The sequence below is a fragment of the Bubalus kerabau genome, chromosome 15 (genome assembly GCF_029407905.1).
Source record: "Bubalus kerabau isolate K-KA32 ecotype Philippines breed swamp buffalo chromosome 15, PCC_UOA_SB_1v2, whole genome shotgun sequence".
Classification (NCBI taxonomy): domain Eukaryota; kingdom Metazoa; phylum Chordata; class Mammalia; order Artiodactyla; family Bovidae; genus Bubalus; species Bubalus kerabau.
The window spans coordinates 46,269,854-46,403,082 of NC_073638.1; the positions used below are offsets into that span (position 1 = coordinate 46,269,854).

Below are 133,229 nucleotides of genomic sequence, written 5' to 3' on the forward strand. Positions count from 1 at the left end.
ACTAAACCATAGTGATAATTCAATAAGAAATGTTTCTATGTATTAAAATGTAAGAAAATGCTTATCTCCAGCCAAGCACCTTTGTGACTTTTCACATTATCTGAGCCATACAGTCATGATCAGAAATAAAAAAGAAGAGCATTTTGAAGCCAAACAAGGACCTGAGAGGAGAGGAAAACTCCACTCTGCAAACCTATACCTTGTGAAACAATGACTTATGCTAGGTTCTCAAAGCTGATGATCTGAAGGAATCCTGATGCAAAGAAAAAAGTTACTCATGTCTGACACAGGGCCATTCATTGGCTTCCCTTTAAGAGTACACTCTCTACCCCTCCACAGCCTGTATAAAAACATACAGTACAAAGAAGAACAATCAAAGGGCTTGGATCTTCAGAGTGGGGGGATAGGAGTGCTCACTCTGCTATCTCTGTGCCCCAAGCATACTCTTCAGTTTCAGGTCAAATGACCATGTCTCCAGAAGAAATCATGAAACAGAAAAGCTGTATAGAAAGCAGATGTTCTTGAACAGATGGATTTTCCTTTTGTTCTTTAAAAATAGTCTCACTGAGAGTTGGAGGAGCCTCTGCATAGGATAAAGTTGAAATAGTGATAAAAACAGAACCCATGCACAATATAGCGCCTGTCTCTGACATCTGCATCGTTGGTAACTGTGTAATGTTAATATTTGTTCAATGCTTTTCATATTTGTTCAATAAGTCCATTAAAACTTTTAACTAACAAGCATTATAATTAATTTTGATTTTCAGGCAAAATTCTTGTGTATAAACAAATAATTTTTTTACCAATTCCTCAGGCATTTCAGTAGAGTGATTACTAAATGCAATTCTGAGACGGTGTCAAGAGTTCCCTACAAAATGGCTAGACATAACTTGGGAATGAGGGTAGATGGAAACATACAAATGCGGTTTTCTATGATAGTAGTAGAGAGTAAAGTGCCATCAAGGTGGGGTCAGGATCAAAGTGTCAATGGGTTGAAGTCAGTGAGGGAGATCTTAGGAACACTGGAGTAGGGTGATAGAGTTCATAGGGATGAATCATATAGTCATCAAAAGTGGGAGATGCTGGGCCCAGTGTAGGTCACAGGGATTAGAGATAGCCAGCATTGTAAGGTCACTGAAGGTAAAGTTCACATGATCAGTTGAAAGTCCCTCAGAGTCACTGAAAATGTGGATCATGGAAACAAAGGAATCAGGGGTCACCATATCAATAGACATAGGGAATTTCCAGAGTGATTTAAGCAAGACAGGACAAATCCTGCAGGAATGGGGCTAGGAGAGTGATGGATTCTAGCACAAGACAAAGAACACAAATACAATGTGAGATGCTTCTCAGGTGGCACCAATGGTGAAGAACTCACTTGCCAATGCAGGAGATAAAAGAGACGGTGAAGTTCAATCCCTAGGTTGGGAAGATCCCCTGGAGAAGGAAATGGCAACCCACTTCAGTATTCTTGCCTGGAAAATTCCACACACAGAGGAGCCCGATGGGCCACAGTCAATGAGGCCACAAAGAGTCGGGCATGACTGAGCACCAGCACATGCTTTAAAAAAGATGGAAATTTGCACTAAGAAGATTTTCACTTAGGTCTCTAAGTGAATGAAGTGTACCACAGACTATTACGGACTAATTATTTCTGTCATCCCTAAATCCATAAGGATTTAAGACAGACTTATATGCCTTTTCATTTGGAGGAGATATCAAGATTAAAGGCAAAAGGAGAAGAAGGCAGCAGAGGATGAGATGGTCAGATAGCATCACTGAGTTTGAGCAACCTCCAGGAAACAGCAATAATAGTAGTTAAAATGGAGGCTGGGGCTATCTGCTCATGATCACTAGTGTCCTCTACTCCTGAACAAGATGCTGAATTTCTCCAAGGTCCATAGGATACAGATTGGATCCTCTGCCCAACAGAGTTTCCTCACCCCTCCCACGGCTCATCTCTCCCATGGCTCACCCTGCCCATGCCCCTCCACTCCCACCCCTCCCACCGCCCACTTCAGCAGAGACAACTGGAAATATACTGCCAGAAGCAGGAATGAGGGGAAAGTCAAAGAGCTTACCCTGGGATGTCAGCAAAACAGGTCAGCAAACAGTACACTATCAGATCATTAAGTGTATGGGGGCATTCTGAAGACTCCACAAAAGCATAACCACAACAAGCCCCTATTGTATATTCAACAGCTAAAAGACAAATCACAAATAGCACCAGCTACCCTTCAGCTCTCATCCCTCAAACCAAATAATGAGAGTAGGAGGAGGAAGGAAGTAAATAAATGAGAAAAAGAAAACAGGCCATGACACACTTATTCCCTCCAGTTCTATGAAATTCTAAATCAGGCCTGAACTTGATGGAGGTGGTGAAATGTGGTCAAAGAGCCAGCTTAGGATTTAACGAGAGATGGAAGTTTTGACAGTAGACAGGACTAAACTTTTTAATGCCTAAGACTTTAGATATTCTAATAACAAAAGTGACTAGAAAAGTCACTTTCCCAGGAATATTACCAGGAATGGGGGTGGGGAGAACCAAAATAACATGGTGGCAAGCAAGGGCAGAGATAAATAAAGGAATATTCCAATTATACACCACTGAGTCCAGCTCATTCAATGAACAGTTTACACACAGATGAAGAAAATGAGGAAGAGGGGCAAGAGGAGAAATAAACTGGAAACACAGATGAGTCTCTTCTGGAAAAGGAAGGGACTGCTTCCAGGAGATGTTTTCAATTACTTCTCATTATTAACTAGTACAATATTGTCATATAATAATAAAGATATATGCAGTCTTTGTCCAGGTTTCTGGAGAAGAGCTCCTAGAATTCTTGGAACTTCATGAGTTATACGGATGAGACGAGCCTCTTTTGTTACTCCTAAAAAGTCCCTGTCGAGAATACTTGAGTTTATGTTAATGAAGTGACTCTGTATGAGCCCCCTAGATAGTTTCAGGATGGAGGTTGCCTGCCAAAGAAACCATGTGATAGGATGGTTGGAACTTTCAGCTCCAAATCCCCTCACACCTCCAGGAGGGAAACTGGATAGAGAATGAGATAATCTGGAGTTGCCGATGATTTAATCATGCTTATGTCATGGGACCCCCATAAAACCATAAAGGAAAAGGTTTGCAGAGCTTCTAGGGTGGTGAACACCCCCACATGCAGAAAGGTGGTGTACCCCAACCTCCACAGTCACAGAAGCCTTGTGTTCAGGACACTTCCACACCTCATATTATTTGCCTCTTAATCAGGTTCTTCATGTATATATTTTCTAACATCCTTTATAAGGATACATAACTATATATCCTATATATATTTAGCGTAAATAAGAAAAGTTCTTGATTTCCATGGGCAGTCACAGCAAATTTTCAAACTAGAAGAAAGGGTCATGGGAATCCCAAATTTTAAGACAAGTCAGATAAATTGTGGATAACTAGGGACCCTGGAAGATCCCCTGGAGAAGGAAATGGTAACCCACTCCAGTATTCTTGCCTGGAGAATCCCATGGACAGAGGAGCCTGGCAGGCTACAGTCCACGATGTCACAAAGAGTTGGACACGACTGAGCAACTTCATTTCACTTCAGGGACTCAATATTTGCAATTGCTATCTGAAGTGGGAGGGCAGTCTTGTGAGGCTGAGCCTTTAACCAGTGAGGTCTGAACTAACTCCAGGTAGTTAGTGTCAGAACAAAATCAAATTGTAGGACACCCAGTTGGTATCTGCACAGAGTTAGAAAACTGTTTGGTAGGGAAAACCCACATTTTTAGTCTCAGAAGTGTTCTATGGTTTTGAATAGATCTTAGTAATTATAACTAGACTTACATTGAAGAAATAGGGAAAATTACTAAGCAATTCAGGTATGACCTAAACCAATCCCTTACAATTATACAGTGGAATTGACAAATAGATTCAAGGGATTAGATTTGATAAATAGAGTGCCTCAAGAACTATGGATGGAGGCTTGTAACATTGTACAGGAGGCAGTGATCAAGATCAGAGCCAAGAAAAAGAAATGCAAAAAAAGGAAAACGGTCATCTAAGGAGGCCTTTCAAATAGCTAAGTAAAGAAGAGCAGCTAAAGGCAAAGGAGAAAACGAAAGATACATCCCTCTGAAGACAGATTTCCAAAGAATAGCCAGGAGAGATGAGAAAGCCTTCCTAAGTGATCAGTGCAAAGAAATAGAGGAAAACAATAGAATGGGAAAGACTAGAGATTCTTTAAGAAAATTAGAGACACCAAGGGAACGTTTCATGCCAAGATGGACACAACAAAGGACAGAAATGCTATAGACCTAACAGAAGCAGAAGATATTAAGAAGAGGTGGCAAGAATACACAGAAGTACTAGACATAAAAGATCTTAATGACCCAGATAACCACGATGGTGTGATCACACACCTAGAACCAGACATCCTGGGGTGCTAAGTCAAGTAGACCTTACAACAAAGCTAGTGGAGGTGACTAAATTTCAGCTGAGCTATTTAAACCCTAAAAGATGATGCTGTTAAAGTGCTGCACTCATTGTGCCAGCAAATGTGGAAAACTCAGCCGTGGCCACAGGACTGGAAAAGGTCAGTTTTCTTTCCAATCCCAAAGAAAGGCAATGCCAAAGAATGCTTCAACTACTGCACAGTAGGACTCATCGCTCTCACTAGCAAAGAAATGCTCAAAATTCTCCACACTAGGCTTCAACAGTACATGAACCAACAACTTCCAGCTGTTCAAGATGGATTTAGAAAAGGCAGAGGAACCACAGATCACACTGCCAACATCTGCTGGATCATAGAAAAAGCAAGGGAATTCTAGAAAAACATTTACTTCTGTCTCATCGACTATGCTAAAGTCTTTACCTCTGTGGATCACAACAAACTGTGGAAAATTCTTAGAGATGGGAAAACCAAACCACCTTACCTGCCTCCTGAGAAACCTGTATGCAGGTCAGGAAGCAACAGGTAGAATGGGACATGGAACAATGGACTGGTTCAAAATTGGGAAAAGAGTATGTCAAGGCTGTATACTGTCACCCTGCTTATTTCACTTATATGCAGGGTACATCATGTGAAATGCCAGGCTGGATGAAGCACAAGCTGGAATCAAGATTGCTGGGAGCAATATCGATAACCTCAGAAAAGCAGATGACACCACCCTCATGGCAGAAACTGAAGAGGAACTAAAGAGGCTCTTGATGAAAGTGAAAGAGGAGCCTGAACAAATTGGCTTAAAACTCAACATTCAATAAAAAGAAGATCATGGCATTTGGCCCCAGCACTTCATGGCAAATAGATGGGGAAACAATGGAAACGGTGACAGACTTTATTTTCCTGGGCTCCGAAATCACTGTGGATGGTGACTGCAGCCATGAAAGTAAAAGATGCTGGTTCCTTGGAAGAAAAGTTATGACAAACCTAAACAGCATGAAAAAAAAAAAAAAAAGCAGAGCTACTACTTTGGCAACAAAGGTGCCATAGTCAAAGCTATGGTTTTTCCAGTAATCATGTATTGATGTGAGAAAGTGAAGTCGCTCAGTCGTGTCCGACTCTTTGTGATTCCATGGACTGTACCCCACCAGGCATCTCTGTCCATGGGATTTTCCAGGCAAGAGTACTGGAGTGGGTTGCCATTTCCTTCTCCAGGGGGTCTTCCTGACCCTGGGATTGAACCCAGGTCTCCCGCATTGCAGTCAGACGCTTAACCCTCTGAGCCACCAGGGAAGCCCAGTTTTATGAATGTAAGTGCTGAACCATAAAGAAGGCTGAGCGCCAAAGAATTGATGCTTTTGACTGGTGTTGGAGAAAACTCTTAAGAGTCCCTTGGACTGCAGGGAGATCAAACCAGTCAATCCTAAAGGAAATCAATCCTCAATATTCATTGGAAGGACTGATGCTGAAGCTCCAATTCTTTGGCCACCTGTTACGAAGAACGGACTCATTGGAAAAGACCATGATGCTGGGAAAGATTGATGGCAAGAGGAGAAGGCAATGACAGAGGACAAGATGGCTGGATGGCATCATCAACTCAATGGACATGAGTTTGAGCAAGCTCTGGGAGATGGTGAAGGACAGGGAAGTCTGGTGTGCTGCAGTCCATGGGATTACAGAGTTGGACACAACTGAGTGGTTGAACTACAACAACAAAATCCATTTGGGATGTCAAGAGCATTATTACCTCCTCCTTATTTCTTTGCACATTTCTTTGGTAAAATATTCTAATCTCCCTCTTGACAACGAATGCCTTTCACAGACTAAGGGAAAGTGCTAATCATGCCATCTTCATCCGCATCCTCATCTCCAATTTTGTTGTGCCTGATAGCTACAAATCCTGTGCTCTTTTCCTTCACCTCTAGACTCTAAGCCTTTCATGTTTAAGGAAGTCTGAAGATTAGAGGGAAACAGACTAGTAGAAACTGCCTGGTCACATCACATCATAGTGGTCTTGAATTCTCAACATCCTTATTTATTTCAAAAATCCCCTTACCATACTGAGGAATGACACTTTTGAAGCTTGATCATACATTCAGCACAATTTGCAGAGCACCTATTATGGACAGTGTACTCTGACATTGTACCTGTCAGAGTACACCGCCCATGAGCTACCACTATTAGTTTCCTATTGCTACTGTAACAAATTACCATGGATTTGGTGACTTAAAACAACAGGTTAATTCTCTTGTAGTTCTAGAGGTGATATGTCCAAAATTGGGTCTTATGGGGCTAAACACAAATAATTGGCAAAGCTGCATTCCTTTTGGAGGCTCTAAAGGAAAGTCTGTTTTCTTGCCTTTTCCAGCATCTGGAGGCTGCCCCCCTTCCTAGGCTCACAATCTCCTTCCATCTTCAAAGCTGTCAGTGACCAGTCAAGTTGTCCCCATGCAACATCACTCTACCTCTGACTCCCACACCTCCCTCTCATAAGGACCCTTCTGATTACATTCATCACAACTGGATAACCCATAATAGTCTCCCAATCTCAGTATCTTAGTCACATCTGAAAAATTCTTTTCGCCATGTAAAGCCATATATTCACAGGTTCTGGGAATTAGAAAATGGATATCTTTTTTTGGGGGGTCCTTTATTCATTATATCACACCTACCTATAGAATGAAAGAGAAATAACTCTTGGAGAGTCAGGAGGCTATAAAAGATGTGGTTTTTTTAAACCTATTTTTAACTGAAATACAAGAGTTATACTACCAAAAGAAAAAACACAACAACAACACAAATTACACGTGTACTGTTCATGGAATTATTCCATAACAAACCCATCAATTTCACCACCATGGAGGAAAAGTTCCAGAACATACCAGCCTCCTAGAATCACCTCCCTCACAACATGTCCTCTTCTAATAATTATACCCTCTCTAATCCAGAGGTTCAACACCATAGATGAGCTCTGTTTTTGAACAGGCAAATTGAATGATTCAGTGTAATTGTTTTGTGTCTGATTTCCATTCACTCAACAATATTTGGGAAATTTATCTGTTATTAAATGGAGCTACAGTTGGGTTTTTTGTCATTATATAATATTCCATTATATATCACAATTCATTACTATATCACTATATATATATAATGATATATCATTATATATCACAATTCACTACTGCAAACATTTGAATTTTCTTCAGCTTGTGTTTATTTAAATACTGTTGCCCTAAGAATTCTTCCACATGTCTTTTGTTGCATTTACTCACCCAGTTCCATTAGGTATATACCAGGAGAATAATTTTGGGGTCATAGTTTATCTACATACGTAGATATCTCTTCAACTTTAGGAGAGAATACCAGCCAATTTTTAAAGTAGCTGTACAAATTTATAACATTACTAGCAATATATGAGTGTTTCTATTGCTTCTCATGTTTATTAACACTATTATCGCTCTTTTAAATTTTAGCCACTCTGGACTATGTAGTACTAATAACTCACTAGAGTTTGCATTCCCCTGATTAGTGCTGAGACTGGACTTCCTTCATTCCTTGTGACTATTTGAATATTTACTTTTATAAACTGCTTGCTCAAGTCTGTCATCCATATTCATTTCATGGTGATTTCATAGTTCTTTCCATATTCTGCATGTAGGCACTTTATCAGATGTATGTGTTGCATAATGACTTCTCTACCAAAAAAAAAAGTACATAAAATTGAAATTTGAATGTCAATTGATTTCTTATGGATCCAGCTCTTATTTCCAAACTTGTAACTATCAATTCACTCAATACAGGTGCCCCCTATGCACATGAAGCAAATATTAACAGGCATAAAGGGAGAAATGAACAGTAATACAATAAAAGTACAGGAATTTAAAAGCCACTTACATCCCTGGACAGATGATCCAGGCAGAAAATCAATAAAGAAATATGGGCCTTAAACAATGCATTTGATCAGGTTGACTTATTAGATACACAAAAAATATTTCATTCAAATAAAACACAATACATATTCTTTTCAAGTGCCCAAGGAACATTCTCAACAATAAATCATATGCAACTCCAAAAAACAAGTCTTAGTATAATTAAGAAAACTAAAATGATATCAAGTATCTTGTCTGACCACAACAGGATAAAACAAGAATATAACCAAAGAAAACTAGAAAAACCATAAACTTGTGGTCTAAACAATATGCTACTAAACAACAAATGGTTCCTTGAAGAAATCAAAGATAAAATTTAAAAACCAATCTCAAGAAAACTGAAAATGAAAACACAATGCTCCAAAACCTATGAGGCAGAACAAAAGAAGCTCTAACAGGGAGGTGTATAGTAATATAGGCCTACGTATAGAAGACAAACAAACAAAAAAGTCTCAAATAAACAAACTAACCTTATTCCTAGAGGAATGAGAATAAAAAGTACAAACAAAACCTGAAGATCATAAAAGAAAAATAATAGGCCTGGAGAAGAAATAATTGAAATAGAGACTGAAAAACAAGTGAAAAGATCAATGAAACTAAGCTAGTTCTTTGATGAGACAAAATTGAAAAATCTCTAGTGAAACACATCAAAGAGGAAAAAGAGAGACAAAATAAATGAAATCAGTAAAGAAAGAGAACTATTAATAATTGTGGTTTTGCATTGCTCAACTTTGCTGTTTTTAGATATTGGAATACATTCTTAAACAAATGTGGTTATATTGTACATCATTTTAAAGCTCATTTCTCACTTTCTGTTATTTTGCTAATGACATTACTTTCTATGTATTTTATATTTATTGTAGACTATGGAAATTATATTAGACAAAAAGCAAATTCTAGCAATTTTCTTATTCAAATTCAAAATGGGTTGTAAAGCAGCGGAGACAACTTGCAACATTAACGCATTTGGCCCAGGAACTGCTAACGAATGTACAGTGCAGCAGTATTTCAAAAAGTTTTCCAAGGAGACAAGAGCCTTGAAGGTGAGGAGAGTAGTGGCTGGCCATTGGAAGTTGACAATGACCAATTGAGAGCCATCATCAAAGCTGATCCTCTTACAACTACGCAAGAAGTTGCTAAAGAACTCAATATTGACCATTCTATGGTTGACTGGCAATTGAAGCAAATTGGAAAGGTGAAAAAGCTCAATAAGTGGGTGCCTCGTAAGCTGACCAAAATCTTAAAAAATCATTGTTGTGAAGTGTCAGCTTCTCTTATTCTAAGCAATAACAATGAACCACTTCTCCATCAGATTGTGGTCTGCAATGCAAAGTGGATTTTATACAACAACCAGTGATGACCAGCTCAGTGGTCAGACTGAGAAGAAGCTCCAAAGCACTTCCCAAAGCCAAACCTGCACCAAAAAAAAAGGTCATGGTCACTGTTTGGTGGTCTGCTGTTGGTCTGATCCCTGACAGCTTTCTGAATCCTAGCAAAACCATTAGTAAATCCAAGAAGTATGCTCAGCAAATTGATGAGATGCACCGAAAACTGAAAACCTCAATGCCTGCAGCCAGCATTGGCCAATAGAAAGGGCCCAATTCTTCTCCAGACAATGCCCAACTGCATGTCACACAGCCAACACTTCAACTTGTGAATGAATTGGACTACAAAGTTTTGCCTCATCCTCCATATGTGCTCAGTCGAGTCCAACTCTTTGTGACCCCATGGACTGTAGCCCACCAGTGGGCTGTCCTTATGATTTTCCATGCAAAAATACTGAAGTGAGTTGCCATTTCCTACTCCAGGGGATCTTCCCAACCCAGGAATTGAACCTGAGTCTCTTGCATTGGCAGGCAGATTCTTTAGCTCTGTGCCAGCTAGGAAGCCCAATATTCACCTGAACTCTTGCCAACTGACTACCACTTCTTCAAGCATCTCAACAACTGGTTGCAGAGAAAAGACTTCCACAACCAGAAGAGACAGAAAAATCTTTCCAAGAGTTTTTCAAAACTCGAAGCACACAGTTTTATGCCACAGGAATAAATAAACTTATTTTCCATTGGGAAAAACATGTTGATTATAATGGTTCCTATTTTGATTAATAAAGATGTTTGAGCCTAGTTACAATGCTTTAAAATTCACAATCTGAAACCACAATTATGTTGCACCAACCTAATAATACTGGAGAGTTTCCTAAAAGACTTTATATTCCCTAAGAATTTATTTTACATATATTTTTTCCTGTGGCTCCCGCCCACATCTCCTGCATTGCAGACAAATCCTTTACCATCTGAGCCACCAGGGAAGCCCATAATATTGGGGAGTTTCCTAAAGTTATTTATATTCCCTAAAAATTTATTTTATATATATTTTTTCCCTTGTGTAAATATGACCACAATGGATAACTGGTAAGCATAATGCCTTTTGAAGAATTCCCAGGTTTTGTTATGACAGATTTCACTTTTTCCTTAGAACAAAGCCAGACATATTGCTTTGGCCTTTGATGGCACTGAGTTTGTAAAATTCATTTTGTCATCTTATCACATCCCACGCCTCTGTGTCATCAGAGAGCACTGGGTTGAGCTTCCTGTGTTATACAGCAGCTTCTGTTTGACACATGGTGATGTATGTGTATCAGTGCTACTCTCTTAATTCATCTCCCCCTCTCCTTCCCCGCATGTGTCCACAAGTCCATTCTCTACATCTGCATCTTTATTTCTATCCTGCAAATAGGTCCATCAGGAGAGTTTTCCTAAATTACACGTATATGTGTGTTACCATACTTGCTTTCTCTTTCAGACTTACTTCAGAAGGTGTGGTACCTATATAAAATGGAATACTACTTGGCCAATTTTTTGTTTTTTAATCTGTGTATCTGCTTGATGAAGTGATCTTCAATCCTTACTATATAGTTGTCTTTCCTGTTGGGATTTTTCTTTTCCTATGACTCTTACTTCTTTCCCATTGAGAGAAGACCCTTCAGCATTTGTTTCAGGGTAGGTCTATTATTGTGGAATTATTTTAGTTTTGCTTGTTTAAGTTCTTTATCTATCCTTCTATTCTAAATGACAGTCTTACTGGATAGAGTACCCTGGGTTGCAGGGTTTTCCCTTATACCACTTTGAATATATTATGCCATTTGCTTCTGGCCTGCAAAGTTTCTGCAGAGAAATCAGATAGTAGCTTTAGAGAGGTTCCCTTGTATATAACTTTTTCTCTTGCTGCCTTTAGAATTCTCTTTAATTACTGCCATTATAATTATGATATATCTTGGTGTGGGTCTGTTTGGGTTTATCTTGTTTGGGACCCTCTGTGCTTCCTATACCTGAATATCTGTTTTCTTCTTCAGGTTTGGGTTGTTTTCAGGCATAATTTATTCAAATACAATTTCCATTTTTTTCTCTCTCTTCTTCTTCTGAAACATCTATAATGTGAATGTTGGCACATTTAATGGTTTCCCAGAGATTTCATAGATTGCTAACATTTTTTCTTAATTTGAATTTTTTTCTGCTCTTCTGATTAGGTGATTTCCACTACTCTATCTTCCAGATCATGTATGTGTTCTTCTGAATGACTTAGTCTGCTATTCATTCCTTCTAGTGTTTTTTTTAATCTCAGATATTGAATTATCTATTTTTGATTGGGTCTTTTTATATAATTTAGTTCCTTATTGAAATGATCACTATTTAGATCAATCATCTTCCCTTATTCAGTTAACATTTTTATTACCAATTTCTGAAATCTTTATCTGGTAAATTGTTTATTCATTTTGTTGTTTTGTTTTGTTTTGTTTTGTTTTCCTAGAGTGTCTCTTCCTCTTTCATTTGAGAGTAGTTCTTCTGCATTTTTATTTTTGCTTAACATTCTCTGCCTCTGTCAATTTAGATGAATCAGTTACCTATGGTCCTGAAGGGGTATTCTTTTGTGGAAGAACATCTATACATATTAAATGTGTCCAGTGCTTTTGGTGAGAAGCTGAATTTGACATCGACATCAGCCGCCTTTCCTCAGCGTGTACTGGCAGCTATCACCTTGGTAAAGGCGGGACTAGATATGGTGGAGCTACAGCCTGCAGTCTTTCTGCAGGCTATAAGAACTTCCTCTCTGCCTGTGGGACTTCTCTCTACTCAGTGGCCAAGGGTGGGGTCTGATCCCAAGTTGCTGATGTGGAAGTCCTAGGCCAAGGGTGGGGTCTGATCCCAAGTTGCTGATGTGGAAGTCCTTAGGGCCAGTCTTGTGTTCGCTCTGTCCCCTTAAAGTTATGGTTTCTTTCTGCCTGTTCTAGAACCTTTGCCACAAAGGGAATGAGGAAGTAAATGGGGTTTATGCACCTACTGAGGTCTTATGCTCTGCCTTTGTAGGCATCTGTGTATCCATGCAAATACAGCTCATGGTTACATTTTCCCCTGTCATAGCTACCCAAGATCTAATGCCACGTGGAAAGTGTAGGTAAGTGAATGGAGCGTTTGCTTCGTTGGAACTGGGATGCACAGTGAGACAGTCATGAGCATCCTGGCAGCTGCACTGCAATCAGAAGTCTGGGCTGCTTGTGGGGCACTGCCTGAGTAAGGGCCAGCAATGGCTGACACCCACCCACCAGTGCTCTGCCCTGGGAATGGATGGCCTCTGCATTGCAAGGTTGAGTATTTTCCCTGGTCCTGAAAGCCCTAGGTTCAGTGCCACTCTGTGAAGTAAAATGCATGGGGCCAAGGTGTTCACTCCAATTGGGGCTGAGGAGTATGCTGAGGCAGCTGCTAGGGCAGACGTCTCTCCACCCAGAGAGAGGAATTGTTCATGGGTGGAACTGAGGTTTCTGTAGCCTTTTTATTTGTTCTTCAAAGTTCTCCAATCAGCCAATGGGGCTTGTCCCCTATACATAGGACCTCAAGACTAGCATGGCAAGTCTGTGACTCAACCTTCTCATGACCCAGAGTGGATGCCCACCTGTGGGCTCTCCCTTTTCCTCTGAGTTCCATTCTAAGGGCACAGGTCCCAACCCAATTTCTTCCCTACCTACCTGATAGCATGAGAACTTTCTCAGAGCCTTGATTATATAAGATTCCTTCAGCCAGTTTCAAATTATGTTTTACTGAGAATTATTCCACATGTAGATGAATTTCTGATGTTTTCATTGGGAACAGTGAGCTCCACATCCTCCTACTCTGCCATCTTGATCTCTCCCAGAATACATTTCATGGTAGATCAAATAATTGCTTGAATTGGATATGTAAACAATAAACCAGGTTCAAAAATGATCCCCTAAAATTGTATCTCAAATCACATCAAATCCAAATCTCTATTTGACTAAAGTAACAAAATATTGGATCTGTTTCTCCCTCAAATATGACCCCAAGCCCCAGGAGTACCTTTAGTGATTAACAATCTCTTCTAATACTCTCAATATTCACTGGTGTTACCAGAATGTAAGTGAACCCTTGCAGAGTCAGCAAAGTCCATAGTTGCTGCCATATTACTGGAAGCACTTCCCAAAGTCCATCCCTACCACTACCCTGGTGGCTACTCTTTGAGTTAGTCTTCTGACTCAATTGCCCTTTATCCTTTACCCAGCCATTCTGAAAATTCCTCAGGACCCTCTACAATGGGGGCCATCCTAAATCCCCATTCACTGCAAGTTCTCTACAGTGACACTTCCAGATCCTTATTGGTGAGCATTTATCCTGGATCCTAGAGTGCTCAATACCATCTATTATAGGAAATTATAGGCTTCCCTGGTGGCTCAGATGGTAAAGAATCCGCCTGCAATGTGGGAGACCTGGGTTCGATTCCTGGGTTGGGAAGATCCCTTGGAGAAGGAAATGGCAACCCACTCCAGTTTTCTTGCTTGGAGAATCCCCATGGACAGAGGAGCCTGGTGGGCTACAGTTCACGGGGTCACAAAGAGTTGGACACAACTCAGGACAGCACAGCACGATGTCTGGAAATGTATAAGAGGTTTTCCCCTTGGCTTGGTGGAGGAAGCTTCCTTGAATTCCATCTTTTGTTTTACATCCCCACAGGAGCTGAGATGGAATTTACACTGGAGGGTCCTTCAGGCAAGATTTAAATGGGAAGAAGGGATGGAAAGAATTGAATTTTTGAGTCGCTACTTCAGATAAAGCACTGAAATTATCTCATTTGATTAACCCAATTTAAAGTGGTAAGAGGAGAGAAAAACTGAAAGATGAAATCCAAGATCACAGAGTTAGAAAGTAGTGAGAAAAGAGTGGGGACTAATGATAATAGCTATCTCTTAACTGGACAAATCAGCCCAAATTTTCAGATCCCTGTCATATGCAAGCATAATGCCACCTGATAATTTCCTCAGAACTCCATGTTTTCTGAAGTGAGTAGGATGGAGGTATGATCAGACAGCAGAAATAGGAAAAATTCAGGGTTCACAGGAGAAGAGGATGCTCTTCCTTTCTACCTCCTCCAGCAAGCAAAACCTTACTGTTTGCAGCTGGGCACTGCCCTGAGAGGGAGAGAAGTCCGCTGAAGGTGGGATCTGATGCCTCTGTGTCTTTCCCTGGTGTGATATTGTGATTTATAATAAGAAATGTATATTCATTCTCATTCCTGACACAGTGCTCCTCAAATCCTTTACTAATCACTTAACAAACATTTATGTTACAAACATTTCTGGGACTTTGACATCAGACTGAGAAATGAAACCAAAAGTCTGTTCTCAGCATTGGGAGTGGACCTGAGTAACAAGCAGCAGCTATGTGGTGAAATAAACTTGTTTGTGAATCTGATTTTGAGTTCATGGGATTGCCTTACCCCCTAGTTAATTTATCATTTCCTGAAATCTTATCACATATAGAAAATGTGCTTACGTTGTGAGAATCTAAGGTACATCAGACAAAGACTCTATGATCTCTCCACAGCAGAGCAATAGAGAAGACACAGGCACCGATACAAAAACAAACAAACAAAAAAAACCCTCCACTCATATAGAAATACTCAGATTCAAAATAAACACTGAAGGAACACTGCAGCTGAAGACACTCTATTTGGTATCTCTTGTTCAGACACATTTGACCTCCAAACAAATTATGTGCTGGGGGAGAAAAGAATTCATAGTTGAATACCAGCTTCAGGTCAAGCACTGGGTGGGACTGACCTTTCTCATTTATCCTCATTAATGTTATGTGAGGTAGCTAGTACTGCTGGAAAATCATTCCACCATTGGACTCTTTCTTACTTAGGTAGCCCCCCACACCTAAATATAGTTAGTAACTACTAGATCCTGGACGAACTGAAGCAGCACATGTTTTAGGACTCAATAAAGCATATATTCTAACATGTCTGTGATAATCAGATTGAGGGTTCAGAAATATTCCCCTAAAATGGTATCTCAAATTATGTCAACTCCGTCTCTATTTGACCAAATTAGCAAAAAATCTGGATCTGCTTCCCCTTCATATCTGACCCCAAACCTGAGAGATACCTTTAGTAATTTGTAATCTCTTCTAAAGTTTTCAATATTCATGAGTGGTACCAGAATGCAACCAAATCCCTTTCAGAGCCAGCAAAATCCACGACTGCTCCCATATTACTAGGAGATCTTCCCTAAGTTCATTCTTACCACTTCCATGGTGGACACTCTAAATTAAGCTCCTGACATTTGCATTCTTCCTGGCTATTCTGAAAATCCCTCAGGTTCTTCTGAAATGGGGGCCACTCTATATCCCCAACAAGTGTAAATTTTCTACATTTGCTCTTCTAGATTCATATTGATGAATATTTACCCTGGATTCTAAAGTATTCAATATTATCAATTATAAAACCTTTCCTAATGTCCAGAAAGACATAGTATGTTCTCCACTTGGCTTGGTGATGGAAGCATCCTTGAATTCCATCTTTTGTTTCACACAGTGAAAGTGAAAGTTAGTTGCTCAGTCATGTCCAACTCTGCAACCCCATGGCCTGTAGCCTGCCAGGCTCCTTTGTCCATGGAATTCTCCAGGCAAGAATACTGGAGTAGGTAGCCATTCCCTTCTCCAGGGATCTTCCTGGCCCAGGGATGGAACTCAGGACTCCTGCACTGCAAGTGGATTCTTTACTGTCTGAGACACCTTCAGTTTTGCATAATCAGTTTCAGTATCCCCATCTGAGACTGAGATGGAGTTTACACTGGAGATTCCTTTAAGCAGAACTTAAATAGGAAGAAGAGATGGAAAGAACTAATATTTTGAGCCCCTACCTCAGGTTAAGCCCTGGAATTCTCATTTCATCAACATAATGAAAATTCGCAAAAAGAAATGTTACTGAACATTTAATAACTTGAGTCCATTAGCACATGTAAAGCCAATCTACTGACACCAAGTTTTGGTGAAAGAAAGTGAAAGGGAAAGTCACTCAGTCCTATCTGACTCTTTGCAGACTATACCCAAGGAATTCTCTAGGCCAGAATACTGGAGTGGATAGCTGTTCATTTCTCCAGGGGATCTTCCCAATCCAGAAATTGAACCCAGGTCTCCCACATTGCAGGCTGTTTCTTTACTAGATGAGCCACCAGGGAAGCCAAAGAATACTGGAGTGGGTAGTCTATCCCTTCTCATGGGCATCTTCCCTACCCAGGAATCAAACCAGGGTCTCCCACACTGCAGGCAGATTCTTCACCAGCTGAGCTATGAAACATGCTGCATTTATTAGAGAGCCATACAAGGAGTCATATGGGCTCAAAAGGTCCAGATTCCCCAGTAGATTTCAGAAAAGGCTTTTTTTTTTTTTTTTTTTTAAGGCACAGTGAGGGAGAGAATCAGAGGTGTGTGATCAGCTTGTGTATAATTCTCTGATTGGTTGATGGTGATATAACAAGTTGGTGTCATAGGGGTTAATACCATCAATCCTCAGACTCCAATCAGTCTGGGGCCATGTTCTCATAGTCACAATGCAGTTAACTTCTTATATCTGGTGGAGGCTTTATAGTATTTGCAACACAACTCAATAAGTTGTACCAGACACCATTATCAATGTACTTCGGGAAGAAACTAAAGATCCTGTGACTCCTATATGGCTGATCTGTTGTTTAAATTGTTACCAGTTCTCCTGGCCCAGCTGCTATTCTTTGTTACTACAAATTCAGTCTTTAAATCAAGTCTTGAGTCAGTCTTTTGTGATTCAAGAGACACCTGGGAGACTAAAGCTTTTCTACAAAGAGGCAGATGGAGCACATGGCAGAGTGGGCAGTTTGGTTTAGGGAAAGCCCTATAGGGTCCAACTTAGTTACTGAAAAACTAAGAAAGATTAAATGTGTGACCAAAGGTTGCATAATTAGAAAGTAACAACAATGGAGTACAGGTCCACTTTCCATGTAAATACATAACTTTAAGGAGACTAGTACAGATAGCCATCCCTAAACTTGACAAATCAGCCCAAATTTTTACATCCCTGTCATCTGCAAGGATAATGCCACCTAAATATTTGCTTAGAAATTCATGTTTTCTAAAGGGAGTAGACTGGAAGTAGGGTCAGACAGCAAAAGCAGAAAATCTCAGGGTTTACAGAAAAGGACGCTCTTCCTTTCTACCTCTACCTAGGGCTAGCAAAGCCCTACTGATTGCAGCTTGGCACTGCCCTGAGAGGTAGGGGGAGAAGTCCACTGAAGGCAGGATCTGATGCCTCTGTGTCTTTCCCTGTGTAATATTGTTATTTATAATGAGAAATATATAGCTAATCTTTGTCCCAGTTCATAAAACAGGTTCTTGAAATGCTTATAAATTCTTAAGTAGCAAGAATGGTAGAACCACTTTTCTTCTAATGAGGCAACACTGGTTGTGTCCCTGGATGGGAGATGGTCACCAAAAAGACAAAGCCATGATTAGAAGTTTCGTATTTTCAGGCCTCACTTCGCATTCTCCAGAGAGGGCCTGGAAATTAACTTTAAAATAGATGAATCCTATGTGAGAAAGCCTACATAAAATCCCAATAGCATGGGGTTTGAAGGGCTTTCAGTTTGGTGAACATATCCACATATACCAAGAGAGGGATGGACCCCTACTCCACAGGGACAGAACCCACCAGACCTCAAACTATGTATCTCTTCATCTGTCTGTTCATCTATATCCTTTATCACATTCTTTACTCAACTAGTAAACATAAGTCTTCCCTGAGTTTTAGAAGTTGCTCTAGGAAGTACATCAAACCTGAAGAGGCAGCTTTCAGGAACTTCTGATTTATAGCCAAGTCGTACAGAACTTGAGGGTAATCTGGGGATCTACTGCCTGAAATTGACATGTGAAGCCAGTGGCAGTCTCCTGGGACTGAGCCCTTAAACTGTGGGACCTGACAGTAATTCAGAAAGATACATAGTGTCAGAATCAAGTTAAATTGTAAGACACCAGCTAGTGCTGCAGAATTGCTTGTTGTGGGGAAAGCCCCACACACATCTGGTGTTGAAACAAAGGAAAACTGTTTGGTTTTTTTCTAAAACATCTAGGTTGTCTGATTTTTTCCTCCTCTTCTTCCTCTCTTTTAATGGGATACAGTGCAGGTGACCCAACATGTGCCACTTGGGTGTGTAGATTATTTCAACCTGAAGGTAAGGAAGTTCCAAAAGACTCATAAACTTTGAACTTCTACCTAACTGCCTAAGAGAACAGAATACAGAGCCTGTTCCAGGAGGGAGATACCACTAAAGAGAACTATACAACACTATATGTAACTATAGTAAACTATGAACTAGGTGTGCTAAACACGGAGGAACTTAGCAAGGCCAGTTTGATCGCAGTCCTCTCTGTGTCCTATTCTCTCTAGATTGACCAGCGAACATTTGTTTAACAAACATTAAATCTCTATGTTTTCCTGTGAATTACTTTACTTCCCTTTGAAGTCCCAGACTCCTACCTCTTTCTCCTTGGTCCAGTATGATTTATAAATATACCTCGCCTTGCCTTACTATCTTTCAAATTTCTCATGCCTATGTTCATTCTCCAAACATATGTATTCAACTTATTTTCTACTGTGAATGTCTTATGTCATTTTAATTATTTGACTAGCCAAAAGAAATAAAAGGGGAAAAAGAAAAATACCACCACCCTTTTTTTTTTGCTGTCATGTATCACCCACTTGATTTCAGAAGAAGCCAACAGAGTCCCTTAACGGACATCTACTCTTAGTCAAAGAAGAGCCAATTAGAAGGAAAGAATCAGGGGGAAATGTCAGACAAGAGAGACCCAGTGATCTCAGCTGCCCTTTTCTCTGTAATCAATGGCTTAGAGATGGATCATGCCAGGATTTTTAGCTGAAGCTAAAAGAAGGGCTGAAATTAGGGTGAAGCAAGTGAGGCACCCAGACGACAAAATTTAAATCTCTCTCACTCTCAAGTTCCCTTACACCCTAAACTCTTCTCTTGCCTCACCCTAGTTCCAGCCCAGGGTACTCGGCTCTCTCTAGTATCCCTGTGGAGGACTGGGTGATTTCCTTTTTCCTCAGTTTATTCAGAATAAAGCTATAATTTTTCAAAGAGAACTTAAGTTAAAAACTGGCAATAAAAAAAGAAACAAAAAAGCCTGGAGAAAACATGTTTCAAAAAACACTCACTAGTCATTGAACTGCAGAGAAGGCAATGGCAACCCACTCCAGTACTCTTGGATGGAAAATCCCATGGACGGAGGAGCCTGGTAGGCTGCAATCCATGGGGTCGCTAAGAGTCGGCATGACTGAGCGACTTCACTTTCACTTTTCACTTTCACGCACTGGAGACGGAAATGGAAACCCACTCCAGTGTTCTTGCCTGCAGAATCCCAGGGACGGGGGAGCCTGGTGGGCTCCCATCTATGGGGTCACACAGAGTCGGACACGACTGAAGCGACTTAGCAGCAGCAGCAGCAGTCATTGAACCGAAGTTCATGTTAAAAACAAACATTTCCTGGAATTGAGAGAAAAGTGAAAAAGAAAGCTAAAGTCTGTTTTCTGTATTGGGCATTGACATGGAGTAATGGGAGGTAAATGTGTGGTGAAATAAACTTGGTTTCAAATCTGGTTTTATTCTAAGGGATTGCTTTTACTCCACTAATTTATACATTTACTGAAATCTTACCATGTACAGAAAGTTTACTCACTCTGTGAGAGAATCTGAGGTGCATCAGATTCTATGATCTCTAGACCCAAAGCATAGCAATAGAGAAGACACGGGCACTGACACAAAGCCCAGCACAGGAACGCAAGAACACGCACTTACACAGAAATACTCAGAGGTGCAGATTGAACAGTAGAGGGAACTCCGCTACTAAAGACACGTCCCTTGATATTTCTTGTTCTGACAGATTTGATCATCGAACAAATCGTGTGCTGGGGAAAAGAATTCATACGTGGACGTCTACTTCAGGCCAAGCACTGGGTGAGATTAACCTACCTCATTTTATCCTCATTAATATTCTGCGAGTGGATGGTGCTACTGACACAAATCCATTCCACCCCTCGACTGCTCCTCATTCCTTAGGTCACCCTCTCCACACGCATAAGCAAATATAGCTAGGAACTGCTGCACCCTGGACTCAAACTCATGGCTGACATGTAAACTCTGGCCTACTAGAAAACACTTCCATTCCTATTCTAAAAGTAGGAAAAGGGAAGTCTTATTGGAAGGGTACCATTCCAGCCCTTCTTATACCTTCTTTGTGTCTCATGTCACTCACTGAAATAGCTGTTAATATTCTCACATAAAACTGAAGAAACAGGCTCAGACAGACCAATCATTTTCTTATTCAATCATGACATTCTGCTCATCTCTATGGTTCATGCACTATGTGTGGGATACAAAGATGAATAAGACAGATCCCCCACAACTGGGAGGAACAAAGGGAGGTGGGATGTTTGAGGTTGGGGGATGGGAGAAATGAGGAAGACAAGCAGCAGTTACAGAGCAGCACCCTGTGACGGGAGCATCGCAGGTGGAGTCGGTGCTCTGAGAGATGCACAGACAGCTCAGTACAGGCCCGTGTAGGGGAGATGGACAGGTGCACTGGGAGTGGAAAGGGGAAATATGAGATGACATGGGCAGCATTCCTAGAGGTCCTGGGAAAACTGAGCATGAGGTTCTCCTTCAAGAAGACATGTGCAGACATACACAGCTTGAAACAGAGGAACAATGGAGCAGGCAGTACTGTTTACAAGCAAAATTATAATGAATTAAATCATGGGGTAAGATAATAATCACTGAAACAAAATGCTTTACATGAGATGTTGTAAGGGAAAACAGATTTTTAACATTACTGAAAAGTTCTGCTTCCCTTGTAGCTCAGTCAAAGAATCCATCTGCAATGCAGGAGACCTGGGTTCAATTCTTTGGTTGGGAAGATCCCCTGGAGAAGGAAATGGTAACCCACTCCAGTATTCTTGCCTGGAGAATCCCATGGACAGAGAAGCCTGGCAGGCTACAGTCCATGGGGTTGCAAAAGTCGGACACGACTTAGCAACTAAACTATTACAAAAGCTCTAATATAAAATTAGAGAACAGTAAAATTCTCTTTCTCACTATAAAAACACAGTATGCTTTTAAGAATTTAGCTCATGTTAGTGTTGAATCATCCACATCAGCTAATACACTTTTGAAACTTTGTTAATTTTCAAATCAATCATGCACCTAGAAGTAAAGCAGTTAACCTAAGCTCCCTGAAGAAGACATTCTATCGTGCCCTTGTCTCTTTTCTGAAATTCGGTCCCTATCCTGCTTCTCCCATGTTCTTTATCTGGTGCTCACCCCAGGCCACCCTAAAGAAACATGCACACACACCGCTCCCCCCAACATTAGTCTTCCATTTACAATAACCTTAACACCCAGGAATCACAATGTGAACACAATTACAAATCACAATTATCTAATCACAATTATATAAATAAATATAAATCACAATTATAAATGAATGAATGAAAGAATAAATAAATGAGTAGTATTCCTTTAAATCAGCTGATCTTTTAAAAGGGGAAAAAAACACAAAAGTGAAACCAGTTTTTCACTTCCTGCTTGCCCTTTTACCACAGAAGGAGCTGAGGTCTAGGCTGGAGATTTCAATAAGCAAACTGCCAGACTCAGGGAAGGAACCTGCTCTGCTTTCTCACTCATCTCTCTGGAGCAAACTGAAGACAGGAGCTTGGCCTCCAGGAGACAGGTAAGTGAAGGAAAAGAGAGAAATAGGTAGACAGAGAGATACAACAACATACTCAGAGACTAAAATAAAAACAGAAATTGATGGAAACGGGAATAGGGACAGTCAGAGATCAAGGCAGGTTAAGACATGATGAGAACACAAATATGAATCTAACATTCTCATTGTTCCAATAAACAGCTCCAAATCTGAGGGAAAGGGAGTACATTATCAAAAGAGACAAATAATTTGGTAATTTCTTTTTTTTTTTTTTTTTGCAATTTGGTAATTTCTATTGTCAAAAATGAGTCTACACTGACATAAAAAGAGACTTCATTTGAAAGGATTATTGCAATAAAGGGAAAGAGACTATTGTAATAGAGAAAACAATTCAAACAGAACTGCAAGCATCTCAAAGGACAGGCAGAAAGGAATTTTCTTTTGTAGGGAAGGGTCAACAGGCTAGAAAGAACACAGAGTAGAGGGTGTGTATAAAAGGAAATATTTTTATTCTTAGGAGGGATCATTAAGGAGGGTTTGTAGGCTGGATCAGAACGAGGATGGGTCAACCTTAAGGGGGCTAAAAAGAAGAGAAGCTTAATTAATGTTTAGTTTCAAACACTCCAACTGATCAGGGGGACAAACAGCTCAGTGAAAGCTTCACGAGGCAAAGAATGGAATTTTAAGGGTCTTTGTCTGATGGTATATTTAAAATAAGTAACCAAGAAAGATCTACTGTATAGCAATAAAGAAAGAGAGAAAGAAAAGCAGTTTATTTTTAAAAAAGGGGTCTGTGTCTGGCCTCCTTATAAGTAATACGGGAACACACAAATGAGTCTTACATAAGTCTTATGCTAAAAGGGGGCTCTTTGCAATAAGTTAATTCTCAGAGCACAAAAGGTTGCATGGAGTTCTTTTAACCATCACTGCTTTCCAAGAGCAAAGGACTCATGAAAAGTTTAACTTTATTATGACTCATGTAAGTAAGGGGTGCTATGGTAAATACAGGGAAGAGGGGAACTAACTGGACCTGGAAGAATAAAGGAAGGCTTCACAAATAAGGAGAATTGGGTTAGGAGTATAGTGTCTTGGGAAATGCTCATCTAATATAATATTTTGCTGATCTAATATTTGAATTGATATCAAACAGATTAACAGGACAAAGTTAAGTTTGATTACATACTTACAGAATCCCCACCAAGACTCAAAGATGGTCTGGCAATTGAGGCATATATACCATCTCAAGCTAAGGAGAAGGCAGTAGGGGTCTGGGGCTTCAAAGAGGAGGGAGACAATTCAGAAGATGGAAAGAGTAAATGATTGGTAAGCAAATGTTTGCGATGCCATGCAAATAAGTCTTTCTATTAAAAAGCTGTCTCTGGTAATAGCTCTTTCTGGTACAGTGTTAGTCGCTCAGTCACTCCAACTCTTTGCTACCCCACGGACTGTAGCCCACCGGGCTCCTCTGTCCATGGAGTTCTCCAGGCAAGAATACTGAAGTGGGTTGCCATTTCCTTCTCCAAGACTTTCTGGTACAGGTCCTCTATATAATTCTTTTAGGCAGTTCAAGGAGAGGTAAAAAAGCTTTTCCTGAGTCTCCTGGGTCTTAATTGCCTTCTGCTCAGAACAATCCACATGTCAAAGTGGCAGATTTGGAGGTGGCATATTATGCTCCACCTCAACAAACGGGGTTAAAAAACTATGAAACTGAGGAAAGATGACAGAGTACAGCTTTTATGGGAAGAAAGTGAACTGGAAGTTCAGAAAAGGAAAAAGAGTGGTTGTAAAAAGAACTGGGTTGGGACTTCCCTGGCAGTCCCGAGGTTAAGATTTCGCTTTTTGAGGTTTGATACCCAGTGGGGGAGCTAAGATGCCACCTGCCTTGCAGCCAGGAAACCAAGCCATAGGCGAGAAGTAATATAACAGAAGGTTCAGATGGTAAAGTGTCTGCCTACAATGCTGGAGACCCGGATTCAATCCCTGGGTCGGGAAGATCCTCTGGAGAGGGAAATGGCAACCCACTCTAGTACTCTTGCTGGATAATCCCATGGACAGAGGAGCCTGGTAGGCTACAGTCCATGGGGTCACAAACAGTCAGACACAACTGAGCGACTTCATTTCACTTCACTTCACTTCAAAGAAAAAAATGGTGACTGGGTTGATTGTTGCCACATTGTGAGGGGGATTGAATGCTGGGGACAAGTAATTTGATCATATCATAAACCAATGAGGACTCTTCGAGTTTTGTAAACAAGTATGAGTTTCAGGATGCACTGTGAAAGGTGGACCATACAAGGATAGAGATACAGATTCATGAGCTTCTTGTACAGAGCAATCAAATAGTGCAACCTATGCCCGGCATTTAGTAGGTAACTAACAGGGACATAGTTTAGGTGGAGAAGTAGAAAAAATGGCTTCCAAGAAATAAAAGGTGCCCACATCACCATTTGCCCATCAAAATGGAATAATACCCCCAAAGGGCCAGAGTTAGGGATTCAAAATAAGTTTCTAACTGGATAGGCCATTCAACACCATAAATCCAAGTCCAAAAAGGAGCTACAGAAATAGTAAAATCTACAATAGGAGGTAGAGTTTAAGAAGCAAGCTAACATTTTGTTACTTTATTCTTTTTTATTGAGATATAATTCACATATAATATTAGTTAAACTGTGTGACATGATTCCATATGTGTATATATTACAAAATGATAACCCATAGCAAGCCTAGTAAAATCCATCACCACACAGTTATAGTTTATTTTCCTTATGATGAAAAATGCTGAGGTCTTCTTAGCAACTTTCAAATCACAATAGTGTATTATCAGCTATTGTCATCATGCTGCACATAACATTCCCAGGACTCATTCCTTTTATAACTGGAAATTTCAGCCTTTGTACCACCTTCACCCATTTTCCGTCCTTCTCCCCCAATCTCTGGCAACCACCCATCTGTTCTCTGTATCATTTAGCTTGTTTTTGGTTATGTTATGTTTTGTTTTAGCTTCCATATGTAAGTGAGATCATATGGTTTTTATCTTTGTCTGACATTTTACTTAACATAAAGCCCTAAAGGTCAAACCATGTTGTCACAAATGGCAGGATCTCTCTCTCTCTCTCTCTCTCTCTCTCTCTCTCTCTCTCTTTTTTGCTGAGTAATATTCCATTAGAAATGTACCACACTTTCTTTATCCATCCATCCATCAATGGACATTTATGTTGCTTTGAACTTTGGTTATTGTAAATAATGCTGGAATGAACCAGGCATGGGGAGGATCTTTTCAAATTACTATTTTCTTTTCCTTTAGATCACCAGTGACACCATGATATTTGATAGAAACTGGAAAAGGCTAGACACTGCATAAAGAGCCTAAAGCAGCTCACAATTAGCAGCAGAGTCCTTGAACACGTGTTCTCTAACTACATGATCAAAAGCAGTCTCAGGTTACTCTCCATCCAATTATCTGATTGTTTCTTTGCTAACACTTAACCTGAAATTATTTTCCTTCTTCAAATATTTTGAAGTTTATGGTCTGCTTCCCTCTGTAGAGGTAAACACTAGAGGTGGGGAGCTAACCCACCTTATTCATTAGTCAATACACAGTACCTAAAGCATTTCCCAGCATGCTGCAAGCCCTCAATAAATATGTGTGAAATAAATGCTGACGTTTAAAAAATCTTTACCAAACTTCCAATCAGCAGTACTTGTATAATCTCATTTACTCTATGACACATTATCATGATGGGTACAAGAGAGGAGAGATGGTCAACAAAGAGGAGCTCCCAGATTCAAAAGGATAGAAAGCTGGAAAGGCTCCCTGGACTGGATAATTAGAATGTGAATATCAGGCTTCTAGAGAACTTTTTCTAGAAAAAGATGAGGGCAGAAGTGAAACTAAATAATAAAGTGGATAGGATGCATTCAGCAATTTATTTCATCAACAAACATTTACTGAGCCAGAAGTGCTAAATTTGAAATTCCTTTTAGAGAAATCTGGCAATAAAAGAAATATAAAGAAAAGCTCATGAAGAAGGCAAGATCCACTCTATATTTAAGCAAAATGGGAAGATGTGTGTTTTCTTATCCAAAGTGAAGCAACCACAGAAGTAAAAAATTCAAGATATTTTAGACCCAAGATAAAGAAAAAAAAGAAAAAGCCCAACGGGAGGGGAGTAGCAGCAGGACTTAGAGGACAGAGTTAGTATTGCAAAGAGGTTAGGGATGCCTCTTCCTTAGGGACCAGAGGGAAGAACACAAGAATGGATTATAGAGTCTTAATTTGAAGGTGACAATCTTTGAAGATGAGGAAGGTCTGACCACATAGCTTCTACACTCTGTAGAAATGGAAAGGGACATCACCAAATGTGAGAGGAGCCTCAACTAATGCTCTCTTTGATGTAATCTTTCCTGCATTCATAGACCCCTCTCAAAGCTTCTGGACTATTGGTTCAAAGGACCTACTCAGCCTTTTTCTTATTTACGTCTCTAACCCCATTGTCTCAAAAAGTGCCTGGCACTTAGGACTAGACCAGTAAGTGTAAATTATATGTAAAATTATGAAGATGAGTTGTTTGATTGTGGGAAGTGAAGAAGAGAATGAAGAAGAATCAAACTAGACTTGTTTGGGGCCTGAGACACTGGGAAGATGGCAATAGAATGGATGCGTTGAGAAAACAAAAGGCAGAGAGAGGTTTAAACAAGTTACTGGGTGCAAGCTGGGATGCACTTATCTTCCACCTCAAGGGTCTCACCTGCTGGTTAGAAGTACAACTCTGAAAAAAATAAATAAAAGAAATACAAGTCTATCCTAGGCTGTTCCCATACTGGTTTCACATTCCCTTGGGCCCTCAGGGATTCAACTTTTTTCTTCAGTCTCCTCAGTTATTCAAAAACAACCTCTAAACACTCTGCTGCTCCTGGTTCAGGTCCCAGTTCAGTTTCTTTCTGTCCTCAAGACAATGCCTCATGTTTCAACTGTAGCCAAGGCATTTGCTACTAATAGCTAGGTACATGAAGACAAAAATGTAAAAACCAAGGAAAGGGAAAAGATCTTCTCTTGCTATGTGGTTTTAGAATGCTCCCAGAAGCTTCACTAGTCTAAAAGCAAATTAGAATATGGGAATAAAATGGTCTCAAGGAAGTCATGTCTAAGTGTAAGCAAACACTCCCACATAAATGCCCCTATGTTCTCGCACTTGAAAGGTCCCACAGAAGATGGAATCATGTGGCTTCCTCTATCCTAGTTTAAAGTTATTTTATTTTTTGTCAATATAAATTTATTTATTTTAATTGGAGGTTAATTACTTTATAATATTATATTGGTTTTGCCATACATCAACATGAATCCACCACGGGTGTACACGTGTTCCCCATCCTGAACCTCCTCCCTCGTCCCTCCCCATACCATCCCTCTGGGTCAGCCCAGTGCACCAGCCCCAAGCAACCAGTATCATGCATCAAACTTGGACAGGTGATTCATTTCATATATGATATTATACATGTTTCAATGCCATTCTCCCAAAGCATCCCACCCTCTCCCTCTCCCACAAAGTCCAAAAGACTGTTCTATACATCTATAGAAAGACGGTAACGATAACCCTGTATGTGAGACAGCAAAAGAGACACAGATGTAAAATTATTTCCTTATTTTTATGTCAATTTTATTGAGAAATAAGCTATGCACAAAAAAATGCGTCCATTTAAGGTACACATTTTGATGAATCTTGCCAAGTTGAAACCACTAAACCCTTGAAACCATTCCCACGATCAAGACATAAAATATTTTCAAGATACCCAAAAATTTACAGTGCCCCTTTGCAGTCTATTCCTCCCTCTGCTCCAGTCCTGGGCAACCAGATATGCTTTGGGTTACTATAAATTAGTTTGCATTTTATATAAATGGAATAATACAAGAAGTATTCCTTCGTTGATGCCTTCTTTCACACAGCATAATAAATTTTAAATTCAACCATGTTGTTGCTTGTATGAATAGTTATCCATTTCTATTATTAAGCAGTGTTTTATTGTATAGCGTATTTCGTTTAGCTATTGGATTGGCCAGAAAGTTCATTCGGGGGATGTTACACAAAAACCCAAAAGAACTTTTTGGCCAACCCAGTATCTATCTATTTATGGACATTTTGAGTATTTCCAGTTTTTAGCTATTATGCAAAAATCTACTATGAACATCTATACATGAATCATTGTGTGGACAAAAATTTTTAATTCTCTTGGATAGATATCTAGAAGTGAAATGTCTGTGTCACATGGTGTGTGCATGTTTCACAAGTGCCTAACAAGTTTCTGAAATGGTTACTACCAATAGTGAGCCATGGTCTAGCTGCTCTACATCCTCTCTGACGCTTGATATTGTCAGTCTTCTTAATTTTAGCCTTTCTAATGAGTTTGTTCTGTTTCCTCATTGCAGTTTTAATTTGAATTTCCCTAATGACTGATAATGTTGACCTTCTTTTCATGCACTTACTGACCACTCAACATCTTCTTTTATGAAATCAGCTAATCATACACTTTGCCCCGTTCTTACTACATTCTCTTACATATTATTGAACTGTAAGAGTCTTTATATAATTTGGATACCAGTTTTTTGTCAGATATATTCATTGAAAATATCTTCTTCCATTCTTTAGTTCGAACTTTAATTGTCTTAATGTAATTTTCAGAGAGAGCCAAATTTTTCATTTTGATTCTCTAGTTGATCAGTTTTTTTATGGAGTTTTTCAGAGACTAGCAGGTAAACTTAGGCTTAGTATTAAATTAAGACTTGCATACAGCTCATGATTTTATGGCTCATGATTTTAGTGTCCTAAGAAAGTTTTGCCCACTACAAGGCCATGAATATTAATACTTTTCACTCTTCTTTCATTCAGAAGTTTAATAGGTTAATTTTTACATTTAAGGTTTGGTCTGTTTTGAGTTATTTTGGGTGTGGTGTGATGAGCTATTTTGGGTGTGGTATAAAGCAGGATCAATGATCAGGTTTTTTCCACATGGATGTCCCATTGTCCCAGCACCATTTGTTGAATAGATTTTCCATTCCTCTTTGCAAATCGGTGTAGCATATATGTATGAGTGTATTTCTAGATCCTCTGTACTCTTCCATTTCCATGGACTTATATCTGTCTTCATTAATACCATCTTGTTCTTGGTAGCTGTATGCAAGTCTTAAAATGAGACAGTGTAATGACCTGTTTCTTTTTTACATACATAACCAAACCACATATACATGTGCAATTTACTTAGGACAAAAGAGTCAAAAAAATCCCTATTTCTGAGTGAAGAAATCTTGAGTTTGAATAGCTCAAAGCTTCTTGACAATCTCAGCAAGTTGGAAGTAATAGTATTCATGAACTTTAACAAGCTAGAGATCAGTATAGATTACAAAAATGAACAAATATCTGAACTTTTATAACATCTATATCATCAACTATATCCCTTCTACTGAATTTCTGCTAAACATGGCTGAGAGGCCTATTCTTCACAGTCTTCCTCTTTAGAATCTGAGGTGTGATAGAAAGGAAACTTTGAGTTAGGGAATGTCAGAGAAGATCTCTGAATACAAGTTATCTGATGTTATTTTCCTGTCACATAGATGTCCACACAACTTTATCTGTGTTTTTCTTAGACAACAGGAAATTAAAGAATTATGCTCTCCTTTTTAACAGGGAACAAGTCATTTAATACTAAGCCTAAGTTTACCTGCTAGTCTCTGAAAAACTCCATTTCCCAGTGGCCTGACTCTTATCCCAAAGAACTACAAGTCTTCCTCTAGTCCTGTCCAACTGTACCCTCAAATCTGTCTCAGACAGACCATGTTCAGGCTTTTTAGCTCAGGAAATAACAAACAGGTTCTCAGGGGGGTTTCCATATAAGGTCTAAGATTCTCTGCTTTCTGTTTACGTGACTATGAAAGATTTGAACACAATAACCATAAAACATGTGCCTGTGACTTTACTCTGATTAGGAACGACACAGATTAACTTGACAGTCCTTCTGGGATGGAACAAAGACTGCTTTGGTCTTTGCTCCTGGTCTCTTTGATCCTTCCTCCACTGACCAATGACTTCTCAAGCCATAGAGAAGATCATGCCATGAGATTAGAGTCTACCAGTATCTACAGTTTAATGAAGTATCACAAACTGACCACATAAGCATGCCCAGATGGAGTATTAGAACACTGCCCATATTTCAGAACAATCTCTCATACTCTTAGCTACTTCTTATCATTAATCTCTCTACTCCCTAACAGTTTACACTAGTCATTACTCAGACTTGTGATATTACAAATTCATTTTGGCAGGTATTTATCTTTCTGTATATGGAATCATATTATATGTATTCTTTTGTATTTGGCTTGTTTCAAAACTTAAAATTGTGAGATTTACCCATATTGTTGTGTATCACCATGATATTGTTTTTATTATTGTATGAATATGTCACTTTTTATTTACCATGTGACTGTAAAAGGACATCAGGATTGTTTCCAATTTTATACTTTTTTTTTCATTTTTTTTTTAATTTGAAAAATCCTGAAAAGCACAAGGTAGAAATCATCAGCTGTATTCTACTCCTCAGAGATGATTACAGGTAGAATAATAGGGTAATTGGCCTGGACAAGCCATGCATACATAAAATAAAATATCAGATCAGATCAGATCAGTCACTCAGTCGTGTCCGACTCTTTGCGACCCCATGAATCACAGCACACCAGGCCTCCCTGTCCATCAACAACTCACAGAGTTCACTCAGACACATGTCCATCGAGTCAGTGATGCCATCCAGGCATCTCATCCTCTGTCATCCCCTTCTCCTCCTGCCCCCAATCCCTCCCAGCATCAGACTCTTTTCCAATGAGTCAACTCTTCACATGAGGTGGCCAAAGTGCTGGAGTTGCAGCTTTAGCATCATTCCTTCCAAAGAAATCCCAGGGCTGATCTCCTTCAGAATGGACTGGTTGGATCTCCTTGCAGTCCAAGGGACTCTCAAGAGTCTTCTCCAACACCACAGTTCAAAAGCATCAATTCTTCGGCGCTCAGCCTTCTTCACAGTCCAACTCTCACATCCATACACGACCACAGGAAAAACCATAGCCTTGATTAGACGAACCTTTGTTGGCAAAGTAATGTCTCTGCTTTTGAATATGCTATCTAGGTTGGTCATAACTTTCCTTCCAAGGAGGAAGCGTCTTCTAATTTCATGGCTGCAGTCACCATCGGTAGTGAGTTTGGAGCCCAGAAAAATAAAGTCTGACACTGTTTCTACTGTTTCCCCATCTATTTCCCATGAAGTGATGGGACCGGATGCCATGATCTTCATTTTCTGAATGTTGAGCTTTAAGCCAACTTTTTCACTCTCCACTTGCACTTTCATCAAGAGGCTTTTGAGTTCCTCTTCACTTTCTGCCATAAGGGTGGTGTCATCTGCATATCTGAGGTTATTGATATTTCCCCCAGCAATCTTGATTCCAGCTTGTGTTTCTTCCAGTCCAGCTTTTCTCATGATGTACTCTGCATATAAGTTAAATAAACAGGGTGACAATATACAGCCTTGACGAACTCCTTTTCCTATTTGGAACCAGTCTGTTGTTCCATGTCCAGTTCTAACTGTTGCTTCCTGACCTGCATACAAATTTCTCAAGAGGCAGATCAAGTGGTCTGGTATTCCCATCTCTTTCAGAATTTTCCACAGTATAGATAAGAACTAAATTTGAATCATATTGATTGCACATCTTCGTACTGTTTTTTTCAAACTTAATATATCTTGAGAACTGTCATCTGTAGTGTTATTTTAAAGAGTTCTTTGGAGTCTATTGCATGGATAGCATAGCTTATTTAAGACTTTTTTTTTTTTAGAGTAGTTTTAGGTTCACATCAAAATTAAGAGGAAAGTACAAATTTCCTATATATCTCCTGCCCCAACACATGCATAGCCTCCACCATTATCAAATCACCCATCAGAGTGGTACATTTGTTACAGCTTGATGAGCCCACACTGAAATACCATAATCACTCACAGTCCATAGATTGCATTAGGGTTCTTAGTGGTGTATTTTCCATGGATTAAGACAAATGTATAATGACATGTATCCATCATTATAACATCATATAGACTTTCTTCACTGATCTAAAAATCCTTTATATTCATGTAGGCTACATTCTCCCTGCAGCCCATTTTTCCCCACATGTCAGGAAACATGCTTTCTACAGCTCCTTGGAACTTTTCCTCTTAAAATGTACACTCTTAGAAAGAAACAGATACTCTCGATTTTAATGTGAAATATTCCAAGGAAGGAAGATTTCTTCTTTGCACCTTGACCACAGGATAGTGATCAGTTTGAATGACATCCCACCAGTGGATCAAGAGCTGAAATTATATGGGAACTTCCATATATGGGGGAGAAGGCAACGGCAACCCACTCTAGTACTCTTGCCTGGAGAATCCCATGGATGCAGGAGCCTGGTGGGCTGCAGTCCGTGGGGTTGCTAAGAGTCGGACACGATTGAGCAACTTCACTTTCACTTTTCACTTTCATGCATTGGAGAAGGAAATGGCAACCCACTCCAGTGCTCTTGCCTGGAGAATCCCAGGGATGGCGGAGCCTGGTAGGCTGCCGTCTACGGGGTCGCACAGAGTTGGACATGACTGAAGCGACGTAGCAGCAGCAGCCATATATGGAAACATGAGAATTCCATCACGAAGGAGGTAATGCTTCAGATCAGATCAGATCAGATCAGTCACTCAGTCGTGTCCGACTCTTTGCGACCCCATGTATCGCAGCACGCCAGGCCTCCCTGTCCATCACCAACTCCCAGAGTTCACTCACATTCAGGTCCATAGAGTCAGAGATGCCATCCAGCCATCTCATCCTCTGTCATCCCCTTCTCCTCCTGCCCCCAATCCCTCCCAGCATCAGAGTCTTTTCCAATGAGTCAACCCTTCGCATGAGGTGGCCAAAGTACTGGAGTTTCAGCCTCAGCATCATTCCTTCCAAAGAAATCCCAGGGCTAATCTCCTTCAGAATGGACTGGTTGGATCTCCTTGCAGTCCAATGGACTCTCAAGAGTCTTCTCCAACACCACAGTTCAAAAGCATCAATTCTTCAGCGCTCAGCCTTCTTCACAGTCCAATTCTCACATCCATAAATGACCACAGGAAAAACCATAGCCTTGACTAGACGAACCTTTGTTGGCAAAGTAATGTCTCTGCTTTTCAATATGCTATCTAGGTTGGTGTTAACTTTCCTTCCAAGGAGTAAGCGTCTTTTAATTTCATGGCTGCAGTCACCATCTGTAGTGATTTTGGAGCCCAGAAAAATAAAGTCTGACACTGTTTCCACTGTTTCCCCATCTATTTCCCATGAAGTCCTGGGACCAGATGCCATGATCTTCGTTTTCTGAATGTTGAGCTTTAAGCCAACTTTTTCACTCTCCACTTGCACTTTCATCAAGAGGCTTTTGAGTTCCTCTTCACTTTCTGCCATAAGGGTGGTGTCATCTGTATATCTGAGGTTATTGATATTTCCCCCGGCAATCTTGATTCCAGTTTTTGTTTCTTCCAGTGCATCGTTTCTCATGATGTACTCTGCATATAAGTTAAATAAACAGGGTGACAATATACAGCCTTGACGTACTCCTTTCCTATTTGGAACCAGTCTGTTGTTCCATGTCCAGTTCTTTTTTTTTTTTTTTTTTTTTGCAAAGTAATATGAAGTTTGCTGAAGAAAAAAAAAAAATAAGGTCTTTTTTTTTTTTTTTCCATGTCCAGTTCTAACTGTTGCTTCCTGACCTGCATACAGATTTCTCAAGAGGCAGATCAGGTGGTCTGGTATTCCCATCTCTTTCAGAATTTTCCACAGTTTATTGTGATCCACACAGTCAAAGGCTTTGGCATAGTCAATAAAGCAGAAATAGATGTTTTTCTGGAGCTCTCTTGCTTTTTCCATGATCCAGCGGATATTGGCAATTTGATCTCTGGTTCCTCTGCCTTTTCTAAAACCAGCTTGAACATCAGGAAGTTCACGGTTCACATATTGCTGAAGCCTGTCTTGGAGAATTTTGAGCATTACATTACTAGTGTGTGAGATGAGTGCAATTGTGCAGTAGTTTGAGCATTCTTTGGCATTGCCTTTCTTTGGGATTGGAATGAAAACTGACCTTTTCCAGTCCTGTGGCCACTGCTGAGGTTTCCAAATTTCCTGGCATATTGAGTGCAGCACTTTCACAGCATCATCTTTCAGGATTTGGAATAGCTCAACTGGAATTCCATCACCTCCACTAGCTTTGTTCATAGTGATGCCCTCTAAGGCCCACTTGACTTCACATTCCAGGATGTCTGGCTCTAGGTCAGTGATCACACCATCGTGATTATCTGGGTCATGAAGATCTTTTTTGTACAGTTCTTCTGTGTATTCTTGCCATCTCTTTTTAATATCTTCTGCTTCTGTGAGGTCCATACCATTTCTGTCCTTTATCGAGCTCATCTTTGCATGAAATGTTCCTTTGGTATCTCTGATTTTCTTGAAGAGGTCCCTAGTCTTTTCCATTCTGTTGTTTTCCTCTATTTCTTTGCATTGATTGCTGAAGAAGGCTTTCTTATCTCTTCTTGCTATTCTTTGGAACTCTGCATTCATATGTTTATATCTTTCCTTTTCTCCTTTGCTTTTTGCTTCTCTTCTTTTCACAGCTATTTGTAAGGCCTCCCCAGACAGCCATTTTACTTTTTTGCATTTCTTTTCTATGGGGATGGTCTCAATCCCTGTCTCCTGTACAATGTCACGAACCTCCGTCCATAGTTCATCAGGCACTCTATCTATCAGATCTAGGCCCTTAAATCTATTTCCCACTTCCACTGTATAATCATAAGGGATTTGATTTAGGTCATACCTGAGTGGTCTAGTGGTTTTCCCTACTTTCTTCAATTTCAGTCTGAATTTGGCAATAAGGAGTTCATGATCTGAGCCACAGTCAGCTCCTGGTCTTGTTTTTGCTGACTGTATAGAGCTTCTCCATCTTTGGCTGCAAAGAATATAATCAATCTGATTTCGGTGTTGACCATCTGGTGATGTCCATGTATAGAGTCTTCTCTTGTGTTGTTGGAAGAGGGTATTCCTCATGACAAATCTTAGTTTCTTTTAATAGCTCTCATATCTTCTTGTATTATGGCTAATTGTGTGCTTGCCATAACTCATCAGTAGAATTTAAGTTCCTTAGGAATCAGAACCATGTCTCTTTCTCTGTAGTATTTTCTAAATTTTTACTTTTATGAATAGTGGTGCTATGAACATTCTGGTAGATGTGTCTTGATGTGTGTTTAAACAGAGTTCTACTGGCATATACCTAAGGATGAAAAACTTGACTTATTCCTATCACTTATTTATATGTACCCATAATTTCTTCTTTAGAATTTTTTTCTTGTCTACTTTTGTGATACCAATTGAGATTTCTTTATTTCATTTTATCATTTCATTAGTTAGGATGATGGACAGAGAAGCCTGGGGGACTACATTCCATGTGGTCACAAAAAGTTGGACCTGACTGAGCATGCACACACACACAGAGAAAGGAATCACCCTTTTATGTCATTACTTTTTTATTTTTATTATTTACTTTTATTATTTTTATATGTCACATTCAAAAAGAAATTTTTACCAGTTTGGTACATTTTCACTCTCATTACCACCAAACACACACAGACACAGACACACACACACACAGACACATACACACACACACACACAGTATCCTCACCTATACCACCTCATCCTGTATTGAGCTAACTGGAATTTTTTTTTTTTTTTAAATTTTATTTTTAAACTTTACATAACTGTATTAGATTTGCCAAATATCAAAATGAATCCGCCACAGGTATACATGTGTTCCCCATCCTGAACCCTCTTCCCTCCTCCCTCCCCATTCCATCCCTCTGGGTCGTCCCAGTGCACCAGCCCCAAGCATCCAGTATCGTGCATCGAACCTGGACTGGCAACTCATTTCATACATGATATTTTACATGTTTCAATGCCATTCTCCCAAATCTTCCCACCCTCTCCCTCTCCCACAGAGTCCATAAGACTGTTCTATACATCAGTGTCTCTTTTGCTGTCTCGTACACAGGGTTATTGTTACCATCTTTCTAAATTCCATATATATGCGTTAGTATACTGTATTGGTGTTTTTCTTTCTGGCTTACTTCACTCTGTATAATAGGCTTCAGTTTCATCCACCTCATTAGAACTGATTCAAATGTATTCTTTTTAATGGCTGAATAATACTCCATTGTGTATATGTACCACAGCTTTCTTATCCATTCATCTGCTGATGGACATCTAGCTTGCTTCCATGTCCTGGCTATTATAAACAGTGCTGCGATGAACACTGGGGTACTCGTGTCTCTTTCCCTTCTGGTTTTCTCAGTGTGTATGCCCAGCAGTGGGATTGCTGGATCATAAGGCATGTCTATTTCCAGTTTTTTAAGGAATCTCCACACTGTTCTCCATAGTGGCTGTACTAGTTTGCATTCCCACCAACAGTGCAAGAGGGTTCCCTTTTCTCCACACCCTCTCCAGCATTTATTGCTTGTAGACTTTTGGATTGCAGCCATTCTGACTGGTGTGAAATGGTACCTCATAGTGGTTTTGATTTGCATTTCTCTGATAATGAGTGATGTTGAGCATCTTTTCATGTGTTTGTTAGCCATCTGTATGTCTTCTTTGGAGAAATGTCTATTTAGTTCTTTGGCCCATTTTTTGATTGGGTCATTTATTTTTCTGGAGTTGAGCTGTAGGAGTTGCTTGTATATTCTCGAGATTAGTTGTTTGTCAGTTGCTTCATTTGCTATTATCTTCTCCCATTCTGAAGGCTGTCTTTTCACCTTGCTAATAGTTTCCTTTGATGTGCAGAAGCTTTTAAGGTTAATTAGGTCCCATTTGTTTATTTTTGCTTTTATTTCCAATATTCTGGGAGGTGGGTCATAGAGGATCCTGCTGTGATGTATGTCAGAGAGTGTTTTGCCTATGTTCTCCTCTAGGAGTTTTATAGTTTCTGGTCTTACGTTTAGATCTTTAATCCATTTTGAGTTTATTTTTGTGTATGGTGTTAGAAAGTGTTCTAGTTTCATTCTTTTACAAGTGGTTGACCAGAGTTCCCAGCACCACTTGTTAAAGAGATTGTCTTTAATCCATTGTATATTCTTGCCTCCTTTGTCGAAGATAAGGTGTCCATATGTGCGTGGATTTATCTCTGGGCTTTCTATTTTGTTCCATTGATCTATATTTCTGTCTTTGTGCCAGTACCATACTGTCTTGATAACTGTGGCTTTGTAGTAGAGCCTGAAGTCAGGTAGGTTGATTCCTCCAGTTCCATTCTTCTTTCTCAAGATCGCTTTGGCTATTCGAGGTTTTTTGTTTTTCCATACAAATTGTGAAATTATTTGTTCTAGCTCTGTGAAGAATGCTGTTGGTAGCTTGATAGGGATTGCATTGAATCTATAGATTGCTTTGGGTAGTATACTCATTTTCACTGTATTGATTCTTTCAATCCATGAACATGGTATATTTCTCCATCTGTTAGTGTCCTCTTTGATTTCTTTCACCAGTGTTTTATAGTTTTCTATATATAGGTCTTTAGATTCTTTAGGTAGATATACTCCTAAGTATTTTATTCTTTCCGTTGCAATGGTGAATGGAATTGTTTCCTTAATTTCTCTTTCTGTTTTCTCATTATTAGTGTATAGGAATGCAAGGGATTTCTGTGTGTTGATTTTATATCCTGCAACTTTACTATAGTCATTGATTAGTTCTAGTAATTTTCTGGTGGAGTCTTTAGGGTTTTCTATGTAGAGGATCATGTCATCTGCAAACAGTGAGAGCTTTACTTCTTCTTTTCCAATTTGGATTCCTTTTATTTCTTTTTCTGTTCTGATTGCTGTGGCCAAAACTTCCAAAACTATGTTGAATAGTAATGGTGAAAGTGGGCACCCTTGTCTTGTTCCTGACTTTAGAGGAAATGCTTTCAATTTTTCACCATTGAGGATAATGTTTGCTGTGGGTTTGTCATATATAGCTTTGATTATGTTGAGGTATGTTCCTTCTATTCCTGCTTTCTGGAGAGTTTTGATCATAAATGGATGTTGAATTTTGTCAAAGGCTTTCTCTGCATCTATTGAGATAATCATATGGTTTTTCTTTTTCAATTTGTTAATGTGGTGTATTACATTGATTGATTTGCGGATATTGAAGAATCCTTGCATCCCTGGGATAAAGCCCACTTGGTCATGGTGTATGATCTTTTTAATGTGTTGTTGGATTCTGATTGCTAGAATTTTGTTAAGGATTTTTGCATCTATGTTCATCAGTGATATTGGCCTGTAGTTTTCTTTTTTTGTGGGATCTTTGTCAGGTTTTGGTATTAGGGTGATGGTGGCCTCATAGAATGAGTTTGGAAGTTTACCATCCTCTGCAATTTTCTGGAAGAGTTTGAGCAGGATAGGTGTTAGCTCTTCTCTAAATTTTTGGTAGAATTCAGCTGTGAAGCCGTCTGGACCTGGGCTTTTGTTTGCTGGAAGATTTTTGATTACAGTTTCAATTTCCGTGCTTGTGATGGGTCTGTTAAGATTTTCTATTTCTTCCTGATCGAGTTTTGGAAAGTTGTACTTTTCTAAGAATTTGTCCATTTCTTCCTCGTTGTCCATTTTATTGGCATATAATTGTTGATAGTAGTCTCTTATGATCCTTTGTATTTCTGTGTTGTCTGTTGTGATCTCTCCATTTTCATTTCTAATTTTATTGATTTGATTTTTCTCCCTTTGTTTCTTGATGAGTCTGGCTAATGGTTTGTCAATTTTATTTATCCTTTCAAAGAACCAGCTTTTGGTTTTGTTGATTTTTGCTATGGTCTCTTTTGTTTCTTTTGCATTTATTTCTGCTCTAATTTTTAAGATTTCTTTCCTTCTACTAACCCTGGGGTTCTTCATTTCTTCCTTTTCAAGTTGCTTTAGCTGTAGAGTTAGGTTATTTATTTGACTTTTTTCTTGTTTCTTGAGGTGTGCCTGTATTGCTATGAACTTTCCCCTTAGGACTGCTTTTACCGTGTCCCACAGGTTTTGGGTTGTTGTGTTTTCATTTTCATTCGTTTCTATGCAAATTTTGATTTCTTTTTTGATTTCTTCTGTGATTTGTTGGTTATTCAGCAGCGTGTTGTTCAGCCTCCATATGTTGGATTTTTTAATAGTTTTTCTCCTGTAATTGAGATCTAATCTTACTGCATTGTGGTCAGAAAAGATGCTTGGAATGATTTCTATTTTTTTGAATTTACCAAGGCTAGCTTTATGGCCCAGGATGTGATCTATCCTGGAGAAGGTTCCATGTGCGCTTGAGAAGAAGGTGAAATTCATTGTTTTGGGATGAAATGTCCTATAGATATCAATTAGGTCTAACTGGTCTATTGTATCATTTAAAGTTTGTGTTTCCTTGTTAATTTTCTGTTTAGTTGATCTATCCATAGGTGTGAGTGGGGTATTAAAGTCTCCCACTATTATTGTGTTATTGTTAATTTCTTCTTTCATACTTGTTAGCATTTGTCTTACATACTGCGGTGCTCCCGTGTTGGGTGCATATATATTTATAATTGTTATATCTTCTTCTTGGATTGATCCTTTGATCATTATGTAGTGACCATCTTTGTCTCTTTTCACAGTCTTTGTTTTAAAGTCTATTTTATCTGATATGAGTATTGCTACTCCTGCTTTCTTTTGGTCCCTATTTGCATGGAAAATCTTTTTCCAGCCCTTCACTTTCAGTCTGTATGTGTCCCCTGTTTTGAGGTGGGTCTCTTGTAGACAACATATGCAGGGGTCTTGTTTTTGTATCCATTCAGCCAGTCTTTGTCTTTTGGTTGGGGCATTCAACCCATTTACGTTTAAGGTAATTACTGATAAGTATGACCCCGTTGCCATTTACTTTATTGTTTTGGGTTCGAATTTATACACAATTTTTGTGTTTCCTGTCTAGAGAATATCCTTTAGTATTTGTTGGAGAGCTGGTTTGGTGGTGCAGAATTCTCTCAGCTTTTGCTTGTCTGAAAAGCTTTTGATTTCTCCTTCATACTTGAATGAGATCCTTGCTGGGTACAATAATCTGGGCTGTAGGTTATTTTCTTTCATCATTTTAAGTATGTCTTGCCATTCCCTCCTGGCTTGAAGAGTTTCTATTGAAAGATCAGCTGTTATCCTTATGGGAATTCCCTTGTGTGTTATTTGTTGTTTTTCCCTTGCTGCTTTTAATATTTGTTCTTTGTGTTTGATCTTTGTTAATTTGATTACTATGTGTCTTGGGGTGTTTCGCCTTGGGTTTATCCTGTTTGGGACTCTCTGGGTTTCTTGGACTTGGGTGATTATTTCCTTCCCCATTTTAGGGAAGTTTTCAACTATTATCTCCTCAAGTATTTTCTCATGGTCTTTCTTTTTGTCTTCTTCTTCTGGGACCCCTATGATTCGAATGTTGTAGCGTTTAATATTGTCCTGGAGGTCTCTGAGATTGTCCTCATTTCTTTTAATTCGTTTTTCTTTTATCCTCTCTGATTCATTTATTTCTACCATTCTATCTTCTAATTCACTAATCCTATCTTCTGCCTCTGTTATTCTACTATTTGTTGCCTCCAGAGTGTTTTTAATTTCACTTATTGCATTATTCATTATATATTGACTCTTTTTTATTTCTTCTAGGTCCTTGTTAAACCTTTCTTGCATCTTCTCAATCCTTGCCTCCAGGCTATTTATCTGTGATTCCATTTTGATTTCAAGATTTTGGATCAATTTCACTATCATTATTCGGAATTCTTTATCAGGTAGATTCCCTATCTCTTCCTCTTTTGTTTGGTTTGGTGGGCATTTATCCTGTTCCTTTATCTGCTGGCTATTCCTCTGTCTCTTCATCTTGTTTAAATTGCTGAGTTTGGGGTGTCCTTTCTGTATTCTGGCAGTTTGTGGAGTTCTCTTTATTGTGGCGTTTCCTCTCTGTGTGTGGGTTTGTACAGGTGGCTTGTCAAGGTTTCCTGGTTAGGGAAGCTTGTGTCGATGTTCTGGTGGATCGAGCTGTATTTCTTCTCTCTGGAGTGTAATGAAATGTCCAGTAATGAGTTATGAGATGTCTATGGTTTTGGGGTGACTTTGGGCAGCCTGTATCTTGAAGCTCAGGGCTGTGTTCCTTTGTTGCTGGAGAATTTGCTTGTTATGTCTTTCCCTGGAACTTGTTGGCCCTTGTGTGGTGCTTGGTTTCAGTGTCGGTATGGAGGCGTTTGATGAGCTCCTGTCAATTAATGTTCCTTGGAGTCAGGAGTTCCCTGGAGTCAGGGATTGGACTTAAGCCTCCTACTTCCAGTTATCGGTCTTAATTTTACAGTAGTTTCAAAACTTCTCCTTCTATACAGCACCACTGATAAAACATCTACGTTAAAGATGAAAAGTTTCTCTACTGTGAGGGTCACTCAGAGAGGTTCACAGCGTTACATGGAGAAGAGAAGAGGGAGGAGGGAGTTAGAGGTGACCCAAATGAGATGGGGTGGAATCAATAGTGGAGAGAGTGGGCTAGCCAGTAGTCACTTCCTTATGTGCACTCCACAACTGGACCACTCAGAGATGTTCACGGAGTTATACAGGGAAGAGAAGAAGGAGGCAGGAGACAGAGGTGGCCAGAAGGATAAAAGGGGGAAATGAAAAGGAGGGAGACAGATCCAGCCAGTAATCAGTTCCTTAAGTGTTCTCCACCGTCTGGAACACACAGAAATTCACAGAGTTGGGTAGAGTAGAGAGGGGTTAGGGAGGAGATACAGGTGACCTGGTGGAGAAAATGGAGAGTCCAAAGGGAGAGAGAGCAGTCAAGCCAGTAATCTCGTACACTAGTGAAAAATGGGTCCTGAAGATTGGGTTCTTAAAGGTACAAAATTGGTAACAAATACATAAAAACAAAAATTAGAAATCTAGAGTAGAGTTTGGAATTTCAAAAATGCGATGTTAATGAAAAGGAGAAGGAAAAGAAAGAGAGAAAAAACGAACAAAGAAAAACAAACAAGGTCGTGAAAGTAATAAAGAAACTACAGGTACAAAATTGATAACTAATACCAAACAGCAAAAATTAAAAATCTAGAGTAGAGTTTGGAATTTCAAAAATACAACGTTAAAAAAAAAAAAAAGAAGAAGAAAAATAAAGAGAGAAAACAAACAAACCAACAAAAACAATGTCGCAAAAATTATAAAGAAAAGACAGGTACAAAATTGATATCAAATACCAAAAAGCATAAATTAAAAATCTTGAGTAGAGTTTGGAATTGCAGATATACGATGTTATATAAAAGAAGAAGAGAAAGAAACAGAGGAAAAAAAAAGTCACAGCAATTATGAAAAAAACTATAGGTACAAAATTGATAACATATATCAAAAGGCTAAAATTAAAAATCTAGAGTAGAGTTTGGAATTTCAAAAATACAATGTTAAAGAAAAGAAGAAAAAGAAAAAAGAAAAAAAAAACAAAAAACCACGGTCAAAAAATTATAAAATATATATATGAAGTTTGCTGAAGAAGAAAAAAAAAAAAAATAGGGTCTTTTTTTTTTTTTTTTGCAAAGTAATAGTTATAAAAGTGAAAATTAAAGGACAATAGAGGACTTAAAAAAATTTTTTTTTAATTAAAAAAAAAAGAAAGAAAGAAAGATTGATCGTAAAAATAGTAAAAATATATCTAGGTCTTTCTCTGGTTTTGTTGTGAGTATTGTGGGTTCAGTTCATTTTTGGCAGTTCCTTAGTCCGACTTATATTTCTCAAGATCTATAGGCCCCTTCCTATGTAATCCGTAGTAACCACAGGGTTTTAATCTATGGCCTGTAGCTTCCAAGGCGTTTCCCTCTGTTATAGCTTCTTCTGTTTGCTGGTCTCTTCAGTGTCTGGTTCCCGCCCTGACACAAAGGGGATGGTTGAGGACACTATTTTTTTTTTTTTTTTTTTTTTTTTAATTTAGGCTCACTTGTTCAGCCGCGCTGTGGGGAGGGAGAGAGGGATGCTGCAAACAGATAACACTGGCGTGTGCTCGCAGTGCCTCAGCCACACTGGGTCTGCCCCCGCTCACGGCGCGTGTAGCCTCCCTGCCCACACTGCTTGGGCTCTAGGTTGTTCCGCCAGGAACAATCAGAGGCCGGCCCTGGGCTGAGCTCCCAGGTCCAAGCCGCTCAGGTTCAGGCACTCGGGTAGTCCTCAGAGGCGCAGACTCGGTTGGGCCTGCGTTTTGTGTTCTTCCCAGGTCGAGCAGCTCAGGTGATGAGGTGTTTGGCGGGCGCCAATGCTGCGACTTATCGCCTCCCCGCCACTCAGTTATCTGGGTGTAAAACCGGCGCACCTTCTCAGGCAGATGTTGACCGTCCAGACCCCCAAGAAGTTTTAGTTAGCAAAGAAGCCTGCTTACAGTTTTATAGATAGTGTCTCTCTGGGGCTGCGATTGCCCCCTTCCGGCTCTGGCTGCCTGTCACCGGAGGGGGAAGGTCTGCAGCCGGCTATCTCTGTTCAGTCCTTTGTTCTGTGCGCGGGCCTGGCGGTGTCTTAGGTTAGGGCTGGCTTTTCGCGTGGTAGATATCCCACAGTCTGGTTTGCTAGCCCAAATTATTTCACTCAGATAGCGCTCAGGACATTCGGCCCGATTCTTACTCTAGGGGACACAGCCCGTGCCGCACTTCCCTGCCCAGCCCCGGCTTGCTAATGCCGTGTGCAGGCGTCTGCGCTGCTTCTCCGCTGGGGGAGTTACCGTAGGGCTCACAATCCGCGATTTTTAATTGTTTATTTTTTTTTCCCCTCCCTTTTATGTTGCCCTCTGTGCTTCCAAAGCTCGGCACAGATTCGGCAGTGAGAGGGTTTCCTGGTGTTTGGAAACTTCTCTCTTTTTAAGACTCCCTTCCCGGGACGGAACTCCGTCCCTCCCTCTTTTGTCTCTTTTTTTGTCTTTTATATTTTTTCCTACCTCCTTTCGAAGAGTTGGGCTGCTTTTCTGGGTGCCTGATGTCCTCTGCCGGCATTCAGAAGTTGTTTTGTGGAATTTACTCGACGTTTAAATGCTCTTTTGATGAATTTGTGGGGGAGAAAGTGTTCTCCCCGTCCTACTCCTCCGCCATCTTGGCTCCTCCCTCTGGAATTTTTAAAGTTTTTATTGAAGTATAGTTGCTTCATAATATTGTGTTAGTTGCTACTGTGCAGTAAAGTGAATCAGCTATACAAATACATATATCCTCTCTTTTTTGGATTTCCTTCCCATTTAGGTTACCACAGAGCACTGAGTACAGTTTCCTGAGCTATACAGTAGGCTCTCATTTGTTATCTATTTTATACATAGTATGTATATGCCAGTCCCAACCTCCCAATTCATCCCATCCTCCTTTCCCCCTTGATACCTATCTATGTATTTGTTCTCTACATCTGTGTCACTATTTCTGCTTTATAAATAAATCATCTATGGAAATTCTTTCTAATTCCACATATATACATTAATATATGATATTTTTCTTTTTTTGACTTAATTCACTCTGTATAAAAGTCTCTAGGTCCATCCACATCTCTACAAATGACCCAATTTCATTCCTTTATATGACTGAATAATATTCCATTGTATATATGTACCACTTCTTCTTTACCCATTTCTCTGTTGATGGACATTTAGGTTGTTTCCATATCCTGGTTATTGTAAATGGTGCTGCAGTGAACACAGGGGTGTGTGTGTCTTTTTGAAATATGGTTTTCTATGGGTAACTGCACAGTAGTGGATTGCTGGGTCACATTTTAGTTCTATTTTTAGTTTTTTAAGGAATATTTATACTGTTCTCCCAGAGAAGGCAATGGCACCCCACTCCAGTACTCTTGCCTGGAAAATCCCATGGACAGAGAAGCCTGGAAGGCTGCAATCCGTGGGGTCGCTAAGAGCTGGACAAGACTGAGAGACTTCACTTTCACTTTTCACTTTCTCTCATGCATTGGAGAAGGAAATGGCAACCCACTCCAGTGTTCTTGCCTGGAGAATCTCAGGGACGGTGGAGCCTGATGGGCTGCCGTCTATGGGGTCACACAGAGTCGGACATGACTGAAGCGACTTAGCAGCAGCAGCAGCAGCATACTGTTCTCCTTATGACTGTATCAATTTACAATCCCACCAACAGTGCAAGGGGTTTCCCTTTTCTCCATACCCTCTCAAGCATTCATTGCTTATATGAACTAGCTAGAATTTTCATTATAACTGTTTTTCATTTTTGTCTTATACAATAAAAATCATTTACACTAGTAGCTTTACTTTTTCCTTTACTAATTTGGTTGACAGATAATCTTAGGACCCAAATCATATTCCTTAAGAATATTGAAAATAGTGCTGTAATACCATGTAGCAATACCAGGCTGCTACTGGGAACTCTGACATCCATCTGCCTTTATTAATAACATATCTGTAAATAACCAAGACTGTTCATTTGCTTAATATTCAAACTCCTTACTGTCTATTCTACAAATAGGAGAGTATTTCCAGGATCTAGGAAACAGAGTTGTTTCTGTTGTTGTTAACTTCATACAACATTTGATCTAAATTTTCATTATGGACAATCAGGCCTACTACAGCTCTGGGAAATAGTCTATTTTTTTTCTTTGATAATTTCTGAAATTATCAGAAATTTCATGTAATTTTTCTGACCATATTAGTCACATGTCAGCGGCATTTTGAATCTAGCCTACCTGTCTCCTTAAAAAGCTTTATAGCTCTGCACAGGCCTTTCCATTTCTTTATCCTTTGAAGTTAAAGTCTTAAAAAATTTAACTCACTTGAACATTCTAGCACAGAAGTTGAATTTTCATGTGTATTCACACAAATAGTGAGAAAGAAAGAGTACTTCAACTGGAAACTAAGAAGTAAAGAGAGTCAAATGATACATCATCATGTTCAGGCCAACAGAAATGGCAAATTTATTTTTTACACTCCCAACTTTTCTCCACTAAAAACTGTTTTCCTAGAAGAGAGTTTTTTGTTTTTTTTTTTTAATGTGATTTACCACTTGGCAGCATTTGTAAAATGAAAGTTGAAGTGTTTATAAAAACCATAGTTCCTGAGCAATAAGGCAGACCCTCCATGTCAGATTCTCTGTGAGTGGGGCTGAGAATCCACATTTTTAAGATGTCCTCAGGTAAACGTTATGCAATATAAAGTCTGAGGACAACTACTTTGAAAGATTAATTCATGTTTTAAACTTTACATTAGTTTAAAACCAAGTCAAATTCAATCGGTCAGAAGAGTGCTGCTGCTGCTGCTGCTAGGTCGCTTTAGTCGTGTCCGACTCTGTGCGACTTCAGAGATGGCAGCCCACCAGGCTCCCCTGTCCCTGGGATTCTCCAGGCAAGAACACTGGAGTGGGTTGCCATTTCCTTCTCCAATGCATGAGAGTGAAAAGTGAAAGTGAAGTCGCAGAGTCACATCCAACTCTCAGCGACCCCATGGACTGCAGCCTATGAAGCTCCTCCATCCATGGATTCTCCAGGCAAAAGTACTGGAGTGGGGTGCCATTGCGTTCTCCATGTCTGAAGAGTGAGGACATTACAATCCTTAACACCTGCATTAATTTACTGCAATTTCTGCCTTTTTTGAATAGATTCCTGCCTTCTTTAAATCTATCTCAATATTTCGGCATGCAAATAGACCAAAACTATACACTTCCCTGGTGACTCAAACGGTAAAGAAACTGCCTGAAATGCAGGAGACCTGGGTTTGGAAGACTCCCTGGAGAAGGGAACAGCAACCCACTCCAGTATTCTTGCCTGGAGAATTCCATGGACAGAGGAGCCTGGCAGGCTACAGCCTATAGGTCACTAAGAGTAGGACAAAACTAAGAGATTAACATTTCATTTCATTTTCATGTGATAAGCAAGGTAGAGAAACCATTGATAAAATCTTTCTAGCCCCACGAAGAATGGGTAAATAATCTACCTCTAGCCCAAAAGTCCTGAACTGTAGGCAAAAGGAAAGCAGACAAGAACTAAAAGAATCTTTTCTTCTCTTCATCCTTCTTCCTATTACACATATCTCTACTTCTCTTTTATTGACACAACACCAGTGTCTGCGCTGAGGCACATAAAGCTACAAAGAATGACTCATTGACATTAGACTATCAGAACAAGTGCCTTATACACAAGTGCTTGAATATACACACTATTTTATATGTATTTTTCTTAGAGAATAAGTCAGTGTAAGACAAAATAGGATCTTCAACAATGATGTAGTCCTATGACTATTGCTATTACTAGATCCTTGCTAGGACTGACAAACTTGAGTTTTATGTGACTTCAAAGGATTTCTTCCCAAACACTCTAGTTGGAGGTGGAAAGGAGGGATCCTGGTATACAACTTAACTGTAAAACTGATTTACTCCTGAGGAAAATACTACTGTTTTCTGGACCTACATACACCTAGTAAAGGCCTCTGCATTCATCTTCAGCAGATATCATTTTATTAGGTTACAGTAGATACCAAGGATTCAGTCTTTAGCAAGAATTAAATATATGGATTGATTTCCACATTACTCTTTCTGTAGTCAATATAAAATCTTACTTTTACCATGCTGCTTGGTGGTCAAAGGTTGTGTCCATTGGGGTGTAAACCAATGTTCTCAAATCACAGGCAGATCATCTCCTAATGTGGGAATATATCCATAGTGTGCCAGTTCCCTTCAGGGAAGGTAATCTTGAAAAATATCTTCTGACACATTCAACTCCTACCCAACACTCAGCACAGTTACTTGTGCAGAATGAAGAATGACAGGAGCCTGACAGTGTAACAGGACAGACCGACTCCCCAGCTTTCCAGTGTCACAACAATATCTGTCCAAATCTGAACTAGATCGTCCAGTGGAGACAATCATTGAGAAGTCTACACTCCTCCCTATGTGCCTTTGTCTGTGCTCTCGAACTGACAGCTTTGAGAATTCTCGGTCAGTAGGCTTAGTCTTAAAGACTTAGAAGGAAAAAGCAGCAAGAGCTACTGTCCTACATTTTTTGTTCTTTCCTATCCTATATGGAGGTCAATGACTATGGCATTTCAAATGCTGAAGAGGCCTTCTTTGGGTTACAATCTCCCACATCTCCTAAAGGAAAGCATCTCCCCATTTTGAGACAACAAGAAAATAAGAGAATTGCTAAAACATTAGCAGAAAAGACACACAGCATCTCCATTAACTTTCAATCTATACCAAAATGTTAAAAGTTATTTTCCTTGTTGCAGCAATTTCCATATAGCTATTTCCTATTATTTCCTAATTGGAAATTGGAAATTTCCAAATTGCTATTTCCTAATATTGCCTATCATCTCATGGCAGAAGCTTCAGGAGATGGGAAGTCACTTCTGAAAGAAAACCTACAGGATCAGCGTTCCTGTCTGCAGTTGTGGTATGTAGTTTCTAGTTAAAGTAAAAATCAAACAAACAAAAAAGAATCTTGGCCTTAATTTAGACCCTTCAGTCTTGATCTTTCCTTTCATTCTCCTATGTATGTAAGCTTCCCAATCTTTATTGGACTTGACATATTATCATTAAACCTTATATTTATTCTCCCTGGAGTGGTGAGTCTGACATTCTACTTTCAGTCTTCATGGTCTCCAGGAGATTGGAACCTGCTTCTACCTTGGGGAGCTTCTCTTTTTCCTACATTCCCATTCTTGGTCCCATAGGATCCTCTAGTCCTTGGAATTTATTCATCCCATTCAAACAGCCTTTTCTCTTTTCATGATGCTTTCCCTGATACTCTTGCCACTTTTTAGGTTACTTTAGTTCATAGGCCAATCTTAACTGAATATCATCTCTTAAAATTTGCCTCTACCACCTGGAATAGGTATAGGCACCAAATGAATTCCATGTACAGAATAGCTCAGTTATAATCCTAAACCACCTAAACTCCAAGTCCCTTTGGTCAACTAAAAGGATATCTTGAAGGTTATATGTATCTCCATATAACAGCCATCTTACTTGTTTGGATGGCATACACTCCCCGGGCTATGCTACTCTCTTAATTCCTTTCTATACTCTACCTTGATGCACTGAAAAATTTCCTGAAACCTAATCTGCATATGTATTCCTTCCAAGTTCTCTGGTTTAAGTCTTAAAGTCTCCACTAACAGTTCCTCTCTCCAGATTTTCCTAAACTGTGAAGCATGCTCTTATAAGTCAGAGAATCTGATTCTCCTTTGGCTAGGTGGTGGCAAACTCCTTTAGAGCCTCATCCCCTTCAGTGGGATTTGCCTCATTGAGTCTCACATCCCTCTGGGCACTGAGACTGTGGTTCCAACAGAGACTTTAGAAAAATCGAAAGATGGGACATGTTAACATTTATTGAGCTCTTAGTATATGTCAAACACTGGACTGAGGACTTCACATACTTTACCTCTTGGCACGCAGGTGAGGGTAGCTCCATGATTCAAGGCCTACCTAATGACCTCCCTTTGCTGCTAAACAATAGAATGTAGCATAGATGAAGGAATTTTCAGATAAAATTAAGGACCCAAATCAATTGATTTTGCTTTAACCAAAAGGAAGATTATCCTGGATAGGCTCAACTTAATCAAGCAAAAGGCCTTAAAGAGAGACTCAGCCCTTCTTTAGAGATAATTTTCCCTCCTGCTGACTTACAAAAGTAAGCTATCATGTTAAAGGAAGGCCTATGGAAAAGATAATGTGACCAGGAACTGTGAACAGTCCTAAAATCACAAGAAAATTAATTCTGTCAATATGTATAAGCTAAGAGCAGCTTTTCTAGTTGAAACTCTAGATGAAAAATACAGCTCAGTCAACACCTGGAGTGCTGCCTTATAAAACCGCAAATATAGCACCCAGCTAAGTCATGCCAGACTCCTGACAGAAACTGGGATATATCTGTGTTTTGAGATGCTAAGTTTGTGGTAATCCATTATAAAACAATATAAAAATAAAACAGATTTTGATGCCTAGAAATGGTACCTAAAAACTTGGAAATAGCTTTGAAATCAGTCAAGTGAGCAGAGACGAGAAGAACTTTGAGAGAAAGCCTATATGTTTTCAACACACTGTTGGTAGAAATCTAATCTTTAAGTATGCCACAGTGAGAGTCAGAAGAAATTGAGGACCATGTTATTAGAGACAGAAGGAGGAAGATTCTTGTTACAAAGTGATAAAAAAAAACTTAGCAAAATTATATCCTGGAATTATGTTCAAGAAAATACTTAAAAGCTGGTTTTATACTTAGGGAGACTTCCAAGAAAAGTGTTAAAATGACTCTTGAATTCTTTTTTCTATTTATGATAATATGTGAGAGGAGAATGATAAATTGAGTAAAAAACAGTTAAACAAAATGAAATCAAGACTTTACGATTTTGAAATTTCTCACCATCTGTAAGAATTAAAGAGATTCACAGTCTTAATCTCTGTTAAGTATGATTGTACAACTTTTCCCTAAAACTTCAGAAAGATTAAAAGGTGAAGGAATCAGGCACAAAAATAGGTCTTCCCATCATTTTAAGGATAAAGGTTTCTTATAAAACTAGAAATAAAACTACCATATGACCAACAATCCTACTAGAGGGCTATATATACCCTGAGAAAACTGTAATTGAAAGAGACACCCGTACCCCAATGTTCACGGCACCACTATTTATAATGGCTAGGACATGGAATTTGTATGCAGGTCAGAAGCAACAGTTAGAACTGGACATGGAACAACAGACTGGTTCCAAATAGGAAAAGGAGTATGTCAAGGCTGTATATTGTCACCCTGTTTGTTTAACTTATATGCAGAGTACATCATGAGAAACACTGGACTGGAAGAAACACAAACTGGAATCAAGATTGCCGGGAGAAATATCAGTAACCTCAGATATACAGATGACACCACCCTTATGGCAGAAAGTGAAGAGGAACTCAAAAGCCTCTTGATGAAAGTGCAAGTGGAGAGTGAAAAAGTTGGCTTAAAGCTCAACATTCAGAAAACGAAGATCATGGAATCCAGTCCCACGACTTCATGGGAAATAGATGGGGAAACAGTGGAAACAGTGTCAGACTTTATTTTTCTGGGCTCCAAAATCACTACAGATGGTGACTGCAGCCATGAAATTAAACGACGCTTACTCCTTGGAAGGAAAGTTAACACCAACCTAGATAGCATATTGAAAAGCAGAGACATTACTTTGCCAACAAAGCTTCGTCTAGTCAAGGCTATGGTTTTTCCTGTGGTCATGTATGGATGTGAGAGTTGGACTGTGAAGAAGGCTGAGCGCCGAAGAATTGATGCTTTTGAACTGTGGTATTGGAGAAGACTCTTGAGAGTCCCTTGGATGGCAAGGAGATCCAACCAGTCCATTCTGAAGGAGATTAGCCCTGGGATTTCTTTGGAAGGAATGATGCTAAAGCTGAAACTCTAGTACTTTGGCCACCTCGTGCGAAGAGTTGACTCATTGGAAAAGACTCTGATGCTGGGAGGGATTGGGGGCAGGAGGAGGAGGGGATGACAGAGGATGAGATGGCTGGATGGCATCATCAACTTGATGGACATGAGTTTGAGTGGACTCCAGGAGTTGGTGATGGACAGAGAGGCCTGGCATGCTGCAGTCCTTGGGGTTGCAGAGTCGGACACATCTGAACAACTGTCCTGAACTGAATGGAAACAGTGACACAGAGAACAGATTTGTGGACACAGTAGGGGAAGGAGACGTTGAGATGAATTCAGAGAGTAACAGGGAAATACACATTACCATATGTAAAATAGATAGCCAGTGGGAATTTGCTATATGTTGCAGGGAGCTCAACCCACTGCTCTGACAACCTAGAGGGGTGGGATGATAGGTTGGAGGGAGGTTCAAGAGGGAGGAGACATATGTATACTTGGCTGATTCATGTTGATATATGGCAGAAACCAACACAATACTGTAAAGCAATTATCCTCCAATTAATAATAATAATTAAATAAAAATCATTTTAGCCACACCCTCCCCAAAAAAGAGGATAAGGGTTTGCCTCACAGATATCAACCAAACTAGAAGTCCTCTAGGGAGCTTAAGGTACGGTACTGTTTCCTACTATTTCAGCAGGAGGGCAAGGCTTAGAGGGTTTGTCTGGCAAAGATCTATAAATGTGGCTTTTGCCTAGGGGAGTAAATCCCACTGACATTTACAGAAGATCCACAAAGTTCTTGACAAAATCTGTTCAGCAGAAACACTACTAAGCTGATGTTGGAGAGAGTGTCTGTTTATGTCTGTCAGATGTAGCTGGTTTAGAGTATTGTTCAATTTCCCTGTTTGCCACTGGTCTTCTGTCTGTTTCTCCATATGGGAAGTACAGCATTGAAATCTCCAACTATTATTTTAGAACTGTATATTTCTGGTTTCTCTTCTCAATTTTTGCCTCCTATGTGTTAGAGTTCTGTTTTTAGGTTCCTAGGTTTATATCTTCCCGATGGGTTCACATTTTAATCAATATTTAGTGTTCCTCCTTGCCTCTTGTAACAATTTTTGACTGAGTCTATCTTATCTGATCTTAGCACTGATATCTCAGTTCTCTTTTAGTAACTATTTTCCTGGACTGTCCTTTCCATTCTTTTACTTTTGACCTATTTGTCTTGGATATGAAATGAGTCTTTTCTAGACAGCATGTAATAGCATTTGCTTTTTAATGTATTTTGAGAATATTTACCTTCTAATAGAAGAGTTTAATCCATTTGTAAATACTGATAATTAAACATTTTTTCTTTGTCTTTCATATGTTTCATATCTTGTTTTTTCCTCAATGTCACCATTAACTGCATTATTTTGCGTTTGTATTTTTGTAGTGTATGATTTTGATTCCTAATTTATTTTTCTGTATATTTAAATTTATTTTAGCATTGGTTGTGCTAGAGCTTACAATTAACCTCACAAACATGTAACAATCTATTTTGAATTAATATCATATGAACTTCCATAGGTATGTAAAAATTCTGATTATACATTTCTCCATCCCTCCCCCCTTTATGTTACTGTGTCACAAATTACATCTTTCTACTTTGTGTGCCCATTTAACACAGGCTTATCATTATCATTTTATGATTTGTCTTTTTGATCAAACTGGGAAAGAAAAAGGAGTCACAAATGAAAAATAAACTAATACTGGCTTATATATTCCTTCACCTGTGTTATTTCTTCCTGTGGCTTCAAGCTTACTGTCTGGTGTCCTTCCATTTCCACCTGAAGGACTCTTTTTAGCATTTCCTATAGGACACATGTAGCATCACCAACTCAATGAACATGAATTTGAGCAAACTCCAGGAGATAGTGAAGGACATGGAAACCTGACAAGCCACAGTCCACAGGATCACAAACAGTTGGACACAACTCAGCGACTGAACAAACAGCACACATCTACTAGTGATGAATTCCCTCAGCATTTGTTAATCTGGGAATGTCTTAACGTCTCCTTTATTTTTGAATGATAGTTTTGCCAGGTATAGAGTTATTGGCTTTTTCTTTCTTTAAGTGCTTTAAATATGTCATCGTGCTGCCTTCTGGCCTCCATGGTTTCTGCTAAGATGTCCAGTCTTTTTCTTAATGAGTCTCCCTTAAATAGGACATACAGTTCTCTTTTGCTGCTTTCAAGGTTCTTCCTTTGACTTTTAAAAGTTGTATTAGAACATGTCTCAGGGTGGATCTCTTGTGTTTTTCCTTTCTAAAGTTCACTGAGCTTCTTGAATGTGTAGATTCATGTATTTAATCAAAGTATGACTTGTTGGTCATAGTTTCTTCAAAATTCTTTTACATCCCTTTCTCTCTCTTCTCTCCTTATGGAACTTCCATTATTTGATGTTCTATTATTGACGGTGTCTCACAGATCTCATAGGCTCTCTTCATTTTTGCTCATTCCCTTGTCTTTATGTTCCTCAGACTGGGTAATTTTAAATGACTTGTTTTCAAGTTTTCTGATTTTCAACTCTGACTGTTCAAAGCTGATGTTGAAATTCTTAGTGAATTCATTTCTGATATTGTAATTTTTAACTTAGAATTAGTTTGGTCCCTTTTTATAATCTGCATCTCTTTAGAAGTGTACACTGTTTGAGGAATATCATTCTCCTGGAGTTATACAATTTTGTCCATCATTTCCTTTACTATTTTGAGTATATTTAAGGCAGTTGAATTAAAGGCCTTGCTGAGTAACTTCTATGACTTGATTCCTCATAGATAGCTTCTATTAATTTTTCTGTGACTGGGTCATATTTTCTTGTTTCTTTGCAAGTTTTAATTTTTTGTGGAAAACTGGACACTTTGAATTTTATAAGATAACTCTTGAAATCATAACCTTTCTCATGCTCAGGGCTTGTTATGGTTGGTTCCTATGGGTTTCGTTATGTGTCTAGCACTTTTCTACCTTTTTCTGTAAAAATGTTAATGGTATGCGCTCTCAAAAATGTGTCCTTTATCTTATACCAGTTTATGCGTTTTTTGAGATTTTTTTGCCTGGAGACAAAACAAAAACATACCCAAACAATCCACAGCAAGAAAAAAACATCTCTCTTTGCATACTGGCTCAGTATTTAGCATGCCTTCAATGCTTTGTTGTTCAGTCACTCAGTCATATCCAACTCTTTGCGACCCCATGGACTGCAGCACACCAGGCTTTCCTGTCCATCACCATCTCCCAGAGCTTGCCTAACCTCATGTCCATTGAGTCAGTGGTGCCATCCAACCATCTCACCCTCTGTCGTCCCCTTCTCTTCCTGCCTTCAATCTTTCCCAGAATCAGGGTCTTTTCTAATGAGTCAGCTCTTTGCATTAGATGGCCCAAGTATTGGAGCTTCAGCTTCAGCATCAGTCCTTCTAATAAATGTTCAGGACTGATTTCCTGTAGGATTGTCTGGTTTGATCTCCTTGCAGTCCAAGGGACTCTCAAGAGTCTTCTCCAACACCACAGTTCAAAAGCATTCATTCTTTGGATTCCATCCTACTTTATGGTCCGCCACTCACATCCATTCTTTGGCATTACCTTTCTTTGGGATTTGAATGAAAACTGACTTTTTCCAGTCCTGTGGCCACTGCTGCGTTTTCCAAATTTGCAGGCACATAGAGTGCAGCACTTTCACAATATCATCTTTCAGGATTTGAAATAGCTCAACTGGAATTCCATCACCTCCACTAGCTTTGTTCATAGTGATGCTTTCTAAGGCCCACTTGACTTCACATTCCAGGATGTCTGGCTCTAGGCCAGTGATCACACCATCGTGATTATCTGGGTCGTGAAGCTCTTTTTTGTACAGTTCTTCTGTGTATTCTTGCCACCTCTTCTTAATATCTTCTGCTTCTGTTAGGTCCGTATCATTTCTGTCCTTTATTGGGCCCATCTTGACTCCAGCTTGTGCTTCATCCAGCCCAGCATTTTGTATGATGTACTCTGCATAGAAGTTAAATAAGTAAGGTGACAGTATACAGCCTTGACATACTCCTTTTCCAATTTGGAACCAGTCCATTATTTTATGACCAGTGCTAACTGTTGCTTCTTGACCTGCATATAAGTTTCTCAGGAGACAGGTAAGATGGTCTGGTATTCCCATCACTTTAAGAGTTTTCCACAGTTTGTTGCAATTCACATAATGGATTTAGTATAGTCAGTGAAGCAGAAGTAGCTATTTTTCTGGAATTCTCTGGCTTTTTCTATGATCCAACGGATCTTGGCAATTTCATCTCTGCTTCCTGTGCCTTTTCTAAATCCTTCAATGCTTAACCAGGGCCTTTATACTTCTGCCTTAGCCTTTAGTTTCTGCTTCTCTTGAACCTAAAGATCATTTAGAGGTATAAATCCTACACACAGGGAACTTTTTACTGTTCCACTTCCCCACAAAATATCTCTTCTCAGTCTTTCTTATCAAGTTTTCAACATGTCTATTGTTTACCTCAACCTAAACATCTTCCCCCAGATAGGAGGGGTTGTCTATTTACCTTTCTTGTTTGCAAGGAATGCCCTCCACTTGGCTCCATTCTGATGGAGCTCTGTGCTGCACAAAAGAAAAACCAAACTGCCTTTCTTCAGTCTTTCAGCTAACCCCCAGAATGCTCCAAGTAGACAAACACAATCTTTGAGATCAGGGTCTGCTCTTCTCTCTTTGAAAGCAGGGAGAAACCTCTCACAATGAGAATGGGGCCTGTATCTTCAGGACTCTCTCAAGTAGGGGTGGAAGCTGGCCCAAAGGCAAGTAAAAGTGCCACAACACTCCCCTCCCATTTGTAAGTTGCCTTTTTCTAGATCAGCACACATAAACCTTCAATTGTTTCCCAGATTTTCAACAAAGTCGATTCTTATCTTTTTTCCTCATTTATTGTTTCAATAGAAGGATGGACCCCTGGAGTTACTTATCCCTTTATATTTGAAGATGTGCTCCCATGTAATTTACTTTTCATAATGGTTGTGCTTAATAACTGTCTTACAAAATCTTGAACATTTAACAATTTTCTCATGAGACAGTATAGGCTGGTTCCAGGATACCATAAAATATGGTCACTGAAGGCATAACAGATGTTTACAGAGGTTTCTGAGAAGGCACTAAGAGGGAATCTATAAGAAAAGTTTCCCAAATCAGTCAAGAATTGAAGGCCTATGACTGAGATTTTATTCCTCCCTGAAAATGTTCTTGTATGCTCTTCTAACCATTTTATCACTTATTCTTGTCCCCTACACATACCACACTTCTAATCTCAATGAGACTTTCTCACAACACAGACCCTTACTTGCTCTAGCTCTCAGTTGTCAGAACTGCTGAAGATTTTAGGCTGCTTTCAGCAGGCAAAGTAATAAAATATTGCAGTATCATAAGATAATATTCTCAATCAAGCCTTTGTAGAAGAAAATGTATGAACCAAAATTTCATAGGCTGTGTTATTATTTTAATCATTATAGTTATAACTAGGATCATAGGATATAAAAACCATACTGAAATGTTTATTTCCAAACTAAACTTCTTTTGCAAGAATGAAGTTGAGACAGAATCTATACTACAATGCAATATTTCCTTATGTGGAAAAGTTTTCTATCCTTGCCAAGGCACTGTTGAATTAAAAGAAAAGAAAAGAAAAACTGTTGTTTCTGGAAAATGAGAGAAAGAGAAATAAAATTGAAAGCATTTCTACAACAGTGGGTAGAAGCAAAGCAGGGCCTCACTTTGACAGCTGGGTAATGAATAGGGCTCATATGTGTGATGTTCCACCCAGGGGCACTCACACACAGACACATACAAGATAAGCCACCTTATAATCAGTAGTCCTCTTCTTATTATAATACTATATTTATTATAACATTGTAATAACATTATAATTAATATTATATGGTTATATATCTATTATATTATATCAATTTATGTATGAATTATCTGTCTCCTCACTCTGGGTGAGCAAGGGCATTTCTGTCTTCTTCAGCGAGCAATCTATAGAAACTAGAACATTACTGGCAAAAGACCAGTATTGGTAGACGCTGAAATAAATGTAGGGCATCCTTAGTTTGGGCTTCCCTGCTGGTTCAGATGGTAAAGAATCTGCCTGCAATGTGGGAGACCGGGGTTCAATCGCTGGGTTGGGAAGATTCCCTGGAGGAGGGCATGGTAACCCTCCTCCAGTATTCTTGCCTAGAGAATCCCCATGGACAAAGGAGCCTGGTGGGCTACAGTCCATGGCTTCACAAAGAGTTGGGAGTGACTAAGCCCATTCATGTTTGATGATTCAAAGAGTAAAGAATAGCCTACAGTGTAGGAAACCCAGATTCGATCCCTCAGTTGGGAAGATCCCCTGGATAGGAAATGGCTACCCACTGGAGAACTGCCTGGAGAATTTCATGGACAGAGGAGCCTGGGGGACTATAATCCATGGGGTCACAGAGAGTCAGACATGAATAAGTGACTAAGCACAGCACACATACTTACTAAGATACTTACAGCACAGGCATACTTACTAAGATAATGTTTCAAGTTTTTGGAAATATTATAGTGAAAGGAATAAAGAGACTGAGAACTTAAAGAGGAGACAAACTCCAATTTGTATTTATTTAGAATAGGAATGCCTGAGCATGTCTGGGAGCTAATATGAAACAATCAGGGGAACAAGACAGATGCAAAGTAAGAAATAAAGGATAAGTGAGAGGGTAAGGCTCAAAGAAGGTGGATGAACCTTATGCATTCTCTGGAGAAGGGAATGGCAAGCCACCTCAGTATTCTTGCTTTGAGAACCCCATGAACAGTATGAATAAACAAAAGATATGACACTGAAAGACGAACTCCTCAGGTCAGTAGGTGCCCAATAGGCTATTGGAGAAGAATGGAGAACTAACTACAGAAAGAATGAAGAGACGGAGCCAAAGCGAAAACAACTCCCATTCATGGATGTGACTGGTAATGGAAGTAAAGTCCGATGCTGTAAAGAGCAATATTGCATAGGAACCTGGAATCTTAGGTCCATGAATCAAGGTAAATTAGAAGTGGTCAAGCAGCAGATGGCAAGAGTGAACATCAACATTTTAGGAATCAGTGAACTAAAATGGAATGGAATGCATGAATTTAATTCAGATGACCATTCTTCCTCTATTGTGGGCAAGAATCCCTTAGAAGAAATGGAGTCGCTCTCATAGTCAACAAGAGTCCAAAATGCAGTACTTGGGGGAAATCTCAAAAATGACAGAATGATCTCTGTTCTTTTCCAAGGCAAACTATTCAATATCACAGTAATCCAAGTCTATGCCCCAACCAGTAATGCTGAAGAAGCTGAAACTGAACAGTTCTGTGAAGACCTACAAGACCTTCTAGAACTAACACCCAAAAAAAGATGTCTTTTTCATGTTAGGGGACTGGAATACAAAAGTAGGAAGTCAAGAGATACCTGGAGTAACAGACAAATTTGGCCTTGGAGAACAAAATGAAGCAGGCCAAAGGCAAATAGAGTTTTGCCAAGAAAATGCACTGGTCATAGCAAACACCCTCTCCCAACAATACAAGAGAAGACTCTACACATCAGCATTACCAGATGGTCAATACCAAATCAGGTTGATTATATTCCTTGAAGCCAAAGACGGAGAAACTCTATACAGTTAGCAAAAACAAAACTGGGACTTGACTGTGGCACACACCATGAACTCCTATTGCCAAATTCAGACTTAAATTGAAGAAAGCAGGGAAAACTACTAGACCATTCAGGTATAACCTAAGTCAACTCAGTGGAAGTGACAAATAGATTCAAGCGATTAAAACTGATAGAGTGTCTGAAGAACTATGGACGGAGGTTCATGACATTTTACAGGAGACAGGGATCAAGACCATCCCCCCCCCCAAAAAAATGCAAAAAAAGCAAAATTGTTGTCAGAGGAGGCCTTCCAAATAGCTGAGGAAAGAAGAGAAGCTAAAGGTAAAGGAGAAAAGGAAAGATATACCCATTGGAATGCAGAGTTCCAAATAGCAAGGAGAGATAAGAACGCCTTCCTCAGTGATCAATACAAAGAAATAGAGGAAAACAATAGAATGGCAAAGACTAGAGATCTCTTCAAGAAGAGATACAAAAGGAACATTTCATGAAAAGATGGGCACAATAAAAGACAGAAATGGTATGGACCTAACAGAAGAAGAAGATATTCAGAAGAGGTAGCAAGAATACACAGAAGAACTATACTAAAAATATCTTCATGACCCAGATAACCATAATGGTGTGATCACTCACCTAGAGCCAGATATCTTGGAATACAAATTCAAGTAGCCCTTAGGAAGAATCACTACAAACAAAGCTAGAGGAGGTGATGGAATTCCAGTTGAGCTTTTTTCAAATCCGAAAAGATGATGATGTGAAAGCGCTGCACGCAATACGCCAGCAAATTTGGAAAATTCAGCAGTGGCCACAGGACTGGAAAAGGCGAGTTTTCATTCCAATCCCAAAGAATGGCAATGCCAAAGAATGTTCAAGCTCACCTCACACGCTAGCAAAGTAATGCTCAAAATTCTCCAAGCCAGGCTTCAACAGTATATGAACCATGAACTTCCAGATGTTCAAGATAGATTCAGAAAAGGCAGAGGAACCAGAGATTGAATTGCAAAATCTGTTCGATCATAGAAAAAGCAAGAGAATTCCAGAAAAACAGCTACTTCTGCTTCACTGATTATGCCAAAGCCTCTGACTGTGTAGATCACAACAAACTGTGGAACATTCTTCAAGAGATGGGAATACCAGACCTCCTTACCTGTCTCCTGAGAAATCTTTGTGCAGGTCAAGAAGCAACAGTTAGAACAAGACATGTAACAACATACTGGTTCCAAATCGGGAAAGGAGTATGTCAAGGCTGTATATTGTCATCCTGCTTTTTTAACTTTTATGCAGAGTACATCGTGTGAAATGCCAGGCTGGATGAAGCACAAGCTGGAATCAAGATTGCCGGGAGAAATATCAATAACCTCAGACATGCAGATGACACCACTCTTATGGCAGAAAGTGAAGAGGAACTGAAGAGCCCCTTGATGAAAGTGAAGGAGGAGACTGAAAAAGCTGGTTTAAAACTAAGCATTCAAAAAATGAAGACCATGGCATTTGGTCCCACATCTATGGCAAATAGATGGGGAAACAATGGAAACAGTGTAAAACTTTATTTTCTTGGGCTCCAAAGCCACTGCAGATGGTGACTGAATCTATGAAATTATAAGATGCTTGCTTCTTGGAAGAAAAGTTATAACCAACCTAGACAGCATATTAAAAAGCAGAGACATTACTTTGCCGACAAAGGTCCGTTTAGTCAGAGCTATGGTTTTTCCAGTAGTCATGTATGGATGTGAGAATTAGGACTATAAAGAAAGCTGAGAGCCAAAGAATTGATTCTTTTGAACTGTGGTGTTGGAGAAGACTCTTGAGAGTCCTTGGACTGCAAGGAGATCCAACCAGTCAATCCTAAAGGAAATCAGTCCTGAATATTCATTAGACGGACTGATGCTGAAGCTGAAACTCCAATACTTTGGCCATCTGATACGAAGAGCTGACTCATAAGAAAAGACCCTGCTTCTGGGAAAGACCGAAGGCAGGAGGAGAAGGGGTCAACAGAGGATGAGATGGTTGGTTGGCATCACCAACTCAATGGATATTAGTTTGAGCAAGCTCTGGGAGATAGTGATGGACAGGAAAGCCTGGCATGCTGCAGTCCATGGGGTCACAAAGAGTCAGACATGACTGAGTGACTGAACTGAACTGAACTGAGAGAGCAAGGCTCAAAGAAGGTAGATGAACCTTATGTATTCTCTAGAAAATCAAGTACTAAAGGCAATCTAGAGAGGATTAGAGGAACTCCAGTTAAAGTTTTGTTTCTTCCTCCTCCTAGACTACTCATGATTTTCTTCCCTCCAACTGATGCAGAACCTTCTCTGACCATGTCTTTTTCATACCTATAATCCCATTTTCAATCAGAACACCTGATACATAGTCTATGGTATATACATGAGTTTGAACAGGATGGAAAAATTTGAGAATATGATGTCTGATTGTAGTGAGCTAAAGAGACACAGAAGTCAAAGGGAACTATTTGGAACCTGAGACACTGGAAAAATTAGAGTGGGATGAATGTGATGGGAAAACAAACAGAGGAAGAGGTTTGGAAATCTGGCAATAAGTGCAAATAGGGACATCATTTTTTGATCCACCTTCATGGGGAGTCCTGTCTGCTGAAGACCACATCTCTGTCTTAGGCAGATCTCTAAATCGGCTCTCCAAATACATATCTTCATGCCCTCACCCCAGGTATTCAACTGTCTTCTCTCCTTTCAACTGTCCACAAACAATACCCAAATATGTGTCTGTCCTCTGTCCAGATAAGCAGTTTGTTTGTGCCAAGCCTAGAAGTTTCCCAAAAGTCATTAGAGACACAATGCAAATATGGTGTGAGCAGTTTTAAATGAGGACATTAGGTTGAGTTGTTAATCATATTGTTTGAGTGCTCTTTGTATTTACTGATTTTTTCTTGGTTTGTTTTATCAGGTACAAAATATATGGTAATACTAAATCTTTCAAAAAGTAGTTGTAGATTCAATTTCACCAAGTCTGTAAACTTTGCTTTATTTTTATTGAATTTATTTTTTAGAGCAGTTTCAGGTTTACACAAAAACGAGCAGAAGTTGCAGAGATTTCCCATATACCTCTCGGCCCCACAAATGTGTGATCTCCTGCATTATCAATATCCCCCAACAAAGTGGCACATTTGTTACAGTGATGAACCCACACTGAAATGTCAGAATCACCCAGAGCACATAGTTTATATATGTCTTGCATATTCTATGGGTTTTGAAAAATGCCTAATGAAGTGTAACAAGCTTTTACATATAGAGAATAGGTTCATTGCCCCCCAAATCCCCTGTGCTCCTCCTTCTCATCCTTTACTTGTAACCACTCATCTTCGCACTTTCACTATAGTTTTGTTTTTTCCAGAATATATTACAGTTGGAATCACGGCCTTTTTGATCTAGCTATTTACATTTAGCAATATACATTTACATTTCCTCCATGTCTTCTCATATTTTTTTGTTATTTTTAATATAAATTTATTTATTTTAATTGGAGGCTAATTACTTTACAACATTGTATTGGTTTTGCCATACATCAACATGAATCCACCAAGAGCATACACGTGTTCCCCATCCTGAACCCCCCTCCCACCTCCCTCCCTGTACCATCCCTCTGGGTCATCCCAGTGCACCAGCCCCAAGCATCCTGTATCCTGCATCGAATCTGGACTGGCGATTCGTTTCACATATGATATTACACATGTTTTAATGCCATTCTCCCAAATCATCCCACCCTCTCCCTCTCCCACAGAGTCCAAAAGACTGCTTCTCATTTCATTTCATTCTTTTCATTTTTTTTAGAATTGAATAATATTTCATTGTCTAGAAGTAGCACAGTTTATTTATCCACTCACCTACTGAAGGATGTCTTGGTTGTCTCCAAGTTTTTGAAATTATAAATAAAGTTTCTATAGATATCTTTGTACTAGTTTTTGTGAGGCATAATTTAGGTATCGATACCAAGGAGCATGATTGCTAGTCATATGGAAAAAAAGTGTTTAGCTTTGTAAGAATGAAACAAACTATCTCTCAAAATAGCTATGCCATTTGCATTCCCAGAAGCAATGAATAAGCTTTCACACCACACCCTTGTTAGCAATCAGTGCTGTTAGTGATCTGAATTTTAGCCATTCTAATAGGTACACAGGCATATCTCATTTTATTGTGCTTTATGGATACTGTGTTTTTCCCAGATTGAAGTTTGGGGGCAACCCTGCATTAAGCAAGTCTATTGGCACCAATTTTTTTTTCTCTCCAAAACTCCTGGCAACCATTGATCTTTTTTACAGTCTCCATAGTTTTGACTTCCACTATTTCATATAGTTGGAACCATAAAGTATGTAGCATTATCAAACTGGTCTTTTTCACACAGCAATGTGATTTAAGATTCTTCTGGGTCTTTCATAGCTTTATAGCTCAATTCTTTCTTTCTTTCTTTTTTTTTTTTTTTTTTTTTGCTAAACAGTAATAATAACCTAGAGAAAGCAGAGACATCACTTGGTCAACACAGGCCTATATAGTCAAAGCTATAAGTTTTCTAGTAGTTATGAATAGATGTGAGAGTTGGACCATTAAAAAAGCCGAGTGGTGAAGAACTGATGCTTTCATATTGTGGTGCTGGAGAAGACGTTGTCTCTATAAATTAAGTTGGGAAGAACTCATGCCTTAACAATATTAGACATGAAATATCTCTCCATTTATGTAGATATTCCTTGATTTCTTTTATCAGAATTTTGTAGTTTTCCTTATATAGATCTTGCAGATATATTATCAGGTTTATATCTAAGTATTTATTTTGTGAGGGTGCTAGTTTAAATGGTATTGTGTTTTTAATCTCAAATTCCAATGGCTTATTGCTAGCATATTAAAAAAACAATAGTTTTTGTATGCTAACCCTTATATGCTACAAACTTGCTGTATTCACTTATCAGTTCCAGGAGACTTTTTGTTGATTCTTTAGCATTTTTAACATAGTGTCATCTACAACAAAGACATGTTTTATTTATTTCTTCCCAATCAGTATATTTTTATTTCCTTATCTTATTAACTAACTCTTCCAACAGGATGTGTGAGAGGAGGGATGAGAGGGGATACCCTTAACCTATTTTTCTTTAAGAGGAAAGCTCCTAGGTTCTTACCATTAAGTATAATGTTAACTGTAGGGGTTTTTTAACGTCTTTTATCAAGTTTAGTAAGTTCCCCTCTATTCTTAGCTTGCTGGAAATTTTAATAATCAGTAAGTATTGGATTTTGTCAAATGGGTTCTCTCCATGTGGTTTTTCTTCTTAGTTCATTGTAGTATATTACATGAACTGACTCTGAATGTTGAATCTACTTTAGTTACCTGAGGTAAATCCTACATGGTTGTGGTATATAACTCCTTTTTACATTATTAGATTTATTTTGTTAATTTTTTTCATAAGAGATATAGGTTTTTAGTTTTCTTTCTTGTAATGTCCTTAACTAGTTTTGGTATTAGGGTAACACTGACCTCATGAACTAAATTAGAAAGTATTCCTTCTGCTTCTGTCCTCTGAAAGACATTGTAGATATTTGGTACAGTTTCTTCCTTAAATGTTTGGTAGAATTCACCAGTGATCCCACTGGGACTGGTGCTTTCTGTTTTGGATGGTTGTTAATTATTGATTCAATTTTTTAAATAGAAACAGCCCTATTCAGAGTATTTATTTCCTCACATAAGCTATAATAGTTTATTATCTTCCCAGGAATTAATACATTTTATCTAGGCTATCAAATGTGAGAGCAAACAGTTTTTCATAGTACTCTTTTTTTCATCCTCAATGAATTCATATCCATAGAATATGGATATCACAGAATTCATACCCATAACCTCTATTTTATTTCTGATATTAGTAATTTGTGTCTTCCCTTTTTTCACAGTCGGAGTTATTAGTTTTGCTGGTATTTCCAAAGAATCATGTTATACTTTTACTGATTTTTTTCTATTGATTTCCTGTTTTAAATTTTATTGGCTTTTTAGTTCTTATTTCTTTTCTCTTGCTGATTTGGCTGGAATCAAATGGAATTTGATTCCATTTCCTCGGATGGAAACTTAGATTATTGTTTTCATATAATTATTCTTTTGTTATGTATGCATTCAATGTAAATTTCCCTCTAAGCACAGCTTTCTCTATAGCCCACAAATTTTGATAAGTTGTATAATGAAATGTTTCTTATTTTATTTTCCTGTGTTAGTTTGACAGTTATATATTCTTGACTCTTATATTTGAGATTGTACTAGAAATTGCAACATACACTCTACAAAATCAACAGAATCTTTGACCTTCCTCTCAAATACCCCAAGGAACTGAGGGTCCTTTAAATCCATTTGGCAAAAACGCCAGCCTAAATGCATTTGTTATCATGTATTTTAAACCCCACTGTTTTATGCATTTATTTAGATTTTTCCATATATTTATTCCTTTGTTGCTCACCATCTTTTCCTGCATCTCTGACTGATCATTGGTGATATTTTCCTTCTCCTGAAAAAACATGCCTTAGTAGTTCCTTCAAAGTGCATTTCCAGGTAACAAATTCTGTTACTGTGCTGTTTTCAATGTTTTTCTTCCACCATAATTCTTTAAGAATATTTTAAACTCTATAGAATCCTACTTTATCAGCTATTTTCTTTCCGTAGGTTTAACCCTCCATCCTACTGCCTTCTGGCTTCCATCAGTGCTGTTGAGGTCATCATTCTCTCTAATTATTATTTGAAGATAAAATCCACTTACCTCAGACAGTCCTCAGAATGGGAGAAGGTAATAGCAAATGAAAAAACTGACAAAGAATTAGTCTCCAAAATATACAAGCAGCTCATGTAGCTCAATACCAGAAAAATGAACAATCCAATCAAAAAGTGGGCAAAAGACATAAAAAGACATCTCTCCAAAGAAGACATACACATGGCTAATAAACACATGAAAAGATGTTCAATATCACTCATTATTAGATAAAGGCAAATAAAAACCACAGTGAGGTATCATCTCACATTGGTCAGAATGGCCATCATCAAAGTCTATAGCTAAATGCTGGAGAAGGTGTGAAGAAAAGGGAATGCTCTTACACTGTTGGTAGGAATGCAAACTAGTACAGCCACTATGGAGAACAGTGTGGAGATTCCTAAAAAACTTGGAATAGAACTGCCATACCACCCAGTAATCCCACTGCTGGACATTCACTCCAAGCAAACCAGAATTAAAAGAGACACATGTACAACAGAGTTCAGTGCAGCAATAGCTGGGACATTTACAATAGCTGGAACATGGAAGCAACCTAGATGTCCATTGACAGATGAATGGATAAGGAAGTTATGGTACATATACACAATGAAATATTACTCAATTATTAAAAAGGAATGCATGTGAGTCAGTTCTAATGAGGTGGATGGACTTGGAACTTATTATACAGAGTGAAGTAAGTCAGAAAGAGAAAGATAAATACTGTATAATAACACATATATAGGGAATTTAGAAAGACGGTACTGACGATCCTACATGCAGGAGAGCAAGGGAGACATAGATGTAAAAAACAGACTTTTGAACTCAGTAGGAGAAGGCGAGGGTGGGATGATTTCAGAGAATACCACTGAAACATGTATATTACCATATGTAAATCAGACGACCAGTGCAAGTTCGATGCATGAAGCAGAGCATCCGAAGTAGGTGCTCTGCGATAACCCAGGACAGGGTGGGGAGGAAGGTGGGAGGGGGGTTCAGGATTGCGGGGGACACCTGTATACCTGTGGTTGATTCATGTTGATGCATAGGAAGCCATTACAATATGTAAAGTAATTATTCTCCAATTAAATTAATTTTTTAAAATCTGCTTTTCTCTAAACACTTTGCTTTTCTTGTTGTATTTTCTGCAGTTTCACTATGATATGTTTGATTATGGATTTCTTTTATTTGTCTTCCTAGGTGTATGCCAAGGTATCCTGAATGTTTTCTTTAATTTGTAATGGAAAAGTTTCACTTGCTTCAAATTTATTTACCTCTTCCATCAGATATTATTTCACTATCTATTAAATTCCTGGAGAATTCAAAGAATTTGTTTAAAAATTTTATCTAGATATTTTAGATAACTCAGTTGGAAAAGTTCTCTTTTTTAATTAATTTATGTTTTGGCTGCGCTGGATCCTTACTGCTGTGCGCAGGCTTTCTCTACTTGCAGTAAGTGGGGGCTACTTTAGTTGCAGTGCGCATATGCACACTGCATATATCTCATCCACATCCTGTCTTCACTTCCTTTGCATATATACCCAGGGCTTCTCATTGTGGTGGCTTCTTTTATTGTGGAGCACAGCCTCCAGGGCACACGGGTTTTAGTAGTTGCAGCACATGGGCTCAGGAGTTGTGCCTTGTGGGCTCTAAGCACAGGCGCAGGTGTTGTGGTGCATGGTCTTAGTTGCTCTGTGGCATGTGGGATCTTCCCGGACCAGGGATCGAACCAGTGTTCCCTGCATTGCAAGGCGGATTTCTCACCACTGTCCACCAGAAAAGCCCAGAAAAGTTGTTTTTTGAATTACTGAGTCTTCTATTAAATTTAGATTCAAATTTTAGTGACACTGGGGCAGATGAAAAGCACAAAATCAAAATGACTGTAAGATGAGATGACAATTATAGTGATCCAATAAAGAAAAAATGAAGGAAAAATCTAAGGGAGAGCTGGTAGGGGATTAAAAAGAATTGAGATTTAGGAGTGATTGAAAAGGATAATTTGAAAGGACATGAAACTACATTCACATTAGGAGGAAGAAGGATGCATAGGATTATAATAGTGACATTCAGTAGGACAGGAAATGCAATAAGAGAGGAAACCTGAATTATGTGTGAAGTTGAAACATGTGAAATCTCATCTCATATAATATGTCTCAAAGATAGAGGGGTTAAAAATATAATGAGAAAACATTGAATATGAGAGTATTTGGTTCTACATACACACATTAAGATGGCATCAGTAGATAAAGAGAATTTGACTATACATATATATAGCTTACAATATAACATATATATATATATATATAATATAATAATGTTAACTAGTGTCAGATGAAGAGTGAGAAGTGGGTGACAAGTATAAACCAGCTATGAAGTACATTTTATTTATTGAGATATAATTAACATACCTTGCATAAGTCTAAGGTATACAAGGTGCTGATATGATACATTTTTATATTGCCATATGACCAAATAGAGTTAGCTAACACCTCTATCACATCACAGTATCATTTCTTTATTGTGGTGAGAACAATCAACATAAAGTCCCTTGGCAACTTTGACGTTTATAATACAGTATATTCTTTATAATCACTATGTGTGCTATGCACGGTGCTTATTCACTCAGTCATGTTCGACTCTTTGCGACCCCATGGACTGTAGCCCACCAGGCTCCTATGTCCACGAGGATTCTCCCTATCTGGGAAAATACTGGAGTGGGTTGCCATGCCCTCTTCCAGCAGATCTTCCCAACCTAGGGATCAAACCCAGGTCCTCCTGCATTGCAGGTGGATTCTTTACCATCTGAGCCACCAGGCAAGCCTAGATGTCTAGGACTTATTTATCTACTGATGGCACATTTGTACCTTTAAACAGTATCTCCCCAATTCCTACACCTTCCAACCCTGGTAACCACCATACTACTCTGTTGTTACAACTTTGGCTTTTTTAGATTCCACATGTAAATGATATTAACAGAATTTCTCTTTCTTGGTCTGACTTATCTCACTTAGCATAATGCACTCAAGGTCCATCTGTGTTGTCATGCACAAATGGCATGATTTCCCTCTTTCTCATGACTATATAAAATTCCAATCTGTGTCTATCTGTGCATACATGTGCATGCTGTATCACATATCGTTTATCCATTAAGCCATAGACTGACACTTAGGCTGTTTCCATATATTGGCTATTGTTAATAATGATGCAGAAAACATGGGGGTATATATATCTCTTCAATAGCCTGTCTTCACATCCTTTGCATATATACCCAGGAGTGGAATTGCTGAGTAATATTGTGATCCTATTTTTCATTTTTGAGGAAACTCTACAAGCCTTTCCATAGTGGCTAAACCAACTTAAATTCTCAGCCAACAGTACACAAGGGTTCCTTTTTTTCCACACCCTCCTAGCATTTATTATTTGTAGACTATATGATGATGGCCATTATGATTGGTTTGAGGTGATACCTCATTATCGTTTTAATTTGCATTTCCCTAACATTAACAATGTTGAGTTACTTTTCACGTGCCTGTTGGTCATCTGTATGTCTTCTTTGGAGAAACATCCATTTATTCTTTGTCTATTTTTTCCTAATATTCTTTTAATGTAGCTATCCAGTTTTTCCAACACCACTTATTGGAATTATCTTTTTCCCATTGTTTTCAAACCTGGCTTGTCATAGATTATTGACCATTAGTGTGTTGGTTTATTTCTGGGCTCTCTATTCTGTTCCATTGATCTGTGTTTGCTTTTATGCCAATATCATGCTGTTTTGATTAACATAGCTTTATAGTATAGTCTGAATAGGGAACGTGATACATCCAGCTATTTTTTGTCTCCAGTCAGTTTTGGCAATTAAGTCTTTTGTGGTTCCAAAAAATTTTTAGAATCATTTTGTTGTACTTTTGTGAAAGTGTCCTGGGTATTTTGATAGTGATTGCATTAAATCTATAGATTGCTTTGGATAGTATGGACATTTTAAATAACATTAATCCTTCTAATTAAGGAACACAGGATGTCTTTCCATTCCTTTTTATCATTTTCAAATTCCTTCAGAGTATAGGTCTTTCACCTTCTTGGTTAAGTTTATTCCATGGTATTTTATCCTTTTTAGTCTGATCATAAATGGGCTTGTTCCTTGAATTTCTTTTTCTGATAGTTTATTATTAGTGTATGAAGTGTATTAGTGTAAAAAGCAACAGGTTTATGCAAATTAAGCACAGAATTCTGCATATTAACATGCCACAGGCTAACTGAGTGTCTTATCTTCACACAGCCATGTACATAGCAGAGTCTATGCACAATGAACCCCTACTCAGAGGCAAAAATGGGCAAGATCTCCAAAAGTTGCTCAGGGAAGTAGGACTGGCAGTTAAATACTAGTTGTCAAAGCTGCAGAACACCTGGTTGTGACTTCTACCCATGCCTTACAACACCTAGAAGAAAAAGACCTCCAGAAACTGAAATGCCAGGTGCAACCTTCCTGAAAGAAAAGGGCCCTGGAGAAACTGCTTAACCAGTCATACTCAAATACTCTTTCAGAGTTATAGGAGCCTCATGTGGAATCAGTAAAGAAAAGGCAGAAGAAGGCAGAATGGACACTGAAGAAATTAAGAGAGATGCTTTCAGAAGGAAGGCAGTGACAAGATGAGGCAGAAAGGAGAAAGGAAGCGGAGCTGAGGCAGGCAATGGAGATCCCGAAAGAGTTTTGTCCAATTCCTGAAAAGCCCTAAGAGAAGTCATGGAAGACACGGAGAGACAACTCAACATAAAGGGGGCACTGTCCTACAGGAAAAATCTCCCAGATAGAGAACTGGTGAGACATGCATCTGGAGGACTAGCCCTAGAGGGAATTTACAAAACCAGTGACCAAGGGTCTCTTATAAAGAAGAAAGAGGAGCTACTCTGTGTCCCCAAGGACTTTGTACTCCGTGGCCCTGAGCAGGGTACACGGATGGAAATGAAGGAATTTACATCTTCTCAAGAAGAATCCAAGTTCACTCAGACTGTAGAGAAGCTGGGCTTCAGCGTATCAGCCTTAGCAAAGTGTGGAGGTTGGGGAATTAGCCTGGAAGCTGGTATGGATCAGAGCATGCATTCAGAATCCAAGAAAACACAACAGTCACATTCTACACACTCCTATTTCTGCTCAATCAAGTTCATCTATATCCCACTGGCCTCCTTCTACTTTCCCATTGACCAGCTCCAACTTTCCAATGCTGCTCTCCAGGAATTAAAATACATTGAAAACCTTCTGAGTCAGTCAGAAGACTCAGACAAACTACGCTTGCTGAGGCATAGGGCTGAAGCCTTCTTCCAGAGGTATGGGTCTCATGCTAACCAGGGCCCTCTGCACCTGGGAGGAATCTACTGGTGGAAAGCCATTTCAGAGGGTTTCCAAAAAGAGCAGCTGGCAGAAGTGAAGCAGCAAGCAGCAGAGGCCCTGAATATTCTCATAAGGGGCAGTTACAGTGGCTTTGGAGTGAACATTGGTGCAGGTCTGGATATGTCAGACTCTCATTCGAAAAAAGCCTCTCAGAAATCAACCTTCCAAAATCTCCAAACTGAAGTTCAGTTATCTGTGGCCCAGACAGGTGGCCCACCAGAAGCAAATGGCTTTTTTGACTGGAAAGCTGGTCTAGTTGCCAATAATCAAACCTGGTGTGTCATTGACCGTGGACTTCAGCTGGTACCTGTTTGGGACATTGTTCTCTCTAGCCACAGTCGTGATTTTAAGGATCCTCATAAATTAGCTAACTGCCTGAAAGCCCACTATACTGTTCTGAATGAACTCACTGCCCAGATCCAGGAGGGAGAATTACTGAGTATTGAGAAGGAGGCTAGGATTTTCCTAGAGGATGTGAAATCCTGGAAAGTTTTTGATCCTGAAGAACAGCTTAAAAGGCTGATAAATTTCATGCAAAGATTGAGTCAAAAAACTGGAAGTTATACCACTTGGACTAATATATGCCTAAAAGACAGGGGTCTGCAGAATTTTCTGGTAAACACGGTAAACTTTTGCAAAAAATCTCCCATTTATGGAACTACATTTATTAAATCTCAGTTGAGCCGTCTTTTGGATCCTCACATCTATATAGTAACAAACTTTCCTCAGGCTCATTCCATTATGGAGTGGATATTTCAGTCAGAACCAAAGGAAGACAATGTCCAGATCACCCAATTTTCTGAGTTAATTGAAATATTTAAAAAAGCACAGAAGGGTCTTAGGGAAGTAAAGGCGAACTCTGAATCTACAGAGTTGGTAGAGGAAGCTCAAAGGAAGCTGACTTATGAGGTCAGTTTGTCTCTAGGTTGTTTCTTGAAATACCTCCGAGAAACAGGGAAGACAGACACACACATTTTGTTACTTTTGATAGCATCTGGTGCAGGATATCATGTGGTTGACAATATATTTCAGTATCTCCTGGGGCATGATGAGATAGACTTCCTATTGGACAAAACGCAAACTGCACCAAATAAATACCAAGAGCTCAAAAATATTTGCAACTACAGGGCTCAGGCATTCCTGGTGCTCACAGGTCTGACAGCAACAGCGGGTATCAAAGCTGTTTCTCAGGAGGTGAAAACACAACGCTTGGCATTGACCAAACAACACATGGGACAATCTTTGACTAAAGAAGTTGTACATGTCCTCACCAATCATGGAGATCATGATTGGCAAAACCTAGACAAAGACTTGAGACTGCTCATTGATGGGAAATATGAGGCTACTGTCTCTTCATTGCAAGTGGAGGAGGTGATAAAAGAATTGCAAAGTGTCTTCCATGAAAAGAAAGAGCCCCACGAAACACATGATAATGAAAAGAAAAAGAAGGAAGTCATAGAAAATGGAGCCTTTCAAGACTTACTCCAGCGTCTAGGCCTAGAATATTACTACCCAAGAAAAATGAGCAGAGCTAACTTCCAACTGATCCACAAGACTTCTGTGTACAACACCCAGCCCTGCTCTGAAAGAGAACTTCCCTTCTATTTCCTACAGAAGCTATTGATGCTGGATTGTGGGCTGAGATACCTGATCATCAAACATGAAGAATACACAGAGAACCAAGTCTATTCAAGCACCTCAAATCAAGAAAAGGAGGCTTTTGATCCATGTGAAGATCTACTTGAAGAAACTGTTCATCCTACTAAGCCTTCAGCAGCCACTAATGTCAGACCCTATGTTCACCCTATGGATGTTCAGATGGCAATTCTTCACTGTGCAGATGATTTTGCCAGACAGTATATTTTGGACAAACTTTCCATGTGTCAGTTTGCCCTCCCCCTTCTCACACCTAATCCTTGCAATGCTCAAATTGAATTCTCTCTCTGGTCTCTCAGACAACTTCGAAGGAGCTGGCAGCAACTAGGGAAATCAATAAATGAGGAGAAGGACAATTACACGAATCAACAGATGTGTTGTGTTTCTGCCCCCATTGTGTCCTTTATTAGAGTTGGAACTGGCTTCTCTGCTTCCAAATCACAGATCATGAACCGTCTTCTCAGTGAACGCAAACATGATGTCTTTTTTCACCGACATTGCAAAGGCAGCAGCAGATACTGTCTCTTGATGGGAGGAGTGGTGGAAGTCACCTGGTTCTGTCCTGGGGGGGGAGAGCAGGACAGATTTGACAACTGCTTGACCTTTACCAATCTTCATGGAGATGCAAAGGAACATGAGAAGCAACTCACCTTTTTGAAGGAAGTTTCTTCCATAATTGTGATCCTGATGTCAATTTCTGATCACAATAAAGGAAACCGAAAAATAGTCAGTGACATGTGTCAGTCATCAAAACCTTTAATCTTTTTGCTTGATGATAAAGGAAAAGTCACAGTCGATAATTCTGGCCCAAGAGTGAGAATTGGGATCAGGAACAGAAATGAGGCAGAATTAATAGGGGAGCTCACAACTACAATCAAACGTTTGCTGAAGCTCTCTAACACTGCACTCAGCTTGGAGAACTGTGCCCAAGTTGCTCGCAAGCAAGGAATGCTTATTGATGAAGACCAGAAAGATTGCAAGGAAGCCAAAGAAAAGGCAGAGGGCCTAATGACCCTACTGAGAGAAATGGAAATACCTCAGGTCAAGGAAAACTTACTACCTCTTCAGGGAAAACTGTGGTAACTTTGGTGTAAAAAGGACAAAGAACTCTATCATCTAAGAGAAAAGGGGAATTGCAGCATTGAACAACACAAAAGTGAGACTGAGACAGAAAAACAAATGATAAGACATGAACAGTTCAGAAAAGCCTTTCCTCTCAATGCTTTAATGCGTTCTGTCCTTGAAATTCTCCAAAATCATTCAGAAACTCACACCAAACTCTACTTCCTCCAATGGCTGAATGTAGCTTTGGACAAACTGACTGCAGGACACTTGGAAAATCTAAATGAGAAGAAAAAGGTATTGGTTCAAAAAGAAAAGCAAGAGGGCCCAAAGTGTAGCTCTCTGAAAGACTGGCAAAATGAGATAGAAGCTATTTCCAGACAGATTAATGACTGTTCCTTGGGAATTGAGCACATTCTCAGAGAAGCTGGCCAGATCTATGAAGCTCTGGAAGAAGCTTCACCCGCAAAAGATACCCTATTTCTCTCCCTTCCCCACATTGCTGCAGATCTGATGATATCTGGTGTTCCCATTGAGCTGATGGATGGGGATGTTTCATATGTGCCCCTGAGGTGGGTGGCAGCTGTTTTTGACAAGCTCTCTGAGAACCTTGGAAACAAGCGGCTCTTTGTTCTCTCTGTCCTCGGCCTGCAGAGCTCAGGGAAGTCCACCCTGCTGAATGCCCTTTTTGGGCTGCAGTTCACTGTCAGTGCTGGGAGGTGTACCCGGGGGGCCTACATGCAGCTTCTGAAAGTGGAGGAGACATTCACAGCTGAACTTGGCTTTGACTTTGTGCTTGTTGTGGACACAGAGGGACTTCGAGCCCCAGAACTCAGCAACAAGTCCCAGAATCATGACAATGAGTTGGCAACCTTTGTCATCGGACTTGGAAACTTGACTCTGATCAATATTATGGGGGGAAATCCATCAGAAATGCAAGATATTCTACAAATAGTTATCCAAGCTTCTCTGAGAAGGAAACAAGTGAAAATCTCTCCCAGTTGCCTCTTTGTCCATCAGAACGTGGGGGAAGTTACAGCTAAAGACCAAATTATGGAAGGAAGAAGGCGGCTTGAGGAGAGATTGGATGAAATGGCAGCAAGAGCAGCTGCAGAAGAGCAGTGCTCCGATGTAACCTGCTTTAGTGATGTCATTAAGTTTGACGCCAATACCCACGTCTACTACTTTGCTCACCTCTGGGATGGCAATCCCCCAATGGCCCCTCCCAATCCTCGCTACAGCCACAATGTTCAGGAACTAAAAAGCAGAATTCTTGTGACTGCCCAACAGGAATCTAGGGGAAGCATCATGAAGATATCAGGTGTAAAATCCCGAGTTCAAGATTTGTGGAGAGCCCTACTGAATGAGAACTTTATTTTCAGCTTTAGGAACACTCAAGAAGTCATGGCCATGAGCAAACTGGAAACCATGTATAACTCCTGGACATGGGAGCTGAGGAGTCATGTGCAGAGATTACAGGACGAGCTGATTAGCCAGATTCAGAATGGAAAAATCCAGACACTTGAACCATATACCCTGGAGGCTCCAGTTACAGAGATATATGAAGCCATCAAGCAAAAACTTGAAAAATATTTTAATGAAGACCCGGATAGTAAAGTACTGGTTCAGTGGAAAGGAAATTTTGAAAATAAACTAATAGCCCTTAAACAGGCACTAATTTTAGAAGGCCAGAGAAAAGCCAACGAACTGATTAGTTTTGAAAAATATAAAGAAAAACTGTATAACAAAAAGTCAGGTTATGAAAAGGAATTATTGGAAAAAAGCCAGAATTTGGCTTTATTGCTGAATGGCACCGAATTCAGCGAGGAAGAGCTCCATGCGAGATTCAACTCACTTTGGGAAAAATGGATCTGGGATGTGTCCTCAAGTCTCCCTCCAGCCACAGACCCTGAAATTGACGTGGATTCTGAAAACATCCTTTTGGAATATTTCAAAAAGGAAAAAGACATGGTAAGCATACTGATGAATTATTCTGGAGAAAAGTTTGAAATCAACTATGACAAACATGTTAAGATGAACAGGAATTCTTGGGGACTCACTACAATGACAATAGAGACCCAGGATATACACTCCATAAATATGACTACTGACTGCATTATTTCAAAAGTTAATGAAACTGTTAACAAAATATGTCAGCAAAAGCATGATTACAATCCAACTTATTTCTATGAAATCCTGAGAATAATACATGAGGAGGTGATGTCTGCACCCACTCAGAAAAGATACACATTTACAAAAAAATATGAAATAGACTTATCATTGTGTTTATTCCAAAGAGCATCAGTGAAGTTTAAGGAGATGCACAAGGCATTCAAGAGGGTAAATGATCCTGTACACTATCTGCAACGCAAGAAAGATGGTTTCTTCATGAGCTTTAAGATCTCTTGTCAAGGAGCATCTTCAATTAAAAGGTTTGTTGATTTTCTATGGAAGAAACTCACACCTGCTGTCTCCAGCACCATAAGGAAAAACATGGCCCTCAAAATTGCTGGGGACATTCGATCCACCTGCCGGGCATTCAATGAAAACAGAGCTAACCTGGAGAAACACATTCTCATCTCTCTGGCAGAAGAGGAAAATTTTGATAACTACTGGCAGTATCTTAATAATCCAGAATCATTTTTGAAGAATTACATTGAAAACCATGTTAAAAGATATTTTTCTGACAGAAGAAGTAAAAAAATAAAGACTTTTCTACAAATGAGTTTAGATGACATCAAGAATGCCATCCTCTCAGCTATGCATGCATCTACAGCAATAGCTAAAGATAAAAGCAGCACAGTGTCTGGGTGGTTAGATTTGTTCTGTGATCACCTGGGGAGTACCTTGATCTTTCCACGAAAAGACTTGATAAGCATTGAACACCAGGAGATAAAAGATATCGAGTTTATCAAAGAGGCCATGGGTAAAGCTTTGGATCCTGAAATGAAGAAGGTAGAACAGAACTGTTTGTCTAGATTTGTAGAAGAAATGATTCCTGAAATCCAGAAAATGCTCTCTGAACATCTCTGTGGCTGCTGGAAACAGTGTCCCTTCTGTAAAGCAATTTGTACGAACACAATCCCTACCCATGAAGGAGACCACAGTGCTCCCTTCCACCGTCCACTAATTCTCAGTGGAAGGTTGTGGTATCAAACAGATCATCTTATCATTAATAACTGTACTAGTCTGTTAGCAAGTGATCGTAATTTTGCTTTGAATGATGGCAGGAGAATCCCATTTAAGACGTATCGAGAAGCAGGAGGGGAATATGCCACATGGAGCATCACCCCAGACACATCCACGCAGCCATACTGGAAATGGTTTGTCTGTCACTTCAGATCAAAGCTAGAAGAAAAATATCACAAAAGATTTATCAATGAAAGTGAAATTCCTGATGCCTGGAAGAAAATCACAAAGCAGGATGTGCTTGATGACTTGAAAAAAATTAATACTCAATGACCAGATAAGAGTTCCAGTATCTAAACAAAGAAGGCGCATTACCAGAACAAGCCTAAAATACCACCCACTCAGAATGAAACCTTCCTTGTATCAATTTTTTTTTTCAAATGAAACATCTAAAACTAAATCAATAATAGCAAAAGTTAAAGATTTCTTGAGTAAGAACCTTATTTTTCTTTGCCTCAATTCCTTCTTCTTTAAAAACAGATAACTGATATATATGAGTACATGATAAAATCAAATAAACTCCATTTAATATACCAACTACATATTTTATATTATTATTCTGAATGTTTTTATTTTTAAATATGTAATGTTGGTGTTCTTTGGAAGGAATGATGCTAAAGCTGAAACTCCAATACTTTGGCCACCTCATGTGAAGAGTTGACTCATTGGAAAAGACCCTGATGCTGGGAGGGATTGGGGACAGGAAGAGAAGGGGACGACAGAGGATGAGATGGCTGGATGGCATCACTGACTTGATGGATGTGAGTCTGGGTAAACTCCGGGAGTTGGTGATGGACCGGGAGGCCTGGAGTGCTGCAATTCATGGGGTCACAAAGAGTCAGACATGACTGAGTGACTGAACTGAACTGAACTGAATGTTATATAAAGCTTCAAGAAAGTTATTTTCACAGAGGGAAATTAAAATCATTTCAGACTGCTACAAAATCTATAGAATAAGTATATGAATATTTTTATCAATATATGGTTATTCACTGGAAGTTACAAAATCTTTTCATTTCTAAGTGTATTTTTTTCACTATGAAATTGTGAGGAAGAGTTTTTAATGCTTGAATACAAAAACATTCATAGGAAATTCAAGATTTCCAGTTCTCAAATATAATGCCATTTAGAGCTATTCTATTACAGGAATAAAAAATAAAAAATCAGAAACTTGGCCAGGAAAGAGCCTGCATCAATTCAGGAAACAATATTAAACAAATATGAAAAATAGAAGTTAAACAACTTTTTGTAATTTAACCATTTTTCTCTTCTTCCTGGGCATTTTGGCCCTTGCCTGTGCATGTTTTTTTACAAAAAGGTAAAGAAAAAAGTCACAGGAGTTTAGGTATTCAAAGCCTAGAGCTCTGTACAAATCTGAGAAAGACCCGTTTATGGAACAAGATTTATGACCAGGGAAAAACGGCCATTTTAATCAAGGCTGTGGAACAGGTAGGGGCTTCCCTTGTAGCTCAGTTAGTAAATAGTCTACCTGCAATGCAGGAGACCCGGGTTCGATTTCAGTGTCAAAAAGATCCCCTGGAGAAGGAAATAGCAACCCACTCTAGTATTCTTGCCTGGAGAATCCCATGGGACGAGGAGCCTGGCTAGCTACAGTCTATGGGGTCACAAGAGTCAGACACATCTTAGTGACTAAACTATAAGATAATTCAATAAGAAATGTTTCTGTATATTAAAATGTAAGAAAATGCTTATCTCCAATCAAGCACCTTTGTGACTTTTCACACTATTTGAGCCATAGAGTCATGATCAGAAATAAAAAAGGAGAACATGCTGAAGCCAACGAAGGACCTGAGAGGGGAGGAAATCTCCATTCTGCAAGCCTATACCTTGTGAAACAATAACTTATGCTAGGTTCTCAAAGCTGATGATCTCAAGGAATCCTGATGCAAAGAAAAAAGTTACTCATGTCTGGCATAGGGCCATTCATTGGCTTCCATTTAAGGGTACACTATCCCTCCACAGCCTGTGTGAAAACATACAGTACAAAGAAGAACAATCAAAGGACTTGGATTTTCAGAGTTGGGGGATAGGAATGCTCACTCTGCTATCTCTGTGCCCCAAGCATACTCTTCAGTGTAAGGTCAAGTGACCATGTCTCCAGAAGAAATCATGAAACAGAAAAGCTGTATAGGAAGCAGATGTTCTTGAACAGATGGATTTTCCTTTTGTTCTTTAAAAATAGTCTCACTGAGAGTTGGAGGAGCCTCCGAATAGGATAAAGTTGAAATAGTGATAAAAACAGAACCCATGCACAATATAGCACCTGTCTCTGACATCACTGCATCCTTGAAAACTATGCAATGTTAACATTTGTTCAATGCTTTTCATATTTGTTCAATAAGTCCAAACACTTTTAACTAAGAAGCATTATAATTAACTTTGATTTTCAGGCAAAGTTCTTGTGAATAAATAAATGATTTTTTATCAATTCCTCAGGCATTTAAGGAGAGTGATTAGTAAATGTAATTCAGAGACGGTGTCAAGAGTTCCCTACCAAATGGCTAAATATAAGTTGGGAAAGAAGGTAGATGGAAACATATGAATGTGGTTTTCTATGATAGTAGTGGAAACGAAAGTGCCATCAAGGTGGGGTCAGGATCAAAGTGTCAATGGGTTGAGGTCAGTGAGGGAGATCTTAGGAACACGGAGTAGGGTGATAGAGTTCATAGGGATGAGAATCATATAGTCATCAAAAGTCATCACCTACCCTGGGCCCAGGGTAGGTCACAGGCATTAGAGATGGCCAGCGTTTTAAGGTCACTGGAGGTAAGGTTCACATGATCAGTAGAAAGAGTCTCTCAGAGTCACTGAAAATGTGGATCATGGAAAGAAAGGAATTGGGGGGTCACCACATCAATAGACATCGGGAATTTCCAGAGTAATTTACGCAAGAGAGGACGAATCCTGCAGGAATGGGGCTAGGAGAGTGATGGATTCCAGGGCAAGATAAAGAAGACAAATACGATGTGAGTTGCTTCTTAGGTGGCACCAGTGGTAAAGAACTCACTTGCCAATGCAGGAGATAAAAGAGATGGTGAAGTTCAATCCCTAGGTTGGGAAGATCCTCTGGAGAAGGAAATGGCAACCCACTTCAGTATTCTTGCCTGGAAAATTCCATATACAGAGGAGCCCGATGGGCCACAGTCAATGAGGCCGCAAAGAGTTGGGCAGGACTGAGCACCAGCACATGCTTTAAAAAAGATGGAAATTTGCACTAAGAAGATTTTCACTTAGGTCTCTAAGTGAATGAAGTGTCCTACAGACTATTACAGACTAATTATTTCTGTCATCCCTACATCCATAGGGATTTAAGACAGACTTATATGTCTTTTCATTTGGAGGAGATATCAAGATTGAAGGCAAAAGGAGAAGAAGACAGCAGAGGATGAGATGTTTATATACATCACTGAGTTTGAGCAACCTCCAGGAAACAGCAATAACAGTAGTTAACATGGAGGCTGGGGCTATCTGCTCATGCTCACTAGTGTCCTCTACTCCTGAACAAGTTGCTAAATTTCTCCAAGGTCCATGGGATACAGATTGGATCCTCTGCCCAACAGAGTTTCCTCACCCCTTCCACTGTTCATCCCGCCCACGGCTCACCCCGCCTGTGCCCCTCCACTCCCACCCCTCCCACCCCTCCCATGCCCCACCCTTCCCACCACCCACTTCAGCAGAGACAGACAACTGCAAATATACTGCCAGAAGCAGGAATGAGGGTAAAGTCAAAGAGCTTACCCTGGGATGTCAGCAAAACAGGTCAGCAAACAGTGCACCATCAGATCATTAAGTGTATGGGGGCATTCTGAAGACTCCACAAAAGCATAACCACAACAAGCCCCTATTGTATATTCAACAGCTAAAAGACAAATCACAAATAGCACCAGCTACCCTTCAGCTCTCATCCCTCAAACCAAATAATAAGAGTAGGAGGAGGAAAGGAAGTAAAGAAATGAGAAAAAGAAAACAGGCCATGACACACTTACTCCCTCCAGTTCTATGAAATTGTAAATCAGGCCTGATCTTGATGGAGGTGGTGAAAGGTGGTCAAAGAGCCAGCTGAGGATTTAATAAGAGATGGAAGTTTTGATAGTAGATGGAACGTAAACTTTTTAATGCCTAAGACTTTAGATATTCTAATACCAAAAGTGACTAGAAAAGTCACTTTCCCAGGAATATTACCAGGAATGGGGGTGGGGAGAACAAAAATAAACATGGTGGCAAGCAAGGGCAGAGATAAATAAAGGAATATTCCAATTATACACCACTGAGTCCAGCTCATTCAATGAACAGTTTACACACAGATGAAGAAAAATGAGGAAGAGGGGCAAGAAGAGAAATAAACTGGCAACACAGATAAGTCTCTTCTGGAAAAGGAAGGGACTGCTTCTAGGAGATGTTTTCAATTACTTCTCATTATTAACTAGTACAATATTGTCATATAATAATAAAGATATATGCAGTCTTTGTCCAGGTTTCTGGAGAAGAGCTTCTAGAATTCTGGAACTTCATGAGTTACACGGATGAGAGGAGCCTCTTTTGTTATTCCTAAAAAGTCCTTGTCGAGAATACTTGAGTTTATGTTAATGAGGTGACTCTGTATGAGCCCCCTAGATAGTTTCAGGATGGAGGTTGCCTTCCAAAGAAACCATGTGATAATAGGGTTGGAACTTTCAGCTCCAAATCCCCTCACACATCCAGGAGGGAAACTGGATAGAGACTGAGTTAATCTGGAGTTGCCAATGATTTAATCATGCTTATGTCATGGGACCTTCATAAAACCATAAGGGAAAGGGCTTGCAGAGCTTCTAGGGTGGTGAACACCCCCACATGCAGAAAGGTGGTGTACCCCAACCTCCACAGTCACAGAAGCCTTGTGTTAAGGACACTTCCACACCTCATATTATTTGCCTCTTAATCAGGTTCTTCATGTATATATTTTCTAACATCTTTATAAGGATACATAACTATATATCCTATATATATTTAGCTGTAAATAAGAAAAGTTCTTGATTTCCATGTGCAGTAACAGCAAATTTTCAGACTAGAAGAGTGGGTCATGGGAATCCCAAGTTTTAAGACAAGTCAGATAAATTGTGGGTAACTAGGGACCCAATATTTGCAATTGCTGTCTGAAGTGGGAGGGCAGTCTTGTGGGGCTGAGCCCTTAACCAGTGAGGTCTGAACTAACTCCAGGTAGTTAGTGTCAGAACGGAATCAAATTGTAGGACACCCAGTTGGTATCTGCACAGAGTTAGAGAACTGTTTGGTAGGGAAAACCCACATTTTTAGTGTCAGAAGTGTTCTATGGTTTTGAATAGATCTTAGTAAGTATAACTAGACTTACATTGAAGAAAGTAGGGAAAATCACTAAGCAATTCAGGTATGACCTAAACCAATCCCTTACAGTTATACAGTGGAAGTGACAAATAGATTCAAGGGATTAGATTTAATAAATAGAGTGCCTCAAGAACTATGGATGAAGGTTTGTAACATTGTACAGGAGGCAGTGGTCAAGATTAGAGCCAAGAAAAAGAAATGCAAAAAAGCAAAACGGTCATCTAAGGAGGCCTTTCAAATAGCTGAGAAAAGAAGAGCAGCTAAAGGCAAAGAAGAAAAGGAAAGATACATCTCTCTGAAGGCAGAGTTCCAAAGAATAGCAAGGAGAGATGAGAAAGCCTTCCTAAGTGATCAGTGCAAAGAAATAGAGGAAAACAATAGAATGGGAAAGACTAGTGATCTCTTTAAGAAAATTAGAGATACCAAGGGAACATTTCATGCCAAGATGAGCACAATAAAGGACAGAAATGGTATAGACTAATAGAAGCAGAAGATATTAAGAAGAGGTGGCAAGAATACCCAGAAGTACTATACTTAAAAGATTCTCATGACCCAGATAACCATGATGATGTGATCATGCACCTAGAACCAGACATTCTGGGGTGCTAAGTTAAGTAGACCTTAGAACAAAGCTAGTGGAGGTGACTAAATTTCAGCTGAGCTATTTCAAACCCTTAAAGATGATGCTGTTAAAGTGCTGCACTCATTGTGCCAGCAAACACGGAAAACTCAGCAGTGGCCACAGGATGGGAAAAGGTCAGTTTTCATCCCAAACCCAAAGAAAGGCAATGCCAAAGAATGCTCCAACTACTGCACAGTAGCACTCACCTCCCTCCCTAGCAAAGAAATGCTCAAAATTCTCCAAGCTAGGCTTCAACAGTACGTGAACCAACAACTTCCAGATGTTCAAGATGGATTTAGAAAAGACAGAGGAACCAGAGATCACATTGCCAACATCTGCTGGATCATAGAAAAAGCAAGGGAATTCTAGAAAAACGTTTACTTCTGCTTCATTGACTATGCTAAAGTCTTTAACTCTGTGGATCACAACAAAGTGTGGAAAATTCTTAAAGAGATGGGAAAACCAAACCACCTTACGTGCCTCCTGAGAAACCTGTATGCAGGTCAGGAAGCAACAGTTAGAACGGGACATGGAACAATGGACTGGTTCAAAATTGGGAAAGGAGTATGTCAAGGCTGTATACTGTCACCCTGCTTATTTCACTTATATGCAGGGTACATCATGTGGAATGCCGGGCTGGATGAAGCACAAGCTGGAATCAAGATTGCTGGGAGTGCTATCAATAACCTCAGAAAAGCAGATGACACCACCCTCATGGCAGAAAGTGAAGAGGAACTAAAGACGCTCTTGATGAAAGTGAAAGAGGAGAGTGAACAGGTTGGCTTAAAACTCAACATTCAATAAAAGGAAGATCATGGCATTTGGCCCCAGCATTTCATGGCAAATAGATGGGGAAACAATGGAAACGGTGACAGACTTTATTTTCCTGGGCTCCGAAATCACTGTGGATGGTGACTGCAGCCATGAACTTAAAAGATGCTGGCTTCTTGGCAGAAAAGTTATGACAAACTAAACAGCATAAAAAAAAAAAAAAAAAGGCAGAGACACTACTTTGACAACAAAGGCCCTTAGTCAAAGCTACAGTGTGAGAAAATAAAGTTGTTCAGTTGTGTCCGACTCTTTGCAATCCTATGGTCTGTAGCCCACCAGGCATCTCTGTCAATGGGATTTTCCAGGCAAGAGTACTGGAGTTGGTTGCCATTTCCTTCTCCAGGGGTTCTTGCTAACCCTGGGATAGAACCCAGGTCTCCCACATTGCAGTCAGACGCTTTACCCTCTGAGCCACCAGAGAAGCTCGGTTTTATGAATGTAAGTGCTGAACCATAAAGAAGGCTGAGCGCCGAAGAACTGATTATTTGACTGTGGTGTTGGAGAAGATTCTTGAGAGTCCCTTGGACTGCAAGGAGATCAAACCAGTCAATCCTAAAGGAAATCAATCCTCAATATTCACTGGAAGGACTGATGCTGAAGCTCCAATTCTTTGGCTACCTGTTGCGAAGAACGGACTCATTGGAAAAGACTGTGATGCTGGGAAAGATTGACGGCATGAGGAGAAGGGGACAACAGAGGACAAGATGGCCGGATGGCATCATTGACTCAATGGACAGGAGTTTGAGCAAGCTCTGGGAGATGGTGAAGGACAGGGAAGTCTGGTGTGCTGCAGTCCATGGGATTGCAGAGTCGGACACAACTGAGTGGTTGAACTACAACAACAAAATCTATTTGGGATGTCAAGAGCATTATTACCTCCATCTTATTTCTTTGCACATTTCTTTTGTAAAATAACCTAATCTCTCTCTTGTCAACGAATGACTTTCACAGACTAAGGGAAAGTGCTAATCATGCCATCTTCATCCGCATCCTCATCTCCAATTTTGTTGTGCCTGATAACGACAAACCCTGTGCTCTTTTCCTTCACCTCCAGACTCTAAGCCTTTCACGTTTAAGGAAGTCTGAAGATTAGAGGAAAACAGACTGATAGAAACTGCCTGGTCACATCACATCATACAGGTCTTGAATTCTCAACATCCCTATTTATTTCAAAAATCCCCTTACCGTACTTAGGAATGGCACTCTTGAAGCTTGATCATACATTCAGCACAATTTGCAGAGCACCTATTATGGACAGTGTACCCTGACATTGTACCTGTCAGAGTACACCGCCCATGAGCTACCACTATTAGTTTCCTATTGCTACTGTAACAAATTACCACAGATTTGGTGACTTAAAACAACAGGTTAATTCTCTTATAGTTCTAGAGGTGATATGTCCAAAATTGGGTCTTATGGGGCTAAACACAAATAATTGGCAAAGCTGCATTCCTTTTGGAGGCTCTAAAGGAAAGTCTGTTTTCTTGCCTTTTCCAGCATCTGGAGGCTGCCCTCCTTCCTAGGCTCACAATCTCCTTCCATCTTCAAAGCTGTCAGTGACCAGTCAAGTTGCCCCCATGCAACATCACTTTACCTCTGACCCCCACACCTCCCTCTCATAAGGACCCTTCTGATTACATTCGTCACAACCAGATAACCCATAATAGTCTCCCAATCTCAATATCTTAGTCACATCTGAAAAATTCTTTATGCCATGTAAAGCCATATATTCACAGGTTCTGGGGATTAGAAAATGGATATCTTTTTTGGGGGGGGTCTTTTATTCATTATATCACACCTACTCATAGAATGAAAGAGAAATAACTCTTGGAGAGTCAGGAGGCTATAAAAGATGTGATTTTTTTAAACCTATTTTTAACTAAAATACAAGAGTTATACCACCAAAAGAAAAAAGACAACAACAACAACACAAATTACATGTGTACAGTTCATGGAATCCATAACGCACACATCAATTTCACCACCATGGAGGAAAAGTTACAGAACATACCAGCCTCCTAGAATCACCTCCCTCACAACATGTCCTCTTCTAATAACTATACCCTCTCTACTCCAGAGGTTCAACACCATAGATGAGTTCTGTTTTTGAACAGGCAAATTGAATGATTCAGTGTAATTGTTTTGTGTCTGATTTCCATTCACTCAACATTGTTTGGGAAATTTATCTGTTACTAAATTGAGCTACAGTTGGGTTTTTCATCATTATATAATATTCCATTATATATCACAATTCATTTATCCATTATACTACTGCACACATTTGAATTTTCTTCAGCTTGTGTTTATTTAAATACTGCTGCCCTAAGACTTTTTGCACATGTCTTTTGTTGCATTTACTCACACGTTTCCATTAGGCATATACCAGGAGAATAATTTTGGGGTCATAGTTCATCTACATACCTAGATATCTCTTCAACTTTAGGAGAGAATACCAGCCAATTTTTAAAGTAGCTGTACAAATTTCACATACTAGTAAACTAATGCTGAAAATTCTCCAAGACAGGCTTCAGCAATACATGAACCGTGAACTTCCTTATGTTCAAACTGGTTTTAGAAAAGGCAGAGGAACAAGAGATCAAATTGCCAACATCCGCTGGATCATCAAAAAAGCAAGAGAGTTCCAGAAAAACATCTACTTCTGCTTTATTGACTATGCCAATGCCTTTGACTGTGTGGATCACAATAAACTGTGGAAAATTCTGAAAGAGATGGGAATACCAGACCACCTGACCTGCCTCTTGAGAAATCTGTATGCAGGTCAGGAAACAACAGTTAGAACTGGACATGGAACAACAGACTGGTTCCAAATAGGAAAAGGAGTACGTCAAGGCTGTATATTGTCACCCTACTTATTTAATTTATATGCACAGTACATCATGAGCTACACTGGACTGGAAGAAGCACAAGCTGGAATCAAGATTGCCCGGGGAAATATCAATAACCTGATATGCAGATGACACCACCCTTATGGCAGAAAGTGAAGAGGAACTCAAAAGCCTCTTGATGAAAGTGAAAGTGGAGAGTGAAAAAGTTGGCTTAAAGCTCAACATTCAGAAAACGAAGATCATGGCATCCGGTCCCATCACTTCATGGGAAATAGATGGGGAAACAGTGGAAACAGTCTCAGACTTTATTTTTTGGGCTCCAAAATCACTGCAGATGGTGACTGCAGCCATGAAATTAAAAGATGCTTGCTCCTTGGAAGGAAAGTTATGACCAACCTAGAAAGCATATTCAAAAGCAGAGACATTACTTTGCCAACAAAGGTCCGTCTAGTCAAGGCTATGGTTTTTCCTGTGGTCATGTATGGATGTGAGAGTTGCACTGTGAAGAAAGCTGAGCATCGAAGAATTGATGCTTTTGAACTGTGGTGTTGGACAAGACTGTTGAGAGTCCCTTGGACTGCAACGAGATCCAACCAGTCCATTCTAAAGGAGATTAGTCCTGGGTGTTCTTTGGAAGGAATGATGCTAAAGCTGAAACTCCAGTACTTTGGCCACCTCATGCAAAGAGTTGACTCATTGGAAAAGACTCTGATGCTGGGAGGGATTGGGGGCAAGAGGAGAAGGGGATGACAGAGGATGAGATGGCTGGATGGTATTACTGACTGGATGGACGTGAGTCTGATTGAACTCCAGGAGTTGGTGATGGACAGGGAGGCCTGGCATGCTGCATTTCATGGGGTCACAAAGAGTCGGACACGACTGAATGACTGAACTGAACTGAGCAATATATGAGTGTTTCTATTGCTTCTCATGTTTATTAACACTATTATCACTCTTTTAAATTTTAGCCACTCTGGACTATGTAGTACTAATAACTCACTATAGTTTGCATTTCCCTGATTATTGCTGAGACTGGACTTCCTTCATTCCTTGTGACTATTTGAATATTCACTTTTATAAACTGCCTGCTCAAATCTTTCATCCATATTCATTCGTGGTGATTTCATAGTTCTTTCCATATTCTGCATGTAGGCACTTTATCAGATGTATGTGTTGCATACTGACTTCTCTACCAAAAAAAAGTACATAAAATTGAAATATGAATGTCAATTGATTTCTTATTGATCCAGCTCTTATTTCCAAACTTGTAACTATCAATTCACCCAATACAGATGCCCCCTATGCACATGAAGCAAATATTAACAGGCATCAAGGGAGAAATGAACAGTAATACAATAAAAGTACAGGAATTTAAAAGCCCGCTTACATCCCTGGACAAGCAGAAATGATCCAGGCAGAATATCAATAAAGAAATATGGGCCTTAAACAATGCATTTGATCAGGTTGACTTATTAGATACACAAAAAATATTTCATTCAAATAAAACAAAATACATATTCTTTTCAAGTGCCCAAGGAACATTCTCAACAATAAATCATATGCAACTCCACAAAACAAGTCTTAGTATATTTAAGAAAACTAAAATTATATCAAGTATCTTGTCTGACCACAACAGGATAAAACAAGAATATAACCAAAAAAAAAAAAAAAACTAGAAAAACCATAAACTTGTGGTCTAAACAACATGCTACTAAACAACAAATGGTTCCTTGAAGAAATCAAAGATAAAATTTCAAAAACAATCTCAAGACAACTGAAAATGAAAACACAATGCTCCAAAACCTATGAGGCAGAACAAAAGAAGCTCTAACAGGGAGGTGTATAGTAATATAGGCCTACCTACAGAAGACAAACAAACAAAACAGTCTCAAATAAACAAACTAACCTTATCCCTAGAGGAATGAGAATAAAAAGTACAAACAAAACCTGAAGCTCATAACAGAAAAACAATAAGCTTGGAAAAGAAATAATTGAAATAGAGACTGAAAAACAAGTGAAAAGATCAATGAAACTAAGCTAGTTCTTTGATGAGATAAAATTGATAAACCTCTAGTGAAATACATCAAGGAAGAAAAAGAGAGACAAAATAAATGAAATCAGTAAAGAAAGAGAAGCCTTTAATAATTGTGGTTTTGCATTGCTCAACTTTGCTGTTTTTAGATATTGGAATACATTCTTAAATAAATGTGGTTATACTGCACATCATTTTAAAGCTCATTTCTCACTTTATGTTATTTTGCTAATGACATTACTTTCTATGTGTTTTATATTTATTTTAGACTATGGAAATTATATTAGACAAAAAGTAAATTCTAGCAATTTTCTTATTCAAATTCAAAATGGGTTGTAAAGCAGCGGAGACAACTTGCAATATTAACGCATTTGGCCCAGGAACTGCTAACGAATGTACAGTGCAGCAGTATTTCAAAACATTTTCCAAAGGAGACAAGAGCCTTGAGGGTGAGGAGAGTAGTGGCTGGCCATTGGAAGTTGACAATGACCAATTGAGAGCCATCATCAAAGCTGATCCTCTTACAACTACGCAAGAAGTTGCTAAAGAACTCAATATAGACCATTCTATGGTTGACTGGCAATTGAAGCAAATTGGAAAGGTGAAAAAGCTCAATAAGTGGGTGCCTCGTAAGCTGACCAAAATCTTAAAAAAATCATTGTTGTGAAGTGTCAGCTTCTCTTATTCTAAGCAATAACAATGAACCACTTCTCAATCAGATTGTGATGTGCAATGAAAAGTGGATTTTATACAACAACCAGTGATGACCAGCTCAGTGGTCAGACTGAGAAGAAGCTCCAAAGCACTTCCCAAAGCCAAACTTGCACCAAAAAAAAGGTCATGGTCACTGTTTGGTGGTCTGCTGCTGGTCTGATCCCTGACAGCTTTCTGAATCCTACCGAAACCATTAGTAAATCTGAGAAGTATGCTCAGCAAATTGATGAGATGCACCGAAACTGAAAACCTCAATGCCTGCAGCCAGCATTGGCCAATAGAAAGGGCCCAATTCTTCTCCAGACAATGCCCAACCGCATGTCGCACAGCCAACACTTCAACTGGTGAATGAATTGGAGTACAAAGTTTTGCCTCATCCTCCATATGTGCTCAGTCGTGTCCAACTCTTTGTGACCCCATGGACTGTAGCCCACCAGTGGGCTGTCCTTATGATTTTCCATGCAAAAATACTGAAGTGAGTTGCCATTTCCTACTCCAGGGGATCTTCCCAACCCAGGAATTGAACCTGAGTCTCTTGCATTGGCAGGCAGATTCTTTAGCACTGCGCCAGCTAGGAAGCCCAATATTCACCTGAACTCTTGCCAACTGACTACCACTTCTTCAAGTATCTCAACAACTGGTTGCAGAGAAAAGACTTCCACAACCAGAAGAGACAGAAAAATCTTTCCAAGAGTTTTTCAAAACTGGAAGCATGCAGTTTTATGCCACAGAAATAAATAAACTTATTTTCCATTGGGAAAAACGTGTTGATTATAATGGGTCCTATTTTGATTAATAAAGATGTTTGAGCCTAGTTACAATGCTTTAAAATTCACAATCTGAAACCACAGTCATGTTGCACCAACCTAATAATACTGGAGAGTTTCCTAAAAGACTTTATATTCCCTAAGAATTTATTTTACATATATATTTTTTCCTGTGGCTCCCACCCACATCTCCTCTATTGCAGACAAATCATTTACCATCTGAGCCACCAGGGAAGCCCTTAATATTGGAGAGTTTCCTAAAGTTATTTATATTCCCTAAAAATTTATTTTATATATATTTTTTCCCTTGTGTAAATATGACCACAATGGATAACTGGTAAGTATAATGCCTTTTGAAGAATTCCCAGGTTTTGTTATGACAGATTTTACTTTTTCCTTAGAACAAAGCCAGACATATTGCTTTGGCCGTTGATGGCACTGAGTTTGTACAATTCATTTTGTCATCTTATCACATCCCACGCCTCTATGTCATCAGAGAGCACTGGGTTGAGCTTCCTGTGTTATACAGCAGCTTCTGTTTGACACATGGTGATGTACGGGTATCAGTGCTACTCTCTTAATTCATCTCTCCCTCTCCTTCCCCGCATGTGTCCACAAGTCCATTCTCTACATCTGCATCTTTATTTCTATCCTGCAAATAGGTCCATCAGGAGAGTTTTCCTAAATTACATGTATATATGTGTTACTACACTTGCTTTTGTCTTTCGGACTTACTGCAGAAGGTGTGGTACCTATATAAAATGGAATACTACTTGGCCAATCTTGTGTTTTTTAATCTGTGTACCTGCTTGATGAAGTGATCTTCAATCCTTACTATATAGTTGTCTTTCCTGTTGGGATTTTTCTTTTCCTATGACTCTTACTTCTTTTCCATTGAGAGAAGACCCTTCAACATTTGTTTCAGGGTAGGTCTATTATTGTGGAATTATTTTAGTTTTGCTTGTCTAAGTTCTTTAACTCTCCTTCTATTCTAAATGACAGTCTTACTGGATAGAGTACCCTGGGTTGCAGGGTTTTCCCTTACACCACTTTGAATATATTATGCCATTTGCTTCTGGCCTGCAAAGTTTCTGCACAGAAATCAGATGGTAGTTTTAGAGAGGTTCCCTTGTATATAACTTTTTCTCTTGCTGCCTTTAGAATTCTCTTTAATTACTGCCATTATAATTATGATATATCTTGGTGTGGGTCTGTTTGGGTTTCTATTGTTTGGGACCCTCTGTGCTTCCTATACCTGAATATCTGTTTTATTCTTCAGGTTTGGGTTGTTTTCAGGCATAATTTATTCAAATACAATTTCCATTTTTTTCTCTCTCTTCTTCTTCTGAAACATCTATAATGTGAATGTTGGCACATTTAATGGTTTCCCAGAGATTTCATAGGTTGCTAACATTTTTTCTTAATTTGAATTTTTTTCTGCTGTTCTGATTAGGTGATTTCCATTACTCTATCTTCCAGATCATGTATGTGTTCTTCTGAATGACTTAGTCTGCTATTCATTCCGTCTAGTGTTTTTTTTTTTAATCTCAGATATTGAATTATCTGTTTTTGATTGGGTCTTTTTATATAATTTAGTTCCTTATTGAAATGATCACTATTTAGATCAATCATCTTCCCTTATTCAGTTAACATTTTTATTACCAATTTCTGAAATCTTTATCTGGTAAATTGTTTATTCATTTTGTTGGTTTTTTTTTTTTTTTTCCCCTAGAGTGTCTCTTCCTCTTTCATTTGAGAGTAGTTCTTCTGCATTTTCATTTTTGCTTAACATTCTCTGCCTCTGTCAATTTAGATGAATCAGTTACTATGGTCCTGAAGGGGTATTCTTTTGTGGAAGAACATCTATACATATTAATGTGTCCAGTGCCTTTGGTGAGAACCTGAATTTGACATGGACATCAGCCGCCTTTCCTCAGAGTGTACCTGCAGCTATCACCTTGGTAGAGGTGGGACTAGATATGGTGGAGCTACAGCCTGCAGTCTTTCTGCAGGCTATAAGAACTTCCTCTCTGCCTGTGGGACTTCTCTCTACTCAGTGGCCAAGGGTGGGGTCTGATCCCAAGTTGCTGATGTGGAAGTCCTTAGGGCCAGTCTTGTGTTTGCTCTGTCCCCTTAAAGTTATGGTTTCTTTCTGTCTGTTCTAAAACCTTTGCCACAAAGGGAATGAGGAAGTAAATGGGGTTTATGCACCTACTGAGGTCTTATGCTCTGCCTTTGTAGGCATCTGTGTATCCATGCAGACACAGCTCATGGTTACATTTTCCCCTGTCATAGCTACCCAATATCTAATGCCACGTGGAAAGTGTAGGTAAGTGAATGGAGCGTTTGCTTCGTTGGAACTGGGATGCACAGTGAGACAGTCATGAGCATCCTGGCAGCTGCACTGCAATCAGAAGTCTGGGCTGCTTGTGGGGCACTGCCTGAGTAAGGGCCAGCAATGGCTGACACCCACCCACCGGTGCTCTGCCCTGGGAATGGACGGCCTCTGCATTGCAAGGTTGAGTATTTTCCCTGGTCCTGAAAGCCCTAGGTTCAGTGCCACTCTGTGAGGTAAAATGCACGGGGCCAGGGTGTTCACTCCAATTGGGGCTGAGGAGTATGCTGAGGCAGCTGCTAGGGCAGACGTCTCTCCACCCAGAGAGAGGAATTGTTCATGGGTGGAACTGAGGTTTCTGTAGCCTTTTTATTTGTTCTTCAAAGTTCTCCAATCAGCCAATGGGGCTTGTCCCCTATACATAGGACCTCAAGACTAGCATGGCAAGTCTGTGACTCAACTTTCTCATGACCCAGAGTGGATGCCCACCTGTGGGCTCTCCCTTCCCAACCCAATCACTTTTCTTCCCTACCTACCTGATAACATGAGAACTTTCTCAGAGCCTTGATTATATAAGATTCCTTCAGCAAGTTTCACATTATGTTTTAGTGAGAATTATTCCACATGTAGATGAATTTCTGATGTGTTCACTGGGGACAGTGAGCTCCACATCCTCCTACTCTGCCATCTTGATCTCTCCCAGAATACATTTCATGGTAGATCGAATAATTGCTTGAATTGGATATGTAAACAATAAACCAGGTTCAAAAATGATCCCCTAAAATTGTATCTCAAATCACATCAAATCCAAATCTCTATTTGACTAAACTAACAAAATCTTGGATGTGTTTCTCCCTCAAATACGACCCCAAGCCCCAGGAGTACCTTTAGTGATTAACAATCTCTTCTAATGCTCTCAATATTCACTGGTGTTACCAGAATGTAAGTGAACCCTTGCAGAGTCAGCAAAGTCCACAGTTGCTGCCATATTACTGGAAGCGCTTCCCAAAATCCACCCCTACCACTACCCTGGTGGCTACTCTTTGAGTTAGTCTTCTGACTCAATTGCCCTTTGTCCTTTACCCAGCCATTCTGAAAATTCCTCAGGATCCTCTACAATGGGGGCCATCCTAAATCCCCATTCACTGCAAGTTCTCTACATTGACACTTCCAGATCCTTATTGGTGAGCATTTATCCTGGATCCTAGAGTGCTCAACACCATCTATTATAGGAAATTATAGGCTTCCCTGGTGGCTTAGATGGTAAAGAATCCGCCTGCAATATGGGAGACCTGGGTTTGATTCCTGGGTTGGGAAGATCCCTTGGAGAAGGAAATGGCAACCCACTCCAGTATTCTTGCTTGGAGAATCCCCATGGACAGAGGAGCCTGGTGGGCTACAGTTCATGGGGTCGCAGAGTTGGACACAACTCAGCACAGCACAGCACGATGTCTGGAAATGTATAAGAGGTTTTCCCCTTGGCTTGGTGGAGGAAGCTTCCTTGAATTCCATCTTTTGTTTTACATCCCCACAGGAGCTGAGATGGAATTTACACTGGAGGGTCCTTTAAGCAAGATTTAAATGGGAAGAAGGGATGGAAAGAATTGAATTGTTGAGTCGCTACTTCAGATAAAGCACTGAAATTATCTCATTTGATTAACCCAATTTAAAGTGGTAAGAGAAGAGACAAACTGAAAGATGAAATCCAAGATCACAGAGTTAGAAAGTAGTGAGAAAAGAGTGGGGACTAATGATAATAGCTATCTCTTAACTGGACAAATCAGCCCAAATTTTCAGATCCCGGTCATCTGCAAGCATAATGCCACCTGATAATTTCCTCAGAACTCCATGTTTTCTGAAGTGAGTAGGATGGAGGTATGATCAGACAGCAGAAATAGGAAAAATTCAGGGTTCACAGGAGAAGAAGAGGATGCTCTTCCTTCTACCTCCTCCAGCAAGCAAAGCCCTACTGTTTGCAGCTGGGCACTGCCCTGAGAGGGAGAGAAGGCCACTGAAGGCGGGATCTGATGCCTCTGTGTCTTTCCCTGGTGTGATATTGTGATTTATAATAAGAAATGTATATTCATTCTCATTCCTGACAGTGCTCCTCAAATCCTTTACTAATCACTTAACAAACATTTATGTTACAAACATTTCTGGGACTTTGACATCAGACTGAGAAATGAAACCAAAAGTCTGTTCTCAGCATTGGGAGTGGACCTGAGTAACAAGCAGCATCTATGTGGTGAAATAAACTTGTTTGTGAATCTGATTTTGAGTTCATGGGATTGCTTTACCCCCTAGTTAATTTATCATTTCCTGAAATCTTATCACATATAGAAAATGTGCTCACGTTGTGAGAACCTAAGGTACATCGGACAAAGACTCTATGATCTCTCCACAGCATAGCAATAGAGAAGACAAAGGCACTAATACAAGGCCCAGTACTGAGTGCAAAAAGAAAAAAAAAAAAAAAAAAAACTACACTTATATAGAAATACTCAGGTTCAAAGTAAACACTGAAGCAACACTGCAGCTGAAGACACTCTATTTGGTATCTCTTGTTCAGACACATTTGACCTTCAAACAAATTATGTGCTGGGGGAGAAAAGAATTCATAGTTGAATACCAGCTTCAGGTCAAACACTGGGTGGGACTGACCTATCTCATTTATCCTCATTAATGTTATGTGAGGTAGCTAGTACTGCTGGAAAATCATTCCACCACTGGACTGTTGCTTACTTAGATAGCCCCCCACACCTAAATATAGTTAGTAACCACTAGATCCTGGACTAACTGAAGCAGCACATGTTTCAGGACTCAATAAAGCATATATTCTAACATGTCTGTGATAATCAGATTGACGGTTCAAAAATATTCCCCTAAAATGGTATCTCAAATTACGTCAACTCTAAGTCTCTATTTGACCAAATTAGCAAAAAACCTGGATCTGCTTCCCCCTCATATCTGACCTCAAACCTGAGACATACCTTTAGTAATTTGTAATCTCTTCTAAAGTTTTCAATATTCATGAGTGGTACCAGAATGCAACCAAATCCCCTTCAGAGCCAGCAAAATCCACGACTGCTCCCATATTTCTGGGAGATCTTCCCTAAGTTCATTCTTACCACTTCCATGGTGAACACTATAAATTAAGCTTCTGACATAATTTCCCTTTGCATTCTTCCTGGCTATTCTGAAAATCCCTCAGGTTCTTCTGATATGGGGGCCACTCTATATCCCGTACAACTGTAAATTTTCTACATTTGCTCTTCTAGATTCATATTGATGGATATTTACCCTGGATTCGAATGTATTCAATATCATCAATTATAAAACCTATCCTAATGTCTAGAAAGGCATAATATGTTCTCCGCTTGGCTTGGTGATGGAAGCATCCTTGAATTCCATCTTTTGTTTCACACAGTGTGAAAGTGAAAGTTAGTCGCTCAGTCATGTCCAACTCTTTGCAACCCCATGGCCTGTAGCCTGCCAGGCTCCTTTGTCCATGGAATTCTCCAGGCAAGAATACTGGAGTAGGTAGCCATTCCCTTCTCCAGGGATCTTCCTGACCCAGGGATGGAACTCAGGACTCCTGCACTGCAAGTGGATTCTTTACTGTCTGAGACACCTTCAGTTTTGCATAATCAGTTTCAGTATCCCCATCTGAGACTGAGATGGAGTTTACACTGGAGATTCCTTTAAGCAGAACTTAAATAGGAAGAAGAGATGGAAAGAACTAATATTTTGAGCCCCTACCTCAGGTTAAGCCCTGGAATTCTCATTTCATCAACACAATGAAAATTCGCAAGAAGAAATGTTACTGAACATTTAATAACTTGAGTCCATTAGCACATGTAAAGCCAGTCTACTGACACCAAGTTTTGGTGAAAGAAAGTGAAAGGGAAAGTCACTCAGTCCTATCTGACTCTTTGCAGACTATACCCAAGGAATTCTCTAGGCCAGAATACTGGAGCGGATAGCTGTTCATTTCTCCAGGGGATCTTCCCAATCCAGAAATTGAACCCAGGTCTCCCACATTGCAGGCTGTTTCTTTACTAGATGAGCCACCAGGGAAGCCAAAGAATACTGGAGTGGGTAGTCTATCCCTTCTCATGGGCATCTTCCCTACCCAGGAATCAAACCAGGGTCTCCCACACTGCAGGCAGATTCTTCACCAGCTGAGCTATGAAACATGCTGCATTTATTAGAGAGCCATACAAGGAGTCATATAGGCTCAAAAGGTCCAGATTCCCCAGTAAATTTCAGAAAAGGCCTTTTTTTTTTTTTTAAGGCACAGTGAGGGAGAGAATCAGAGGTGTGTGATCAGCTTGTGTATAATTCTCTGATTGGTTGATGGTTATATAACAAGTTGGTGTCATAGGGGTTAATACCATCAATCCTCAGACTCTAATCAGTCTGGGGGCCATGTTTTCATAGTCATAGTGCAGTTAACTTCTTACATCTGGTGGAGGCTTTATAGTATTTGCAAAACAACTCAAGAAGTTGTACCAGACACCATTATCTATGTACTTCAGGAAGAAACTAAAGATCCTGTGACTCCTATATGGCTGATCTGTTGTTTAAATTGTTACCAGTTCTCCTGGCCCAGCTGCTATTTTTTGTTACTACAAATTCAGTCTTTAAATCAAGCCTTGAGCCAGCCTTTTGTGATTCAGGAGAGACCTGGGAAACTAAAGCTTTTCTACAAAGAGGCAGATGGAGCACATGGCAGGGTGCGCAGTTTGGTTTAGGGAAAGCCCTATAGGGTCCAACTTAGTTACTGAAAAACTGAGAAAGATTAAATGTGTGACCAAAGTTTGCATAATTAGAAAGTAACAACAATGGAGTACAGGTCCACTTTCCATGTAAATACATAACTTTAAGGAGACTAGTACTGATAGCGATCCCTAAACTTGACAAATCTGCCCAAATTTTTACATCCCTGTCATCTGCAAGGATAATGCCACCTAAATATTTTCTTAGAAATTCATGTTTTCTAAAGGGAGTAGACTGGAAGTAGGGTCAGACAGCAAAAGCAGAAAATCTCAGGGTTTACAGAAAAGGACGCTCTTCCTTTTTACCTCTACCTAGGGCTAGCAAAGCCCTACTGGTTGCAGCTTGGCACTGCCCTGAGAGGTAGGGGGAGAAGTCCACTGAAGGCAGGATCTGATGCCTCTGTGTCTTTCCCTGTGTAATACTGTTATTTATAATGAGAAATATATAAGTAATCTTTGTCCCAGTTCATAAAACAGGTTCTTGAAATGCTTATAAATTCCTAAGTAGTAAGAATGGTAGAACCACTTTTCTTCTAATGAAGCAACAGTGGTTGTGTCCCTGGATGGGAGATGGTCGCCGGAAAGAGAAAGCCATGATTAGAAGTTTCATATTTTCAGGCCTCCACTTCGCATTCTCCAGAGAGGGGCTGGAAATTAACTTTAAGATAGATGAATCCTATGTGAGAAAGCCTACATAAAATCCCAATAGCATGGGGTTTGAAGGGCTTTCAGTTTGGTGAACATATCCACATATACCAAGAGAGGGATGGACCCCTACTCCACAGGGACAGAACCCACCGGACCTCAACCTATGTATCTCTTCATCTGTCTCTTCATCTATATCCTTTATCACATTCTTTACTCAACTAGTAAACATAAGTCTTCCCTGAGTTTTAGAAGTTGCTCTAGGAAGTACATCAAACCTGAAGAGGCAGCTTTCCGGAACTTCTGATTTATAGCCAAGTCGTACAGAACTTGAGGGTAATCTGGGGATCTAAGCCTGAAATTGACATGTGAAGCCAGTGGCAGTCTCCTGGGACTGAGCCCTTAAACTGTGGGACCTGACAGTAATTCAGAAAGACACATAGTGTCAGAATCAAGTTAAATTGTAAGACACCAGCTAGTGCTGCAGAATTGCTTGTTGTGGGGAAAGCCCCACACACATCTGGTGTTGAAACAAAGGAAAACTGTTTTTTGTTTTTTTTTTTTCTAAAACACTGAGGTTGTCTGCTTTTTTCCTCCTCTTCTTCCTCTCTTTTAATGGGATACAGTGGAAAACTGTTTTTTTTTTTGTTTTTTTTTTTTTTTTCTAAAACACCGAGGTTGTCTGCTTTTTTTCCTCCTCTTCTTCCTCTCTTTTAATGGGATACAGTGCAGGTGACCCAACATGTGCCACTTGGGTGTGTAGATTATTTCAACCTGAAGGTAAGGAAGTTCCAAAAGACTCAGAAAGAAACTTTGAACTTCTACCTAACTGCCTAAGAGAACAGAATACAGAGCCTGTTCCAGGAGGGAGATACCACTAAAGAGAACTATACAACACTATACATAACTATAGTAAACTATGAACTAGGTGTGCTAAACACGGAGGAACTTAGCAAGGCCAGTTTGATCACAGTCCTCTCTGTCCTATTCTCTCTAGATTGACCAGCGAATATTTGTTTAACAAACATTAAATCTCTATGTTTTCCTGTGAATTACTTTACTTCCCTTTGAAGTCCCAGACTCCTACCTCTTTCTCCTTAGTTCAGTATGATTTATAAATGTACCTCGCCTTGCCTTACTATCTTTCAAATTTCTCATGCCTATGTTAATTCTCCAAACATATGTATTAAACTTATTTTCTACTGTGAATGTCTTATGTCATTTTAATTATTTGACTAGCCAGAAGAAATAAAAGGGGAAAAAGAAAAATACTACCACCCTTTTTTTTTGTTGTCATGTATCACCCACTTGATTTCAGAAGAAGTCAACAAAGTCCCTTAACGGACATCTTCTCTTAGTCAAAGAAGAGCCAATTAGAAGAAAAGAATCAGGGGGAAATGTCAGACAAGAGAGACCCAGTGATCTCAGCTGCCCTTTTCTCTGTAATCAATGGGTTAGAGATGGATCATGCCAGGATTTTTAGCTGAAGCTAAAAGAAGGGCTGAAATTAGGGTGAAGCAAGTGAGGCACCCAGACGACAAAATTTAAATCTCTCTCACTCTCAAGTACCCTTACACCCTAAACTCTTCTCTTGCCTCACCCAAGTTCCAGCCCTGGGTACTCGGCTCTCTCTAGTATCCCTGTGGAGGACTGGGTGATTTCCTTTTTCCTCAGTTTATTCAGAATAAAGCTATAATTTTTCAAAGAGAACTTAAGTTAAAAACTGGCAATAAAGAAAGAAACAAAAAAGCCTGGAGAAAACATGTTTCAAAAAACACTCACTAGTCATTGAACTGCAGAGAAGGCAATGGCAACCCACTCCAGTACTCTTGGATGGAAAATCCCATGGACGGAGGAGCCTGGTAGGCTGCAATCCATTGGTCGCTAAGAGTCGGCATGACTGAGCGACTTCACTTTCACTTTTCACTTTCATGCACTGGAGACGGAAATGGAAACCCACTCCAGTGTTCTTGCCTGGAGAATCCCGGGGATGGGGGAGCCTGGTGGGCTCCCATCTATGGGGTCACACAGAGTCGGACACTACTGAAGTGACTTAGCAGCAGCAGCAGCAGTCATTGAACCGAAGTTCATGTTAAAAACAAACATTTCCTGGAATTGAGAGAAAAGTGAAAAAGAAAGCTAAAGTCTGTTTTCTGTATTGGGCATTGACATGGAGTAATGGGAGGTAAATGTGTGGTGAAATAAACTTGGTTTCAAATCTGGTTTTATTCTAAGGGATTGCTTTTACTCCACTAATTTATACATTTACTGAAATCTTACCATGTACAGAAAGTTTACTCACTCTGTGAGAGAATCTGAGGTGCATCAGATTCTATGATCTCTAGACCCAAAGCATAGCAATAGAGAAGACACGGGCACTGACACAAAGCCCAGCACAGGAACGCAAGAACACGCACTTACACAGAAATACTCAGAGGTGCAGATTGAACAGTAGAGGGAACTCCGCTACTAAAGACACGTCCCTTGATATTTCTTGTTCTGACAGATTTGATCATCGAACAAATCGTGTGCTGGGGAAAAGAATTCATACGTGGACGTCTACTTCAGGCCAAGCACTGGGTGAGATTAACCTACCTCATTTTATCCTCATTAATATTCTGCGAGTGGATGGTGCTACTGACACAAATCCATTCCACCCCTCGACTGCTCCTCATTCCTTAGGTCGCCCTCTCCACACGCATAAGCAAATATAGCTAGGAACTGCTGCACCCTGGACTCAAACTCATGGCTGACATGTAAACCCTGGCCTACTAGAAAACACTTCCATTCCTATTCTAAAAGTAGGAAAAGGGAAGTCTTATTGGAAGGGTACATTCCAGCCCTTCTTATACCTTCTTCGTGTCTCATGTCACTCACTGAAATAGCTGTTAATATTCTCACATAAAACTGAAGAAACAGGCTCAGACAGACCAATCATTTTCTTATTCAGTCATGACATTCTGCTCATCTCTATGGTTCATGCACTATGCATGGGATACAAAGATGAGTAAGACAGATCCCCCACAACTGGGAGGAACAAAGGGAGGTGGGATGTTTGAGGTTGGGGGATGGGAGAAATGAGGGAGACAAGCAGCAGTTACAGAGCAGCACACTGTGACGGGAGCATCGCAGGTGGAGTCGGTGCTCTGAGAGCAGCACAGACAGCTCAGTACAGGCCCGTGTAGGGGAGACGGACAGCTGCACTGGGAGTGGAAAGGGGAAATATGAGATGACGTGGGTAGCATTTCTAGGGTCCTGGGAAAACTGAGCATGAGGTTCTCCTCCAAGAAGACATGTGCAGACATACACAGCTTGAAACAGAGGAACAATGGAGCAGGCAGTACTGTTTACAAGCAAAATTATAATGAATTAAATCATGGGGTAAGATAATAATCAATGAAACAAAATGCATTACATGAGATGTGTAAGGGAAAATAGATTTTTAACATTACTCAAAAGCTCTGCTTCCCTTGTAGCTCAATCAAAGAATCCGTCTGCAATGCAGGAGACATGCGTTCAATTTCTTGGTTGGGAAGATGCCCTGGAGAAGGAAATGGCAACCCACTCCAGTATTCTTGCCTGGAGAATCCCATGGACAGAGAAGCCTGGCAGGCTACAATCCATGGGGTTGCAAAAGTCAGACACGACTTAGCAACTAAACTACTACAAAAGCTCTAATATAAAATTAGAGAACAGTAAAATTCTCTTTCTCACTATAAACACACAGTATGCTTTTAATAATTTAGCTCATGTTAGTGTTGAATCATCCACATCAGCTAATACACTTTTGAAACTTTGTTAATTTTCAAATCAATCACACACCTAGAAGTAAAGCCGTTAAAGCAAGTTCCCTGAGGAAGACATTCTATCATGCCCTTGTCTCTTTTCTGAAATTCATTCCCTATCCTGTTTCTCCCATGTTCTTTATCTGGTGCTCACCCCAGGCCACCATAAAGAAACACGCACACACACCGGTCCCCCCAACATTAGTCTTCCATTTGCAATAACCTTAACACCCAGGAATCACAGTGTAAACACAATTATAAATCACAATTATCTAGTCATAATTATATAAATAAATATAAATCACAATTATAAATGAATGAATGAAAGAATAAATAAATGAGTAGTATTCCTTTAAATCAGCTGATCTTTTAAAAGAGGGGAAAAAACACAAAAGTAAAACCAGTTTTTCACTTCCTGCTTGCCCTTTTACCACAGAAGGAGCTGAGGTCTAGGCTGGAGATTTCAATAAGCAAACTGCCAGACTCAGGGAAGGAACCTGCTCTGCTTTCTCACTCATCTCTCTGGAGCAAACTGAAGACAGGAGCTTGGCCTCCAGGAGACAGGTAAGTGAAGGAAAAGGAGAGAAATGGGTAGACAGAGAGATATAACAACATACTCAGAGACTAAAATAAAAACAGAAATTGACAGAAACGGGAATAGGGGCAGTCAGAGATCAAGGCAGATTAAGATATGATGAGAACACAAATATGAATCTAACATTCTCATTGTTCCAATAAACAGCTCCAAATCTGAGAGAAAGGGTGTACATTATCAAAAGAGACAAAGAATTTGGTAACTTCTATCATCAAATAAAAATAAATCTACAGTGATATAAAAAGAGACTTCATTTGAAAGGATTATTGCAATAAAGGGAAAGAGACTATTATAATAGAGAAAACAATTCAAACAGAACTGCAAGTATCTCAAAGGACAAGAAGAAAGGAATTTTCTTTTGTAGGGAAGGGTCAACAGGCTAGAAAAAACACAGAGTAGAGGGTGTGTATAAAAGGAAATATTTTTATTCTTAGGAGGGATCATTAAGGAAGGGTTGTATACTGGATCAGAACGAGGATGGGTCAACCTTAAGGGGGCTAAAAAGAAGAGAAGTTTAATTAATGTTTAGTTTCAAACACTCCAACTGATCAGGGGGACAAACAGCTCAGTGAAAGCTTCATGAGGCAAAGAATGGAATTTTAAGGGTCTTTGTCTGATGGTATATTTAAAATAAGTACCAAGAAAGATCTACTGTATAGCAATAAAGAAAGAGAGAAAGAAAAGCAGTTTATTTTTAAAAAGGGGGTCTGTGTCTGGCCTCCTTATAAGTAATAGGGGAACACACAAATGAGTCTTACCTAAGTCGTATGCAAAAAGGTGGCTCTTTGCAGTAACTTAATTCTCAGAGCACAAAAGGTTGCATGGAGTTCTTTTAACTATCACTGCTTTCCAAGAGCAAAGGACTCGTGAAAAGTTTAACTTTATTATGACTCATGTAAGTAAGAGGTGCTATGGTAAATACAGAGAAGAGGGGAACTAACTGGACTTGGAAGAATAAAGAAATGCTTCACAAATAAGGACAATTGGGTTAGGAGTATAGTGTCCTGGGAAATGCTCATCAAATATAATATTTTGTTGATCTAATATTTGAATTCATATAAAACAGATTAACAGGACAAAATTAAGTTTAATTACATACTTACAGAATCCCCACCAAGACTCAAAGATGGTCTGGCAACTGAGGCATACATACCATCTCAAGCTAAGGAGTAGGCAGTAGGGGTCTGGGGCTTCAAAGAGGATGGAGACAACTAAGAAGATGGGAAGAGCAAATGATTGGTAAGCAAATGTTTGCGATGCCATGCAGATATGTCTTTCTGATAAAAAAAAAAAAAAGCTGTCTCTGGTAATAGCTCTTTCTGGTACAGTGTTAGTCGCTCAGTCACTCCCACTCTTTGCTACCCCACGGACTGTAGCCAACCAGGCTCCTCTCCATGGAGTTCTCCAGGCAAGAATACTGGAGTGGGTTGCCATTTCCTTCTCCAAGACTTTCTGGCACAGGCCCTCTATATAATTCTTTTAGGCAGTTCAAGGAGAGGTAAAAAAGCTTTTCCTGAGTCTCCTGGTTCTTAATTGCCTTCTGCTCAGAACAATCCACATGTCAAAATGGCAGATTTGGTGGTGGCATATTTTGCTCCACCTCAACAGACAGGGTTAAATAAATTATGAGATTGAGGAAAGATGACAGAGTACAGCTTTTACGGGAAGAAAGTGAACTAGAAGTTCAGAAAAGGAAAAAGAGTGGTTGTAAAAAGAACTTGGTTGGGATTTCCCTGGCAATCCCGAGGTTAAGACTTCGCTTTTTGAGGTTTGATCCCCAGTGGGGGAGCTAAGATGCCACCTGTCTTGCAGCCAGGAAACCAAGCCATAGGAGAGAAGTAATATAACAGAAGGTTCAGATGGTAAAGTGTCTGCCTACAATGCTGGAGACCCGGATTCAATCCCTGGGTCCGGAAGATCCTCTGGAGAGGGAAATGGCAACCCACTCCAGTACTCTTACCTGGATAATCCCATGGACAGAAGAGCCTGGTAGGCTACAGTCCATGGGGTCACAAACAGTCAGACACAACTGAGCGACTTCATTTCACTTCACTTCACTTCAAAGAAAAAAATGGTGACTGGGTTGATTGTTGCCACACACACTGTGAAGGGGATTGAATGCTAAGACCAAGTAATTTGATCATATCATAAACCAATGAGGACTTTTCGAGTTTTGTAAACAAGTTAATGACTTACCTATGAGTTTCAGGATGCACTGTGAAAGGTGGACCATACAAGGATAGAGATACAGATTCATGAGCTTCTTATACAGAGCAGTCAAATAGCACAAACTAATGCCCAGCATTTTAGTAGGTAACTAACAGGGACATAGTTTAGGTGAAGAAGTAAGAAAAAATGGCTTCCAAAAAATAAAAGGTGCCCACATCACCATTTGCCCATCAAAACGTAATTATACCCCCAAAAGGCCAGAGTTAGGAATTCAAAATAAGTTTCTAACTGGATAAGCCATCCAACACCATAAATCCAAGTTCAAAGAGGACCTACAGAAATAGTAAAATCTACAATAGGAGGTAGAGATTAAGAGGCAAGCTAACATTTTGTTACTTTTTTCTCTTTTATTGAGATATAATTCACATATAATATTACTTAAGCTGTGCAACATGATTCCATATGTGTATATATTACAAAATGATAACCCACAGCAAGCCTAGTAAACAACCATCACCACACGGTTATAGTTTACTTTGCCTTATGATAAAAAGTGCTGAGGTCTTCTTAGCAACTTTCAAATCACGATAGTGTATTATCAACTATAGTCATCATGCTGCACATAACATTCCCAGGACTCATTCCTTTTATAACTGGAAATTTCAGCCTTTGTACCTCCTTCACCCATTTTCCGTCCTTCTCCCCCACCCTCTGGCAACCACCCATCTGTTCTCTGTATCATTTATCTTGTTTTTGGTTATGTTATGTTTTGTTTTAGCTTCCATATGTAAGTGAGATCATATGGTTTTTATCTTTGTCTGACATTTTACTTAACATAAAGCCCTAAAGGTCAAACCATGTTGTCACAAATGGCAGGATTTCTCTCTCTCTCTCTTTTTTTTTTTTTTGCTGAATAATATTCCATTAGAAATGTACCACACTTTCTTTATCCATCCATCCATCAATGGACATTTATGTTGCTTTCAACTTTGGTTATTGTAAATAATGCTGGAATGAACCTGGTCAGGGATGGGGAGGATCTTTTCAAATTACTATTTTCTTTTCCTTTAGATAAATACCCAGTGGTGTCACTGGTGGATCATGATATTTGATAGAAACTGGAAAAGGCTAGGCACTGCATAAAGAGCTTAAAACAGCTCACGATTAGCAGCAGAGTCCTTGAATACATGTTCTCTAACTACATGATCAAAAGCAGTCTCAGGTTACTCTCCATCCACCTGTCTGATTGTTTCTTTGCTAACACTTAACCTGAAATTATTTTCCTTCTTCAAATATTTTGAAGTTTATGATCTGCTTCCCTCAGGCAGAGGTAAACACTAGAGGCAGGGAGCTAACCTGCCTTATTCATTAGTCAACACACAGTACCTAAAGCATTTCCCAACATGCTGAAAGCCCTCAATAAATATGTGTGAAATAAAAGCTGACATTTAAAAAATCTTTACCAAACTTCCAATCAGCAGTACATGTATGATCTCATTCACTCAAAGGCACATTATCATGATGGGTACAAGAGGGGAGAGATGGTCAACAAAGAGGAGCTCCCAGATTCAAAAGGATAGAAAGCTGGAAAGGCTCCCTGGACTGGATAATTAGAATGTGAATATCAGGCTTCTAGAGAACTTTTTCTAGAAAAAGGTGAGGGCAGAAGTGAAACTAAATAATAATAAGTGGATAGGATGCATTCAGCTATTTACTTCATCAACAAACATTTACTGAGCCAGAAGTGCTAAATTTGAAATTCCTTTTAGAGAAATCTGGCAATAAAAGAAATATAAAGAAAAGCTTATGGAGGAGGCAAGATCCATTCTATATTTAAACAAAATGGGAAGATGTGTGTTTTCTTATCCAAAGTGAAGCAACCACAAAAGTAAAATATTCAAGATATTTTAGACCCAAGATAAAGGAAAAAAAAAAAGAAAAAGCTCAAGGGAGGTGAGTACCAGCAGGATTTAGAGGACAGAGTTAGTATTGCAAAGAGGTTAGGGATGCCTCTTCCTTAGGAACCAGAGGGAAGAATACAAGAAGGGATTATGGAGTCTCAATTTGAAGGTGACAATCTTTGAAGATGACGAAGGTCTGACCACATAGCTTCTACACTCTGTAGAAATGGAAAAGGACGTCACCAAATGTGAGAAGAGCCTCAACTAATGCTCTCTTTAATGTAATCTTTCCTGCATTCATAGACCCCTCTCAATGTTTCTGGACTATTGGTTCAAAGGACCTACTCAGCCTTTTTCTTATTTATCTCTCTAACCCCATTATCTCAAAAAGTGCCTGGCACTTAGGACTGGACCAGTAAGTGTAAATTATATGTAAAATTATGAAGATGAGTCGTTTGATTGTGGGAAGCGAAGAAGACAATTAAGAAGAATCAAACAAGACTTTTTGGGGCCCTGAGACACTGGGAAGTTGGCAATAGAATGGATGCGTTGAGAAAACAAAAGGCAGAACAAGTTACTGGGTGCAAGCTGGGATGCACTTATATTCCACCTCAAGGGTCTCACCTGCTGGTAAGAAGTACAACTCTGTCCTAGGTTGTTCCCATGCTGGTTTCATATTCCTTTGGGCCCTCAGGGATTCAACTTTTTTCTTCAGTCTCCTCAGTTATCCAAAAACAATCTCTAAACACTCTGCTGCTCGTGGTTCAGGTCCCAGTTCAGTTTCTTTCTATCTTCAAGACAATGCCTCATGTTTCAACTGTACCTAAGGCATTTGCTACTAATCACTAGGTACATGAAGACAAAAATGTAAAACCCAAGGAAAGGGAAAAGATCTTCTCTTGCTATATGGTTTTACAATGCTCGCAAAAGCCTCACTAGTCTAAAAGCAAATTAGAATATGGGAATAAATGGTCTCAGGGCAGTCATGTCTAAGTGTAAGCATACACTCCCACATAAATGGGCCCTATGTTCTCGCACTTGAAAAGTCCCACAGAAGATGGAATCATGTGATTTCTTCTATCCTAGTTTAAAATTATTTTCTTATTTTTATGTCAATTTTATTGAGAAATAACCTATGCACAAAAAAAATGCATCCATTTAAGGTACACATATTGATGAATTTTGACAAGCTGAAACCACTAAACCCTTGAAACCATTCCCACAATCAAGACATAAAATATTTTCATGATCCCCCAAAATTTACAGTGCCCCTTTGCAATCTATTCCTCTCTCTGCACCAGTCCCAGGCAACCAGATATGCTTTGGGTTACTATAAATTAGTTTGCATTTTATATAAATAGAATAATACAATAAGTATTCTTTCATTGATGCCTTCTTTAACACAGGATAATATTTTTTAAATTCAACCATGTTGTTGCTTGTAGGAGTAGTTATCCATTTCTATTATTAAGCAGTATTTCATTGTATAGCATATTTTGTTTAGCTATTGGATTGGCCAGAAAGTTCATTCAGGGGATGTTACACAAAAACCCAAAAGAACTTTTTGGCCAACCCGGTATCTATATATTTATGGATATTTTGAGTATTTCCAGTCTTTAGCTATTATGCAAAAATCTACTATGAACATCTATACATGAATCATTGTGTGGACAAAAATTTTAATTCTCTTGGATAGATATCTAGAAGTGAAATGTCTGTGTCATATGGTGTGTGCATGTTTCACAAATGCCTAACAAGTTTCTGAAATGGTTACTACCAATAGTGAGCCATGGTCTAGCTGCTCTACATCCTCTCTGACACTTGATATTGTCGTCTTCTTAATTTTAGTCTTTCTAATGAGTTTGTTCTGTTTTCTCATTGCAGTTTTAATTTGAATTTCCCTAATGACTAATGACGTTGACCATCTTTTCATGCACTTATTGACCACTCAACATATTCTTTTATGAAATCAGCTATTCAAACACTTTGCACTGTTCTTACTACATTCTCTTACATATTACTGAACTGTAAGAATCTTTATGTAATTTGGATACCAGTTTTTTGTCAGATATATTCATTGAAAATATCTTCTTCCATTCTTTAGTTTGAACTTTAATTGTCCTAATGTAATTTTCAGAGAGCCAAATTTTTCATTTTGATTCTCTAGTTGATCAGTTTTTTTATGGATCATAATTTTAGTGTCCTAAGAAAGTTTTGCCCACTACAAGGCCATGAATATTAATATTTTTCACTCTTCTCTCATTCAGAAGTTTAATAGGTTAATTTTTACATTTAAGTTTTGGTCTATTTTGAGTTATTTTGGGTTTGGTGTGATGAGGTATTTTGGGTGTGGTAAAAAGCAGGCTCAATGATCAGGTTTTTTCCACACGGATATCCAATTGTCCCAGCACCATTTGTTGAATAGATTTTCCACTCTTCTTTGCAAATCAGTGTAGCATATATGTATGAGTGTATTTCTAGATCCTCTGTACTCTTCCATTTCCATTGACTTATATCTGTCTTCATTAATATCATCTTGTTCTTGGTAGCAGCAGGTCTTAAAATGAGACAGTGTAATGACCTCTTTCTTTTTTACATAAATAACCAAACCACATATACATGTGCAATTTACTTAGGACAAACGAGTCAAAAAAATTCCTATTTCTGAGAGAAGACATCTTGAGTTTGAATAGCTCAAAGCTTCTTGATAATCTCAGCAAGTTGGAAGTAATAGTATTCATGAACTTTAACAAGCTAGAGATCAATATAGATTAGAAAAATGAACAAATATCTGAACCTTTATAATATATATGTCATCAACCATATCCCTTTTACTGAATTTCTGCTAAATATGGCTGAGAGGCCTATTCTCCAGTCTTCCTCTTTAGAACCTGAGGTGTGATAGAAAGGAAACTTTGAGTTAGGGGATGTCACAGAAGATCTCTGAATACAAGTTATCTGATGTTATTTTCCTGTCACATAGATGTCCACACAACTTTATCTGTGTTTTTCTTAGACAACAGGAAATTAAACAAAGAATTATGCTCTCCTTTTTTACAGGTGACAAGTCATTTAATAATAAGCCTAAGTTTTCCTGCTAATCTCTGAAAAAACTCCATTTCCCAGTGGCCTGACTCTTATCCTAAAGAACTACGAGTCTTCCTCTAGTCCTGTCCAACTGTACCCGCAAATCTATCTCAGACAGACCATGTTCAGGCTTTTTAGCTCAGGAAATAACAAACAGGTTTTCAGGGGGTTTTCCATATAAGGTCTGAGATTCTCTGCTTTCTGTTTATATGACTATGAAAGATTTGAGCCCAATAACCATAAAACATGTGCCTGTGACTTTACCCTGATTAGGAACAACACAGATTAACTTGACAGTCCTCCTGGCATGGAACAAAGACTGCTTTGGTCTTTTCTCCTGGTCTCTTTGATCCTTCCTCCACTGACCAATGACTTCTCAAACCATAGAGAAGATTATGGCATGAGATTAGAGTCTACCAGTATCTATAGCTTAATGAAGTATCACAAATTGACCACATAAGCATGCCCAGATGGAGTATTAGAAGACTGCCCATATTCCAGAACAATCTCTCATACTCTTAGCTACCTTTATCATTAATCTCTCTACTTCCTAACAGTTTACGCTAGTCATTACTCAGACTTGTGATATTACAAATTCATTTTGGCAGGTATTTATCTTTCTGTATATGGAATCATATTATACATATTCTTTTGTATTTGGCTTATTTGAAAACTTAAAATTGTGAGATTTACCCATATTGTTGTGTATCACCATGATATTGTTCTCATTATTGTATGAATATGTCACTTTTTATTTACCATGTGACTGTGAAAGGACATCAGGAGGCTTTCCAAGTTTTCACTTTGATGAATAGTGGTGCTATGAATATTCTGGTGGATATGTCTTCATGTGTGTTTACACACAGTTCTACTGGCACATACCTAAGGATGAAAAACTTGACTTTTTCCTGTCACTTATTTATATGTACCCATAATTTCTCCTTTTGAATTTTTTTCTTGTCTACTTTTGTAATACCAATTGAGATTTCTTTATTTCATCTTATTATTTCATTAGTTAGGATGATGGACAGAGAAGCCTGGGGGACTACATTCCATGTGGTCACAAAAAGTTGGACCTGACTGAGCATACACACACACACAGAGAAAGGAATCACCCTTTTATGTCATTACTAACTTTCATTCTTATCTGTCACATTCAAAAGTAAATTTTTACCAGCTTGGTACATTTTCACTCTCATTACCACCAAACACACACACACACACACACACACACACACACACACACACATATGTATTCCTTCCAAGTTCTCTGGTTTAAGTCTTAAAGTCTCCACTAACAGTTCCTCTCTCCAGATTTTCCTAAACTGTGAAGCATGCTCTTATAAGTCAGAGAATCTGATTCTCCTTTGGCTAGGTGGTGGCAAACTCCTTTAGAACCTCATCCCCTTTAGTGGGATTTGCCTCATTGAGTCTCACATCCCTCTGGGCACTGAGACTGTGGTTCCAACAGAGACTTTAGAAAAATTGAAAGATGGGAGGTGTTAACATTTATTGAGCTCTTAGTATACGTCAAACACTGGACTGAGGACTTCACATACTTTACCTCTTGGCACGCAGGTGAGGGTAGCTCCATGATTCAAGGCCTACCTAATGACCTCCCTTTGCTGCTAAACAATAGAATGTAGCATAGATAAAGGAATTTTCAGATAAAATTATGGACCCAAATCAATTGATTTTGCTTTGACCAAAAGGAAGTTTATCTTGGATAGGCTCAACTTAATCAGGCAAATGGCCTTAAAGAGAGACTCAGCCCTTCTTTAAAGATAATTTTCCCTCCTGCTGACTTACAAAAGTAAGCTATCATGTTGAAGGAAGGCCTATGAAAAAGATAATGTGGCCAGGAACTGTGAACAGTCCTAAAATCACAAGAAAATTAATTCCATCAACATGTATAAGCTAAGAGCAGCTTTTCTAGTTGAAACTCTAGATGAAAATACAGCTCAGTCAACACCTGAGTGCTGCCTTATAAAACCACGAATACAGCACCCAGCTAAGTCATGCCAGACTCCTGACAGAAACTGGGATATATCTGTGTTTTGAGATGCTAAGTTTGTGGTAATCCATTATAAAACAATATAAAAATAAAACAGATTTTGATGCCTAGAAATGGTACCTAAAAACTTGGAAATAGCTTTGAAATCAGTCAAGAGAGCAGAGACGAGAAGAACTTTGAGAGAAAGCCCTATATGTTTTCAACAGACTGTAGAAATCTAATCTTTACGTATGCCACAGTGAGAGTCAGAAGAATTTGAGGACCATGTTATTAGAGACAGAAGGAGGAAGATTCTTGTTACAAAGTGATAAAAAAAACTTAGCAAAATTATATCCTGGAGTTATGTTCAAGAAAATACTTAAAAGCTGGTTTTATACTTAGGGAGACTTCCAAGTAAAGGGTTAAAAGTGACTCTTGAATTCTTTTTCCTATTTATGATAATATGTGAGAGGAGAATGATAAATTGAGGAAAGAACTGGTAAACAAAACGAAATCAAGACCTTACGATTTTGAAATTTCTCACCATCTGTAAGAATTAAGAGATTCACAGTCTTAATCTCTGTTTAGTATGATTGTACAAGTTTTCCCTAAAATTTCAGAAAGATTAAAAGGTGAAGGAATCATGCACAAAAAATAGGCATTCCTATCATCTTAAGGATAAAGGTTTCTTATAAAACTAGAAATAAAACTACCATATGACCCAACAATCCTACTAGTGGGCTATATATACCCTGAGAAAACTGTAATTGAAAGAGACACCCATACCCCAATGTTCACTGCACCACTATTTATAATGGCTAGGACATAGGAGCAAACTAGATATCTATTGACAGATGAATGGATAGAGAAGCTGTGGTGTATATATACAACACAATGTTCAGTTCAGTTCAGTTCAGTCACTCAGTCATGTCTGACTCTTTGTGACCCCATGAATCGCAGCACGCCAGGCCTCCCTGTCCATCACCAGCTCCCGGAGTTCATCCAGACTCACGTCCATCGAGTCAGTGATGCCATCCAGCCATCTCATCCTCTGTCGTCCCCTTCTCCTCCTGCCCCCAGTCCCTCCCAGAATCAGGGTCTTTTCCAATGAGTCAACTCTTTGCATGAGGTGGCCAAAGTACTGGAGTTTCAGCTTTAGCATCATTCCTTCCAAAGAAATCCCAGGGCTGATCTCCTTCAGCCATAAAAAGGAATGCATTTGAGCCAGTTCTAATGAGGTAGATGAACTTAGAGCCTATTATACAGAGTGAAGTAAGTCAGAAAGATAAAAACAAATATGGTATATTAACACATATATATATGGAATCTAGAAAGATAGTATTGATGAACCTATTTACAGGGCAGCAATGGAAACAATCCTAAAAGATGATGCTGTGAAAGTGCTTCACTCAATATGCCAGCAAATTTGGAAAATGCAGCAGTAGCCACAGAATTGGAAAAGGTCAGTTTTCATTCTAATCCCAAAGAAAGGTAGTGCCAAAGAATCCTCAAACTACCATACAATTGCACTCATCTCACATGCTACCAAAGTAATGCTCAAAATTCTCCAAGCTAGGCTTCAACAATACATGAACTATGAACTTCCAGATTTTCAAGCTAGTTTTAGTAAAGGCAGAGGGACCAGAGATCAAATCACCAACATACATTGGATCATCAATAACAGCAAGAGACTTCCAGAAAAACTTCTGCTTTATTGACTATGCCAAAGCCTTTGACTGTGTGGATGACAACAAACTGTGGGAAATTTCAAAGAGATAGGAATACCAGACCACCTGACCTGCCTCCTGAGAAAACTGTATGCAGGTCAAGAAGTAACAGTTAGAACCGGACATTGACAATGGACTGGTTCAAAATTGACAAGAGTACGTCAAGACTGTATACTGTCACCGTGCTTATTTAACTTATATGCAGAGTACATCATGCGAAACGCCAGGATGGATAAAGCACAAGCTGGAATCAAGATTGCTGGGAGAAATATCATAATCTCAGATATGCATATGATACCACCCTTATGGCAGAAAGTGAAGAAGAACTAAAGAGCATCTTGAGGAAAGTGAAAAAGTTGAAGACAGTGAAAAAGTTGGCTTAAAACTCAACATTCAGAAAGCTAACATCATGGCATCTGGTCCTATCACTTCATGGCAAATAAATGGGGAAACAGTGACAGACTTTTATGTTAGGGGCTGCAAAATCACTGCAGATGGTAACTGCAGCCATGAAATAAAAAGATGCTTATTCCTTGGAAGAAAAGTTATGGCCAAACTAGACAGCATATTAAAAAGCAGAGACATTACTTTGCCAACAAAGGTCCATCTAGTCAGAGCTATGGTTTTTCCAGTAGTCGTGTATGGATGTGAGAGTTGGATTATCAAGAAAGCTGAGTGCTGAAAAATTGATATTTTTGAGCTCTGGTGTTAGAGAAGACTCTTAAGAGTCCCTTGGACTGCAAGGAGATCCACCCAATCCATCCTAAAGGAGATCAGTCCTAAATATTCTTTAGAAGGAGTGATGCTGAAGCTGAAACTCCAATACTTTAGCCACCTGATGCAAAGAGCTGACTCACTGGAAAAGACCCTGATGCTGGGAAAGATTGAAGGCAGGAGGAGAAGGGGACAACAGAGGATGAGAAGATTAGATGGCATCATCGACTTGATGGACATGAGTTTGAGTGGACTCCAGGAGTTGGTAATGGACAGAGAGGCCTGGCATGCTGCAGTCCATGGGGTTGCAGAGTCAGACACATCTGAGCAACTGTCCTGAACTGAATGGAAACAATGACACAGAGAACAGATTTGTGAACACAGTAGGGGAAGGAGACGTTGAGATGAATTCAGAGAGTAACAGGGAAATACACATTACCATATATAAAATAGATAGCCTGTGGGAATTTGCTATATGATGCAGGGAGCTCAACCCACTGCTCTGACAACCCAGAGGGATGGGATGGTAAGTTGGAGGGAGGTTCAAGAGGGAGGAGACATATGTATACTTGGCTGATTCATGTTGATATATGGCAGAAACCAACACAATACTGTAAAGCAATTATCCTCCAATTAATAATAATAATTAAATAAAAATCATTTTAACCACACCCTCCCCAAAAAAGAGGATAAGGGTTTGCCTCACAGATATCAACCAAACTAGAAGTCCTCTAGGGAGCTTAAGGGTACTGTTTTCTACTATTTCAGCAGGAGGGCAAGGCTTAGAGGGTTTGTCTGGCAAAGATCTATAAATGTGGCTTTTGCCTAGAGGAGTGAATCCCACTGACATTTACAGAAGATCCACAAAGTTCTTGAGAAAATCTGTTCAGCAGAAATACTACTAAGTTGATGTTGGAGAGAGTTATGTCTGTTATGTCTGTTATGTCAGTTATGTCAGTTATGTCTGTCAGATATAGCTGGTTTAGAGTATTGTTCAATCCCCCTGTTTGCTACTGGTCTTCTAACTGTTTCTCCATATGGAAAGTACAGCATTGAAATCTCCAACTATTATTTTAGAACTGTATATTTCTGGTTTCTCTTCTCAATTTTTGCCTCCTATGTGTTAGGGTTCTGTTTTTAGGTTCCTAGGTTTATATCTTCCTGATGGGTTCATATTTTAATCAATATTTAGTGTTCCTCCTTTCCTCTTGTAACAATTTTCGACTGAGCCTATCTTATCTGATCTTAGCACTGATATCTCAGTTATCTCTTTTAGTAACTGTTTGCCTGGAATGTCCTTTTCCATTCTTTTACTTTTGACCTATTTGTCTTGGATATGAAATGAGTCTTTTCTAGACAGCATATAATAGCATTTGCTTTTTAATCTATTTTGAGAATATTTACCTTCTAATAGAAGAGTTTAATCCATTTATAATTACTGATAATGAACATTTATTTCTGCAATTTTGCTTTGTCTTTCATGTTTAATATCTTGTTTTTTCCTCAATGTCACCATTAACTGCATTATTTTGCATTTGTATTTTTGTAGTGTATGATTTTGATTCCTTTCTAATTTATTTTTCTGTATATTTAAAAGTTATTTTAGCATTGGTTTTGCTGGAGCTTATAATTAACCTCACAAGCATGCCACAATCTATTTTGAATTAATATCATATGAACTTCCATAGGTATGTAAAAATTCTGTTCCTGCATTTCTCCATCCCTTCCCCCTTTATGTTACTGTGTCACAAATTACATCTTTCTACTTTGTGTGCCCATTTAACATAGGCTTATCATTATCATTTTATGATTTGTCTTTTTGATCAAACTGGGAAAGAAAAAGGAGTCACAAATGGAAAATACACTAATACTGGCTTATATATCCCTTTCCCTGTGTTATTTCTTCACGTGGCTTCAAGTTTACTGTCTAGTGTCCTTCCATTTCCACCTGAAGGACTCTTTTTAGCATTTCCTATAGGACATATCTAGCATCACCAACTCAATGAACATGAATTTGAGCAAACTCCAGGAAATAATGAAGGACATGGAAGCCTGACAGGCCACAGTCCACAGGGTCACAGAGACTTGGACACAACTCAGCGACTGAACAAACAGCACACATCTACTAGTGATGAATTCCCTCAGCATTTGTTAATCTGGGAATGTCTTAACGTCTCCTTTATTTTTGAATGATAGTTTTGCCAGGTATAGAGTTATGGGCTTTTTCTTTCTTTAGGTGCTTTAAATATGTCATCTCACAGCCTTCTGGCTTCCATGGTTTCTGCTAAGAAGTCCAGTCTTTTTCTTAATGACTCTTCCTTAAATAGGACATTCAGTTCCCTTTTGCTGCTTTCAAGGTTCTTCCTTTGTCTCTGACCTTTAAAAGTTTTATTAGAACATGTCTCAGGGTGGATCTCTTGTGTTTTTCCTTTCCAAAGTTCACTGAGCTTCTTGAATGTGTAGATTCATGTATTTAATCAAAGTATGACTTGTTGGTCATAGTTTCTTCAAAATTCTTTTACATCCCTTTCTCTCTGTTCTCTCCTTATGAAACTTCCATTATTTGATGTTCTATTTTTGATGGTGTCTCACAGACCTCATAGGCTCTCTTCATTTTTGTTCATTCCTTTGTCTTTATGTTCCTCAGATTGGATAATTTTTAAATGACTTCTTTTCAAGTTCTCTGATTTTCAACTCTGACTGCTCAAATCTGATGTTGAAATTCTTAGTGAATTCATTTCCAGTATTGTAATTTTTAACCTAGAATTAGTTTGGTCCCTTTTTATAACCTGCATCTCTTTAGAGGTGTACACTGTTTCAGGAATATCATTCCCCTGAAGTTATAGAATTTTTGTGCATGATTTCCTTTACTATTTTGAGCATATTTAAGCCACTTGAATTAAAGGCCTTGCTGAGTAACTTCTATTACTTGATTCCTCATAGTTTCTACTAATTTTTCTGTGAATGGGTCATATTTTCTTGTTTCTTTTCGAGTTTTTTTTAATTTTTTGTGGAAAACTGAACATTTTCAATTTTAGAATAAAATAACTCTTGAAATCATAACCTTTCTCGTGCTCAGGGCTTGTTTTGGTTGGTTCCTGTGGGTTTTGGTTATATGTCTAGCACTTTTCTACCTTTTTCTCTAAAAATATTAGTGGTATGTGCTCTCAGAAATATGTCTTTTATCTTATGGTAAGTTTATGCGTTGTTTTGATTTTTTTTGCCTGGAGACAAAACAAAAACATGCCCAAAGCAAAAACAGCAAGAAAAAAAAACACCTCTTTGCATACTGGCTCAGTGTTTAGCATGCCTTCAATGCTTTGTTGTTCAGTCACTCAGTCGTGTCCAACTCTTTGCGACCCCAAGGACGGCAGGATGCCAGACTTCCCTGTCCATCACCATCTTCCAGAGCTTGCTCAAACTCATATCCACTGAGTTGGTGATGCCATCCAACCATCTCATCCTCTGTTGTCCCCTTCTCCTCCTGCCCTCAATCTTTCCCAGCATCAGCGTCTTTTCAAATGAGTCAGCTCTTTGCATCAGGTGGCCAAAGAACTGGAGTTTCAGCTTCAACATCAGTCCTACCAATGAACACCCAGGACTGATCTCCTTTAGGATGGACTGGTTGGATCTCCTTGCAGTCCAAGGGACTCTCAAGAGTCTTCTCCAACACCACAGTTCAAAAGCATCAATTCTTTGGCGTTCATCCTTCTTTATGGTCCAACTCTCACACCCATTCTCTGGCATTGCCTTTCTTTGGGATTGGAATGAAAACTGACCTTTTCCAGTCCCGTGGCCACTGCTGAGTTCTCCAAGTTTGCTGGCATATTGAGTGCAGCACTTTCACAGCATCATCTTTTAGGATTTGGAATAGCTCAACTGGAATTCCATCACCTCCACTAGCTTTGTTCGTAGTGATGCTCCCTAAGCCCCACTTGACTTCACATTCCAGGGTGTCTGGTTCTAGGTGAGTGATCACACCATCGTGATTATCTAGGTCATGAAGATCTTTTTTGTATAGTTCTTCTGTGTATTCTTACCACTTGTTCTTAATATCTTCTTCTTCTGTTAAGTCCATAGCATTTCTGTCCTTTATTGTGCCCATCCTGACTCCAGCTTCATCCAGCCTGGCATGTGGCATGATGTACTCTGCATATAAGTTAAATAAGCAAGGTGACAATATACAGCTTTGACATACTCCTTCCCAATTTAGAACCAGTCCATTTTTCCATAACCAGTTCTAATTGCTGCATACAAGTTTCTCGGGAGACAGGTAAGATTGTCTGGTATTCCCATCTCTTTAAGAGTTTTCCACAGTTTGTTGCAATTCACTCAAAGGCTTTGGTGTAGTCAGTAAAGCAGAAGTAGCTATTTTTCTGGAATTCTCTTGCTTTTTCTATAATCCAACGGATCTTAGCATTTGATCTCTGCTTCCTGTGCCTTTTCTAAATCCTTCAATGCTTTACCAGGCCCTCTACTAGTCTGCCTTAGCCTTTAGTTTCTGCTTCTCTTGAACCTAAAGATCATTTAGAGGTATAAATCCTACACAAAGGGAACATTTTACTGTTCCACTTCCCCACAAAATGTCTCTTCTCAGTCTTTCTTACCAAGTTTTCAACATGTCTATTGTTTACCTCAACCTTAACATCCTCCCCCAGATAGGAGGGGTTGTCTATTTACCTTTTGTTTGCAAGGAATGCCCTCCTCCACTTGGCTGCATTCTAATGGAGCTCTGTGCTGCACAAAACAAAAACAGACTGCCTTTCTTCAGTCTTTCAGATAACCCCCAGAGGGCTCCAAGTAGAGAAACATAATCTTTGAGATCAGGGTCTGCTCTTTTCCCTTTGAAAGCAGGGACAAAGGTCTCAGAATGGGAACGTGGCCTATATCTTCAGGACTTTCTCAAGCAGGGGAGGAAGGTGGCCCAAGGCAAGTAAAAGTGCCACAACACTCCCCTCCCATTTTTAAGTTGCCTTTTCTTGATCAGCACACATAAACCTTGAATTGTTTTCCAGATTTTCTTTTTTTTAATATAAATTTATTTATTTTAATTGGAGATTAATTACTTTACAATATTGTATTGGTTTTGCCATACATCAACATGAATCCACCACAGGTATACACGTGTTCCCCATCCTGAACCCCGCTCCCTCCTCCCTCCCCGTACCATCCCTCTGGGTCGTCTCAGTGCACCAGCCCCAAGCATCCAGTATCATGCATCGAACCTGGACAGGTGATTCATTTCTTATATGATATTATACATGTTTCAATGCCATTCTCCCAAATCATCCCACCCTCTCCCTCTCCCACAGAGTACAAAAGACTATTCTATACATCTGTGTCTCTTTTGCTGTCTCGCATACAGGGTTATCATTACCATCTTTCTAAATTCCATATATATGTGTTAGTATACTGTATTGGTGTTTTTCTTTCTGGTTTACTTCACTCTGTATAATAGGCTCAAGTTTCATCCACCTCATTAGAATTGATTCAAATGTATTCTTTTTAATGGCTGAGTAATACTCCATTGTGTATATGTACCCCAGCTTTCTTATCCATTCATCTGCTGATGGACATCTAGGTTGCTTCCATGTCCTTGCTAGTATAAACAGTGCTGCGATGAACACTGGGGTACACGTATTTCTTTCCATTGTGGCTTCCTTAGTGCGTATGCCCAGCAGTGGGATTGCTGGGTCATAAGGCAGTTCTATTTCCAGTTTTGTAAGGAATCTCCACACTGTTCTCCATAGTGGCTGTACTAGTTTGCATTCCCACCAACAGTGTAAGAGGGTTCCCTTTTCTCCACACCCTCTCCAGCATTTATTGCTTGTAGACTTTTGGATCACAGCCATTCTGTCATGAAATGGTACCTCACTGTGGTTTTCATTTGCATTTCTCTGATAAATAAAGTAGATTCTGATGTTTTTTCCCTCATTTATTGTTTCAGTAGAAGGATGGACCCCTGGAGTTACTTATCCCTTCATATTTGCAGATGTGCTCCCATGTAATTTACTTTTCATAATGGTTGTGCTTAATAACTGTCTTACAAAATCCTGAACATTTAACAATTTTCTCATGAGACAGTATAGGCTGCTTCCAGGATACCATGAAATATGGTCACTGAAGGCATAACAGATGTTTACAGAGATTCTGAGAAGGTGCTAAGAGGGAATCTGTAAGAAAAGTTTCCCAAATCAGTAAGAATTGAAGGCCTATGACTAAGATTTTATTCCTCTTTGAAAATGCTCTTGTACGCTCTTCTAACCATTTGATCACTTATCCTTGTCCCCTACACATACCCCACTTCTAATCTCAATGAGTTTCTCACAACATAGACCCTTACCTGCTCTAGCTCTCAGTTATCAGAACTGCTGAAGATTTTAGGCTCCTTTCAGCAGGCAATGTAATAAAATATTGCAGTATCATAAGATAAATGTCAGGTAATATTCTAAATCAAGCCTTTCTGGAAGAAAATGTATGAACAAAATTTCATAGGCTGTGTTATTATTTTAAACATTATAGTTATAACTGGGGTCATAGGCTATAAAAACAGTACTGAAATGCTTATTTCTAAATGAAACTTCTGCTGCAAGAATGAAGTTGAGACAGAATCTATACTACATGGCAATATTTCCTTATGTTAAAAAGTTTTCTATCCTTGCCAAGGCATTGCTGAATTAAAAAAAAAAGAAGAAGAAAAACTATTGTTTCTGGAAAATGAGAGAAAGAGAAATAAAACTGAAAGTATTTCCACAGCAGTGGGTAGAAGCAAAGGAGGGGCTCACCTTGACACCTGGGTGATGAATAGGGCTTATATGTGTGATGTACCACCCAGGAGCATTCACACATATACACACACAAAATAACCCACCTTATAATCAGTGGTCCTCTTGTGATAAATAATAACAATAAATAAATAATAATAACATTTTATTATATTATTATATCAATTTATGTAAAAATTATCTGCTCATGTGAGTGAGCAAGGACATCTCTGTCTTCTTCAATGAGCAATCTATAGAACCTAGAACATTACTAGCAAAAGAGCAGTGTTGTAAACACTGAAATAAATGTGGGGCATCCTTGGTTTGGGCTTCCCTGCTGGTTCAGATCGGAGAAGGCAATGGCACCCCACTCCTGTACTTTTGCCTAGAAAACCCCATGGACGGAGGAGCCTGGTAGGCTGCAGTCCATGGGGTCGCTAGAGTCGGACACGACTGAGTGACTTTACTTTCACTTTTCACTTTCATGCATTGGAGAAGGAAATGGCAACCCACTCCAGTGTTCTTGCCTGGAGAATCCCAGGGAAGGGGCAGCCTGCTGGGCTGCCGTCTATGGGGTCGCACAGAGTCGGACACAACTGAAGCGACTTAGCAGCAGCAGCAGCAGCTGGTTCAGATAGAAAAGAATCTGCCTGCAATGTGGGAGACTGTGTTCAATCCCTGGGTTGGGAAGATCCCCTGGAGGAGGGCATGGCAATCCACTCCAGTATTCTTTGCCTGGAGAATCCCTATGGACAGAGGAGCCTGACAGGCTACAGTCCATGGGGTCACAAAGAGTTGAACACGACTGAGTGACTAAGCACAGCACAGCACAACCTTGGTTTATTTTTGCTCACTCTGGTCTATAATATTTACCGTATTAAACTAGCTTAGATAAACGCAGGAAAGAAGAAAACAGTTTCATTGGATTTAATAATCAGTAAGATGAAGACAGAGTACAAAAATATGTTATTTAACTTAGCAACCTGAGATTGAAGGACAGGATTGTGTTATTAAAAGTCATATGGCACAACCTAAACTTATGAAAAATAGTAAACTGAATGTTCATTAGCTTATTTAGCCATAATATATTCATATTTGAGGGCTTCCCTGGTGGCTCAGTCGATAAAGAATCCGCCTGTAGTGTGGGAGACTTGGGTTCGATCCCTGAGTTGGGAAGATCCTCTGGAGGAGGGCATGGCAACCCTCCTCCAGTATTCTTGCCTAGAGAATCCCCATGGACAAAGGAGCCTGGTGGGTTACAGTCCATGGGGTCACAAAGAGTCAGGAGTGACTAAGTGCATTCATATTTGATGACTCAGAGAGAAAAGAATCTGCCTGCAATATAGGAAACCCAGATTCGATCCCTGGGTTGGGAAGATCCCCTGGAGAAGGAAATGACTACCCACTGGAGAACTGCCTGGAGAATTCCATGGACAGAGGACCCTGGGGAACTATAGTCCATGGGGTCGCAAAGAGTGATACACGACTGAGTGACTAAGCCCAGCACAGCACTCATAGTCACACTTACTAAGATAATGTTTCAAGTTTTTGGAAATATTAGAGTGAAAGGAATAAAGAGACTGAGAGCTTAAAGAGGAGACAAACTCCAACCTGTATTTGTTTAGAATAGGAATGCCTGAGCATGTTAGGGGGATAATATGAAACAATCAGTGGATAAAGACAAATGCAAAATATGAAATAAAGGATAAGTGAGAGAGCAAAGCTCAAAGAAGGTGGATGAACCTTATGCATTCTCTGGAAAAGGGAATGGCAAACCACTTCAGTATTCTTGCTTTGAGAACCCCATGAACAGTATGAAAAGGCAAAAGATATGACACTGAAAGATGAACTCCCCAGGTCGGTAGGTGCCCAATAGGCTACTGGAGAAGAATGAAGAAATAACTACAGAAAGAATGAAGAGATGGAGTTGAAGCGAAAATAACGCTCAGTTGTGGACGTGACTGGTGACTGTAGTAAATAAAGTCTGATGCTGTAAAGACCAATATTGCATAGGAACCTGGAATGTTAGGTCCATGAATCGAGGTAAATTAGAAGTGGTCAAGCAGGAGATGGAAAGAGTGAATGAACATCAACTTTTTAGGAGTCAGTGAACTAAAATGGACTGGAATGCGTGAATTTAATTCAGATGACCATTCTATCTACTATTGTGGGCAAGAATCCAATAGAAGAAATGGAGTAGCCCTCATAGTCAACAAGAGCCCGAAATGCAGTACTTAGGGGAAATCTCAAAAATGACAGAATGATCTTTGTTCGTTTCCAAGGCAAACCATGCGATATCACAGTAATCCCAGTCTATGCCCCAACCAGTAATGCTAATGAAGCTGAAACTGAACAGTTCTATGAAGACCCACAAGACCTTATAGAACTAACACCCAAAAAAGATGTCCTTTTCATCGTAGGGGACTGGAATGCAAAAGTAGGAAGTCAACAGATACCTGGAGTAACAGGCAAATTTGATACTTGGAGTATAAAATGAAGCAGGCCAAAGACTAACAGAGTTTTGCCAAGAATAAGCACTAGTCATAGCAAACACCCTCATCCAACATACAAGGGAAGACTACACATGAACATCACCAGATGGTCAATACCAAAATAGGGTTGATTGTATTCTTTGCAGTCTAGATGGAGAAGCCCTATACAGCCAGCAAGAACAAGACTGGGTGCTGACTGTGGCTCAGATCATGAACTCCTTATTGCCAAATTCAGACTTCAATTGAAGAAAGTAGGGAAAACCACTAGACCGTTCAGGTATGACCTAAATCAAATCCTTTATAATTATACAGTGGAAGTCACAAATAGAGTCAAGGAATTACATCTGATAGACAGAGTGTCTAAGAACTATGGATAGAGGTTTGTGACACTGTACAGGAGACAGGGATCAAGACCATCTCCAAGAAAAGAAATGCAAAAAGGCAAAATGGCTTTCTGAGGAAGCCTTCCAAATAGCTGAAGAAAGACGAGAAGCTAAAGGCAAAGGAGAAAAGGAAAGATATACCCGTTTGAATGTACAGTTCCAAATAGCAAGGAGAGATAAGAAAGCCTTCCTCAGTAATCAATACAAAAAATAGAGGAAAACAATAAAATGGGAAAGACTAGAGAGCTCTTCAAGAAAATTAAAGATACCAAGGGAATATTTCATGTAAAGATGGGCAAAATAAGGGACAGAAATGGTATGGACCTAACAGAAGCAGAAGTTATTAAGAAGAGGTGGCAAGAATACACAGAAGAATTATACAAAAAAGATCTTCATGACCCAGATAACCATGATGGTGTGCTCACTCACCTAGAGCCAGACATCTTGGAATACAAAGTCAAGTGGGCCTTAGGAAGCATCACTATGAACAAAGCTAAAGCAGGTGATGTAATTCCAGTTAAGCTATTTCAAATCCTGAAAGTTGATGCTGTGAAAGTGCTGCACTCAATATACCAGCAAATTTGGAAAACCCAGCAGTGGGCACAGGACTGGAAAAGGTCAGTTTTCATTCCAATCTCAAAGAAGAGCAATGGCAAAGAATGTTCAAACTACCTCACAATTGTACTCAACTCACATGCTAGCAAAGCAATGCTCAAAACTCTCCAAGCCAGGCTTCTATAGTACATGAACCGTGAACTTTCAGATGTTCAAGTTAGATTCAGAAAAGGCAGAGGAACCAGAGGTCAAATTGCCTACAACTGTTGGATCATAGAAAATGCAAAAGAATTCCAGAAAAATAGCTACTTCTGCTTCATTGACTACACTAAAGCCTTTGTGTGAATTGCAAAAACTTTGGAAAATTCTTAAAGTGATGGGAATACCAGACCACCTTATCTGCCTCCTGAGAAATCTGTATGCAGGTCAAGAAGCAACAGTTAGAACCGGACATGAAACAACAGACTGGTTCAAAATCAGGAAAGGAGTATGTCAAGGCTGTATACTGTCACCCTGTTTATTTAACTTATATGAAGTGCACTTCATGCAAAATGCCAGGCTGGATGAAGAACAAGCTGGAATCAAGATTGCTGGGAGAAATATCAATAATCTCAAACACACAGAAGACACCACTCTTATGGCAGAAAGCAAAGAGGAACTGAAGAAGTGTTGAAATGATGAAAGTGAAGGAGGAGAGTGAAAAAGCTGGTTTAAAACTCAACATTCAAAAACTAAAGATCATGGCATTCGGTCCCATCACTTCATGGCAAACTGATGGGGAAACAATGGAAACAGTGAAAGACTTTATTTTCTTGGGCAAAAAAATCACTGCAGATGGTGACTGCATCCATGAAATTAAAAGATACTTGTTTCTTGGAAAAAAAGTTATGATCAACCTAGACAGCATATTAAAAAGCAGAGACATTACTTTGCCAACAAAGGTCCATCTAGTCAGAGCTATGGTTTTTCCAGTAGTCATGTATGGATGTGAGAGTTGGACTATAAAGAAAGCTGAGCGCTGAAGAATTGATGCTTTTGAACTGTGATGTTGGAGAAGACTCTTGAGAGTCCCTTGGACTGCAAAGAGATCAAACTAGTCCATCCTAAAGGAAATCAGTCCTGAATATTCATTAGAAGGACTGACTGATGCTGAAGCTGAAACTCCAATACTTTGGCCACCTGAAGCAAAGAACTGACTCATTGGAAAAAAACCCTGTCGCTGGGAAAGATTGAAGGCAGAAGGAGAAGGGGAAGACAGAGGATGAGATGGTTGGTTGGCATCACTGACTAAATTGACATTAGTTTGAGCAAGCTCCAGCAGATGATAATGGACAGGGAAGCCTGGCATCCTGCAGTCCATGGGGTCACAAAGAGCTGGACATGACTGAGTGACTGAACTGAACTGAACTCAGAGACCAAGGCTCAAAGAAGGTGGATGAACCTTATGCATTCTCTAGAGAATCAAGAACTAAAATTAGTCTAGTGAGGATTAGAGGAGCTCCCATTAAAGCTCTGTTTCTCCCTCCTCCTAGACTATTCATGATTTTCTTTCCTCCTAGACTGATGCAGAACCTTCTCTGACCATGTCTTATTCATACCTATAACCCCATTTTCAATCAGAACACCTGATACATAGTCTATGATATATACACATTTAAACAGGATGGAGAAATTTGAGAATATGATGTCTGATTGTAGTGAGCTAAAGAGACACAGAAGTCAAAGGGAACTATTTGGAACCTGAGACACTGGAAAAATTAGAGTGGGATGAATGTGATGGGAAAACAAAAGGAGGAAGAGGTCTGGAAATCTGGTGATAAGCGCAAATTGGGACATCCTTTTTTGATCCACCTTTATGGGGAGTCCTGTCTGCTGAAGACCACATCTCTGTCTTAGGCAGATCTCTAGATTGGCTCTCCAAATACATATCTTCACGCCCTCAGCCCAGGTATTCAACTTTCTTCTCTCCTTTCAACTGTCCACAAACAATACCCAAATATATGTCTGTCCTCTGTCCAGATAAGCAGTTTGTTTGTGCCGAGCCTAGAAGTTTCCCAAAAGTCATTAGAGACACAATGCGAACATGGTGTGAGCAGTTTTAAATGAGGACATTAGGTTGAGTTGTTAATCATATTGTTTGAGTGCTCTTTGTATTTACTGATTTTTTTCTTGGTTTGTTTTATCAGGTACAAAATATATGGTAATACTAAATCTTTCAAAAAGTAGTTGTAGATTCAATTTCACCAAGTCTGTAAACTTTGCCTTATTTTTATTGAATTTATTTTTTAGAGCAGTTTCAGGTTTACACAAAAATGAGCAGAAGTTACAGAGCTTTCCCGTATACCTCTCAGCCCCACAAATGCGTGATCTCCTGCATTATCAATATCCCCCAACAAAGTGGCACATTTGCTACAGTGATGAACCCACACTGAAATGTCAGAATCACCCAGAGCACATAGTTTATATATGTCTTGCATATTCTATGGGTTTTGAAAAATCTCTAATGAAGTGTAACAAGCTTTTAAATATACACAATAGGTTCATTGCCCTAAAAATCCTCTGTGCTCCTCCTTCTCATCTTTTCCTTGTAACCACTCATCTTCGTGCTTTCACTATAATTTTGTTTATTCCAGAATATATTACAATTGGAATCACAGTATATAGCCTTTTGATCTGGCTTTATATGTTTAGTAATATACATTTACATTTCCTCCATGTCTTCTCATTTTGTTTCATTTAATTCTTTTCATTTTTTTTAGATAGAATTGAATAATATTCCATTGTCTAGAAGTATCACAGTTTATTTAGCCACTCACCTACTGAAGGATGTCTTGGTTGTCTCCAAGTTTTTGAAATTATAAATAAAGTTGCTATAGATATCTCTGTACTAGTTTTTGTGAGTATAATTTAGGTATAAATACCAAGGAGCATGATTGTTGGTCATATGGAAAAAGAACATTTAGCTTTGTAAGAATGAAACAAACTGTCTTTCAAAGTAGCTATTCCATTTGCATTCCCAGAAGCAATAATTAAGAGTTACTTTCCTCCTACAGCTCAACTCCAGAAAAATAAATGACCCAATCAAAAAATGGGCCAAAGAACTAGACATTTCTCCAAAGAAGACATACAGATGGCTAACAAACACATGAAAAGATGCTCAACATCACTCATTATCAGAGAAATGCAAATCAAAACCACTATGAGGTACCATTTCACACCAGTCAGAATGGCTGCGATCCAAAAGTCTACAAGTAATAAATGCTGGAGAGGGTGTGGAGAAAAGGGAACCCTCTTACACTGTTGGTGGGAATGCAAACTAGTACAGCCACTATGGAGAACAGTGTGAAGATTCCTTTAAAAACTGGAAATAGAACTGCCTTATGATCCAGCAATCCCACTGCTGGGCATACACACTGAGGAAACCAGAAGGGAAGATGTCCAACCTAGATGTCCATCAGGAGACGAATGGATAAGAAAGCTGTGGTACATATACACAATGGAGTATTACTCAGCCATTAAAAAGAATACATTTGAATCAGTTCTAATGAGGTGGATGAAACTGGAGCCTATTATACAGAGTGAAGTAAGCCAGAAAGAAAAACACCAATACAGTATACTAATGCATATATATGGAATTTAGAAAGATGGTAACAATAACCCTGTGTACGAGACAGCAAAAGAGACACTGATGTATAGAACAGTCTTATGGACTCTGTGGGAGAGGGAGAGGGTGGGAAGACTGGGGAGAATGGCATTTAAACATGTAAAATATCATGTATGAAACGAGTTGCCAGTCCAGGTTCGATGCATGATACTGGATGCCTGGGGCTAGTGTACTGGGATGACCCAGAGGGATGGTATGGGGAGGGAGGAGGGAAGAGGGTTCAGGATGGGGAACACATGTATACCTGTGGCGGATTCATTTTGATATTTAGCAAAACTAATACAATTATGTAAAGTTTAAAAATAAAATAAAATTTAAAAAAATAAAAAATAAAAAAATAAGAAGTTATGGAGATATTTCACAGCACTGAAAGTGCAAAAGCTGAAATGTTAGAAGCTAATCCAAACTTAGTAAAGAGTATGATACTCGCCAAGGCATAGAAAGGATACTCACTCTGTATCTTAAGTTATAATAATAAAGCAAAGACTATTTAAACTCCTTTTGATAAGTTTTGCATAAAAAAAATAAAACACTTCAATTCTTAAAAAAAAAAAAAAAAAAAAAAGAGTGGCTTTCACACCACACCCTTGCCAGCAATCTGTGCTGCTAGTGATCTGAATTTTAGCCATTCTAATAGGTGTACCAATGCCAAAGAATGCTCAAACTACCACACTACTGTACTCATCTCACATGCTAGTAAAGTAATGCTCAAAATTTTCCAAGCTAGGCTTCAGCAATACATGAACCATGAACTTCCAGATGTTCAAGTTGGTTTCAGAAAAGACAGAGGACCCAGAGATCAAACTGCCAACATCTGGTGGATCATGGAAAAAGCAAAAGAGTTTCAGAAAAACATCTATTTCTGCTTTATTGACTGTGCCAAAGCCTTTGACTGTGTGGATCACAATAAACTGTGGAAAATTCTTCAAGAGATGGGAATACCAGACCACCTGACCTGCCTCTTGAGAAACCTATATGCAGGTCAGGAAGCAACAGTTAGAACTGGACATGGAACAACACTTGTTCCAAATAGGAAAAGGAGTATGTCAAGGCTGTGTATTGTCACCCTGCTTATTTAACTTATATGCAGAGTACATCATGAGAAATGTTTGGCTGGCTGAAGCACAAGCTGGAATCAAGATTGCCGGGAGAAATATCAATAACCTCAGTAAAGCAGATGACACCACCCTTATGGCAGAAAGTGAAGAAGAACTAAAGAGCCTCTTGATGAAAGTGAAAGAGGAGAGTGAAAAAGTTGGCTTAAAGCTCAGCATTAAAAAAAACTAAGATCATGGCATCCAGTCCCATTACTTCATGGCAAATAGATGGGGAAACAGTGGCAGATTTTATTTTTGTTGGGCTCCTAAATCACTGTAGATGGTGACTGCAGCCATGAAAGTAAATGATGCTTACTCCTTGGAAGGAAAGTTATGACTAACCTAGACAGCATATTAAAAAGCAGAGACATTACTTGCCAACAAAGGCCCATCTATCAAAGCTATGTTTTTCCAGTAGTCATGTATGGATATGAGAGTTGGACTATAAAGAAAGCTGAGCACTAAAGAATTGGTGCTTTTGAACTGTGGTGTTGGAGAAGACTCTTGGGAGTCCCTTGGACTGCAAGGAGATCCAACCAGTCCAACCTAAAGGAGATCAGTCCTGAGCGTTCATTGGAAGGACTGATGTTGAAGCTGAAACTCCAGTACTTTGGCCACCTGAAGCAAAGAACTGACTCATTGGAAAAGACCCTGATGCTGGGAATGATTGAAGGCAGGAGGAGAAGGGGACGACAGAGGATGAGATGGTTGCATGGCTTCACCAACTCAAGGGACGTGAGTCTGGGTAAACTCTGGGAGTTGGTGATGGACTGGCAGGCCTGGTGTGCTGCAGTCCATGGGGTCACAAAGAGTCGGACACGACTGAACTGAACTGAATAGGTATACAGGCATATCTCATTTTATTGTGCTTTGTGGATATTGTGTTTTTTACAAACTGAAGTTTTGTGGCAACCCTGCATTAAGCAAGCCTATAGGCACCATTTTTTTTTTTCTCACCACAACCTCTGGCAACCACTGATCTATTTTATAGTCTCCATAGTTTTGACTTCCACTATTTAATATAGTTGGAATAATAAAGTATGTAGCATTATCAGACTGTTCTCTTTCACATAGCAATGTGATTTAAGATTCTTCTGTGTCTTTCATAGCTTTATAGGTCAATGCTTTTTTTTTTGCTAAACAGTAATAATAAACTAGATGGCATATTAAAAAGTAGAGACATCACTTTGTCAACACAGGTCCATATAGTCAAAGCTATAGGTTTTCTAGCAGTTATGTACAGATGTGAGAGTTGGACCATAAAGAAAGATGAATGCTGAAGAACTGATGCATTCGAATTGTGGTGCTGAAGAAGATACTGTCTCTATAAATTAAGTTGGGAAAAACTGATGCCTTAACAATATTAAACATAAATATCTCTCCATTTATATAGATATTCCTTGATTTCTTTCATCAGAATTTTGTAGTTTTCCTTATATAGATCTTACACATATTTTATTAGGTTTATATCTAAGTATTTATTTGCAAGGGTGCTAGTTTAAATGGTATGGTGTTTTTAATCTCAAATTCCAATTGCTTATTGTTAGCATATTAAAAAACAATAGTTTTTGTATTCTAACCCTTATATTCTACAACTTTGTTGTATTCACTTATCAGTTCCAGGAGATTTTTTTGTTGATTCTTTGGCATTTTTTACATACTGTCATCTACAAACAAAGACATGTTCTATTTATTTCTTCCCAAATCAGTATATTTTTATTTCCTTATCTTATTAACTAACTCTTCCAACAGAATGTGGGATAGGAGTGATGAGAGGGGATATCCTTAATCTATTTTTATTTAAGAGGAAAGCTTCTAGGTTCTTAGCATTAAGTGTACTGTTACTAGTAGGGCTTTTGTTAATGTCTTTTATCAAGTTCAGTAAGTTCCCCTCTATTCTTAGCTTGCTGCAAGTTTTAATAATGAGTAAGTATCGGATTTTGTCAAATGGGTTATCTCCATGTGGTTTTTCTTCTTAGTTCATTGTAGTATATTACATGAATTAATTCTGAACTTTGCTTACCTGAGGTAAATCCCACATGGTTGTGGTATATAACTCCCTTTTACATTATTAGATTTAATTTTCTAATTTTTTTTCATAAGAGATAAAGGTTTTCAGTTTTCTTTCTTATAATGTCCTTAACTGGTTTTGATACTAAGGTAACACTGACCTCATGAACTAAATTAGGAAGTATTTCTTCTGCTTCTGTCCTCTGAAAGAGATGGTAGATATTTGGTACAGTTTCTTCCCTAAATGTTTGGTAGAATTCACCAGTGAATCCCACTGGGACTGGTGCTTTCTGTTTTGGATGGCTGTTAAATATTGATTCAATTTTTTTAACAGACACAGGCCTATTTAGAGTGTTTATTTCCTCTCCTATAAGCTTAATAGTTTGTCTTCCAATGAATTGATCTTTTATCTAGGCTATGGAATGTGAGAGCAAACAGTTTTTCATAGTACTCTTTTTTTCATCCTCAATGTCTATAGAATTCATATCCATAACCCCTGTTTTATTTCTGATATTAGTAATTTGTATCTTCCCTCTTTTCACAATTGAATTATTAGTTTTGTTGGTATTTCCAAAGAATCTGATATACTTTTACTTATTTTTTTCTATTGATTTCCTGTTTTCAGTTTTATTGGTTTTTTAGTTCTTATTTATTTTCTCTTGCTTACTTGGATTTAATTTTCTTTTCATTTCCTCAGATGGAAACTTATTGTTTTCATATAACTATTCTTTTGTTATGTATGCATTCAAAGAGTCGTGTCCGACTCTTTGCGACCCCATGAATCGCAGCACGCCAGGCCTCCCTGTCCATCACCAAATCCCAGAGTTCACTCAGACTCACGTCCATCAAGTCAGTGATGCCATCCAGCCATCTCATCCTCTATCGTCCCCTTCTCCTCCTGCCCCCAATCCCTCCCAGCATCAGAGTCTTTTCCAATGAGTCAACTCTTTGCATGAGGTGGCCAAAGTACTGGAGTTTCAGCTTTAGCATCATTCCTTCCAAAGAAATCCCAGGGCTGATCTCCTTCAGAATGGACTGGTTGGATCTCCTTGCAGTACATTACCTTATGTAGAATAGATGACCAGTACATGTTTGATGCATGAAGCAGAGCATCCAGGGTAGGTGCTCTGGGACAACCCAGGATAGGGTTGGGATGAAGGTGGGAAGGGGGGTTCAGAATTGTGGGGGACACCTATATACCTGTGGCTGATTCATGTTGATGTATGGCAAACCATCACAATACTGTAATTATTCTCCAATTAAAATACATTAATTTTTAAAAATCTGCTCTTCTCTAAATGCTTTGATTTTTTCCTATTGTATTTTCTGCAGTTTCACTATGATATGTCTGATTGTGAATTTCTTTTGTCTTCTGAGGTGTATGCCAAGGTATACTAAATGTTGTCTTTAATTTGTAATGGAAGTGTTTCACTTGCTTCAAATTTATTTACCTCTTCCATCAGATACTATTTCACTACCTATTAAATTCCTTGAGACTTCACTATCTATTAAATTTGTCTTAAAATTTATCTAGATATTTAGATAACTCAGTTGGAAAAGTTGTTCTCTTTTTTAATTAATTTATGTTTTGGCTGTGCTGGGTCCTTATTGCTGTGCACAGGCTTTCTCTAGTTGAGAAAGTAGTGGGGGCTACTTTAGTTGCAGTGCTCATATGCACACTGCATATATCCCATCCATATCCTGTCTTCACTTCCTTTGCATATATACCCAGGGCTTCTCATTGTGGTGGCTTCTATTATTGTGGAG

General features: G+C 39.2%; 2 long non-coding RNA genes and 1 pseudogene across 2 annotated transcripts; 2 read left to right on the top strand and 1 right to left on the bottom strand.

Moving 5' to 3' along the window:
• Positions 1-20,629: 20,629 nt before the first annotated feature.
• Positions 20,630-78,528, top strand: LOC129629030 (interferon-induced very large GTPase 1-like; annotated as a pseudogene).
• On the bottom strand, positions 73,678-81,483 carry LOC129629032 (uncharacterized). The gene is made up of 3 exons (XR_008703054.1): positions 81,355-81,483; positions 73,995-74,041; positions 73,678-73,906 (listed from the first exon to the last, which is right to left on the bottom strand). It is a non-coding gene; the product is annotated as an uncharacterized LOC129629032 (long non-coding RNA).
• A 19,544-nt stretch (positions 81,484-101,027) lies between these two features.
• Positions 101,028-104,130, top strand: LOC129629033 (uncharacterized). The gene is made up of 3 exons (XR_008703055.1): positions 101,028-101,106; positions 102,748-102,875; positions 104,012-104,130. It is a non-coding gene; the product is annotated as an uncharacterized LOC129629033 (long non-coding RNA).
• The last annotated feature ends 29,099 nt before the right edge of the window (positions 104,131-133,229 follow it).